This window comes from Lutjanus erythropterus, chromosome 6, assembly GCF_056507025.1.
Source record: "Lutjanus erythropterus isolate fLutEry1 chromosome 6, fLutEry1.hap2, whole genome shotgun sequence".
Classification (NCBI taxonomy): Eukaryota; Metazoa; Chordata; class Actinopteri; order Lutjaniformes; family Lutjanidae; genus Lutjanus; species Lutjanus erythropterus.
Genome location: NC_139322.1, coordinates 18221366 through 18365544, shown reverse-complemented (window position 1 = coordinate 18365544; position 144179 = coordinate 18221366). Strand labels below are relative to the sequence as shown.

Below are 144179 nucleotides of genomic sequence, written 5' to 3'. Positions count from 1 at the left end.
GTTCCTGTTTAAAAACCGTGTACTCTGTTTTCCTCTGCAATGAAATTATTTTGAAAGAAAATTGATAAATATCTTTGATTTGCATCTTTGCATAACATCACAAATATTGATCTTGTCTGAACATTAATGAGTTATGCAGTGATGATGTTATCAGTAAGTAAACCGACTAGTTTTTCTGCCTAAGGAAACCATACTTTTATCAACAAGGCTGCACAGACACTTTAAAAATATGACAGGAATAACATTATATTGTTTATTCCATATGTTAAGGGGAATTAATATGAGTAGATTTAGTACTGGTTAATTTACTACTTCTTCGGGCAGAAATGTATGACAGTGGCACATCCAACTTTCTGTGTAGGACTGTGGCCTGAACAGCCACACAAATTTAGAATAATTCATTTATATAATAAACATCTCACTCTTACTTTTACTCAAATGCCAAGTACAGTCTTCCAAGAACAGTCTTCTGGAAAAGTGTATATATATATATATATATATATATACATATACATATATGTATATTTTACAGACATACATACATACATACACACACACACTTGGTTTCATCAGTGTCCTTTTTGATCCTTTTTTCCCAGCACCTGTTCAACAAGAAGTCCCACAGTTGCAGGAACCTGCTGCCAGCGAGAAGACAGGTAAGTGTGATTTTTTTAAGAAAACAATTTTTATCTTTTTTAATTGAAAATGACCCTTGGGTTTGATCGCATATGAGTCACTTGGAAGTTGGTAGCATAAAAATAACTCAGTTTTTGTCCTCTTCAGGTGAAGAGGTCTCTACAGGTTCTGAGCAGGGGTAAGATTCCTCATAACATTTGTATTCTTTGAAGTTGTGTAATGCTTCATGTGCTGGGGTCTATTAAGCTGTCCCCTACTATTGATCTCTGAAAAGTTGGCCTAGTCTTGAGACCTGTGCTCCTGAAGGAGAAATGCTTAGACATTTCTAACTCTACTGAAACTCAGGGAGTTCATTTGCTTGGCCAAGGGGGTACATGGTGAAATCAATGAGCCACGTTGCCTCAGCACTTGGTATGTATGATTAGCATGCAACATTATAACTCTACTAATGCATGTCAGAATTTTAAACCAAGAAACAAAGTCTTGTCACAAAGCAAACTGTACGGCTCCGCTGACCTTTATGGCCATATCTCTTTTCCTGGGGATTGTCATAATATTTTGGGAAAGTAAAGCCATGTTTGTTCAGCACAGTTTATAGTTTACCGCTGTTTTTCCACTTCTATCACAGATGGGCAAAGAAAAGAAAGACGCCCATCAACTTAGTCCCAAGGTATGTATTTTAACATGTTTGCGCTGCAAAGACACAAGCAGTGATCATGTCGACGTAGTGGATGCTGTCAGGATGAAGATGGACAGTATCTGTGGTAGACGAGGAAAAACAGCAGAGTCCTGAGTGGTGATATATCTTTCTCTGAGTAGAGCAGAGTTAACTCATACCCTTGCATCTTTAGTAACACATCCTTGTGTTGTCCTTCCTTCCTTGTCGTTTGTTGTTTTTCTGTCTGGTTCTCCCAGAGCTGCTGTGGAGAAGCCCAAGGGACCGAGCAGGCGCAGCTCCCGGGCAGAGAAGGAGGTGGAGGAGGAGCCAGTAGCGGACAGTGGCATTAGGAAGAGACCAGCCAGGCCTGGAACCAGTGCTGCTGTAAAAGGTGACTTTAAATGCCAAAGCATCTTGAAAAATAATAGAATATCTAGCACTACACCAAAGTATGGAAGCTCATTCATGCCAGTAAAAATATACAAGCAAGCGATAATGAAATAAAAAGTGAAAAAAAAAAAAAAAAAAAAAAAAATTAGAAATAAGTTAAAAAGTCAAAATTGTGAGATTAAAAAGTCAAAATGATAAAAATTAAGAATCAAAAAGTTAAGAGTTAAAAAAGTTGGGATTATGAGTTTAAAAGTCTAAATTAGGAGATAAAAAGTTATAATCAGAAAAATTCAAAAATTAAACTATTGGATTAAAAAAATCTAAATTATGAGGTAAAATTTCTAATTATAAGATTAAAAAGTCAAAATTATAAGGTTAAAAAATGTCAAAAATATGATTAAAATAGTCAAAATTATGAGATAAAACTAGTCAAAATGGTGATATAAACAGCTATAATTATGAGATAAATTGTTGAAATCATGAATTTAAAAATTTGGAATTTTGAGTTAAAAAGTAAAAATTGAAAGAAGAAAAAGTATGAGATTAAAAAAAAGTCCAAATTACCACTTAAAAAGTCAGAATTTTGAGTTAGTTAAAATTATGAGTTAAGTTATAATGATGAGAAATAGTCAAGGTTATGCAATGAAAAGTCAAATTAGATAAGAATTGAAATTATGAGATAAAATTCTGATTTTTTTTTTGTTCTGTTTTATCAAGACTTATCATGTTTTCTTCTTTTACTGGCAGAAATTGGCTTCCATACCTAACCTATATACGCAGCATTACAACCTTTCCCCTGATACACTTGCTTGCTCTTTTTAACAGAAACTGGAGCGAGCCCCACCCAGGCCAAACGAAGGAAGTCTAAATAGCCTGTGAACTGTACTGTATACGTTTTTGTTTCCCGCTGTGAATCGGTTGATATTATCCGTTTCTCTGTCTGGGATCATGACTTTTCACTGGAGGAAGAAATCGTGTACAGATTGTTTTAAAAAGAGTTATGCTATTGTTTTTGTCCATGCTATTATGTGAGATTGTAGTTAGAATGTGTGCATACAGTATGTATTTGTGTGAATGTGCTTTTTATATTAAATGCTGGATTAGTCATGTGAAGACTGATAATGGAGCTCGTCATGATTGTATAATTGTTGTAAAACTGAATTAAATTTTCTACTGCTTTTGTTCTGTGAAACTGTGTACAAATTATTCAGTCATATTGCTGTAAAGTTGTTGTTTTAAAGGGGCAGTTCACCCTAAAATCAAAAATCAAATGTGTAAGAGCAAAGCATGCATCTACTCGGGGACGAGAGGATACAGCTCAGCAGAGGAGGGCATCATTAATGTTTACGTCCACAGCTGTCACAAGCATGAGCTTCTCCTCCTGCAGTGATACTGTTGGTTGATTCAGTTAAAAAAAAAAAAAAAAAAAAAAAAAAAAGTCTGTTTAGATTTAGGCAGACTTAAGACCAGCCACTGGCAAAATTTAGAGAGAAGGCGCCAAACTTTAAACTTAGACTGTGACATGTTTTAGTTCATGAAATACTGAAACTTTTTTTATTCTGTGTATAGTCTACACATGTTTACAAATGGAGAGTTTTAAGAATCACTTAAGGCTTATGGCAAATGTAAAAAAAAAAAAAAAAGCCACTGGAGAGCGGCAAAAAAGCTGCATGTGGCTCCAGAGCAGCATGTCGCTGACCACTGGATCAAACAAATAGTCCAGAGATAGAGTAAAGATGAATTCTGCAGTTTTCCTACTTTCCGATTGTCATTAGCTCATAGATGTTTTCATGTATTTGCTGTAGTCTGAAGTTTTGCTAAATCAGGCTATCTTTTCTAAATTTTTGAGTACGTATAGGTCCAAATAACATTAAGAAACTGAGCAAAATAAGCAAGGGTAGCTTTCTCCAAGCTTTGTCTGAGGGAAGGCCCACTCTCTCAGACACTGAAAACCCCTGATTTTGACATAAATAGCATTACAGATAAGAGGAAAAATGTTTTTTCAGTTTTGGGGGAAAAACTGACCCTTTAGTTCACTCTTAGCTTTCTAATTGCAAGAAGACCATTATTGTACTGTATTATTGATAAGCACAAGTAGGCGATGGAATGAGATGTAAACAGTCAGGACTCCATGCAGGTGAAGAGAAAGTGCAACACTGATAGCACATGATTTTTTTTTTTAAAACTCAAACACATGTACACTATGTAAATAAAATGTATGTCATAACGGGTGATTTCAAAGGAGAAGCTCTCTACTCTGCCATAACTGGCTTGACGTTTTGATGCTGGTTCAGGTATGTAGTACTCTCCCCAGTGATGTTGAGGTTGTTGTGAGCATGCGCAGTCCGTAAACGCTGGGACTCCATTCCAGTCTGACAGTTGAGGGTTCCCTGAACCTCCTCGCATCCCGAGCAGCTGTCTCTCTACTGTGATAACTTCACCTGCTTTTTTTTTTTTTTTTTTTTTTTTTTTTCATTCGTTACTAACAAAACAACAACTTGACCATGAGCGGAGACCATGGACATGGAGACTCTCAGGTACCTCTCGGGCAATAAATTCATCTTTGGTCAGTTTGTGTTGATTCCATGGCAATAATTGACATAACTGACGAGTATTAGTCGTCATGATATGATATAAAGGTTCATAACGTTCGATAACGTAATAAGTTACGCTGTTCCCTTTGTCGTTTTAGTAAAAAAAACTTTGAAATTATGTGTGGTATTGCAGTAGAAATACATATATTTCTACTGTGCATTTGTATGCCAATTGAAACTTGAATAACCGTGCTACCGGCATTTTCAAAATTGAAATATTAAAATATTTTTTTCTCACAATTTCCAGGTCAATTCTGGATCTAAAGGAAGCGGTAGGTCCTCTGGTGGGGATTTTTATTCATATCGATGCTGATTTCCAGTCGGAATCGTGATCTGTCTACTGTTAGTTTTTAAAGGACAGAAATGGCGTCCCAGAGACTAAGTCCCTTCTCCTCCACTCTCTTGCGGCTATTGTTCAAAAAGGGGGTCTGAAATGTACACTTGCCACCCTCGTTTTTTTAACCTGCCGGGCTATTTCTGAAGGGCCTGGCGTCGTGTTTATTTTGCATGCTTCAGTTCGAGGATATGTGCGTGCAATCACAGCGAATTTTGGAGCCGAAAGTGGCAGGATTGGGGCTGAGGACTTAGTCTCTGCGCCATTTTCTTTTTCTGTATGTAGCAGCCAGGGCGCCGATCAGAGAGCCAACTGTCTGCCGTGATATGGAGGCGAGAGCTGGGAGCTTATCGCCTCTCCCTGCCCGTATCTCCCCGCCAGCTGCACCGTCTCTCCCTCCATCTCTGCGCTGCTGCTACAGACATTCATCTGCACCGCCGACGGGGAATGTTCTCACAGGAGTTTAAAACTTACAGAAATACTAAAGTTGCCCTACATTATTAAAAGCATATGACATTTTTTTTTTTGCACAAATTACACACTACAGCATCCCCTACTTTTGCGAAGTTGTGTGCACTTTTTCATATCTCGCAGGTTTAATTTGCTGCGTGATGTGATGGAAAGCAAAGCAGTTTGCGTGGGAATTGATTGAGTTTATTATAACTGGGATGTGTGTTACTGTTTCATACAGCAGATAATAACCCGTTATTAAAGTGCCATGACAACAGGGCGCCACGAGGTGATGATCAAGCCAAGCCAGGTCTACCTAAGGAGGGATTTCACCCAGCAGCAGGAAACATTTTAATATTGAAGAGACTAATGTAAAATCATTACTGCAGCTTAATCATTTGACTGGCTGCACTGGGAGAATGAAAACCACGTTTCCTTTCAAGTGCAGGCTCCTCATGTGTTTTGTATTTTAAAAGCTGCATCAAAAGTAGGATTAAAGCCTGCTGGAAAAAGAAAAGCTTTTGTTGTGTTAAAAATTAGAAGCAATGAATGTTGCGAGGGATCAGTTCAGCAAATATTAAAGTATGAAAAGTGTAACTACTCTTATTCTATTCTTTTCATACAGCTCTTTTTAATTGAGGGTTTAAACATACAGTTTTAAACATACAGTGAAAATAGGAAAATGTAGGCTACTTCTCATACAAATATGAAGAAAACATAATAAATTAGAATAAATAAGTAAAAACAGAGCGAGAACAAACAAGTAGATTTTTTACAGATGAGTTAAGGGCCTGTCATTGTGTTTTGTATATTTTGCGGAAGCACAAAGAGTCATCCCTACAATATTATCACAATATCAACACAAGTTAAAGTTGTGAATCCTCAAGTATAGTAAAAATATAAATATAAAATTTACTTGAAGTAGTCACTGCGCAGTAAAATGGTCTCTGCCCGTGTTTTACTATTATGTATGATCTTGTTGGATTAATAATACAACAGCATGAATGTGTATGTTGGTTGAGCTAATTTTAAATACTTTGTATACTGTTGGGTAGTTTAATCTGCAGCAATGCATCATATTCTATAACATCATCATATGTTTGCACAATTTGAGAATTTACGTTATGTTATTTTAGAAAAAATGTGTCAAGACATATTATATAATGCGGAAGAGCCTCCGCATATTGAGACGTTGCTTATAGGCCGTATCATCCAGCCCCAGCTATCATACACAAATGAGGAATATAAGAAGTATTGCAAAGTTGTTTCAATATATTTCAACTACAGTTCAAATATAAACACCAAGACTAATTAGAAAAAAATGGAAATAAAATCACTATAAATAAGTGGATGTTGATAGGTTAGTTGTGCTGTTCTGACTCACATTTAACTTCAGCTAATTTGGCGCGCTGTGGACTTGGTTGCTAGATCAGATAAAATTTGTCTTCACACCCTGCCAATGAGAATTGAATTTTTTTTTCTAGGTGGAGGTGCTGCATAATATCTTTCACAGGGGCACAGTGGGTGGGTTAATAATATCAGTCTGCTGTGGGCTAGAAGAGTTACAAATGTTACCGTGTTATGTTGAGACCTGGTTAGCACAAGACCAGATCCTTTGACTGCAGTCATCGGATCAACAGGTCTTTCCATGCCGTCTGAGAGCGACTGAAAAACGTTTCGCCAATACGTTGTTATTCTTGGGCAGCGCTAGGGCATATGGGCTGGACTGCCCACACTGGTCGCATGCTGGATTTATATTTGGAAACATTTTGCAAAGTTTTTTTCATTGGTACATGTAATCGGTGCAGTATTTTTAGCTGCCCGTGTCTAGAAGTCCCTTTTATTTTATGAGGGAAAAGCCAATTTCAACAACACCACACAGGTGTGTCCTGTAGGATGAAAACGGGTTGACTCTGGGGGGGGTTTTGGGTCAGATACAGCAAATGTGTGCTGGGTGTGGTGCATGGTGCTGAGAGCTAATCGGAGTGTGACTTTCAATAGAGGGCCAAAATATAGAAGAAATATGTCACCTTGCATTACACGTCGTAGTTCAAATAAAAACAAGGGGCTTCTAAATATCTAAGTCTGAACAACCAGACGTGAAAGGCTGATTCTCAGATATACACAACGGGGATTTTCTTTGGATGCTGTTGAACATCTCTCATTTGTTTCGTAGACTCTCACAAACATAAAGAGAAGCACAAAGACAAGGAACACAGACACAAAGACCACAAGAAAGACAAGGAGCGAGAGAAAATCAAGCACAGCAACAGGTAGGATGTCTGCAGCTTCTCTTTTGTTTTTTGTGACATATCAGACAAAGCTTGAGTCAATGTGTTTTGTTTTTTTTTTGAGTCCCATACCTATATCCATATAATTATTCTCACAATGCTTTATTTAATGTTGCCTGACTAATTGTCGGCTTTCAGCATGAAGCTTGAAGCAAAAGCATTTTTACAGTTACTGCCTGGTAGTTGTTCAGAATAACTGATTTATATTTTGTATTAATCAACGTAATTAGTTACTAAAGCTATCAAATAAATCTAGTGGAGTTAAAAGTACATTTGCTGCCTGTAGTTAATTATAAAGTAGCAGAAAATGGAAATACTCAAGTACCACCACTGGTTATTCTCCAAGTAAATTTTAAATCTAAGATATAATCAGTATATCAGATCCAAATCTAGCAATACTGGTCTCCTTGATTACTATTAATCGCTATCAACCCAGGAAATAACACATCAGTCAATCTCTAATATACGGTATACATTTAGCTTTTATTTTTTATTAATTCTGTCATGAACTGGCTGTTTTAACTGTCATAACTGAATCTGAAATAAGGAGGATAATGACATGTTCCATGCATTTGGGTACAGATTTTGCCAAGAGGCCAACTTTTCAACAAGAACACGAGAGAATCACCGAGGGTACTGGTGATTTAATCGAAACTAATAGAACCCTGTCATGTTAAATCAGCACACAGACATCACAAGGACTCCACGAAATCCACTTTTATGAATGACATCTGCAGAGCATTAGTAATTTGAACCATTGTGGGACAGTCGTCATGTTTTTTTTTTGTGTGGTTGAAATACTTGTGGGCTGCGAGATGTTAGTAGAGTCACATTTTTGGCCATTCTTATTGGCAGTAGTTCATGACAATGTCATTGTTTGTCAAAAACGGTTAAGTTTATATTTCTGGTGCTTGGTGCTTTTGTCTGTGACATCTTTTGTGCCTGTGCATCTGGACAACGTCCGACCTCTTGCACTTGATTCCTGACCTCTGTGGCTTCTCTGTGTCCCAGTGAACATAAGGACCACTCTGAGAAGAAACACAAAGACAAAGAGAGGCTGAAGCACGGCGACGGCAGCTCAGACAAGCACAGGGAGAAACACAAAGAGAAAGAAAAAGACAAAGAGAAGAGGAGAGAAGAGAAGGTTTGTTAATCGGTAGTCAGTCTGCCTTTTATGAAAGGCTGTTCAGGCCATGAGAGTAAATATTATGTTGTGTTTTATCATCAGGACAACATTATTCTTTTTTAACATTTCGTAAATATCAACACAAATAGCCCCTTTAGCCTTCTATCAACTATATGTAACAATTTAGACTGTTTAAACCATAGAGGTCGAAACATAGACACCTCTTTGCTGCTGCGTGTCTCTGCGAGGTGTCATCATATTGGAGTAGTCAAGATCTGCAAGTAAACAATATAATGCATATTTTGCATTAATGCATTAACTTTCTCAATAGTCACAACTTCCACTGCAACATGCAGGCTCCAATCTGTGAACAGGCAACATCAAATTTATTTACAGTTTCAGCTCTTGTGAGTCTCTCCAGAAATGTGTATTTCTCTATCTGTTATATTGGTATAAATCTGGCTGGTTTGCTTATTATTGTATTACCAATTAAATTCATTAATCAATTAAACAAGACTTTGTTCTGCAGAATCCTTTTTTTAAATTAATATTATATTTAATTTTTTTTCTCACACAAACATGACAAAATGACATCTGCAAATAAACAAATATACACCCCACTTAAAAACAAAAAAAAGACAACACCACAAAAACCCAGACTACCAGCTACATTAACAGTGTTTCAACCCATGCAAGAAAAGCAATAAATGCATGACAAGGATTGACACAAAACAAGGAGCACTAGCTGCCCTCCATTTGTTAAGAATTATCCTCTTTGCTATCAACATACCGAACATAAGAGTCTGCTGTACAGCACATCTTGATCACTCTAGAATGGTGGACAGGCAGACATGTCCAATCCAAATGTCAAGACTGAAAGATATGCAAATAGATATTTCCCTGTTTCTCACAGGTCAAATCATCCCATGTGGACAAGCCTAAAAAGGAAAAAGAAAATGGATATATAAGGTAAACGGCATCACTTTGTTTTTTCTGGTGTGAAATGACAGTCATTCTAAAGAATTTAGTTCAAGCTTAACCATCTCTTGGTTTCCATTAATGTATATTATTTCAATTTCTATTACTGTATATTGATTTACTAATATGCAGTTCAATGTCTTCATTGTGTGACTTAGAGATTTGAGCCCTGCTGCCATTAAGAGTGAGCCTGAAGAAGACAACGGCTTCTGTCCCTCTCCACAACACAACAAGACCACCAAACGAGAGAATGATGATGAAGAGTGGGTGCCCTACAAATTAAACCATCTTTACATTATGCTTCCTGCTCTGTAATCTGAAATACAATTAGATTATCAATATGTTCGTTTACAGATTTGAATACAAGCCCAAAAAAGTCAAGACAGAACATGACAAAAAGGCCAAGAAGAGGAAACATGAGTATGAAGAGGACGAGGAGGATGAGGTACATTACGCTTTCATATTAATTTGATTAATGAATTTTCATATTCTTCAGGCCAGTTTGGAGTCTCCAGATTTATTCTGTTCTCTTCACTCGTTTCAGGATGTCAAGCCCAAAAAGAAGACAAAAGACAAAAAGGTATCAGAGGGAAAGAAATCCAAAAAAGAAGAAGAGGAGAAGTGGAAATGGTAAGTTCATTCTGGCAACAAATAGTTCTTTTCCTCATGAAACTGCACACACAAGCTACAGAGGAGTAGATAACGTATTTGTTTTTTCTCTCTCGGGTTGTTTTTTGTTGTTTGTGGTCGTCAGGTGGGAGGAGGAAAGATACACTGATGGATCCAAGTGGCGCTTCCTTGAGCACAAGGGTCCAGTGTTTGCCCCTCCATATGAACCCCTGCCTGACAAAGTTAAATTTTACTATGATGGTGAGTCTGTTTGTGAATGTTTTATTAAGCTGTTTTTGGCCCAGACTGCAGTGACATTTCTCTGTATTTGTAGGTAAGCCTATGAAACTCAGTGCTCCTGCTGAGGAGGTAGCCACATTTTTTTCCAAGATGTTGGATCACGAGTACAGCACTAAGGACATCTTCAGGAAGAACTTCTATAAGGACTGGAGGAAGGTGAGCATGTGTGGTATTACTGAGCTGTAATGTCAAGTGCTACCTGCATATTCATGTTTCTCAAGTTGAGCTTGCGTGCCGGAGGCTGCAGAGGGCGTGAAGTTCAAGTACTTAAAATGGACACGCTTCAGATGTCTTCTCTCCTTTATTTTAGGAAATGACTTCAGAGGAGAAGTCAAAGATCACGGACCTGAACAAGTGTGACTTCAGTGAGATGAATGAGTACTTCAAGGCCCAATCCGAAGCCAGGAAACAGATGTCGAAAGAGGAGAAACAGGTAGGACTGCATTTGTGAAAGACTCTACTTTTCTTTTTCAGATTCTCTTTTTATTGTATTAGAGATCCATACATCCATCAAACATTTTCTCATTTCTTATGTATTTTTTAAACATTAAAGGTGTTCTGAGAAATTCAAAGAAAAAATAAGAGAAATATACTTTCAATGAATTTATTGGATTAGTTGGATTAGAGACCCACATATCCATCAAACATTTTTTTGTTTCTTATACATTACAGTAACTTACGTAACATAACTTAGCATAAAACAGAATGTAAAAAATACATTTTGTAAAAATGGACACAAATACTTGACAGTAAAAGCAGTGTAACGACAAATGCCACAATTAAAAGACATAAAAAATAATCAGAATCGCAAGCAGCAAACTTTAAAACACCAACCTATATAAGTTAGTTTTAAGTTTTTAAAAGTTAAAAAACCCTAATACTCTCTTCTTTCTGCCCTTACCTATGTTATACATTATCCTTACACTTTTAAACTAGTCATTTAAGGCAGATTGAAGAATGTTCTCAAATCTATCCTGTTTTTTATCCACGTAACCACATCTATCCTGTACCACACCTTGTACAGTACATCTTTATTTCTGTCTGAGTAGAGATTCTAAATCTAATCAAATCTTTAGCAAGAAATAATTTCATATTGTCATACACTTTGTAGAAAATCAAAGAGGAGAATGAGAGGCTCCTCCAGGAGTATGGCTTCTGCATCATGGACAACCACAAGGAGAGGATCGGAAACTTTCGCATCGAGCCGCCGGGCCTTTTCCGAGGACGAGGCGATCATCCAAAGATGGGCATGCTGAAACGACGCATCAGGCCTGAAGACATCATTATTAACTGTAGCAAGTGGGTATTTTCACCACCACTATGAATGTCTGCACTTGAGTTCAGCTTTTATGTAAATATTATGTTTAGTTGTGAGTTTTTACCACCAGGCGGCCCCTGTCAAACCACTTGAAGTGATGTGAAGTGAAAGTACATTGTGGGACTAGTGCGTGAAATCTCAGGGTATGGTGTAAACAAGCAAGCTTTGATAGCAGAATATATCAAGTGGATGTTTGTGGAAGCTATTAGTCTGTCAAAAGGGCACATAGAGATACACACCTCACATCCATTGTCCTGTTCTTAACCCCTCTCTCCCTGTTCAACCTCTTTTTCCATTTTCTTTCCCTTTATCTCCCCAGCCATCTGCTAACTGCCATGTTGTGCTGGATTTATTTATAGACAGTGGGAATAATTTTCTTTTTATCTCTGCCATTCCATGCCTCAGGGCCAGTGTTTGTGTGTTTGTGTGTGTGTGTGTGAGAAAGAGAGTTTACAGAAAGTCTAATCTGTAGCATTCAGTTGTCGAGACGGAGACATTAGCCTAAAGAATCTATGTGCTGCATGTTGGATGTACCATATAGCAGCTGTATTGCGGACGCACACTTGCACACATGCCGGCACTGTGTCAAAGGTGGTCTTCCTGTTGGAGTGCGCTTAGTGTGTATAAACAATAACACGACCCGGGGTGGACATGTCGACCTCCACATACAGGTCATAATGGGGTTTGTTTTACAGTAACATTTCTCTGTACACTATTGTCTCATAGCTGTAGTGTTTACAATATAAAGTTACTCTTAGACTGACCCATTAAGAGGAAAAAAGCCCAAATACTTTATTAAAGTAGATTGATTTCAGGTCTGTAATAGTCTGCTGTTTATTGTATAGTTCAGATTATTTGATGTTGATTTGTTTGAGGTACTTATCCATAGCCAATATATTACCCACAGAAGCTAAGCAATATAATGCTGTGGGCAGGGTCAGAAAAAAAAAGTGTACGCAATATTTTTAATATATTCCCCGCTTTACTTTACTTTGTTGTCATATAAGCCAAATATTGCTCTCCAAGGCAACCAGACTCCTTTGACAAAAACAGTAATTTTACTTCACTCAGAAACTCAGGACTTACTTGCCCACTGCTGCCTCAAACAGTTTGTTTGTGTTGTTGTATGGCTTTGTTGTTTTAAAAGGTTAGTTCAGATTTACCAGAGTGACACAATAACACAAGAAGCGCAGAGGTCGGGGCGCCCCTATAGCTCGGTTGGTGTTGAGGCTGTCGGTCCTCTGCAGCGGCTGCTGGTTCGATTCCTGCCTGTGGCACATTTGCTGTGTGTCATCCTCTTTCTCTCTTTCCCCCTTTCCTGTCATATCTTCAGCTGTCCTATCTTAATAAAGGCAAAAGCCCCCCCCCAAAAAAATAAATAAATACGAAGTGCAGAGGTCGATGCAGCAGTACATCATCAACATAAAATTATTGTTTTTACCAGTGGAGTCTGGTTGTTTTGGAGAGAGCCATTTTAGCTCTAACAGCAGTTTCCCAGTGGAACAGACTGTCTGACAGCACGGTAAAGTGGTGAAATCGCTTCTCCTAACTGGGGCTGGACTGACTGTCATCTGCTGTAGGTAATACACTGACTATCCACTATCTGACTTCACTTTAAAGATCCAAACTATCCCTTTAACACACCTTAATCACCACGTAGGTGGGAGCACAGTCTCAGTGGAGTTTAACAGCACTGCACCTGGAGAGATACTCCCACCAGTGGAAAACGCTTTACTAAATATACATAGGGGGAAAGCTGTCAACACGTTTTACACCTATTCATAGTAAACACGCCTTGTTTTCTGCAGGGACTCCAAGCACCCTAAACCTCCCCACGGGTCAAAATGGAAGGAGGTTCGCCATGACAACAAGGTGACCTGGCTGGCATCTTGGACAGAGAACATCCAGGGCTCTATCAAGTACATCATGTTGAATCCCAGCTCCAGGATCAAGGTACCTGAAACCCGAACTTAATCCTAACCCGTTTGTGAGTTTAAATATTTCACCAGTTGTCCCTCGACAAAAGAAAAGATCTGCCTGTTTCTCTATTGATTAAACTGTGTGTGTGTGTGTATGTGTGTGTGTGTGTGTAGGGGGAGAAGGACTGGCAGAAATATGAGACTGCTCGACGGTTGAAGAAGTGTGTGGATCGCATCCGTACTCAGTATAGAGAGGACTGGAAGTCAAAAGAGATGAGGATCAGGCAGAGAGCTGTGGCTCTGTATTTCATAGACAAGGTGAGGAGAAATACAACCAATACTGGAGTAAAAGTAACAACACCACTGTGTAAAAATACTCTGATACAAGTAAATGCCCTGCATTTGAAATTCTACTTCTTCAGTAAAAGTACATAAATATTAGCAGCAAAATATATATATAGGAAAGTATTCTTAAATCTTATAGACATAAGTTATTATTGTGTGCAACGAGATTAAAAAAAACATTTTCTGGCACTTAAAAGGCTCTCTGATAGCTTAGTACATAAATACATAACAACCTCATCTAAATCCCAGTATAGTTTTGCACAACTCTAACCTGAGTCATTCTAATCACCAACATAAGTAAAAAAAAAAACACACACCTGTGAGGATATGTGCAGCCTTTAATCCACAATAATACATCAATAATAAATGAATAAGCTGATCTTATGTTTTATATTTAAATTTAATGTAGATAGTAACCATAGCAGTTAAATAAGTGCAATATTTTCCTGTGAAATTTAGTGGAGTAAAAGTATAAAGTAGCTGAAATAGATCTTTTCCACAGCAGCTGTTTTGACACGAAATAGTCGGGTAAACAAAGGTGTTACTGATGAGACTAATTAAGGTTTTGTTTTGTTTGTCAGTGAGGTCAAACAGAGTCAGGATGCAGCTAACTGGAAAAGCTCTGCTACATTAAATAGATGAGAGCAGCTTATCCGGGTACTTTGTTCCTGCGTCATGCCCCCAACCCTTTTGGGTTTTAACAACCACTCTAATTTGACTGACAGTAAATCTCCCAGTTTAAACACATGAAATAAGAAACAAAGATAAGAAAACTGCACCTTTTTAGTGATTAGGCAAACATATATGCTATGTTTTCATCATTACATAGAAAACAATTCAAACAAATAGGAGTCCTTTCTGTCTGCCTCCACCAAAGTGGATGAACCTGATATATTTAACTACCTTATTGTATTTTCAGGTAATGTATTTCATACATCAATCACTTTTTGTATTGTCAGGACACCTTATTTATTACTACTATTACTTATTACTTCATTATTAGTGGAGAGAAGTACAAAACAGGTTGGTTTTAGCTCCACGTCTTACATTACTTAATGCTGTTTACAAAGTTCATTATTAAAAAGGAAGTCAGCTCAATTTATGTGAATTATTCATGTTAAAATACCCTCTGCTCTCTGCATTTTTTCGAGTGACCAGACTGGAGGATCAAACTCCGTTCTAAAAGCAGGTGTTTCATGGTAGGGACATTAAAAACTTAAGTTACAACATCAACAAGACTCCTTTCTGATTCACCTTGATCTACATGCACAATTGGCACGCATGTTGCACACACACTGACTGGCCAATCTTAGTGCTTGTTTTAAACCACAGTGGGGTGTGGTCATTTTTCAAAACAGGAACTCGACATGTCACTGCTTACATCCATGGAACGGGACCTTAATTGGTAACATAGGTAACTCCTGTGTTTACCCTACTATCTCAAAACTGTGAATGTACTTTTACATTTTACCTCTGATGCATATGAAAAAAGCACTGGAGAATTAAGGCATTAACCAGGTGGGCTCCCTTCCTTCAATTTATACTGTAGGTAAAACAAGTTAAGAGAATAAATCCTGATAAAAAATGAGTCTTGATAATCATCATAATGCGTGCTGTTTCCCCTGCAGCTTGCTCTCAGAGCGGGTAACGAAAAGGAGGAAGGTGAGACGGCGGACACAGTGGGCTGCTGCTCGCTGCGGGTGGAGCACATCAAACTGTACCCCAAGCTGGACGAGCAGGAGTACGTGGTGGAGTTTGATTTCTTGGGAAAAGACTCCATCCGCTACTACAACAAGATCCCTGTTGAGAAGAGGGTAAGAGAGGGAGGAGACAGTGACAAATGGAGGGAGACGGGAGTTGGCAAACACATTAAAGCACCAAACTGTGATTTTATGGGGTTTTACGAGGGTGATGCTGGGTATAAGACAGATATGTGAGTTCACCGTTAATGAGATAAGGAGTTGCTATGCTGAGGAGGATGTTTGCACAGACAGGTGATCAGGCACTAAAAGCCTTCCGTCAGCTCTTTCTCAGAGGGTGGTCTGTTTCCTGCTATTAGCAGAGTGTACAGACACACAAACACACATATATGCACACAGACACACACTGGACGTGTTTTCAGTCATAAATTCTTCAACACGCCTGGGCACCGTTTTCTTGGATACACATCCCCGCTTGCACATAGAAGACGTACAAAAGACACATTAACCTGTAATAAACCACCTGCTCTTATCCTCATGAACAGAAATAATATAGCACCCCCATCTGGCAGAAATGTGACTGTGCATCCTTGAAGACTGTTCGTCTGATGTGTTAAATTGAATTCATCTCATGTTAAATATGTCTTTGCTTGTTTCTTATCAGGTCTTTAAAAACCTTCAGCTGTTCCTGGAGAACAAACAGCCTGAAGACGATCTCTTTGACAGACTGAATGTAAGAAACACACACATGAAATGAGGTTTCACTGTTTACATTTTAAGTTGTGACACTCGCGTCCTCATCTCTTCCCCTTTCCCTCTTTTCTTTCTCGGCGCTTCCTGCAGACGTCTATCCTGAATAAACACCTACAGGAGCTGATGGACGGCCTGACAGCCAAGGTCTTTCGTACCTACAACGCCTCCATCACCCTGCAGCAGCAGCTCAAAGAACTCACCTGCCGTGAGTATCTGCAGCTTCAGCCAATCACACTCATGCAGTGGATGTGAGCATTAATAACTCTTATCAGTGATAGATAAAAACAAAGATGCTAATTTGACAGTTGTCACTAAATCAGTATATCTATGTTTGAGGAAGAGATTTGAGGCACACATTTAAATGTAACGCAAAAGTCACAGTTATTTCAGTAAAAAACACTGTGCTTGTGTACTAATGAATTTGTGTAGAATTTGACACAATTTGCTGTATAACTCTCAAAGTAAGTGCTTTTATCTGAAAAAATAACACAAGGTTTTCAGTCATTTTTGTCAGGCCTAGGTAATAATCATATTGTTTATCAGCATTATCAGAGTCAACACACCATCAAAAAAGTGCTGAAATACCTGTAAGGACTTGTATAGGATTGTGGTTTTCAATTATTGCTTTAATTGTACATTATATGTGACTAAGGAACAGGAGGCTTCTGTATCAATCATCAATCAAACTTCATTTGTAAAGCACCTTTCTTACAAGTTAGTGCAGTTCAAAATACGTAACAGATGACTGACAAACCAGTAATAAGACAGAGCAAGTGTAGACTGTAATGAAGAGAAATTAAAACTATAGAGAAAAAGGTAAAGAGTAAAAAGACAAAATGAAGAACAAAAATCATGAAAATTACATGCAATGAAATAAATGTTAAAGCAATGATAGAAAAGCATTGATTAAGAAGTGTTACGTTCGTTAGCAATTAAGTTGACATGATAACAGGATCTCTTTGGACTTTATATCCGTCTGCGAATTACACACATTTTGTTTGTCAACTTGAAAAATAAATTTACAAGGCAAGAAAGACACAATTTGTGGTAGGTTTGTCATAGTTTAGTTTAGTGTGAAACCGCTCAGTGAATTACATCTCTTGTCTCGTCATCAACACCAACATCGCTGTCCGTTATAACTTTATTTTACCTGAAGACCAGCAACTCCTGGTCCTTTTTATCTGCCGTGAGGATAAAGAACGGGTTGTTGTGTGACTACATCCTGGTACGACAACAAACAGGCATCGTAGCTTCAGTGGCTAACACTAGCTGTTAGAGGGAGAAAGTCATGACATCACTGATGCAACCTCTGAGTGTGTAGTCTTTCTAATCATGAATCTTCATCTTCATCTTATATTTCAGCAGTTTCAACAAACAGTGTCTTTCTTGCCCTGTAAAATTATCTTTTTAAGCATCAAACATCATATGTGTAATTCGTGGCACAATTGAAACAGGCTCAAAAAAATAAGTTGTCTCTGGCCACAGACTATAGTTAGGTACCATGGTGGTCCACCAAAAGAGGAGGTGGGCGATTTCAAATTTCAGATATTTTAAACTACTTCTCCTATGTTGTTGTGTCATTGTTGGGTCTCCAGCTGATGACAGCATCCCAGCTAAAATCCTGTCATACAACCGAGCCAACCGGGCTGTGGCCATCCTCTGTAACCACCAGAGAGCTCCGCCCAAAACATTTGAGAAGTCCATGCAGAATCTTCAGACCAAGGTAAACCACCGGGTTCCACCTTACTCCACTTCTGTTGTGACCTGTGAGCCTCCACAAGCAATGATGTTTTGGAGAAAATTTCGATTTTTTGTTTTTGTTTGTTTGTTGTGTTTGCAGATCGACGAGAAACAGAATCAGCTGTCAGCAGCAAGGAAGCAGCTGAAGGCCGCTAAGGCTGATCACAAGGCTTCCCATGATGAAAAAAGCAAAAAGTAAGAAATCCTGAGCACTGTCTCACGCTCACACCAGTGTGAGAGACTGTCACAGTTTCATCTGTTACTTAATTCTTTAAACCTCTTCAATCATGGTGGGAGGCCAAAACTTTTGTCTCTACAGACTGAAATCAAGCTCGTGATATTTAGGGCATTTATTTTTCCTCCTTTTTCCTCCGTCTGTGTCTTTGTGTCCCTCTCAGAGCTGTGGAGGTGAAGCGTAAAGCTGTCCAGAGGATAGAGGAGCAGCTGATGAAGCTCCAGGTGCAGGCCACAGACAGAGAGGAGAACAAGCAGATTGCTCTCGGCACCTCCAAGCTCAACTACCTGGATCCACGCATCTCTGTCTCGTGGTATGTGTGCGACACAGCAGATCTGTTTATTAGCTATTAACTTATTCGATCACAGGTGTCACTAAAGAAAAAAAGTGACGGTAAATGAGTAAACCACCCACTGTTTAATAGGCTGGCTTTCTCTGGGTGGGTGGGCGTGCGGGCCGCATGTCTACCTTGATGACAGAAAGGCAGGAAATGCTCTTGCATTGTAGGAAAAGGAGCAGCACAAGCAAAAAAGCTAACGGCTGCAGAATGAAAATAAGAGGAAGAAAAGCGTGTGAGCACGAGGAACAATGGGGTTTGTTTCTGAAAGCCAGGGAGCGTCCCCAAACAGCACTCCTTCCTCCATGTGGGAAGTCAATGAGGAGCTGTCTGTGGCTCTGTGGAGGACCAGGCCACAGAGAAGGGGAGCCATGGTCTGCCTTCCCTAACCCATGCCCCACTGCTATTTATGGAGAGCCTCCTCCTCCTCAAGCACAATGGATACAGGAATGCTCCGTGTTTTTCCTGATTGTAAGGCGTAAGGGATGGGGTCCCCTCTTGTAGGGTGGTGCATGGGAACCTGGTCAACACTGTAGCTGTATGTATGTGTAACAGAGATGAAAACATTGAGGTGAATCGGGTTGATCGCTAGCCAGGGCTGACATATTATGCTGTCATGCAAAGACTGTTGTAGGTTCTTTCTTATACTTTACTGACTTTATTTGTTTATTAGATAGAGACAATGACAGAATGCCCACCTTGAAGAAACACTTCTTTCTCACTACAGACATGTTTGACTTGTCATTGTAGGAAAATCACAGGTGTTAATAACATTAACAATGGCTCCATTCTGTTTAAGTGTCCCAGTCATGCTGTGTTCCAGACGACGTTGGAAGTCAGAATTTCCCCGTTGAAATGTCAACAGCCCTAAATAACATTTGTAACATACTTTGACATCAGTTTACATGCAGACCAGGTTTTACTATATGATAGTTTGTATTATTTTAGGCTTTCAATGGTGCTGCTGTTAACAACTTTGATAATAACAAGTGCATTCCTTTTAGGTTGGCGAGTTCCAGGGTCCTGGGATTGTGCACGCTGGCTCAATAGCATTGACTTACTGTGACACTTAACCGAGCCACCGACATTAACGAAATTTGTTTCACCTGTGCTTTTCCAGCTATGACAAGTCGAAAAAAGTGTATACCAGGACCCTGTGATATAAGGGAACCAAAGTTTTAACATTACAAGTTCAGTATACTGTACATGTGGACTGTCTTCTAAAGACAGTTGGCTATACAGGATATTATGCTTGGGCTGCAGCTAACGATTATTTTCATCATCGATTAATCTCTCAGTTACTTTCTCGATTAACAGATTATTAATCGATTAGAGTTTTGGTCTGTAAAATGTTAAAAAAAAATGGTTTAAATGTTGTCCACAGTCCAAGTTGACAACCCCAACATGTGTTGTTTTTTTCTAAAACACAAAGATAGTCAGTTTACTGTCATAGAGGTGTAAAGAAATTACCAAAGTAGATGTGGATTAATTTAACAATCCATTAATAATCAAATTGTTGATTAATTGTTGCAGCTCTATTTTATGGTTATATAGTACTCCATAGTTGCAGTAAAACATTGATGATTGGGGACAAGCCATGGTCCCCAATCAAGTCCCAACAACATCAATAAAGTGCACATGAGCTGCAGATTTTCTGTTGACAGCTGACTGTCTGTGTAGTCTTCTTGTTGGAATTTCATATACAGCAAATAGCGAGCGGCGGTGCAGCCAGTGCAGTGGATGAGCTGGGTCATTTCTTTGTCATTAACTGGCCTGTCTTCCCTGCTGTCCAGGTGCAAGAAATGGGGCGTTCCCATCGAGAAGATCTACAACAAAACCCAGAGGGAGAAGTTCGCCTGGGCTATTGACATGGCTGACAAGGACTATGAGTTTTAAACACACTAATTCATGTTTTACCTTTTTACCCATGCCTTTGATTGTAAAGCTGGTCTGTAGTTGATGTCAAATGATTCCACTGTGTGGTTGCTGCAGGGCTGTGAAGACGAAGCTGTAACCACAGTTTAAATAATCACGCTGTATATATGGATTGGTTGTGAATATAGGAAAGTTAACTCCTGAACCATTTCACCAAGCTGCCAAAGGGCATCTCTCTCTCTTAGAAAAACAAAAAAAACAAATCACAGTAGTATATATGTAGCTGCAGCTATCTGCCCATGAATTATGAACACATTAGTATTATCTTTTGTCAGATACGACTGTACTGAAATTTGTAAGCCATCAGACTTATTGAGAAATTCTATATTCTCATAGAATAATGAATTAATAAATAAATGTTTGTGTGGGAGACTGTGAGGACCAACATGAGAACTAATAGGATGAATTTAAACCTGTGGAGTTTTAGTGTGAAAGATTAAATAAAATGAGCCTGACAGACTGATGATGACAGTGTGAAGAATAGAAACCCCAGCACTATGCTCATATAATTATTAGCACACCGAATGTCATCTCTTGTTTTTTCCATCTAGTTTGATTTTGCTGTTTTTTTCAGGGATGTACATATTTTGTCATTTTCCGTATTTACAATTCAGTGTTTTTTAAAACGTGTGCTGTATGCATTATTGTCAACGAAAAGCTCTTCATTGCTCATATGCAACTTGTGTGTGTATGTATGTGTGTGTGTGTGTGTGTGGGTGTGTGAGTTCCCACAGTTTTGCGATGAACAAGACGTAACATTCCTCTCGGTCACTTGAAACAGCTGAAGTACTGCATCATGTTTTGTGTGTGTCAGAGATAAATAAAAGAGACTGTTCCTTCAGACGGAGACGGTTTCTGAGAGGGATGTGGATTTTTGCCAAAAAAGATCACAGAAGTCTATCATTGTAGTGTGCTGTTTTTTTTTTTTTTGTATTGCTGTGATTAAGCAGAAAGTGTCGTCCTTGCATTAATTTACAAATGTGAATGGATATTCTAACTTTTGTCATTAATATTTCTTGCTATTTAATCATTTATCACACAAATCCTGATTGGTTGGATGCTTGTTGTTTTGAGCTTTGTAGTTTTCAGAATAAAACATCAACCTTGTCCTTTTTCCTCGCTTTTTCTCTTTTCTTAAACGTGTGTGGAAAGGGGAGAAGCTGATACCCTGAGTATACAAAGAGAAATATAATCATGCCAGATGTAATCAACAGTGATTGATCAAGACAGGGGTCATAGTCCAACCCCCAGTGATATGCGTCAAAATAATTCATTTCTCAATATTATTTTGGATTTTCACTTAACATTTCTTTCTTGTTTTGACAAATGAGCAAATGTAATCTGACTGCTGTTTTCATTGGGAGAAGACAAGTATATCGAATGAATAGTTATGAGAACAAAACAGACAAACTGAGCCTTCATTGGTAAATTTGTACATGGTAATTAAGTGTAATATTAGTTAGAGGTGGGATGTCTGTTAAGTTATTTGTTTCTTGACAAGCTGTGATACAGGGTATGTTGAGACAGCTAATTATTAAGTACCGGATGGGCAGAGGGTCTGCTTCTTTAAGAGGCTGATAACAGGCGCTCCTACTGGAGGGATGAGTTACGTCAAGCTACCGGGAGACACGCAAAATTACCGGAAAGGAGATCATATTGTCAAAATAAAAGCATAAGGGTTGCTGGAGTACAGTAGCAGTTACAAAGGCAAGACAGAGCTAAAATAAAGGAAGCGATGGCGCTTCAAATATGTCAAAAAATGATTAACAGGAATGAGTCAACAAATCTATATTGTGAGTTTCATAAATTGTGTTTAAAAGTAAAAGACAGTTATTTAAATCTGTGCATTCTTGGATGCCATCAGTATTTCCTCATGATGTTGCTTTAGCTTATGTTCATTCATGTTTTAAAGCATTTTAAAAAAAGTATGTATGGTTTGGGTGTAACTGTGGTTGTAGTTGTAAATGTGTATGTATGAGCATTAATGTGGTGGCGCATGTTTGTGTGTACATGTGTACATGTGCGTACATCAGGCATAGATATTTTCTCTTTTAAATATAAATTCTTCCTTTGTTCAGCCGTTAATTGTGAGTATGGATATGAGCAACCTCAACTCAACTCAACTAATTACAGTAGTTATTTTTTCTTTTTTTAAAAAAATATTAAAATACGGAGTTAAGAAGTTCAGAATAGGTATTAGAGCTACAAAACACAATACTGTGTGAAGGCATTTGACAACATGTTGACATCCCAGTCTCAATATGCATCAGTGCCTCCTCATGCTTGTTGTTGACATATTTAACCAAACTGACAAATAAAAAAGGCATTCCTTGTATATTTTAATTTTATTTTGACAACACAATATAATTTTGATTAGTTTTTTGTTCTTTTATATTATTAAACAGTATTACACGATATTAAATAATTAAGAATTAAACAATATTAAAGTAATTTAACTTGATTACTTTCCATTACTTTGCATTACCTCTGACGTTAGTGATTGTTCTGTGTAGTTAATGTTAGCAGCTGGTCTGTGGAACGACAGTAGTTTCTCTGTGTGGAAGGAGTGGAAGTAACTAATTACAAATACTCAAGTTACTGTAATACGAAATTCTGGGGGGCACTTGTACTTTTATTAGTAAGGGGGAAAAAATTGAAAAAGTAGAATTATTAATGATTCATTGATTGTGAGAATTTTTAACTATGAAATGCATAAAATTTGAAGAGGTGACTGTGACCACTGAGTAGAACAGACCCCTTTGATTGAATGACTAATATACAAAAAAAAACATTTAACATCAATGATTAAAAAGTAACTAATACTCTGAGTAGTTTTTGAGACAAATACTTTGTACTTATACTTAAGTATTTTTCTAACACCAGTAGTTTTACTTGTAATTCAGTGATATTTTAGTAACGTAACAGTACTTGTACTTGTGTACAGATTTTCAGTACTCTTTCTGCCACTGATAATAACGTTGCTCCGCCAGAACAAAGTGCAAAGGTTCCTTGACAGGACTTTTATTGTGAAAGGCCTCAGCGGAAGTCTGGTTTTTGACTCCGGCTGCTCTGGTTGGCGGTCGGCTCTCCTCCTCCTCCTCCTCTTCCTCCTCCTCCTCCTCCTCTCGGCTGGGGGGGAAGGGCCTGCGCTGCGCTGCTGGCTTGCTGGATCTGAGAGCAGACAAACTTGCGTAGTCTTACCACGGCTCTCGCTGTCTGCCTGCCTCCTTCTCTCTATGGACGGCCGGACGGGACAAGAGGAAACGGGGATCGTTGCCGTCGGGACCGCAGCGCCTTTCCAGGGCCTGGCGATGATTTAATCCCGGGAAGCAGCGGGGAGCGCGGGGGGAAAAAACGGGAGCAGGAGAAAAGACGACGGGAGAGAGGAGAGAGAGGAGAGAGGAGCAGCCTCAGCCGTTGGAGATGTGCGGTCGGGCCGAGATTGCGGCGGTAGGTACAGCACAGCAGTCAGTCCCTGCCTGCCTGCGACGTGTTGTTTTCCACTTCATTTTCCCCCTTACAGTAAGGCGAGAAAGAGACAGGGAAGAAAGGACAGAATAGCCGCTGTTACCTGGGCTTTTTTTCAGGGGTGAAACCAGCCATGATTCCTCCTCCTGGCCCAGTGAAACGCTGTTAGCTCACACCGGTCGGCCCCGTCGGTCTCCACGCTGTGAAAATAGCCAGACGTTTCTTGTTATCCCACTCTGCTGCCGCCGCTGCCATTCGCCACCAGTTGTGTTCCCAATGTGATGCATCCAAAAAGAAACTTTTCTTCTCCTCTGGGACGGGCTGCAGCAGGTTACAGGCCTGTTGGTAGTTGTTAAAATCGGATTAATCCTCCTTGCTGATAGATTAAAGGTAAAATCGTGTTAGGAAGAGAAAGTTATCCCGGCGTGATTAGTTTAACCAACACGTTTTTTTTTTCCCTGCCAGACGTGCTGCGGCTGTCATTTATTTACATCACTGTTAATGATTTAACTGTGTTTCAGTGGTACTCAATACTGACAGTAACCATATAGAAAGATCAATAACGAATTATTGAAATGTGAACATGAACAAGAAATGTTTTGAAAGGGTTTGTTTACCAACATGCAATGTTTCTATTTTTTACAAGATTATGACCATTTAAATTTGATTTAATAGAACATAGCAACATTATATGTTATGTAAACACTGTTCTACTAACACATATTACTGTAGGTTTTGTGACAAGGGTTGGTCAGTAAATCAATATTATATCCATGTCATGATATGAGACTAGATATCACCTTATATATCATGATATGGCATAAATAGAGCTGCACAATTTGGTAAAAACAAACAAACATTGCCATTATTTTGACTGAAATTGGGATCTGCGATAGGATTGCCTGAAATTTGATGATATGAGACACCATATGAGCTTAGATTTTTGATGTCATTATATCGTGACATAGTGTGAGTTGTTGTCTTTTCCTGGTTTTAAAATGACATGAGTGTAATTTTCGGAACTTACCAGACTGTTCTAGCTTTCTATTATTAGCCTTTACCCATTGAATCATGGCATCCCACTTATTCTGATGATTATTTGTCATCTAATTGTGGTAATGTTTTGTGAGTACATCAGCTTATTTGGTCAAAAATGATGCAGTGATTAATTGAGTACTAAAATATTTACCAAAAATATCTTAAGAACCAGTTAATCAGTTTGAGTAACTTTTTTAAAGGGGAAAAAAGTTCAAATTCTCTGATTCCATCTTTTTAACTGTGAATATTTTTTCGGTTTCTTTACTCCTCTATCACAGTTTAACTTAATATTTTTGGATTGTGGGCAAAACAAGAGGGTGTCATCTTTGGCTTTAGGAAACATGATAAACATTTTCATTTTCTGACATTTTATAGACCAAAAACTAATCAATTAATTAAGAAAACAATCAACACATAAATCAATAATGAAAATAATAATTAGTTTCAGCCCAAGACAGAAATATTGTGATATTATTATTGTGATTATAGCAGATTTCATTTTACCTGCATAAAAATGGTCCCTATATGTGTTCTGCTGTTATACGAGATGTTTTTGATGAAGATTACTGCTGCATTAATGTGTATGTTGCATTTTCCTACCATAGAAGTTTAAGGTTGAGCTACTTTAGACTACTTTGTATAGTTTAATCTACAGCAGTGCATCATATTCTGTAAGATCATCATATGTTTGGACTATGTGAAAATTTATGGTATGCCATTTTTGAGAAAATGTGTGTATCGCTTAATATATAACTGAAAAATATCAAGATATTATTTATAAGCCATATTACCGAGTCCTAGATACTTTTATTGATGCTGTTTGCAATAATTGGGTGCAAAAGTAAAAGAAACATGAAATGAAAAGATCGAACAGTTAATTGCATTTTAATTGTTGCATTTGGCTGTATTTTCATTAAATTTAGTAAAGTGAGCACACGCTTCTGAAAGTTTTGCCCTGTCAATTGTTAATGTAACGTTACATAAATACTGATAGCAGTATTGTTTGTTTGTCCAGCAGCTTAACAATATTTAACTTAACGATATTACTGACAAGTCAGGAGTTGTTGCCAGTTTAGTGCTTGTTCTCATTACCCATCCCTAAACTTTATATACAAAAATATGATAAAGATTACTGTCTAGGCCTGCTCAATATGAAAAGTGCCCTGAGATAACCTGTCATTTGGCGCCGTATATTTCAACTGAATTGAACTGCGGACATGAAGTCAGTCCATATTCATGTAAAACAAATGCAAACCTTATGTGGTTGTTTTTTTTCTGTGTTATTAATAGCAGTATTTTATCCCTGGCATTATTCAGCAATGTGCTGTTTCAGTAGGCTGCAACTTATGATTATTTTCATTACTGGTTAATCTTTCGATCATTTGGTTCATAAAATTTTAGAAGAATTGAGAAACATATCAACCCAAGGTGATGTCCTCAGATGTCTTCTTTTGTCCGCAACATAAATATATCAAGTTTGCTGACAGCAAACTTGATATATTTATGTTGCGGACAAGACGCATTTGAGATGCTGAAATAAGTGAATTTGTTTTTTTTTTTTTTGGATTGATCTATCAGCTAACAGCTAATTGATTAGTCAACTAATTGTTGCACCTCTAAAGTGTTCTCACCCAGGTAGCATTCAGGAATTTGTGTACAAAGGCACCACTGTTCAGTAGCTTTTGTTGAACAAAGGATTTTGAAAATTTAGTTCAGGTTTTTAGAAAATACTCATACTACAAGAACAAAACAAACAATGGTTGTGCAAAATGTGTTTAAAACAGAAGATGAGAGTAATAAAAATATATTTAGAGTTTTTACGCCGTTGACAGCATGTCTGCAGGTATTGCAGGGTGAAGTTTTATCTAAAACGTGTCTCTTGACAGCATCAACTCTTCACTGCTGTATAATAATGTGTGTACAGCAACACCAACACACTAGAAGTCCTCGGGGAATAGTTGTTTCATGGGTTTCCCCCTTCTTCTCTTGCTGTAGGTATCCCTGTCTAGGCCTGGACTGAGCAGATTGTTCTGAGAGGAAACGGACAACAAACAGGGGAAGTGAACATGGCTGGGACCTCGGGCTTCTTTTCCAACGGACCTATTCCGTGGATGGACAACGACACGGAGATGAACAACCTATACCGAGACCTGGAGCTGGGCACAGTACTGACACTGTTTTATACTAAGAAGTCCCAGCGGCCAGAGAGACGGACATTTCAAGTCAAGCTGGAGACCAGGACTATTATCTGGACTCGGGGCACGGATAAAATAGAGGGAGAGAGTGAGTAGACACAAACATGCACACAAACAGCGCGCTGATTGTAAATGTGTCCATGTCAGAACTGGTTGGTTTACATACATTCAGAAACATGACAATTACAAAGTGAGTAAGGTGCTTCAATGGCTCACAAAAGATCTAGTAAGGGACATTTGACATGGTGACACTGTGGAGTTGTTGAATGATGTCAGTTACGATTGATGAGGTCACTTACAAAATCCTTTAGATCATAGAAAGTCTAAGTTGTAGGACTTGGTGAAACTAAATGTGACAATATTATTTACAAAATATGATGATATTTAAAGCTCCTACCAGAAATCCTCATGATTTCCTGGTTGTAGAGGCCCCTGTGGACAAAAACTATACTGTCTCCACCATAATAACCACAAAATATAGCAGCAAAAATAGAATTATCTGACTAAAAATCTCCTCCTGCTCCACTTTAACTGGCTAATGTCCTACTGTAACTTTGCCTTGGAAAATAAAAACACAGTCTTGTTTTTCCTGACATTGCAGAGAATCTGACCCAGTTGCAGACATTAAGAATAACTATAGAGAAATGCTTATGTATAGAGGCATCAGTATTAAAATGAGACTGTTTCATAATCAGTTTAAAACTTCTTGTAGCAGCATTAAGGGGAGAAACTTATTATCATATAGGAAAATTCTGAAAAATGAGGATTGGTTTTGTGGTAATGAAAGTGACACAGGCGGCAGTAATTATTTGCTCTACCTAAATAAAACATTTTAACAACAACACAGATTTTATGGCATAACTGATGCAGCCTCAAAGACCAGAAAAGACAACATTCAAGCTGTTCAACTGGGGCTGCAACTACCGATTAGTTTTCATTATCGATTATTCTGCAAAGAGCCCAAACTGAAGTCTTCAAATTGCTTCGTTTGTCCAACAAACAGTCCAAAACCCAAAGACACAGCGAAGCAGCAAATACATCTGAAATCTGGGAAGCTGGAACCAGCAAATATTTGACATTTTGCTTGTAAAATGACTGAAACTATTAACTGGTTATCAAAAGTTGGCAGCTAATTTTCTTTGAATCAGTTTGAGTTGTCTACTTGCCCGGGGCAAGTTAAGAAAAACAAGACATTTAAAGACATCCGCTTGGACTTTGTTTAACATTTTAGTAGTAGTTGGTAAATAATTTTCTCTATATATAACAATATTACTAAAAAGAACTAAAAACCCAGTGACCCAGTGGTATCTTCCAATATTAATATTACATAGTTTATATATAGGCTCAAGTTACCTTAACATCCATTTATCTGTTCTGTTTTGTAGTATTATAACAAATTTGGACAGAGCAGGTGTGAGTCTATTAAAGGATCAACTGCTGTTGTCCAGCAGTAGATAAATCATGTCTCGGGTACAAATCCAGGGTCAACAACAAGAAGAACGCAGTGGAATTCTTTTGTTTTGCATTAATAGGAATATAGTGTAATTTAGCAGGAAGCTGACATTCAGTTTAATCTTCAACAAAACAGTGTGTCTAACTGAGGACACACAGGCCTTCAGTGAGTCGTTAAGTCATCTGTCTCTCGGGTGGCAGGATGCCTTGTGCACAGCTGCACTCTGCTCCGGATGCAGCAAAAAGAGCAGCGACACACACACACACAAAGACAGTAGTGGGTTTTTTTGTTTTTTTTTAACACAACAGTATCATCTTCTCTGCGATGAAGGGTTTCATACACACATGAGCTCATAGCTGCCATTCGATACTCCTGGAGAGGTGAAATTGGCCGAGGCGGCTCATTAATGTACAGAAATAGAATATGAGGGTTTTTACTGGAAGCATGTGATCATTTGGGAACAATTTGGCCTGCTGTATTTACTCCTTATCAATGGCAGTGAGAGAATGATGTCCATTAACTGTGGAAACAGCACTCTGGATTGTTGCTAAATTTAAAATGTTTAGAAGAAGCGTACCCTTTCGTCCCTTGATCGAAGTGTATGTGCACATTTCCCCTCCCAGATAGATTTTCTGTAAAGATGGCTGTTTCATGCACATGGAGTTGGCCCACCTCACCCACCAAATGACTGGGAGCAGCTATTTATTGCTGATTACACATATGTCACAATAGAATACAATTAGATGTAGGTCTGACTTGATGAAGCAGGATGTGGTCATGCAGAAGAAATGGCGGTAACACACTGAGTGGGGCATGTCATGAACATAGATTTGAATGGTTGACATGTACAATCACAGTTAGGGCTGCACAATTAATTGCAATATTATCAACATCACAGCATGGCCAAGTGTAATATCCAAATCACAGAACCCTGCAATTATTTGATAAAGTAAAAATGTGTGTCAAAACAGTATTATAATAAAGTACTGTAGTGCTGCAGAGATGCTCTGACCTAAAAATCTTAGAGGGGGTACAGACCACAACAAATATCACATGATCAGGATTTTAATAGTCCTTTTTGTCACTAAAAAATTAGTTTTGTAATGCAGAAGTGATCATTCCCGCTAATTGCATTGCATATCACAATCCCAATTACGGTCAGAAAAAGTCACACTATGACTTTTTCCTCCATACAGTCGGCTGTACATGACATGAGTGTATAGTTTTGTTTTGATGCTAGGGAGATTGTTGCGAAGCATCGCACATCTTACACAGTAAATCAACAAATCATCTTCAGAACATCCGTTTTCTGGTTATGTCTCTGATAAGAAGGCAACATCAGCACGAATCAGAATCATATTTGACTGTGAGACATAATTTTTCTATGAAACCATACTCAGAAATAAACTTAAGTGAGTGAACTGACAGGTGCAGCCGCATATGTCACCAGTTTGAGGTTTTTTTATGAATTAACCTATGCATGTGTTGCTCTTGCACTCAAAAGTTAGGATTTAACTTTGGTGCCCTGGTAGGGAAACCTCCCGTCTTGGCTCCTGAAACACATCACACATCAGATAGGCCTGTCACGTTTCGTTATGGACTTACCCAGTTCAGCAGCGATTATTAAGATTGTTTCCATATATCATACTATATCGCCTGTTGTGTTTTCATGTTTGTTTGCTTACATAAAAACATCACCAACATACCATTATAAGACTTGGGTTGCCACACATAAGCATTTTTCACAGCGCCTACATTTTTGCTGTTGTCTGCTTGTTCTTTGAAAGGGTGCACCTGCATTATTTTGCTGTTATATTATCATTATACCAGTGGCATAAAATGGTCTCAAAATGACTAATATTTTTTGATACAATTATTTAAGTTATTGTGACATGACTTGCATTAGATCGTCTCATGTTTACAAGCTTTGATTAAAAGCAGTGACATAGGGGACTTAAGGTTGCATGTTTTAATTTCAAAGAAAGACTGCAGGACACTGATTAGCACTGGATATGACAACATGTACTGTGAGATGATACACATTTGACACCTAGTTGAGATTTAGCAAGGTAGCTATCCCTTTAATTTCTCTGGTAGTGTTGGGCCGTGGGGATTGATAATTAGAATTACAAACCGATTATCACAGGACGTAACCCTTTATGGTGATACTGGTTTTCACAGAATTTATAGATCCATAAAATGATGTGCCTTGAAGCCCTTTTGCGCAGTTGAATTTTCAGAAAATGTCTATCATGAGAGTGAGACTGATAAATTGGCCAGGTCAACTGCAGCACTGTGAATTAGTGAAATGGCGTAGACAAAAATGGATCTGGACACAACTGAATAGACTTAACATCCAATCAGGACATTGAAACATGTGACATGCAAGTTTGGGCTGTTCTTATTCTAGTTTCAAGCAGGAAAAAGGCAGTCCGGTGACAACCTTACTCATAGTACAGATACAGAGATCCAAGATGGGTGGAAATCTGTAGATAAATATATAATAATATCCATAGACGTCTATGTGACAATCACTCTGTAAAGCAGAGTATGGCCAGACATGTCTGCCAGATTATATGAAACATGAGTTCATAGATTCATCTGGTTCCTAGGCTACCATTTGAAGTTTGTCCAAACAAGATATTTTGTTATCTGAGCTTTCTTTTAAACTCCCAAATAACGATATCAGTAGCAGCCCCAAAATATCAGTCAGCGTATAAATATATATCACAATATATATCAATGCCATCCATGTAAAATTACATATATCTTGATGGAAGATTTTGCATAACGCTACTTAAAGTACCATTATGCAAGAATTGGTATTTTAGCTAGTTTGTGCCTATACAGTGTCTTAGTGCAATTCACATATACACCATTGACTTAAATATGGACAGCTGTGCATGTGCCTTTGTTTTGACTTCGTTACTTATGATCAAAAACCAGTGAGTTGACAACTTTAACAGAGTCAAACATCAAGCAAGCGCAACAACACAAGACATAGCAAGCCAGCTAGTATTTTTTACTCAAGAATCGCTTCAAGGCACTCTCTTTTAAAACAATTAAAACGCCTTTATTGTCATGAAATGGTTACGTTGGACTGTAAAACTAAAGCCGCTGCCCTTGTCAGGAAGTCACACCGATCTGTGTTTGACGTGGACTCCCTGATGGAGACTTGATGCAGTGACTTCAGCAACAAGTTAAGCTATCTGTCCATTGGGAAAATCACATGGTTGGGGTGGAGCAGCTGGAGGACATTGAAAGGAAAAACAGAAAATAATTTCTTCATAAAATATGGTCCAGTTGATCCAAAATCAGTGACATAGTTAGTGGCATGCGATATAATACTGTAAAGTGTTACACACTGAAATCACACCCGGCAACCCAAGGTACACAGAGGTTATATGACAAGCATATGTAATGTGCTGAGCACCTTATTTGACTGTAACAGATACATGTGTTGTGATAAGCAATGATTTACAACACATGAGTCTGAATGCGGTTCTGTGTTGATGGATCCCTAAGACTTCACTGATAACCAGTGAATCAGTGCTCCGTCCACATTGTCGAGAAGTCACACTGCTTTATCAGCCGTCTGTCCGAGCTCACACTGTGACTCAACCAGTTAGTTAACACACAGCTGAAACATCTATAGCACAAAATGAACTTTGATAGATGAGCCTCAAGATTTTTCACACCGCCCTGAACAGAACATACACCCCAGCTGGTTAATTATGATCGTATGTAGTTATTATTTGAATTTGACCAGAGACAAAAGATAAAAACAAAGCAAACCATCCTTAATTGGCCCTTTCTAAGTCCCACCTTTTTGGTTCATGCTCCAGTAACAGCCGAGCAACCTTGGAACCTCGGTTAACTTTGCTGCCAACCTTGTCCTGTAAAAGTGACATGTAGGGTCACATCCTATAAGTTAGACACTGGCTAAAGTTATCAGAGCTTTAACTGGCTAGCTAATGATTGATGTAGATTAGCTAGCATGTTGCTAATGTTAGCTTGTTTAAGATGTGAACATACGCTGCTTTTATAGGTCCCCCAGCAGCATCCTAAAAATTCGGTTTTCTTATCAATAAGCCTTGCACATAGCATATTCAAGTACAAAAAACAGGAAAGGAGAAGGTTGGCCATGGAGCCAAACTTCAAGAGAACAAAAGGTGTCTGACTTAGGAAAGGTCAATGACAGCTGCTCGTTTGTTAGTCTATGCTGCTTTTGTCTGTTTTATGTAATTGTAAACTGAACAACTTTGGGCTGTGGACTGTTCGTCTGACAAAACAAAACATTTCAGGGCACAACAAGGAGGATTGTTCACCTTTCCAGGGCAATTAAAAAGTCATGTCGGATAAGTAAATCAAGCAACTCACTTGCCTGAACAGGTAAATGGCAAATAAGAATTCAACTATTTTGACAAGTAATGTTTAAAGTAATGATTCATGCAAAACGGCCAATAAATGCTGTTTTCAGCCTCTCAAATATGGATATTTATAGCTTTTCTCTGTTTATTATAATCTAATATAAACTGTTTATCTTTGGGGTTTGGCCTGACAAAGCAAGACATTTAAAGACCTCACCTTGGACTCTGAGAAATTAGGATGGATATTTTTCATTATATTCCAACACTTTATAAATGTAGCCCTAGATTAAACAAGTCAGTTAACTTTAGTCTTTGTTGTTATTTGATAATCACTAATAAATAAAACGATTTGCTCAGGGCTAAGTAAAAATTTACTAAAAATTGGCAAGTAGATATCTGACCCACTGTCTGTTGGACTGTGCATTTGAAGACTTCACATTGAACTTGCCTTGGAAACTGGGATTGACGTTTTATAGAGTAAATTATTAACTAAAGTAATTGTTGGAAGATAAAGTTATAATGATTATAATGGTTAGCTGAGTCTGGGAATACGAGGTGTATTCGGGTTCACAGAGGAGTGTCACCAGTTATTAGAATGTGATATCAGCCATGATACCAGATGATCTCATGTTGACCAGCAATTTAATGTCGTCAGCTGTAACCTGGAAATTTCTTTGTAAATAATTAAGCAATCATCACCTAGTTTTTGTTGTCTGTGTGTGTAAATGTGGATGGAATTACCTGCACACGTCTGCGGAGGCTGTCATCTCTCTGACCTGCTTTTTCCATACCTCCCGCAAAAGAACACGCACATGCTGTTTCACCTCAAACGTCTGATGTCATTTCTAGCTCACACACTGCTCCTTTTTTTAGTTACACACTTGGGTGCCAGCCCAATTTATTTATGACAAATATATTTACAAATTAGTTGGATATTATCCCACAGGCAGCAATGAACAGTTGCACAAACATCAACTGCCTTTAGATTGTTTATGTCTGAATGGAAACACGGTTGTAAAGATCAGTTTTTCTCTGGAAAACAGGCACAGTTCCACACTTCACTTGCTCCATTTCCAGTGTGCTGGAAAGGGGAACAGAATCTATGTTGCCGGTGCATGACAGTTATTTGTCAGAGGGAAAGTCCTGTGTTTAACTTTATCCAACATGATGTTAAAGGAACCGATATGGATCAGCTGATGTGTGAGTGCACGCTGAAATATAGTGTCACGCTCGAGGCTACACAGTCACTCAAAAATTTGATTTAAATATGAGCTGTTTCAGCTGCTGCAGTCTTATGTTCAAAATATACCGTATCGCTTTTATTCATTCTGTGGTCAAACATGCAAAGTAATTACAGCTGCAACTTTTTTTTTTTTTTTTTTGATTAATCAGACAACGATTCCCTCTGTAAAATTCAGTTTTGTTTTGTCTTTAAAATGTCAGAAAATAATGAAAGGGGCCAGCTGTGTTTTTGCAAAGATGACATATTCAAGTGATAATCAGTTTGCAGTCAGATATGACATGGGAAAGCAGCATCTGAGAGGCCATGAGCAGATATTAGTTGTCTAGTTACTGATTTCAATCAGAATTTTGCTAGGTTTGGACTGTATTACAGGGCTATAGTTGGTATTTGTTTCCATTATCGATTCACCTTTTGATTATAGTTTTATTGCCAATAGCTCAGTCTATAAAATGTGGTGAACCACCCTCCCCCCACAACACAAGGTAACATCTTCACATCTTGCTCAATATTAACACTATGTGCAGTATTACTTTTTTCATCAGCATGTCCAATATTATTTTCAATTTCATTTTCAATATTGTTTTTTTAATGACTTTACAACATCATTACAACTACTCTTATTTATTTTAGTCTACTTTTTGTCTTACTTGACCTATTTTACTTTTACTGTTATTCTAACAAGCGCTGTTTTTTGTGCTTTTTCCTTTTTATTACTCTGTTGTTCCTATTCTTGTTACTGTAATTTTACTGCAAATTTCATGAACTGGAACCAGCAAATGGTTGACATTTTTCCAAGATGAAAGACTTAAATAAGCAATGAAAAATAAAAAAAGATATTGGCAACTAATTGAACAGTTGGGTTGAGCATTAAACTGCATTTTTAAAGTTCTTATATGGCTGCTTGAGCTCAGACGTTTGACAGTTTTATTGAAAAAACTTAACATTCCTCACAGACACTCAGGTATTGTAATGCCAGATCCCAGCAGTCCTGGTGAGGAGTGGTAGAAATAGTGTTGAAGGCAGGACGGAGGGCTGGAGGAAGTGTGGGAGTGTGTTGCAGGATACCTCCTCTCATCTCCTTTAGTAAGGTTACACCTCTGGCTATCTCTTTATTTCCTGCATCTGTCTGGGGCAGGCTCCAAATATTTTGACTCAAATGACTTAAAGTGTTGTCTAACAGATCAGCCTGTCAGAGCCGCCTCGCTCTCAGCGGAAGTCTGCTGGCCCATCTGGCGGGTAAAGTAAACTGAGATATGATGTATGATCAGAGAGCTCCTCAGCTTGGTGAAATTTTGCATGAGAAGATGACACACTTTTTCTTTTCTTTTTTTAAAAGCTTGAAAAAAGAATATGCTCACCTATACGTAAGCACAGATGTGGTGTGTAGGCGACAAAAGCACAGGATGTGTGGTTCAGGGGCAGGAAGAGGAGCAGGAGCTGAAAAAAGTGTGTGTGTCTGTGTGTGTGTGTGTGTGTGTGTGTGTGTGTGTAGCAGGAGAGTCCCTGCTGTAGGTCTTTAACTGCTACTAATACAACACTGATAGGAATACATCGAGCTACTTTGCAGCCTACACACACTCGTAAAGTTTCTGACTGCCTATTAACGGAGTCAAGACAAAATTGTACAGGTTTTTTTTCAGTTGTATCATTCCTAAAGATAAACCATGAAGCAATCTTGTGTAAAAGCCCACGCAGAGCTTTTTTTAATCAGTCCAGTGTGGGGAAAATAGAACATGCATAGTGTGCTGCTGTATGCTGGCTTGATTTGAGCTTGGCTTAAGTTTAAGTGTGCTGTAAACTATTAAAACTACTACAAGCTTCTTAAAGTCACACACTTACCCACCTTCAATATGTCCTTGATGTATTTAAACCTTTGTTGCGCAGACCTTGCCAGTCCCATCACAACCTGGTTTGTGCGACTGACTCAAGCTCTTTTGTTTACAGATTACTAGTTGGTGGTTTTGGTCATTTTCAGTGGTGAAATGCATGCAGTGGTTAATTTGGGGTCAGTACCTTCTCCATCTTCTCAATTTGGAATCAGTGTTGAACAATAGCGTACATATAGTCATATGCCTTCACTTGAGTGTGCTGATATGTGGTTTAGGTCGTGGCCTCAGCTTCACTGTTTTATGTGGTCAGGGGGCCTGAAATACTCATACATGCTGTGTGTCTCTTTACTAGAAGGTTTTAGAGTAAGGTATAATGAGGCAAAAAGATTTTACAATTTGATGATTTATTAAAGTGGAAATTCTTAAGTACATTTTGATTTCACAGTGTAATGACCATAGAGTAACGACACCATTCATGTCCATTCATGGACTGGTTCCCTATAGGCCTTGCTTTCATTATGCAATTCTGTCTGCTACAGATTTTTCCCTTGTGTTACAGCCCCCCTCCATCCCAACTCCAACCCCTGCTGTAGTAATTTCTTTGTGCAAAGTAAGAATCTTACTCATACTGGTACTACTGTACGATATGTCTTATAAATCTTTAAATGGCCAATGATTCGGTTCGATACAATGTAATACAAGACAATGCAGTGTGTCAGTCTTTACATTTTGATTCAATTAATGCTACTTTTGTAGAGTACTGTTAGTTGCAAAAAAAATCCTGATAGTTTTACTAAATGTAGTAACAATAGAGACAGAGAGAAGGAGACATTACAGTGGTGTTAACATCTTATTATGAGTCTCATGTGTAAATGAGATCCTGTAGCCTAAATGAGAAACTGTCAACAAACTTTAAAACTGTTTAAAATATCAGTATTTCTGCAGTAAGATGATCTGCTGCTCTGTTTCATATGAACAGTGCTGTGGTTTTGATCAGTGTGGAGGAACAGTGAAGTGTTACCTGCTCTCACAGTGACATGACGTCTCTGTGGGTCAGACTTGTGGTTCTGTACCCCGCTGTCCGACACGTTCTGCATAAGTGATCTGCAGCAGCGTTTCTCATCTTTCTTATGACACCCAAACTTATCCTACACTTGCACGCTATGAAAGTTTGGTGGTGCGACGTGGTACAATGTCACTTCTGCCGCTGTTTCGCCCGCTGATCATGGCAGCGGGCGAAACAGCGATAGCGGTGCAGGCAGAGACAGCGGGAGAGAGTGAAGAAATGCTGTAAAGTAAGAATGCTTTCAAAAATATTAAATGTACTTGTTTATTTTTATCAGTTTCCAAAATGCAAAGTGAGCGAACAGAAGAAAAATCTAAATCAAATCAATATTTGGTGTGACCACCCTTTGCTTTCAAAACAGCATCAGTTCTTCCAGGTACACCTGCACACAGTTTTTGAAGGAACTTGGCAGGTACGTTGTTCCGAACATCTTGGAGAACTAACCACGGATCTTCTGTGGATGTAGGCTGCTTCAAGTCCTTCAGTCTCTTCATCTAATCCCAGACAGACTCGATGATGTTGAGATCAGGGCTCTGTGGGGGTCATGCCATCACTTCCAGGACTCTTGGTTCTTCTTTACACTGAAGATAGTTCCTAATCACATTGGCTGTATGTTTGGGGTCATTTATGTTGCCCTGGGGGTATTGCATGATGGATAAGTATCTGCCTGACCAAATCCCCAACTCCATTTGCAGAAACGCAGCCCCAAACTTGCAACCATGCTTCACTGTTGCCCTCAGACACTCATTGTACCGCTCTCCAGCCTTTCAGCGAACAAACTGCCTTCTGCTACAGTCAGAAATTTCAGATTTTGACTCAGCAGTCCAGAGCACCTGCTGTCATTTTTCTGCACCCCAGTTCCTATGTTTTCAGGCATCATTGAGTCACTTGGCCTTGTTTCCACATCTGAGGTACAATTCTTCCAATGAAGACAACTTCTGGCCAGACTTCTCCGGACAGTAGATGGGTGTACCTGGGTCCCACTGGTTTCTGCTAGTTCTGAGCCTCACCTTGGTAGCAGAGTTTGGTTGTTCCTCACCCCTACACAGCTGCTTCTGTTTCAGTTAATGACTGTGTTTCAACCTACATATGAAATTAATGATCATTATAATTGATTAATCAAACACCTGACTATGATCCTACAAAATCCCTGACTTTGTGCAAGTGTACCTGGAAGAATTGGTGCTGTTTTTTAGGCAAAGGGTGGTCAAACCAAATATTGATTTGACTGAGATTTTTTTTCTGTTCACTCACTTTGCATTTTGTAAATTGATTTTAAAAAAATACATTCAGTATTTTTGAAAGCATTCTTACTTTACAGCATTTCTTCTCACCTGCCTAAAACGTTTGAAGAGTACTGTACATTGTCTAAAATGTACAATAACAAGTATAAAAAGAGTCATAAAAAGTAGCAGCAGAACAAATGTAAATATAAGAGCAGCATAATTGTGTAGTGTATTGATCATTACTTTGATTATTTTACATTGATACAGAAAACTGTTCATATTATAGTGTAGATGAAACTATTTCAAGAGTATTTAGCGTCCGTATGGTGACATATTTATGAATAACACTGAATAGGCAGGTGGGACATAATGCCTGGCAGAATTTATTTTGAACATTGAAAAGTGGGCGTGTACCATGCTGTTACTACTAATTAAATCATGAATCTGAATCTTAGTTTTGTGCCACTAAAAGTTGAAGATTGATTGATGAGAGAATGTCAGCTTGGTTGGTTCAAGCCCAAGTAAACACCTGTCATATTTATTTTTACAGGAAGGAAAGATGATTAGATTTTGACATGAGAATAGAAAGAAGTGGATTATTTATATGTATTTTGTCTATATTGTTTAAAAGGCACACAATATGTCCGAAGAGTTAAAAAGGCATTTTTCATGTCATCTTGACTTTAATATTATGATTTTGATTTCAACCATATTGCCTAGCTTTACTGAGGATACCTTTCTATGTGCAAAGAAATGGCCGTTCTGTGTTTTGCTAACTGTTGTATGTATGTGTTTGTCTCGCCAGTTGACATTCGAGAGATCAAAGAGATCCGTCCTGGACAGAAGTCCCGGGACTTTGAGCGCTATGTGGAGGACTCAGCAGCACGGCTGGACCAGGCGCACTGCTTCGTCATCCTGTATGGCACCGAGTTTCGCCTTAAATCACTCAGTCTGGCAGGTACGCACAGAACCACACAGATTTACATACGTTCAGATACAACTAGTGCATTAATATTTTACATTACCATCCTATTTTTATCATAAATACCTGTGCTAGTATGGTCATAAACTAGAAACGTTGATCAGTTTACCCAATTAAAGTGTTTTGTTTCCAACCCACTTTTGTTGTTCTTAATTATTGCTTTTTGTATTGGTGGGATACAAGTTTCTTAGTAAATATATGTGTTACAGCTTGTGTAAAAACTTGTGTTGGTTGAATGTTTAAAAGCAGTGTTGAGCAAATTACTTTCAAAATGTGATGTATTACATTTTTTTTTTATTCATATTGTTTAAAGTCACAGGGTCAGTGCATTTTAATATTTTTAATATTTCTGAAAATGTGCCAGTTTAGCCATGTTGGCTATTTTTCAACTGTAGTCCCTGGGCAAGTGTAATGAGTTTGGAATGAATGTAGACGTATTAGTAGTTACTGTTATTTGAAAGTAATAAGTTGCTTTACAATAGTACTGTCTGTGTAGAATAATGCGTTTTCTTCTTTTGCATTGCTTTAACCAAAATAACTGCAGAAGTACGACTTGACATTATGAAATGGAAGAGGATAATTTTGTTCCACAGTGGGCAAATGCCCCTGTATTGCAACACTTGCGATAAAAAAATGTATAAATCATTTCTGCCCATCCAGTGTCTGCAGGGCCATGCTGCATTTCGGCAGTACATGTGTAAATGTGAGGCTGATGCCCAATAAAAAGGTCATATATTGAATATCTTTAGGTTTTAGACTGTTACTCAATTGAAGACGTTTCCATTTTTCTACTAATGTCAAATATTTCTTAGTTAAAACAATTAATGAACAGCATGATCACAAGATTTATTAAAAATGAAAATAACTACTGAAAATAACCTTTTAATGTGAATTAAAAAGAAAATCGGATAATATTTGTTTGGATCCCCATTTTATCTATGCTCTAAAGCAAAGTTAGTCTTCATGGGGTCCACATTTAAAACATACAGTTAAACAACACACAGTAAACGCTACAGTCATCACAGATGGCAAATATATATTAAAGAATAACACCACTACAAATAAATTAACACTGATGACTCTTTCAACATATGCATAGCATCCTACCTATTATTGTTTCCTTATTTTCCTTTACATATTGATTTCTGTGTTAATATAGTCAAAAATCCAAATATTTGATTTTTCTTCAGCAACGTCTGATGAGGAGATGACCATGTGGGTAAAAGGGTTAAATTGGCTTGTGGCCGACACACTGAAGTCTCCAACACCGCTTCAGATAGAGAGGTAAAGAGTACACACACACACACACACACACAGCTACACATCACATGTACAGCTAAAGCTGTGTCCATGATAGTGACCCACATGCATCCATTTGATGTCCTGTTTTATCTTGAATGAATAAACTCTCTTAACTCTTTGTTATATATTCTAATGTATTCTTCCTACTTTTACTTTATGTGTATTTACATTGAAATATTTCTTTATTTTAATTTTCTTTCTTGCACAGCTGTTGCATGGCTTTACATTCATATGTAGTTGTACTTGTATTTTGATTGTCTTTTGTTATAGTTTTTTAAAATCCTAAAAACCTCTATAATGCTCTGTTTTTCAGATGGTTACGTAAGCAGTTCTATGCTGTTGATCGAAACAGAGAAGACAGGTAAGTTAAAAGATATAAACGGCAGAGTTAATCAGATCTCCCTCACAGGAAATAGATGTAGTTAGATATAACTCAATTTTTTGGTGCAGCAGCAGCTGTGTGTTCTTTCCCTGGTGTAACATCTAGACTAAGTAGGCCAGCCACTGCACACTGGTAGGTGTCAGTGAGAGCGCTCTTGTCTGCTGAGGTGTAGTGAAGGAACTAACCTCTCAGCCACACACCAGCACCTCTTCCTGCTGCAGGAAACAGACTGCAGAGGATGGAGGAGATGCACAGAGATGTTTGTCTGTTACATCCCTGACGAAAGCGCAGGCCTTTGTTACGCTGCAGGGGTATTGTCCTCCCCATCCCAAATTCCAGCCTGTGTAGTAAAAGTGAAGCCAAAAAAGACTCAGCAGAGCACAAGAAGGCATGCGATTGCACGTTTTGAGTATGTCTGTAAATTTCATGACATTTCTAGACCACAACAGGACCTGCGCATTGCAAGTGGGTTGAAGTCTATCACGTTTATCGTACGTGCCTCTCCATGTTTGTGTTTGATTTCTCAACAAAACGTGTGTATGTGTTTAGGATATCCTGTAAGGATCTGAAGAGCATGCTGAGCCAGGTCAACTACAGGGTGCCCAACATGAGGTTCCTCCGAGAGAAACTTCCGGTAACCTCTTTCTACTTATCACAGACCCCCCCCCCTTTTCCATCTCCCTGCCCACTTCCCTTTCAGTCTGATGTTGTTACAGGCTACAGATTTATGATTTGTTGTTAACGGTCTTTTTGCTTTCCCTGTACTTGTTTTATAGGACTCAGAGCTGAGGAATGGAGACGTGTCCTTCAGCCAGTTCGCCCAGCTCTATCGCAGCCTCATGTTTGATGCTCAGAAAAACGTAAGTGCAGTTAGGGGTGGAAGGTATAAACCAAACCTGGGGAAAATGCGGCATGAGTTTCCAGATCTGGCCCACTGAAAGGTTCCATGTAGCCCACAAGGCCATCATGAAAATATTGCAGTTAATATCCAGTCAATATAATTTTGCTTACCATTAAATTGTTATCAGGCCTTTATTCTGAAGAGGGTCAATACTGTGTTCATTGGTAATGATAATGAAATGCAACTTTATTCACTCAATGCCATATTTTCATGTTCTTTACCTTGTTCTTATTCTATTATTCCTCCTATTTTCGTTTCAACTTGTGTCTTGTGTCCATGACATAACATAAAACTTCCAAGTTTTTGACCCTGCCAACAAAAATATTTTACCCTACAATTCCATCACAGGACAGTTCAGAGTGTGTTAGCCAGCTTTTAGCTTACAAACGACTATGTGCCCTGTGTAAAACACTTGATTATTCCATTATCAGAGATGTGGCCATTATTAGGACCTCATATCATATTTGTGTCTGGCCCATGGCAGTCTGATCAATTTCTCATGTGGCCCCACATGAAAAGTCATTTCCCACCCCTGATATGAATGGTAAAGAAAGTACATTAGTATGAATTTGCCCTATGGCATATATGTTTGGCTATAGCGTGCTGACCGGTACAGTCCTCACTTTGCTTGATGGAAAAAATGTGAAAAAGCCTCTGCTGCTTTGCTTTGAAACAAAAAAATGGCTGAAAGTGCAAAATAACCACGACAAGTTATTGAAACCGAACAGAGTGGAGTTTGGTCAAACAGAAACTAAAGAGCTGAAAGCTCTGAGTGTTCTCTGTTAGACAGAGGTGAGATATTGTATTGTTGCCCTGGGCAGGAAAGATTTCCTGTATCGGTCTTTGTGACAGCGAAACTGAACAGTCTATAGGAGAAAGTGTTCTGCTTTCTGTCGAGTATGTGGTGGAGAGGGTGGTCAGGGTTGTCTGTGATAGATAACAGTTTGCTCAGTGTCCTCCTCTCCACCAGAAATTTAAAGCTGTCTGGTTTGCAGCCAATTACGGAGCCGTCCTTCTTAATCAGTTTACTGAGTCAGCTGGTGTTGCTGGCGATACTGCTCCTCCAGCACACTACAGCGAAAAACAGACTGAGATTTCCAACACCTTACTACAAAGTAAACTTGGACGATATCTATTTCTTTATACCTTCCTGACTTTTCACCAGGGTTTACGGTATTGTGTGTGTGTGTGTGGGGTGGGGGTGGGGGGTTAACAAATCATCAAGCTGGTGATAAAAGTCATTGTAGCGTATATAACATTGTCTAGCCTACAGTGTTTTGTCTTGTATACAGTTAGCTCTCTTAAACAAGTCTTGCTGGGCTTAAATACTTGTGACCCATAGACTAATGAATACATCTGAAATAAGCAGACTTCATCCATAGATGATTGGACCCGATGACATTTGTTGCACATACCAACACATCATTTGGCTAGATGGAGATGATTTACAGATGTATTATGCGGCTAATGACCTGCTTTTGTAGTTGGAAAAAGTCAAGTCAAAATAAAGTTACATTTTCATGAGTCCATATCCAGTCATATTTAATTAATTAGCAAGGAGACTGAGGCTATAGAGCAGAAAAGACAAGCTAATTATTTCTTTTTTACTTCCAGATAATTCTTCTGTTGGCCAAGTTTGCTATTAATAATTCATATTAATTAATCATTTTATATTTTTATTTTCTATAAAAAAAATGGTTGCAGCATCAGTGTTTCAGATAGCTGCATTCATAAAGATGGTATTGAAAGTCATTCCTTCAGGATCTCTAAATGTATACTGTAATAACTTGATACTGCCTGAGCCTGCTGCAAACGTTGAAAGATGTCCACTTCCTCGGGAAACAGAATCTGCTCATCCCCGTCTTGTATACAGCCTCTGTGTTGGTCTTCCAGTTCAGTCTGTTGTCAGTGTGAACGCCCAGAATGCGCAGGGGTTGTGAAGCCATTCTGTTCCTCTTGAAGTCAGTAAATACCTCTGTACTATGTGATTTATGTCCCAATAATATAGTTAAGAATACAGTATTAGCTGCCATGTTACCAGTGCTCTACCCCTTCAGAAGTTTTTATATTTAAATTTTAAGAAAAACAAATATATCGTGATGTATACCGTTGCTGCCTGTGCTTCAAATTTTAGGCAGTTCCACCCAGCCCTAAGTGCAGTCATTTTATGTTTGCGCATAGACGGTTCTGTCCCAGCACTTTCATCCCCCAGCGCCCCATCTGATGCCCTGCCAAGGCACCCTTCCTCCCCCCATCTGTCTGTTCTCAAATGGCTGCGAGATCAATATGAACCAGTTAAAAACCCACCAAACCCCTCTGGTGGAGGCCATTAGGACACACACATACACTCATACAGATGAGGAGGCAGGCAGGCAGGCAGGCAGGCAGGCGGGCAGGCTGGGTGGGGTCAGATTAAATGGATGACCTCAGTGCCCCCCACACCAAACCACCCAGCCCCCTACAGGATGTGTCTGCATCCATCTACATGACTGGTATTATACACACTGAATGACACCACTGTTAATTAATTAACTAACTTAAATGATCCTTTCTCCTCCGTTCTTTCAGATGGAGCTCCCGTTTCTACAGAGGTAGGTCAAAACTAGAGACGCATACACGCCATGAATCTCTCTGTAGTATCACAAATGCGTGTTTACTGAAGTGAACCCTCACTTTCTCTGTCAGGTTCATTGACAGACCAGAACAGAGGATCTCCCTCGACGACTTCAAGAGCTTCCTCCTGGAGTCCCAAAAGGTAATACGGTATCGCTGGACCGTTGGATATCTGCTTCATTGCATATTTGTTTCATTTGCATGCCCCGATACATCTGCATTTGTGTGTGAATCCAGGAAATGTGGGCCACAGACGGCAACAAGGTTCAAGAGTTTATGTTCGGCTACCTGAAAGACCCCCTGAGAGAAGTTGAGCAGCCTTACTTTCACCAAGATGAGGTACGCACTCCCACTTTCTTTACACCTCTTTGTCTCGATTCTCTACATGCTCTTTTTCTGGGTCTTTGCTCACTAATGGAAAAAATTTAAACTTGTTTTTGCAAATTGTATTTTCCGATGTCCCCCCTATGTGGCTGGCGTGGGTGGGAGGTGCTCAGAAATTGACATGGATAGCCATGATCTTGGCCTAAAGCATCTCCTCCCACACACATAGAAAAGGTTATTGACTGTGGCGCCGCATGAGAGTTCTGCAGAAAGTGAGAGAAGCTTTTTGTGGCCACCATAAAGCTATGATTGACATAAGAGAAGAGGAAGCTGGTGTGAGCCAGCCTGCGAGAATTGGTACTCTTTCTCTGTGGCCTCGGTTATATTGTAGAGATAGAAAGTATACCGACCTCAGTCATGCTAAGAATAACACCTAAAGAGTGGGAATGGACAACAACCGCTTCTTTCTCTTTGACACAGGTTTAATTCAAACGTCCACCCTCTGGACCTGAGGCCTGAACTCTTAAGTGATATATAATGTGTTTGTTGAACTGCAAAACAAATTAGTTGACAGCTATTTTGGTAATCATTCAAGTCATTTTTCAAGAGAAACCGTCAAACAAGGTCATCAATATGAGGATTCGCTGCTTGTCTTTGACATGTATGATGGCAAAGGAAGTGACTTTTGGTCTGAGACTTTTGTTTGGACAAAAGAAGCATTCTTTAGACTAAAGATTCTTTAGACTAAACGATTAATCAATTAGTCGTCAATATAATCGTCAGGTTAGTCAATAATGAAAATAATCATTAGCTGCAGCCCTACTGTGATGAGTCTTAAGTGCTCACTGCCATCACATCCGGTCTGCTCGAGGGGCGGGACCACAAGATGATAGAAATGCTCTGTGGGACTAGATTTCAAATCTTGGTTGATTTTAATGGATGTGAATGCAAGTACTTGACTCATCTCAGTCTTTTCCTGAATGTTTCTTAATCGTATTTATATTAACTCAATCTAAAACATGTGGATGTTTGCTGTTTTACTAATATAACCAAGATGAATAGTAGTTGATATGTACAATAAAACTCACTTAACATGAGAATTAACACAATAATAACATTAGACGTCAGCTGAACATTCTTATATCACAGGTGGTCACTGTTTTTTTTTAATCTTATCTTGCATATTCTGTATGTATCAAATATCAAATCTCATTTATGACTAATTTCTGACACTTGTTAACTTAACGCACGAGTTACTCATCAGACAGCTGCTCCAAGGTTTTCTGAGCATTTAGAAATGTTGTACACTCAGGTGGAGCACATTTGCAAACTGTGGTGCAGTAACTGCTTTAGGGGTCGACCAATTATCAGCATGACCGATTATCAGATCCACTATTCAAGAATTTGTAAGATTAAATGTGTTTGTTTCTTTTTGTTTTTTTTTAATCTAATTGACAGTAAAATAAATTAATTTAAAAAATGCACAGCTCTGGCTCTGATGCAGCTGCCTGTCTCTATCTATAGTTATCATTCTGTGGTGTTACTGAATGTCCTGCCCACAACACTATCTGATTGGCAACAGAGACACATTTGCAGACTGTACCAGCATCGTTGATAATGTTGAAAAGTTCAGTTTCACTCCAACATATGTTTAAAGGCGTTTCAACAAAATTTTGATTGAGTTTTTCCTTCTCAGGTTTTGAGAAAACCACCAAGACTATTAATCACTCATAAATATGGCACAAAGTAATTTATTTATAATACTTTTGGTGCAGACAGACTCAACAATCCAGGTGGTCCAAGGCTGGATCAGATCCTGACAGTGTGCCCAACAGGAGGCTCGCTCAGCCTGCCTAAGTCTACAAACATGTCTTCTACCACTCCTCTTCAACTATGCCCAGGCACTTTCATGTCTGAATTACTTTCCTAATACTATTAGATTAGATTCTATTTTGAATATGTAAAATGTAAAAATATAATTAAGAAAAAAAAACAAAAACAAAATAAGATTAACTAATGAACTAAATATTTCATTTCTGAGAAGCAGTTAGACAGTGTGAATACTATTCAAATCATACCCCCTTATTTCATTAAAAAACTAATTATACTTGTTAATGTTATTTTTTACTCCATCACATCTACATTATATTGCTCCAAGTAGGGGTAGTCTTTAGAGCAAAGTCTGTGCTCCAAGCAGACTCTGTGGAAGTCCAAAATAAAGTTTGCTTGAGTTTGCTTTTGCAGACTTGATTGATGTGTTTCTGGGAAGTCTGCGAGTGACTAGGCGTTCCTAAATCCACAATTAGTTAAGTCTGCAAATGCAGGAAAAGTCCACACGTGTTACTTCAGCCCCGTTCTCACTGGTCCTCCTCTCTTCTGTGTAGTTCCTGACGTACCTGTTCTCCAAAGAGAACACCATCTGGGACTCCTCCCTGGACCAGGTGTGTCCTGACAATATGAACAACCCCCTGTCCCACTACTGGATCTCCTCTTCGCACAACACGTAAGGATGGAGCGCATAGTTGTCTGCGTACATTTCATTATGTCAAGTTCAACAAGCTGTAATTAGGCCTTGGGAACCCTTAAGTCTGGCATCCTCTTTTGAAAACCTCTAACCAACGAAGGCTTTTGAACTGACTTCATACATCAGATAAAAGTGTATTATTTAACAATCATGTTCCAGAATGAGATGCAGGCGTGTATTTTGCAGGAAAATGTATTTTTCCTGCCATTGAAAAGTGTGTGAAAGGCAGTTCAAATGATAACCTTCTGTACGAGATGTGAAACAATACTCATTGGAGCAGCGGAATGAAAACTTCCCATGTTGCTTTGATTAGGTTTGAATTGACCGACTCAATGAGTAACAAGTGTTTACTCCAGTCAACAAAAGAGTGAGAGCCCTTTTGATACAACATTATCAATGTGTTTGTGCTTCCACCATAGAGTGTGTTTGTGTGTGTGTTTGTGTGTGTGTGTGTGGTTGAGCCCCTGACGTGTGAATCCTTTTTGACAGACTGGTTAGATGTGTGTTTTTGTGTGCATACTTTGACGCTACGTGATTATTTTTAGCTACCTGACGGGAGACCAGTTTTCCAGTGAGTCGTCCCTGGAGGCGTACGCTCGATGTCTGAGGATGGGCTGCCGCTGTATTGAATGTGGGTAAACATACACTCACACACACGTCACACTTTTGCCCATGTGCAATAAATCACCACCACTTGACTTTCAACCTCACAATTAACTCTTCTCCCTCACAGTTCTACTTTTAAATCAGCCGCCACACCCTTACCCACGCACTCGCTGTTACACAACACTGCTGTATACTGTATGGCCTTCACACCAAAGCCTTGTCAAGCAGGTTTCTATGAATAGGACCGGTTTACAGTAAGTTAAAGGGGCGCTTTGCCTCATACAAAAGTTAAAAAAAAATATGACACGAACTTGTGTCTCTTTAAGTTCAAAGGTCTTACAGAGTTTTGAGACAAAGGTGGCGAATGTAGAAGAATGTGCCTGGCATGTGCAGCTGTACACAGAGTGCCCTGCACTTAAGTGAAAAAAAATCACCATTTAATTTTTTGCAACTTTACAGCAGACAAAGAGAGAAAAAGGCACAGAGTGTGATACTGAAGTAAAATCAAGATTATTCCATAAATATATTAATATTAAAAAATGGAGCCACTTAAATCCAGTAAAAAGAGCTGTGTCCTGTTTGTCCAGTTTAATAATGCAGTTCAGTATTGATTTGAAGTCACTGGTTCACGTGCCATGAAAGCTATTGAAAAAAAAAAACGCAATTATTTTCTATTCAGATGTTGATGTAAAATAAATTAACTACACATTAGCAATTGAAATAGGTGTGCTTTATGAGACCAACTTCTATCACGATTTTCACTAATATGGGCAAGTCAGCACAAATGTTTTGTAAATACCATTTGTGTCATTCACACAGTTATTTATTGATGGTCCTAAGTGAAGACAGAAGTTTCTGCAGCACTTGATGCATTTGATCAGGTAGAGACAGGTGCACAGGTTACCCATTTAGAAATGATTTGGGTTGTTTATGCAATTGTTGATAAGACAAATTAATTAAAAAATGTGCAACTCTGGCTCTGATGCAGCTGCCTGTCTCTATCTCTAGTTATCATTCTGTGGTCTCACTGAATGTCCTGCCCAAAACACTCTTATTGGCAACAGAGAGATGCATTTGCAGACTGTAAAGGCATCATTGATAATGTTGAAAAGTTCTGTTTCACTCCAACATATGCTTAAAGGCGTTTCAACAAAATTTTGTGTTAATTTTTGACACCCAGACTTTCATTTTTTTTTTTACTGCAAATGTATATCAGTTTAAAATATCTGTTATCAGTTTCAGTTTATCAGTGTCTGCGTTGTACACTTTTAATGGATGTGAATGGACATAGTACACAGAGTAGAATATAAGTACAGTGGTTTTAACCAGGGAAAATATCTGAATAATCTGTCAAGTACAGGTGCTCAAAAATGGGCTCCTGAGGTTTGATATCCAGTCTGACTTGCTTATGTAACTTCAGATAATCAACTTTCATTAGAAACACATTTATTTGACTCACATCGACTTTGATCATGTAAAATTTGTGAATGCTCCATTCCTCCTGTGCCCCTACACTTGAATGCTGCAAGAAACATGTGCTCACTTGCTATAAGTGCACCAAAGCACATTAAAGGCACAACGTTTTGGCATAAAAATGCCTTTAGGTCTGTGTTTTTGTCGGAATTTTTCACATAGACAGTGGCCAAAAACATAAAGGTGGCATTCCATCAAGTTAAATAGGCAGGAAAAACCCCGTCTGAAACGCTAGTGATTGCCAACAGGCGGCCCACCCACCACATCCAGCCCGCCAAAGCTTCTGATATGGCTCACAGAATGGCCACTAATGAAAGTGTTGCAATATTTATATATTTGCAGTTATCACAAACTGTGTGTCAGTAGCAAAATTCCTGGAAAAAAAAAATCCTGTACTAAGTTGATGCTAGTGCAAACTGAAATTTTCCTGCTGCTGCAGCTTCACATTAAAAGCATTTAACTGGCAAAACACAAGCTGACTTTTTATTATGCAGGAGTTACAGGAAATGAAATGTGTTTGTCATTGAGCTTGACCATAGCCAAAACCAATCATGAAAAATGCATCCATAAAACAAGATGATGGTAATTTTCAGTGTTCTTTGATAGCTGATCAGTTTAAAATATTGCTGGGGGTAATGAAACAAGAAGGACAGTAAGCTGCACTCCATTTTGTCCTTGAGACAAATGTAGTTGACGACCTCTGATGTATGCTTACTAACATAGTAGATGAACTGACATTGCGTGCACGTCTGTGTGTGTTTATTTCTAGTGGACTGCTGGGATGGTCCAGATGGGATGCCAGTCATCTACCACGGACACACCCTCACAACAAAAATCAAGTTTTGTGATGTTTTGACCACCATCAAAGAGCACGCCTTCGTCACGTCCGAGTGAGTCTCTATGAGCGCACGCCACTCAGTTTCTTTTTATAGACATTGTCTGTGGCGATGGAATGATAAAAAGATTAGAGATCACGAAGAGAAAGAAATAGAATTATCAGTGGAAACAATGTGGTCAGGTTGCCATGACATTGTGTGTGATTATAAGAAAAATACGTCTGAGCACAGATAAAGAAGGAATTCCTGTGATGTTCTAATCCGTGCTCCTCTTACAGCTATCCCATCATCTTGTCCATCGAGGACCACTGTAGTATTGTGCAGCAGAGGAATATGGCCACGTACTTTAAGAAGGTGTTCGGAGACATGCTGCTGACCAAGGCAGTGGATATCGCTGCAGACGGCCTCCCCTCACCCAACCAGCTCAAGAGAAAGATCCTCATCAAGGTCAGGAGCCACCTGCACAAAACACCTTATCTTTTTGTGCCAGTTATTTCTGCTGAAATATGTATGAATGAATCAGTGCCTTGTGTGTATAACGTTTCTGATCCCTTCATCTCCTGCAGCATAAGAAGCTTGCAGAAGGCAGTGCCTATGAGGAGGTGTCCACCTCCACTCCCTACTCAGAGAATGATATCAGCAACTCCATCAAAAACGGCATCCTGTACCTGGAGGACCCCATTAACCATGTAAGCATGGACATTGTGTGTAAATGGATTCTGGATGCTGCATCAGGATGAATGCTTGAAATATGATGCACTAAAGTAGCTTTCTATAGCAAGCCTGTTTTGCTTGTAGTCACTATTCTTAAAGGGATAGCTCAGATTATTTGATGTGCTTTGGAGAAGTAGAGAGGAGTACCAGCATGGAAGTGGGAGTAAAATTGGATTTCAGCTATCTAAAAAAAGATCCACTTAAAAATTCATATAATTTTAAGTGTGCGCTATATTTAGAATGTTTTCACTGCTTTACCTTGGTGTCAGATGACCTTTTGCAAGGAGAAGTTACCATTATGAGCCAAATCACTAATTTTACCTTCCAGAACATATGAGCTTTTGGTCTACTTGTGCCTCGGTTTGTTTTTCTGTGACTTTGGTGAATCAAAATTGTCCTTTTAAAACACAGAAGTCACACAATAACTCTTCTCTGTTTCTCCAAACTGGGGGCGGCCAGCATCTACTGCAGTTATACACTGACTAGTGCTTCATGCAACCCCACATCTAATAATCAGAACTGTCCCTTTAAGTGTTTGGATTTCAGCCACAATGAAACAAAGACACATCATCTTATGGCTTGCCACTCTTTCCAGTTTAACCTTAATTTTATGACTGTGTCCCAGTTGTTTTTTTAGACCCGGGTCTTGGCTTTATCAACAGCTTTCATCCATCTTTTAGATGATTAAATTCTTCTTGCCTCCTCCTTGGACCACTTTTCAGTGCAACACATGGATCCCTCTAAATATTTAATCTAACCATTTGAACTAACCATATCCCTCCCTTCATCCTCTCTCTGTATCTCTTCTCCCCGCAGGAGTGGTACCCTCATTTCTTTGTCCTGACCAGCAGTAAAATCTACTACTCAGAAGAGACCTCCAGTAACCAGGGCAACGATGATGAGGAGGAGCACAGAGAGGTTAGTAGGCCTGATCTGGTGTTGATATACAAAGAGATGAGAATCACTAGTCCTGATTTCGAACTCATAATCATAATGGGATCTGTGCAGCACTGGATATTGCACTTAATTTACACATGGTGTGAGAAATACACTGTTTTCTATGGAGGTTGCAGGTAATTTTGAAGGAATGAGGGAACAATTTTAAACTGATGCAGATACATGAATGTGGACATACGCTTGTGAAACACTATAGAAGTCGAGTAACCAACATCTCCCTTTTCATATTCACCAGGTGTCAAACGGTATGGACCAGCACGTGACAGAGAAATGGTTCCATGGGAAGCTGGGTGCAGGGCGGGACGGGCGGCAGATAGCCGAGAGATTACTGTCTGAGTACTGCCTGGAGACCGGAGCTCCTGATGGCTCCTTCCTGGTCCGAGAGAGTGAGACCTTTGTGGGAGACTACACACTGTCTTTCTGGTATGGCGCACATGATTCTGAATTCAGAGTATCTTCAACCATTGAATACATTTTCACAGACTTCAACAGCATTTGTTTGGCAGGAATGAACTGTATAGAAAATACCAGAGGTGGGGCCGAGTCATTGTTTTGAAAGTCAAGTGTAAGGGTGGGTTCACACCAAAATCCCGGTTCCTGAATTAAACCAATGTCAGGATGATACATTGTTTCAGTTTTCTAGCTGGTCCGGTTTTTGTTCACAAGGCAAAACTCAAACTGTGCAGAAATTATAGACATAAGTCATGTGGTGGAAATTCGATTATTCGTCTGACAGTCGGCAGGTATCAAATAATTTAATACTGCAAGCATTTCTCACTTCTTCATGAGTCCAGTAGTGGGTTGCACCAACTGGTCTTTACTTAGCCTGGTCCTAACTGCTCAGTTGGTCTAAGTTAAGACCAGACTTTAGAATGGACTTCACACTGGTTGCACCACCAGTTAAGCCTAGTCTTAACTACAATCAGTACGTTCATGTGAATGCCTACAAGGCTACGATTGTTGCCTAGCAGCATGCATTGCTAGAATACATTGTTAAAAATATTCTGCTGTCTTACTGATTTGTAGCTCATTATTTTAAATTTGTGGCAACGTTATGGAGGATCAAAGACTTCATCTTCCCACAATATCCCAAGACTCACTTCAAAAATCATGCAAGTTAGAGAGTTGTTGAGTGTGGAGGAACTTAATAAACTTTGTCTTAGTAAACTTACTGTCACAAATTCTTCTTGTAAATTCTGCTCATGGTTGTGTATGGTGTTATTTCTGATTTAATATCATCTGTTTCCCAAATGTATTGCTTTAATTTTCCACATCTTTCTGTTGAATAGCGCATCTCGTTGAGTGGTCATGCCACAGAATAGAAGATTTTCATCACTAGAGGCTATATATCTGTATTAATCAGCCTGGATTTTGACTTTACGCCCGCTCCTGACTAGGCATAAGATTTATACCTGGCCTTAGTGAGAAAAAGGCAAGCCTAGATGGTGTAATGGTCATTACTCCTAGAAGATCGAGCACAAATCTTGTTGGTCTAACCCTTCAAGAGAGCAGGTTGGGGCCAAAGTCCAGCGTCCACCCCAAATGAACTGGATCAAGGGGGTAAATGCTCCAGTGTTTGGTTCAGCTGGACTAAACAAGGCTGGTGTGAAACCACTTTAAGTCCTTAGTCAAGATAGGCGATCCTTGAGTCAAGTCTTAAGTCAGTACTGACAGATCCCCAGTGCTAAACTTTGAGTTTCAAGTCCTAAACAAGTCATAATGAGCTCCTTGCCAAATGTGATGCCATTTTAACAGCAGATCTTTGACTTACTGTTTGTGAAACTTCAACTGTGGAAGAAATTGAGAAGTTGTTGCATTTTCATCTGTAATTTTAAACCTTGATGTTTTTCATACAGCCGCATAGTTTTTGTACATGAACAAAGTTATCTTTTGTATAATTTTTTCCAACTAGAGCTCAGTAATGTAATGTCATTCCTTCATTGTGCGACTTGATTGGATGGTGTCAGATTGGTCTAAACAAAATAGATCTGTGGGTTGGATATATGGGTTAGTGAGAAACTTTTCATTGTGTCAGTCATACTCATGCTGCATGTTTTGTAGGGTTAACTCGTGCAAATAACAGTTACACACTAACGATCAATGTCAATCACTCCATCATTGATCGAATGGGGTTGTTGTCACGGTCTGAAGTGTGATCATTCACCTTCTGTCTGTGAATACGAAGGCTCTGCATGAACAGAGTCACTTCAAAGTTAATCAGTCTGTGTGTATGTGATTTACACACAATATATGGAATCAGTGTTCAGACACTCAGAGGGAAGTAATGTTCAGGGTTAAAAAGGAGCAGTATTTTTCAGTAAGAAAGCCTGATAGTCATAATGACCTGTAAGCAAACTAGAAGCTTTCTTTAAATTGTTGATATCTTACCTTTCTCCTTTCTGCACATCTCTGCACCAGGCGTTCAGGACGGGTGCAGCACTGTCGTATCCACTCCCGTCAGGAGGCGGGCAGCCCCAAGTTCTACCTGACTGATAACCTGGTTTTCGACACGCTCTTTGCCCTGATCAACCACTACCAGCAGGTGGCGCTGCGCTGCAACGAGTTTGAGATGAAGCTGACCGAGCCGGTGCCTCAGACCAACGCTCACGAGAGCAAAGAGTGAGTCTCAAGAAGCATCCACACCAACTGGATGGATATTTAAAAATATGACGCAACGGTCGACATTCAGTGATGTATTTTTTGTCAGCATTTAGTTGTTTTTTTGAAGGGATACCATCTTACCCAACAAATTATTGACTCCAAACTGAAACAAACTGTGAAGCTGTGTACAAAATGCTGCAACAGCATTTGTTTTGTTGGAGGAATTTCTCCTATTTCCATATTTGCAAAACCATGATGACCTTATTCTATCATGCTGTTACTGATTTTTCTATAGGTGGCATGGTGTGGAAACCTATCTTTAAAGAACATAAACTATTTGAACCAAATTGTTAAATGGTCTAGTATGCTGATTGGTGAGCTTTATCCAGCTTCCTTGCACACCAGACAGTTACAACGGATAACAGATTCAATTTTAAATAAGGACTCCCACTTTTTTGCACAGTAAATTTCAGCTACTTCTTCTTTCTGTACAGAGCCTTATAGTAAAACTAAGCTGTATACATAGATACAAGACATATCTATGGCTGTATAAACAGCTTTGTTCCAGCAGCCATCACTCAGATGAACAAGTTGTAGCAACATTGCACAGATTATTTTACCTCAGTTTTGTCTTATTTTTGAAATGCTTGGAGCCTTGACTATTTTATCACGTTTGTCTGTTGTCTGTGTTGTTTGTAAAATGTGTGTCAAGATGTTTTCTACTGCAAATCTAATCTACCTATATGTAGAGGTGGGAAGTAACTAAGTATAAGTACATCATTAGTGTACTTAAGTTGATTTAGATTTTTTCAGGTATTTTTTATTTTTGTGACAACTTTTTACTTTTACTGTGTTTACTTTCTACTCCTTACATTTTAAAACAGGCTCATTGCTTTAATTCCAATACATTTGAGTGAAATGATTATTTTTGTTGTGGATGGCACAATAACCCATATACACAATGATTTATTGGTGCATCTATCAGTGCATATCAAGTACAACAGATGTAACAAGCTGAAGATGGCACAAAACAAAAGGATGAAAAACAATGGAACAAGACCAAAAAGACCCAACTAGACAAAAAAGAAAACAAGATAAAAGATATAACAAAATATCTGTACTTCTACTTGAGTACAGAATGTGTGTACTTTTGCCACCTCTGCCTGCATGTACAAATAAAGTAATGTGAACCTGAGACAAAGTTGCATCCCTGTAATTATCTGCCATCTGTCGATGTTTTGTTGTCTGTCCCAGGTGGTACCACGCCAGCCTCTCCAGGAGCCATGCAGAGAACATGCTGATGAGAGTTCCTCGTGATGGTGCTTTCCTTGTGAGGAAGAGAGCGGAACCCAACTCGTATGCCATTTCCTTCAGGTAACTTAATCTTCATAAATCAATACTTGTTTACATCTACATCATTTACGTCTAACTGCATTTTTAATGTACACGTGTGAATGAAGAGAGAAATTATGATAAATCCTAGAAAATTCTAAATTATATTCACAGTCAAGAGTTGACGGATGGACTCAAAGTCAAAAAATGCACTAAAGAATAAGTTCAGCAGCTCAAGGATTGAAAGTATAGTGGCTACAACTTTCTTGATACTTTGATGTTATTCAAATGAGGCCAAAGTGACTGACATGATATCTGTGGTTTCTTCACAGGGCCGAGGGAAAGATAAAGCACTGTCGCGTACAGCAGGAGGGCCAGACTGTGGTGCTGGGCACCTCGGAGTTTGACAGCCTCGTAGATCTCATCAGCTACTATGAGAAGCACCCTCTGTACCGCAAAATGAAACTGCGTTATCCCATCAATGAGGACACACTGGAGAAGATAGGCACTGCTGTGAGTACCACTGTACAATCAATTACTATACTATACACTTACTATAGATTAATAAATTGTTGTGTGGGTTAGATAGTATCTCATTTGGAAAAAAAAGATCAAATTCACTTGTTGCAGCAACTCAAGAGTCAACAAAACAGAGGTAGAAAAGAACAACTGATAAACTGAAAAGAAAATCTTTTACTTGTACAGATATATGCACAACTGCACACGATAATCATCCACACTTTGTAATACAGGCATGGTATGTAGCATTATACTAAAGAAAAAAGATATTGCTTTGTGAAATGGATAATTGCACAGAGATCAGGATACAGGCAGGATATTCACAGGATAGTTTAACTTAAATGAACATAAAAGACTTATTAACACACAATCTGTCATCCAATAGGAGCCAGACTACGGGTCACTGTATGAGGGCAGGAATCCAGGCTTTTACGTGGAGCCCAACATAATGCCAACATTTAAGGTGAGTGTGGTTATGTGTAGCTGAATTCAGGGCTCAGTATCATATTTTGGATATTGTTATATCACGATATGGCATAAATGTTGTCTTCTCCTTGTTTTAAAGACTGCGTTACAATAAGGGGGTGTCATTTTCTGAACTTACCAGACTCTTCTAGCTGTTATATTATTTGTCTTTGTCCCACTTAGTCATTATAGCCACATGACTGATGATAGTTTAGCAAAAATCTCATTGTCTTAACATTTTGTGAAAAAATAAAGTCATAATTTTACAATATTGTTGTAATATTAATAAATAAGGATAGAGGTATTTAGTCAGGAATATTTATATTTGATTTTGCACATATCGCCCAGCCCTTCGTTGAATTCTGCACCTTTCAACCTGTAACATGCAAGAACATGTGTGTCATAACCTTCTGTCTGGTCTTTCCAGTGCACAGTGAAAGCCATGTACGAGTATAAAGCCCAGAGAGACGACGAGCTCTCCTTCACTAAGAACGCCATTATCTCTAATGTGGACAAACAGGAAGGAGGATGGTGAGTGAGTGACCCGAATCACATTAATTGAGGAAGTAGCTCTTAATTATCCATTTAGACAAATCCTATTTGTGCAGGTGGAGAGAGTGAAGGCTTATGACAGGGTGAATTATAAAAGGACGGGACAACGTTAAAACATCGACCCGATGCTGGCATCAGTTTAACGCCACAGTATTGTAAATACTTACAAACCGCAACCCTCTCTCTTCTCAGCACGTCTTTTTTTGTCTCTCAGGTGGAAGGGTGACTGTGGCGGGAAGAAGCAGCTGTGGTTTCCCGCAAACTACGTGGAGGAAATCAGTCCATCGGCAGCAGAGCCTGATAGAACTGTGAGCAACAAATGCACAACTTTAGAGGGCTACAACCAAACATTTGTATACTTGCACCCTCCACAGGATGTCTGGGCCATCTGTGATAGAAATAGAACCGTCCCCGACTAAAACCTTTCCTGATCGACTGGTAGTTGTTAGCTGAAGCCATTAGTTGTTGCAAGTTTCTGATATTAACTTAATTATTTAAAGATTTATTTCAGGGGGCATCAGACAATGTTTTGAGTTCAGGCTGAGTGATAATATCATTGTTAATACTGTACTACATTACAGAAAAATACACACCATAAAAATGAGCCTTGAAAAAATTCATTTTAAAAGGGGCACGCTTGTTGTTCAGAACTCTGTCTTATCAACACAGTAGATGATGATGTATACTTACAAATTAAGTAAAAACTCGCTCCTCAAGCACTTCACGCCTCTTCTGTACCCGCCGTGTCTTCATCGTCCCCATCCTCCATTCACGAGGTGCGGGAATAATTGGAAAAATTAGCTTCTGACTGGGAAAATTCACATGAATGTCACTTCACCATTTCATGTTGGAACAACTCAGAAAGAAAAAGTTTTGCACACGACTTACCAAGTTGTTGTTTGTTTAGGACATAAGTCCAGAAACATAGTGGATGAAAGTAAATATTTGTTTGATAACTTTTTATTAATTCACGTATTGTATATCAATTTCTTTCTCGTGTCATTTATAACATGGCATTAGGTTGTAATGATTTGTTGCTGTCCACTCCATCTATTAACCTTGCATAGAGAATGTGAACACAACGTAGAGTCTCTGATTGAAGCTGTGTAAATCACCTCACTACTACATTCTGTTTTGTCAAACTGGCCTCCGTCGGTCTCCAGGGTTGTGTCCTTGTCCGGGTAGAGTCTGCTAATAGAACTGCTAACTGAGCTTACTGACTAATAGCAGCTACAGCACAGTTAGCAGCAGTGCACCGGTTTTCTTGCGACTAACAGGCTAATGAAAATATGGTAAACTAAGACTCTCGACTCTAATTGAGGCAGCTTTAATAGAAATATATATATATTTTGGACTCAAAATGAGCATCAATTCCTTTCCTAAATCCACCTCTTCTCTGTCAAGCAGGAGATAACAGAAAACAGCCCTCTGGGAGATCTGCTGCGAGGAAGTGTGGACGTGTCTTCCTGTCAGATCGGTGAGTGGCCTCTCCATTTCCTGTTCGACTCGGTGCTGCAGGGCTGCAGAGCAGGCAGTCACCTTGCCACAGGGCAACCTCCTCTGCTGGCTGTCATATGCGCGCTCAAAATCTCTGCCCTCTTTCTTATTAATTGCAGGACACAGTCACCACTTTCTTTACCGTCACTTTTGTCCTTTATCAGCCTTTTCTATTATTCATTCTTCCCTCTTTGGTTTCATTCTGACTCTTGTTTTTTTCACAGCTCTATATCGGGGATTTTATTGACATCCTCCAGTCCAGTCAATACACAGCCATTAGTGTTGGCACATGCTGTCATGCACTGTTGTGGCCTCTGCTAAATACAGCTAATACCTGAGCCTCTCTCTGCCTCTGGTTGGCTCTTTGGCTCCATCTAGTGGTAGTACGGGGAATGTCGCACTATATCTTGAACACTTTGTTCCAAGGCCTCCTTCACATGACCACCGGCAGAATCTCACCCATTGAAGCCATTGTTTTCCTCTAGAGAAAGTGATGACGCTGAACCTTGAGGCAGGGCTGCTGTTTGTGTTACACATGACTTTTATGCCAAAGTTCAAATGATTTTTAAGTTAAACCCTGTTTACCAACTAAGAAGTAAAAACACAGAGAAAGCATTGGCTTTACTTTTTATAAGTTTAAGGCTGGATTTTCATGGTGAACCTTTACTGCAATTGAAGTTGGGTGAAACTTAAGTGAAACTAAGTTGCTGCTGAGTTGGATGGTGTAAATTCCTGTGCATGTTTGAAACTTGCAGCCAATCAAAACACTCATAACATGTCACATGATGACATCAAACATTCCATCTGATTTCATCTACTATATTTCAACTTGGCAGCGACGTTTCACCAAAATGAATAAATTAATATAACGGAGGATAGTCTTTTGGATGTTTTTAAATTATTGTCATAGACTTAATGCAAAGTTAGTAACACTGTAACTAAAGCATGGCAAAGTTTGCTTACATTGCAGTTATCAGGTTAGCAGATATCATTACTGCTAGCTTAGTTATAGCTATGATTTAATATAAAGCTGTGATAAGAATCAGAGCTGTTGCTTAAAATACAGAATTGTATATCATAGAGCTACAATTCCATACCAATATCAGAAGGTGGCAACAAAGAGTTATTTATTTATTTATTTATTTTCCTTAAATCAAAGGACAGATACTCTTACCAGAAGGTCATGGGATCAAGCTCCTTGAATTATGAAATGATACATGTCTCAACTGTTATAATCCAGCGAGAAAATTGTACAAAATAAAATACAAAGATACAAAAGTTGTTACAATGACACCTCCTGCTTGATATTATCTAGCGAGGAAACAATTATTGTTTTAAAAAATGACTGATGTTGCCATCTAGTTTTATGAAATGAATTCCTCTCTGGTGTATTTTTTTCTTTCTCTAGACTTTTGTGTTGTCTATTTTATTTGAATTTTTATGGCATTTCCGTTGATCCAGGTAAATTTAAATAATTTCACACTGACATTTGACATTTTGGATGCTGACAAGTTCTGTTCTGTGACTGGAGGAAAACTGATTTATACAGGAAAGGAAACCTGCATTTGTTCTTCTAATTCTTATTTTTCTGCCCTTTTTCAAACTGTGGAGCCCTAGGAGTGTCATAAAAAAGAAAAATATGTAAAATAATGAGAAAATATATGTAGAAATACAAAGATAAATGAGTAAAAGAATACATTACTCAATGAAAAATATGGAAATATAAAGATAAACGTTTTTTATTTATTTACATTTATTTTCAGTTATTTGTTCATTTATTTGTGTGTGTGTGTATCTATGTATAAGATTAATATATTAATATCAATTTTATACATACATACAATACCGTATATCATTAATGTATTAAAATGTGCACAAAAATTAAAAAATATTTTATAATTATTTTACGGATGTCTTCTTCTTTTACTCCATATCTAACCCTTCTGTTTATGTTCTTTTCAGTGGTGCGTCCTGAAGGGAAGGGCAGCAGGCCTCATGTCTTTTCCTTGGTGCCGAATACCTCCATGCGGACCGGGCCGCTGCTGGACGTCGCCGCCAACACACAAGAAGAACTCAAGGAGTGGATGTTCAAGATCCGTGAGGTCACTATGACCTCAGAGGCCAAGGTAAACACATACAGTATATCACACACAGCTGACAGGAAGTGCAGGCCAGGACTCATACCAATGCTCATACCACATTGCGGGTTCAAAGGGCCAGTCATGACTTGTGTTTGCCCTTTAATACCCGCAACCTGTATTTAGGAAGCACTGAGTAGTGAGCACATGTGGTCTTTGTCAGGAATGCCATTCTGCTGAAATCACACAGTTGCACACATTAAAATCTGGAAAAAGTAGTTGCTGATGGAAGGAAAAGGCTTCAGGGGTCAATTAATTTTGTGAAAATACAAACTGAAAAGTGGTGTGTGTTACTTTTATTTAAACTATGTGTCTCTGTTTCCAGCTGGAGGAGGGGAAGATGATGGAAAGGAGGAAGAAGATTGCACTGGAATTATCCGACCTCGTCATCTACTGTAGGCCTGTGCCATTTGATGAAGACAGTAAGGATCACGCGCACTTATTGGACTGTAAACATGCAGTTTAATACTCCGTAGCAGAGATGTGACATAACACACACTCAGGCACATATCCAGTATCCATACAGGTAGGTCAGGTCTGTCTTCTTTCTCTGCCTCTTGTAGAGATTGGCACAGAGCGGGCCTGTTTCCGAGACATGTCATCCTTCCCCGAGACCAAGGCAGAGAAGTACGTCAACAAGATCAAGGGGAAGAAGTTCCTGCAGTACAATCGACTGCAGCTGTCCAGGATCTACCCCAGAGGCCAGAGACTAGACTCCTCCAACTACGACCCTCTACCCATGTGGCTCTGTGGCTCCCAGCTGGTGGCGCTCAACTTCCAGACAGCAGGTATCTGTCCATCCTCCTGTCAAAGCAGATAAACAGCACGGAGGATTATTTTTGTCTTACTACCTTTGTCTTCCCTCCCCGCATGCAGACAAGCCCATGCAGATGAACCAGGCTCTGTTCATGCTGAACGGAAGGAGCGGCTACGTCCTCCAGCCGCCCATCATGAGGGACGACAGCTTTGATCCCTTTGACAGACAAACGCTACGAGGCCTCGAACAAGTCACTCTAGAGATAGAGGTATAGTACAGACACAAATTTACAGACATTAGACAAAAAAAATTTCAAATATTCATCTCCCAATTATGTTAAAGTCTAATGTTCATTATTACTGGCCAAAACAATAAAGTCTCTTAAGTTAGTATCTGTTGATAGACAGATCCAAATTCCTTAGCACAGCTACAGACAGTGTATCAAACTGACCATGTAAAAGAACTTTAGCCAGCCATATTATGTCCGACCCATAATGCCACAGGTGTGCCCATAACCAAACTCTGGTCATGTGACCTGTTACACTCAACATCAAAATAAATCTTACATAAAGAGCACCCCGTTCTATCACACCCTGTGTGATGGTGATCTAAAAACAACATAAGATGATTATTGTTTTTCATGGTCAGCTACCGTGACACTGCATTGAGACCAATTAAGGGTCTTTAAATACCTGAGTTCCTGATTGCTGCAATTTGTGTCAAACTTCGTCTTGGAGTCATGAACACAGACATGATGCACATATTTTTAGATTCAGTGAGACTTCCCAAGGATGTCATTATCCCCTGTGTCTGTTGCACATAAACAGCCATAAATTTGCTGAGGGCCCATTCAGACAGAGCACGCGAGGCTGCACGGCTTTTTTTGTTGAAGCTGTTGTTGGTTTGTTTGTTTTTAAAAAGAGCAGTGCGGTGCGTTTTTTTTTTTTTTTTATACTGTTGCTAGGCAACCACTGAACGTCTTTAGCCAAACTGTGGTTTTACTGTGAAGAAAACTCAGATCTGTACCTTTTAATTTTGATAAGGTAGAAGAAGGGCTGCACAATTTATTGAAGTATTATTGAAATTGCAATATGGGCAAATGCAGGATATCCAAATTGCAGATGTTCCAATTTTTTATAAAATGTGTGACAAAACAGCATTATAATGAAGTACTGTAGTGCTGCAGAGATTCCCTGGCCTACAGATGTAAAAAAGTATTTTTGTTTGGCGTAGATCCCAACATGATTAAAAAAAAATTCACAGAAAAAAAAAAAAGCAAAAATAATCTTTCCCACTAATAACTACAATATGATGTTTTGTTTTACCATATTGTGCTGCCCTAGATAGAAGTCAAGTTCCTACTTAGTTAGCTAGTTAGCCAACTAAACATCTGCAATAAAAGTAGACAGGGGAAGGGCACCTGCTCTGGCTCTGATTCAGACTGTTTGAGGACAGCTTGCAGCTTGTCCAAGGAGATGTTGAAAGTAAGCTGATGTTAGCTCAACACAAACCACAAGCTGTATGCTAACAACTAGTACAGTTTAAATTAATGATAACACACCTGAAATCTTCAGTGCTGCTGTTTTCTGTTCAAATGATGATAACTATGGATGATAAAATCATGTAGCTCTGGGTATCCAGCAACAACCACCACTCTTCACTTCTTCTGAGCCACTGTGAATTTTGTTGCCACCGTCACGGGAGGCACGTCTCTCAATGCCTCTGATTGGACAATGGGGAAAACAACCTTTTTCTGCTCTTAGCTGAAGTTCTTTCAGCTCGAGGTGTTCAAAGTGCTCCTGTGGAAACGCGATGCGCTCCACCCAGGACACATTAGCAGCACACCCAACACGTACTGCCCGTAGAAAACAACTGGAAAGAGACACGTGCAAAAACTGTGAGGGCCTAGAAATCATAGTAAAAACAGGGCGCCTATAGGTCCTTAACAAGTATTAAATAGTCTTAAATTCTGCTTGGGAAAGTCTTAAATGTGTATTTATTTGTTGAATGCTGTAAGGGATTGTGCAGTAGTTTCATGGTGTTTTTTACCACAAAGTATGTGCAATATGTGTTGTGTATTTGTATGTGCAATATCTTGTAATGTGCAATGTGGATTATGTGCAATTTATTTATTATGTTGTTTGTTTTATCACACTGTGGAGGCATGTTGTGTGCAGCATTTGAGTCCAAAACAAATTTCTCTATGGGGACAATAAAGTATATCATATTGTATCGTGACAATGGCCTAAAACGCTTTAAAATTAACTTCAGGCTAGAATTTAATTCTGATGCCTCTGTTATCCTGTTACAGTTGTTAAATTCAGCAAAAAATGCAAATGTTCTTTAACTCAACCAGTTATTGCCTTGTTCTTGCCATTGTATGCATTTATTCAAAAGAGTTTGCCTGTATTTTCACATTTGACGTTTAGTTTTATTGCTAAATTGGCCTTAAATTTAATTAAATGTGGCATTAAAAAGTATTTAAATGCCTTGCATTAAACTTGCTGATACATGTAGACACCATGACAAATACACACTTTATAACACCTGAACTTACCTGAGTATCATCATGTTTTTAGTTTTCTTTAGTATTAAGACAGCGAGTTTGATAATCCCCATCATAGTGAATGTGTTTGTATTTATGTGCTGAAACACGTGATGTGAGAAGCTCAAAAGGACTAAACTGTATTCCTCTTCTCCTCTTCTGCAGGTTTTGGGGGCCCGGCACCTGCCCAAACATGGACGTGGCATAGTTTGCCCTCTGATCGAGATCGAGGTGTGCGGGGCAGAATATGACAGTGCCAAGCAAAAGACCGATTCCGAAGGTGAGCGCCGCTCTAATTTTAACGATGGGTGTGTCTGCCAGTAAAGCGATACTCTGCCAAAACCGAAGGAATGAGTTGTTACTGTTTACTGGATACATTACCCCTGTGTAATTTCCTGTCTGCTCCAAGAAAAACAGGAAGTTGTACAAACAACGAAGCCATGCGTGGGAATACAAAGAGAAAACATTGGAAATAGTTCTGGCACAGAGTTTTTATTCTGGTTTTGGCCAAAGAAGAAACGTTGCAATAGAAGGATGCTTTATAATATAAATTCGGTTTGCCACGCACAGTACTATGGTACTATGGCATGCCAAACCATTGTTGGTTCCATCTTCTTGTAAGATTTGCTGACATTTTTGACATTTTATTAACTTAACAATTTATTATGAAAAGAATAGGATGATTAATCAATAATGAAAGTAACTGGTAGTTGCAGCCCTAATATCAGTGCTTTCCTCTCTGATTAATGTTCTTCTAAACACCGGCAGCATTTCTTCTACCATCCAGATTTTTTGTTTTGTTACACCTGGTAGAATATTGATCTTTGAGTTACGTAAAGTTTCTTTTCCATGTTGAGTAGAAGTTGAAGCTTTCTCACAACTACCCATAATGCAGGTCTTTTACCATCAGTTTGACAGGGAAATGTTTTCATAAGTGGGCCAGCAGATGGCTTGTGGAGTTCACTGCTATGAACAACTGATTCTGACCCTTTTACAGTCAAATTCTTATTCCCTTTTATACGACATAAATTCAAAATAACAGATTAATATAATATAATGCGTTTTCTTATGCTGTTTGTACTTTTGTTTATGGTTATCTTGTCTGTACTCTGGTTCCTCCAGTAGAAGGAGCAATGAGCCAAGACACAGTAATTCCCCTTAAAGGTTCAGTGTGTAAGATTTATGAGGATTTATTGGCAGGATATGACAGAAATTCAATCTAATGTTCATGAATATGGTTCCATTAATGTGTAATCACCTCAATTTTCTTTGTTACCTGAGAATGAGATGTTTACAATCCAATCCGAACCTAACACTGGCTCAAGATTCAACCTTAAGCGTTTTTCGCGAGCTTTGCAACCCACTCTTACACACTTGGAAGTGGAGAGTGGGACGATCTGTGAGGTCACCACTAAATTACACTAAGCGCCACCGTTAATATTCTTTGACACAGGTTTTATTTCAGTGTCTTGTAGTGTAATTATACTGGAAATTTTCATAAACAACAATACTAATATAATAAGTGTTGATTTACTCATCTTTCTCTGTCCATCTTTTTTTTTTTTGCCCTCTGCAGCTGATAACGGTCTGAACCCCACGTGGCCCAGGAAGCCGTTCCAGTTCACAGTGTGCAACTCTGCGTTTGCCTTCCTGCGCTTTGTGGTTTATGAGATCGACATGTTCAATGACCAAAACTTCCTGGCTCAGGCCACGTTCCCCATCCACAGCCTCAAGACAGGTACACACAACCATACTGATGTGCTCAATAATAATGCGCCGTCTAAAATCAGGGCTGTAATAAAAGTTTTTTGTCTGTGTGTGTGACACCAGGTTACCGGTCAGTACCTCTGAAGAACAGCTACAATGAGGACCTGGAGTTGGCGTCTCTGTTAGTCCACATGGACATCATCAGAGGCAGGGTGAGCTACTGTTCTTTACCTGCTGCTTAATGGCTTCACCATCCACAAAACACAACATGCACCAAAAACACAGTAGAGAAAAGAAGCCCAAGCTGATAAAGTACAATTACTGTGGTCCTCACACACACCTCATATGTAGTCAGTAACACACATTGGAATTAGAGCGCATGCACATTGCATTTCTTGGCCAGGTGCAGTAACTTCCTGGAAACTGCTGGCAACCTCACAGTGACGACAAATCAGTACTGCATCTACCCAAAACATAATGTGAAACTCAACCGTAAAGCTTCAAAGTGTCTGTTTCAATTCAAGCCTGGTCTGAACATCTTATCTGACGATTACAGACGTTACATCTGTAACTACTTAATGTTACTCAGTGTGTTTGATTTGAGTTCCTAAAGCGAGCTGATCAGGAAGCATCACAAACTGCATGCTACCATGTTTTCTCAACTCTGACTTCAGCCACAGTATTTTTTTCTTTCTTTTTTTTTTATTGTTTTTTGGTGCAAAACATTGCACTCACAATCGCAACCAGCTGACGACAACAGTCCGCCTCCATGCTTGTTCGTTTTCTAAAGTCACATTTGATCTTGTGAGTTTCCGTGAGATCCCAAGTCCCTGGAATCTCTACTCTGAAGTAATTTAGTATAAACAACACGTGTGGGCGTGCATCCTGACTGAATCATTTTAATGTTAAAATTCTTTTAAATCTATTGCCATGTATGTGGTCTTAGATTAAAGAAATAACAGATATAATGTGTTAATTAGAGGTGCTGCTATGTGGAGCTTTTTATTTGTCATACGAACATGAGAGTGATATTGATATTCTCAACTAGCTCAAAAAAGTGAATAGGCAAATTTCCCAAACCATTCCTTTATTATGAGCCTGTATGATAAATGGTATTTCTTATATTTTTAAACCTTGGACCTCGTTATGCATATGTTGGGGTTTAAAGGAATAAGAGGTACAAACATACTTGGAATTGATCCCTGGGAGCTAATGCACCCATTAAAGTACTTCTCCTGGAAGTGCTTGTTTTTTCCACCGACAGGCTCAGATTGTTGTGAAGTGAAGTGTCTGACAACATTATGGAAAGGATTCTTACAGACCTTTTTATTAAAGAGTGAGATTTTTGTTTAACCAGAAACAGCTGTTATGTTGTGCTCTTCAAAGCCACCAGACTCCTTTGACATTAATAGTAATTTTACCTCGCAGAACACAGGAGTTGCTGATGTACCACTGCCTCAATCGGTTAGTTTGTTTGTGCTGTTATGTGACTTTGGTGTTTGGTTAACCTCTAACGTGTTAGGTGTGTTGTACACATTAGTCATTTAGAACCCAAACTATGTAAAAAATAGGGTTTAAACATACCGAAATTACCCTTTAACCCTTCGAGGAAATGATCATAAGCTCATATTTAACCATAAAACACTTTGGTCCTCCTCGTTCTCTCAGGATGAAAACGGCGAGGTTCTGAGCCCATTCCTCGCGGTCGGGCCGGCTCCGGTGTCAGCATCTGCCCAAGCAGGGCGGGAGCGTTTGGGGGAACTGAGCTCAGTGTCTTCAACGTCCTCCAACATGTCTCCTCTGCCCCAGTCGCCAGGGCAGGCCATGGCCTACAGGGGGAGGGAGGGCTCCTTTGAGTCCCGCTACCAGTCTCCTCTGGATGACCTCAGGGTGTCCCAGGAGGCGCTGCTGGAGCACATGGAGCCTCATAACAGAAGGTAAAGGTGTGGTGCGTTTGTTTTTCACGCCTGTGCGGTGAGTTTTGCGACCATAGAAGCTTCCAGACATCCTCCCCCTGTCTTCTTTGTCTTTACCTCAGGATGATGCGGAGGACCAAAGTGGGCGGAGAGAACCGTGTCTAAGTCCAAGCCAATCAGGACGCATTTCTGTTGCACCCCCCCCCCCACCTCCCTCTCCTCCCCACCTCACCCAGTCGCCTCTCCCCGTACTGATGATGTCACTGACTGCTGTGAACACTGTTTCCATGGAAACGCCCACCACCGCTTTGGCCTACATTTCAGGCAGCTCTCCCTCCCTCCATTCTCCAACCGCCCCCCCCAACCCCCAACCCTCTCCCTCTCCCCTCCCTGCCGCCCTCGCCTGATGAGAAGGAGGGACTCGGACATAAGAGGAGGAGGAGGAGGAGGAGGTGTTGGGGGGGAGGCACTGAGAGGAAGCTGACCGCTGCGGACAGGAAGAAGAAACGGACATTCACAGGAGAACAAAAACAAGGCTGAGAAAGTTCCAGCTCTGGACTGGTGGCGGTTTGCGGGGCGGTTTGTCCTCTCTTGTGTTTTAGGCGTGCACAAACAGCTGCTCAGTCTGGAGGCTAAGACGAGGGCAAAGAGAGCGTTATAAAAGGTGTCAGTTTGAAACTGTTTCCCGGTTAAAGTTTCTTTGCTCTTCTCTATTTGGCGTATATGAATATATGTATTTATTCCTGCTGTGCTGTTGGCCAGAGGACAGCAGCAGCTGACTGCTCTCAAAGAGCTCCTGTCTCCATGTTTTTAATTATTATAATTATTTAAACCTTCATTCATAATGTGACTTTTCTTTTTCTTTTTTTTTTATGTATATGTGTAAAACACGAGGGCTCTCTACGGCTGTTTTAATGTTTCTCTCTTCTCTGCTTTGTGGAGGAGATTACGCGCCTCCTCCAGTCGAACTCACAACTGAAATCTGGAGTAATATTTTCTTCCTTTTTTTTTTTTTTTCTCTCGAAGGCATCAGGAAGAAGTCATAGCCTGTTTGTGTTGGAAGCAGTGAGAGAGCAGGCAGCATCATATGTTATGTCTGAATACACAAACACACACAGGCTTTTTTTTTTTTTTTTTTTTCTAACTCACATTCCTAAAAACTGCACATCATTCCATTTTCCTGTGTCACCGGCGCCTTTACGAGCCAGTCTGTCACATTCAAACTCCCGTCTCCCTCGTTAGTCTTACTCATCGTGATCATCGCGTCTGTAGGGGATCTAACACCACACTGTGTGATGAAGCAGGACCAGGGATACATGTCGACCCAGAAGAGGTGTCAGTCTGAGTGTGAATGATAATTGTGTCCACAATTTTTGCGTGTATCATCTACCAAACACGTTTAAGGGCAATTTTAAAGACGGCACAGTCAAAGGTTAGTTCACAGGGCTGCAATGTTACGGCTAAATTGACGATAACGATAACTTGAGCACCCCAACAGGATGTTTTCTATGTTCTGTGTGCTTGAATCACGTGTGCTTGCCTGGTTTATATGTGAAAAAGATCTGAGGCTAATTTAACGCCATAGAGGAGCTCCATTCTTCGCGCATCATCAGTCTTTTGTTTCAAAAAACGGAATAAAAAACCATAGTACTCGAATACTCATTTGGATTACCATAGCAACGGTAAAAGCGTCAAAGAATTTGTGTCAGGATGGGAAAGTAGCACCAGCCAAATGATGGAAAAATATGAAAATAGCTGAGAGATTTCAGACACAAAATAATGATCGACTACTAACTCTGCTGTTGAATTGTGGCGAATTTTCAGAATAACAAAGTGGCTTTAGGAACACAATATTGTACTGACATTTGAAAACGTTGTTTGAATGTTTTCATATTTGTCAGTGTACCACACTGTGATTATGGAAATTAAGATCGTAATGCAATTTCTTGATTAACTTTGCAGCTCTGTGTTTCCATGACTAATCACCCTAATAATTTCAGAATTTTGGTTATTTTTAATGGCATTCAAAGCAGGGTTTCTGCAGGTTCAACTTGTTAAATTTGAGACTTTTTAAGATCATTATGAATGTAAATTATGACCTATTTTACAGTCATAGTGCATTAGTGGTTATTGGTTAATTGCTGGTTTCATTTAGTTGTTGTTAGAGTGATCTGTACTTTTTTTTTCCCCCAAAACATGTTTATAAGTGAGACTGATGTTAATGCAACTTCATAAAGGTAGTGTTAACTTTATAATTTAATCAGTTTTTAGGACCTGTCCAAACATTTTAAGCCTTAAAATTCAGATGACTTGATTTTATCTTGCTTTAAGGGCTTTCAGAAACCCTGTTCAGGTTTTAGTTTATGACCTCTTTATTCGGTATTTTTAATTAGTTGAGCATAACTACTCCCATAACAACAACACCCCGACCACACTGAATATAAAAGCCATCACTGTCTAATTCAGTGTTTTTGCAAAGTGTCTTTCAGTTCCAACAGATGTCTCTTAAAGGAGGTTTTGCAGTCTTAAGTTGTTTCATTGCAACCACCACTTTATTTGTTGACGTTTGTGCAATAGGAACTCCCCGTGTTTGAAGAGAAATTCAGTATTGTTGACCAACAGGTGAGGTTTACCTTGCCAGTGTAAAGAAAACATGCCATGTAGTCAGTCTCCTGGTAAATTTTGCTGCGCCGCAAAAACATACGGGACCTTTTGCGTTCGTGCTGCCATCGTGTTCTGGGGAGTTTTGTCACTGCTTCACAGAAACGAGTGACTTTAAGTTACACTGCCATGATATACAGTTAAATCGCCACTGCCCATGAATTTATTTGTCATGACATGTGCAAAAATTGTAGACTTTGTGTGTAAACAACTGGCTGACAGCTTTAAGTGAATGTCACAATTCATCGCTCCCAACTGTAGACTCTCATTCTGGCTCCTGTTTGTTAGCGTTGGTCTAACTTGGTAATTAAGACTCCCCTTGAGGTAAATGTTGACGCTCTTAAATGTGCACAGAGTTCTCATTTCCTGCGTTTGTGGTGTGAGAGCATGTTTGGGAGGAGCAGATCGAGTTGTAGCTGTGTTTCTGTGGCTGATTGATGACAAAGGTGCCTGAAGTGGGGGGGAGGGAGGGGGTGTCAGGGGGTAGTAGAGGTCTGTGGTCTGGGCCTTCAGTGAGCCCAGACAGAGCTCATATATAACCAACGGTGTTATCTTTCCAGGTTTGTATCAGAAACAGTGTTTTCTTCAGCTCGTACGTGATGATTATATGATATAAACTCAGTATTCTCACTCAGTGTTGGACCACTGAGACACACCTAAAGCCATATGGTAATTTAAGTTAAGGTAAAAGCAGGGACAGGAGTGAATACATGAGGTCTCAACTAAAAGATTTTTAGCACCTTGTTGTGTTTACACCCCAATATTAATCCCAAAGCTCGCCCATATTATGTTTTCTTCTTTTTTTTTTCCTCCTGTGGTCAGTGAATGGTCTTTGTGGAGAGCTCTCCCTCCAATGCTGCATCGCTGTCTGCTAACATCTACGTGCCTCCGTCGTCTGTATACACATCACATTAAAGCCACATCATTCACCTCCCCTGCTGGGCTTAAAGCACCTGCACAGCCTCGGCGCACCCACGCAGGCGTTGTCGCTTATTTTGACTGATGGGGCCTCCTCTCAGCACTGTGTGAGCGCGTTTTTGACTGACATGTCCCTGATTCTCTGTTCAGTTTGTTGTACCTTTTATGGCGGGACAAACTGTAAAGAGGTCCAATCAAGCAGAATAACTAAGAGCATCTATGTGGGTGTGCAGGGCTCTTGAGTGTCATTTGTTTTGTTTTTTTTCTCCAATCTTGTCTGTTTTGTTACTGATGTTTTCATTTACGATCGCCTTTCTGTAACGTGCCTAAACTATGGAGAGGAAAAGTATTCATTTTAATTTTGCCTTTCATATGAAACATATTCAAGCCTGAAAAGTAAATAAAATACTTACTACTTTATACTAATTTGTCTTATTTTCATTGCATTTAATGCAACTCAGTCTGGTGCTTTTATTTTCAGTTCAGCGTTCACAGGAATTCAACAACAAAAGGTTTCATTAGCTTCAGATGCTGCACCACAGGAAGAGAGCGCTGAAGTTTCGGTCTGTGTGAAAAGCAGCCTGACAACACCTCGACTGAACTGTTGCAGAGATGAAACAAATTATCATCACGAGTTATGATTTTGATAGCTGACACCCTCTGTCCTGTAGACCCATGATTGGATGAAGACACCCCCCCACCACCACCACCACAGGAACTTTCCTGGGGGACGAGGAACCTTTGAGTTTCTTCCAAAGGGACCACCATCTAAATTAAGTTTTAAGGACATTATTTTACCCATAGATGCCACATTGAGCCTCCTTTCACCCTGGTCCCTTTGGTGGAAACGCACCTTTGGACTTGGAGTCACATGTCAATGTTCCCGCCATATTGAACCGGGAAAGACTGGCCTGTGAACAATCACATGTAAACGAGGTTTTTGATCATAATGATCAAAATCATAATCTACAGCCCAAAATAAGAGGCTTTTTGATGCATTTTTGATCGTGGCAAGCAGAAGCGATAACTTCTATCACCACCACCATGACTGTACTACTGTGAGAAAATGACACTCGAAGCCACAAATTTATTACATTCTGTTTATTCTGCAAATACCATCTGTAAAAATTATACATCAAGCCTAAGTATGGAACTCTGGTAAAAGTTCACAGTTCTTTTACAGTCAAATGTATTTCATAGGAAAGTTCCATAAAAACAAATGTACGTACACGTCAGTGACGTAAAGAAGCACTTGATGCTACAACACAAACCAGATTCCATATAGTCTACTATATTGTGTCGCTTTTTTGTTCAAACAACAACAGGGTGCTTGCCTTTCTTTGGATGACAGAACTGAGCAATTTAACCAAACATTATGTACAGGTAGGAAATGAAACGAGAGAACAAAGAGATGAGAAAATGAACATCAGTGCTGTGTGTCACATAAGACGCTCTGAACAACCTAGCTTAGTACGTTTAACGTAAGCTGCAAGCATGAAGTCAAAGTGTTTGAGTGCAAGCTGGTGGAAAAAGTAAGCATGAAGATGACACTGTGGAAAGAAAAGGGGTCATTTCAGTTACTTTAAGGCCTTAGGCAAGCACCCTGTAGCAAAGAGCTGTGCAGTTTTTCGTACCCCAAAACAAACTATGAACAGTTTCTCAACAGTCTGCCGATCCTCATCTGAAGGTTGGTTTGGCTGATAACTGTCCAAATCCAGCCCCCCACCCCCGATCAACATCTGCTGAGGTCTCAATCTTCACCGCACTTCTCCCTTTTTTTTTTCCCTTCCTCCAAGTCTATCCTATTTTTTTTTCCCTTCCTTTCTCCCATCACAGCAGGCAGGCGGAACAAACACGGCAGAAAAACGCTGCCCCTCCCCTCCACCACGTCCACTCCTTCAGTCTCTACTGGAACTTCCTTCTGAAGGGAAAATGGCTGACGGGAGAAGGAGGGCAGGGAGTGGGTGGATGGATGGAGATGAGGGAGGGAGGGAGGGAGGGAGGGGTGGGGGTTAGTGGCTTTATAGCGTCCATCTCATGTCATGGGGGAGGTCATGCTCTCCTCTCGGGGTGTGTGAGAGTAGGAGAGGGGGAGAGATGGGCGAGGATGGTTTCAAGGTCCGTTTCCATCCAGTGATCCTGTTACGGCCGCATCTGCCATCTTTTTCTCAAAGACCACCTGCGTCGTCAGCTCCACCCTCAAAAGGCCACTTCAGTCTCTTCCTGTGGTAAATAGGAAAAAGAAATTAAGAGAACTATAAATTTTCCTCATGGCTGCGCACAAGTGAACTGGTATCACATTTATTTGTTTTCCTGTCACAACATGCCTTGTTCCTCATGATTATCATCGTGTATTTACATGTTTGACCTGAGAGACAATTACACACGTTGTGATTCATCTTGATTTATCACCGTTTAACAACCAGATTTTCTTCTCACAATCATCACCTAATTAAAACTGAACAACTCATAATAGAGCCTAAATAGTTACCCATATTTTATTTCACTATATTTTATAACGGGTAGGGCCTCAACAAACGATTAGTTTCGTTATCAGTTAATTTGCTGATTATTTTCCCCATTTAATTATTTAGTCAATAAAAAGTCAAAAAATGTGGAAAATGCTCATCATAATTTCCCAGAGCCCAATGTGACGTCTTCAAATTGCTTCTTTTGTCCAACCAACAGTCCAAAATCCAAAGACTCTTCATTAACTGTCATAAATAAAGAAAGGCAGCAAATTCTCACATTTAAGAAGTTGGAACCAGCAAATCTTCGACATTTTTGCTTGAAAATTGACAGAAATGATTAGTTGAGTATCAAAATAGTTGGCAAATAATTTTCATTCAGTCAAGTGACTAATCATTGCACCTCAAATGTGTGGTTTAGAGCTGTAACAATCAGTATTTAATACATTCATCTGCAACTATTCTGATTGATAGTTGCAGATTATTCTGATTCTGATTGATTTCAGTCAAACTAACATGTTCTGGTTCCAGCTTCTCAAATGTGATGATTTTTTTTTTACACAACATATGACAGTAAATTGAATATTCTGAGACTCTTCAGTTGGATAAAACATGCATATTGAAGACAAGGGATGCAACTAACAGCTTGATTCCACTGGGTCATGTTACAGCTGTGCAACAGCCAGCAGAGCTGATCTCAGACATTCAACACAACGCTTGTGATTTCACCAGACGCGCTGCAGTGCGACTCTTCTGTGCGTTGAATACACAATGACATTTTTTCCCACATATTTTTAACATTTAATATATTAATTGATGGACAGTTCTTTGACTTGGTCCTTTGGTTGAGAAAATCATCGGCAGATTTATCAATGTTTAAAACAATTGGTAGTTGCAGTCTTTGTCAGTTTATACACTGTTACACTGGACTGCTCCAGTCATTAAGACTACCTTTAGTAGGATTCACAGTCTTGTCGGTGTTGGCCTCCTCCTCTGCCTCCGTTGCGACACCACACACCGACTGCTCCATTTTCTCCTCCGTCCCTCCTCCTGGCTGCGGCTCCAGAGGGGAGGATCCCGTTGTTCGTGGCTCAGCTGTTGCACCCAGTGTAACTGGTCTTGGTCCTGCCGCATGAGCTGCAGAAGTTTGTTCCACCCGTGGCAAAGAGGCCTTCGTGGAGAACCAATGTCGCACCAAGTCTGTTGTTAAACCACTGCCATCAGCCAGCTCCTGTAACTGTGCACAAAAGTAATCTGTTAGCTTTATGTTAAAGGGCAGACATTAAAACAAGCACAGTAGGGCTGTACCAAGCTTCTATTGCGGTTTTCAAATGAAGTTATTCATCAGATTAAATGAATTAGTCTTTTAATCAAATCAACCTTCTTTAATGAATATAACTCAGCAGTTTCCTAAACATAAATGGAATTTATGATGCTGCTAAACTGGCCTGTCAATACAAGTGTGTGCCTCCCTTTGTGAGCGGCAAGCGGAAGAGCAAACAGTCTTTTCGAGCAATAGAAATGTTTTTGAAAGGCTAAATGCCAAAAAAAATAGAATATACTTTAAAAGCATTTAGCGAATTTGGACAAAGCTTTGGAGTTATGGGAATTGTTTGCATGACATCCTCACTGGAAATGGTATGAAACTAAAAATATGAACGTAGCCTAATCTTTACCTGCAATTGTGCAGAAATACCAGGTTCAAACTGAATAAATAGACATGCAAAAAATAGAAAAGCTGCAAAGCATTCAAATGTTAATTTGGAATTTGATTGTCAACATTAAGAATGATGTGAACACATCAAACTACTCAGTACAGTGTGAAAGCGTGTCTATGTAACCTTTGCTGTAGGGCAGCTGTTGTGACCACAAGTGACAATTACAGGATATTGGTAAATGCCTGAAACACTTTGTAACAATAGCGAAATTAGGGAAGAGTCATTAAGTCAGAAAACAGACTCAGTAGTTAACTTTCTTTCTTGTGAATTCAATTTTTTTAAAGTAAAGGTGTAAACACTGTTAAGATAATAATAATAGAATGGAAGGGACACCTTTCTATATAATTTTATTTATTTATTTCTAAAGATCGATGTCCAGCGCAATAGTATAATAAATGAGTTCAGATAATACAGAGCAAATAATGCACATATGCATTTTTTTAAAAAGTGTAGTAATGATCTAATCATCCAAAACTGAAGGCAGCCAAAGAAACACAAAGGACACCAATGTTGATACTCATAAGGTAAAAACACCATCAAACACACACACAGGGAGATTATAACACTCAGCTCTTTGTGTCACTTGGCAATAAAAATATAGATAACAATTAAACACATTTTTCACAGCTTGACCTCCATCTCAGAGGAGTAGGCAGACAATAATTTATCTATATAACGATAGATAATCTGTTCACAGTGAGTTAAAAGAAAGTAATCTCCTATCAACTTTGTTAATGGACATGGAGTATTTAGCTCCTCTTCTCTACTCTTCTGTTTACTTTCACACATCTGTTTTTTTTGTTGTGACACATTAACTTCCTGGCATCCGATCAATTAACTTCATCTTGTCTTGCACAGGTACTCATGCCAAACACAGTGGAAGGAAAATGGACTTCAAATATGGCCCAGTGAGAAAATACAAAGACAACTGTGAGCTCCTTAGATGAAATATATGGATATTTTTCTGTCTTTTGATGCACACAAATCAACTAAAGTGCCACACAGAGCCCAACATGAACATAAGAGTAGCTGTAAGAAAACACACATTTTCAGCTCAGTGCCTCCTCAGGCAGCGTATCAGAAGGTCAAATAGATATTTTTACTCAAGTGAGAGTGCAAATCTTTGCTTTATAAACAAAAGGTGAGAGTGTTTTTATAAAAGTCACACTCCGCAAACAACAGAGCTCTTTTCAGGGAAGAGCCACGACAAACGCAAAGCGGAAAATCCGAGGCACTTTGAGTCCTGAGTTTAATGAAAAACCTTTGATGTTATGTAGCTGACACAAATGCTTTTGAAAATCTGATGAACGCTCACACAGACCCGGCGTCGTTAAGTCATTTCTGATCCAACGCACAATCCTCTCTAAGCAATTACCATGAGGGAAATATACAAAGGTGTATGGAGCTTGAGTCCAGCACAAAGTGGACTTAATATTGTTCTTCAGACTCCAGATGAAACAGCATTTTAAGAGTTTCTAGCTTCTCAGCGAAACAGTGTAGATAGACAGGACATAAAGCCAGAAGGAATTTGATCTGAACGTTTAAAAGTGGGCGTACCATAAACCTGACATACAGTTATCTACCCAAGGAACCTTAGTTCTATGATGCTAAAAGTTGAAGACTGATTGATGAGTGGATGTCATGATATTATTGGTTTAAATGGGTTTATACCGATGTAAGCACAGGTCATATTTTGTTTTATAGAAAGGAAATAATTGGATTTTGATGTAAGAATGCAAGAATGCAAGAATAAGTGTACTTTTTTGTATAGATTGTTAAATAGCAACAGTCTGCATTAATTTAAACTCTAATTAACATGAAACAGGCAATCAATAACACACGTTACAGGCCAGAATAGAAATTTCACAAAGGCTGCAGTGTTGCTGTCAGAGAGATTTCAACTTCTTTACTTCATCTCTAATTACATATCATGGTCATTTTACAATTTATTACAGCAAATATATTACAGAGCTCTCCTTTCACTCCTCCCTGCAGTTTTTAAAAATGTAATGTTGAAAAGTTCTCTTTTGCAGCTTTTAAATATTAAACATATGCTGAAGAGCATTTACACAAAGTTTCGTGTAGTTTTTTTTTTAGAGTTTTTTAATTTTCTACTGAAAATTTATATTTATAATCGGTCTCTGTGATTACGAATAATCAATAACCATCAATAACACCCCACCACCACCACCAAAACAAAAAGATTAAGGTTAAAGTGACCTAACTAAGTGTTAAGACTCAGTCAGATTTCAGTTGTTCAGACTCATTAAACTGATATAAAAAACATTCATAGCAAGGGTTGTCATAGGCAACTGGACTTTATGATGGAGTCCAGTCCAGCTGCAGTCCAGTTGCCTACGACAACCCTTGCTATGAATACCATGACCTGGATGACTGAGAATCTTCAGAGACATCTTAAAAAAACATGTAAACATCACTTGTTGTTGTAAATACCTGTGACTCCTCCAGCCTGCCATGGTGTTCGAAGTGGGCTTGCAGGATCTGGCTTTTCCCCTTCTGGAGGTCCTCTTCCAGAGCCTCGTTCTGGTACGCCTCCAGCCACTTCAGCTGGCTGTTCTTCTGCATGTAACGGCAGTCTCCAAACCAGCGCACCACCTCCGGTCTGGGCAGTCCAGTAGCTGAGATCAGTTCATCGTACTGTGTAGCGCTGGGCCACTGCGTACGGGCGTAGACCTGCTTGAGCATTTGCAGCTGCTCCACTGTCTTTTTCCCTCGGATGGTTGTGGGTTTCGGGGAGTGGGATGGTTTGGGTGTCGGGGTGGTGGACTGGGATGGTTTGGGGGTGGAGGATGGGGTTGGGGCTGGTGAGGATGTAGGTGTGCTGCTGGATTGATGCGGTAAAGCTGGGCCGTCCAACCCTTCAGCCTCTGCTTTGCCGTTGGCCTCCGTTACCTTCAGCATCTTCAGGTTTATTTTAATCGGGTTGACTTTCAGTTCTCCTGAACCGTCCTCTCTCTGTTTCTCCTCCCCATCGACCTCCAGTTCCTCCACCTCCTCCTCTCGCAATGCTCGCTCCGCCTCCTCTTTCTTCTTCTCAGCTGCCATCCTCTTCCTCCTGTCAGCGAACCAGCCGTGGATCTCCCTTCTGGTCATCTTGGTCTCAGATCGCAGTCGGTCCACTTCCTCTCCTGATGGGTCAGAATCCAGAGCAAAACTGGCCTCCAGAGCCTTCAGCTGAACACAACACAGGAACAGACAAGGTAAAAAACCTCGAAGAACTCAGAAGAACTGAATAGATTATTTGATTAATTAACTGGTCATTCAAAAAGAAATTTTAATAAGCAACAATTTTGATTTTCACTTATTTGTTTACCTAAATAATCAATTATCAGTTTCTCCAGTGTGTGGATTTGCTGCTTTTCACTGTCTTATATGATTGTAAACTACATATCTTTTGGGTTTTGGATTGTTGGTCAGACAACAAAAGTCATTCGAAGATGACATTGGATTTTTTTCCCACTATTTTAATACCTTTGTTTTCCAATTTGCACCAAAATTAAAATTAAATTTTGGTAAACCTGCTAAATATGAGAGATTGACTCCTTTGCCACAGTCAACATCACAAACATGGTGGAAAGCATGGTTAGCAAACAGCAGAAAGCAGCATGGAGCTCAGTGACAACGTTACGGCAATTACTTTTCTATATCTTTTACTTCAGTCTTTCTTTCAAACTAATTACAAATTAATTTGGAACAATGTTCAAATGCTGTTTGACCGGAGACAGATGGAATCAGTGTTAACATTATCCTGTACACCCCCAATAACAGAACAGATTGTTTTTACTTAATTTGATTTTTAGTTTTATAGACAGTATTTTGTGTAATATTTATTTTGTTTTATATGTGTTCTTTAATTTATAATTATTTAAAATTATTAAAAATCTTTTTACTCCCTCATATTGGGCCTAGTTTTTATGCTCCTAAAATGTGGACTTTGGAATTTTTGAAAGGAAATTAAAGACCTCTTTTTAATCTTTTAATCTTTTTAATTTGGAGCCTTAGTTTATAAGTTTTAATTAGAAATTAGAAATACTTTATTGATCCAGTTAACATTTTATTGTTTTATTGTTGTATTCATTGTTGCAAACTTTTTATTTATTGTTTATTTTATTTTTATTTTTGTCTGTGCTGTTTGTTGTGTCTGTGTATGGAGCTGTTCAGTTTAGTTCAGTTCAGTCAGTTATGTCCATAGTTTATTACACATCATGAGTCTCACCTGATGAGGTTCTCTCTCTTTGTAGCGGATGGCTGTGAAATCAGGAGAAGGGGCTCTGGGGAGTCGGCGGGAAGGTGTGGTGGGAGAGGTGGGAGTCTGTGATGCCGTCGGGCTCAGGGGTGCGGAGCTGTGCTGAGGCGTTTTGGCACCAGAGCTGCTGCTACTGTCAGACAGATCAATAGGGTTGGCACTGCCAGTGGTGCTGCTCCCCGGCGTACTCGACCCGCTCCCTCCTCCTGCTGCGGTGCTGGACTTACTCTGTCCACCTGTGCTGCTGGAGCGTGTACCTTTGAGGTTGCGAAAGTGGTAGCGCCGGTCGCTGAACCACTTGCGGACCTCTCTTACTGTGAGCCCAGTCAGACCGATGAGGCGGACCACCTCCTCCTGGTCGGGGAACTGGCTCACCTGAAAGCTGTCCTTCAAAGCTTGGAGCTGCTCCTGAGACTTCTTCCCCTTGTAGAAGCTCGGGTCCAGGAAGGCGTTGACAGGCGTCCGAGAGCTGCCTGAAGAAGGTGCAGGAGAGGGCGAAGAAGACTTTGAGGCCGGTGACGATGCCTCCTCCATTTTGATGGGTGGAGAGTCACTGGTGGTGGGGTCGACATCATCTGTGCTTGTGCTGGTTGTGTTGTTTTTGTTGCTACTGTTAGAATCTTTGCTCTTCTGTCCATCGCTGCCTGTTTTGCTTATATACGATTTGCTGTCTGTGGCATTTTTGCTGTCTGTGGTCAGTTTGTTGTCACTCTGCACGATGCTGGTGTTGTTGGCTTTGCTGATATCAGTGTTCTTAGCATTTAGATGGCTGGTACTATTGCTTTTGTCACTGTCACTGCTGTGTTTACCATTGCTCACCTTAGCATTACTATGATTACTGCCTCCCAAACTGAGGTTGATGACACTGGCTTGACTGCTAGTAATAATACTGCTCGTACCCCCTCCTCCACTCCGACTACTATTACTACTAACAATGTTGCTCCCTGTGTTGCTGCTGCCCACCGTCCCCACCACCATGCTAATGCCTTTATCTGCCACCAGGGCTGCAGCAGGTCGGGCCTGCATCATGGGCCGGGCTGCTGCCTGAGGCTTTGGTGTGACGGCCAGGGCCACAGGAGCACTGCTAACCTGGATACCGTTCGCCACCACAGGCTGCGTGACTATGACCCCTCCTTGGCTGACAAGAGAGCCCTGCAGGATGTGAGGGATCCCTGTAGCCCCCAGTGAGGCAGGCAAGACTGTGATGGTGTGCTGGGCTGGGCTACGGTGACTCTGGGTCTGGTTCTGCGAGCTGGAGGGTGCGGTCTGGATGATGGTGTTGAACATCTTCCTCCTGGCTTCCTCAATCTCCTCAGGAGACCAGCTGATGCCCTGTTTGAGTCTCTGGGCCGTGAACCAGATCTTGATCTGCTCTTCGGGGAACTTTGTGACCACGGTCAGGTAGCAGAGCTCAGCCTTTGTGGGGTACGGGAACTTACTGAAGGAGGTCTTCAAGAAGGAAGAGGAGTCCATGGAGGCACTGTAGGTGGGGATGCTGCTCAGAGGAATCATCACCTGGAGGGAAGAATGTAAAGTTTATTGCAAAAGCTGGATTACTCAAGTATTTCATCAAATATATTGATGAAATATAAAAAGGGGTTAGTACTTGATAAGATATGATAAATGAAGGAGTTCATTTGTTGCTCTTGTTCTTTGTGTTTTTTTTCTTACTTGCATATTTCATCTTTTTTTTTTTTTAACATGCTTGAAATCAAATCAAATCTAATATTATCTCTTTCAGGCATGAGTAATAGGGTGTGTTTGTTCATTTGTGAGTGACCAAGCTGGAGCTTGTCCATAGCTAATCCTTTGTACCACTGGACCCATCAGCTTCACATTTTACATTGCACTTCTCATTGCAAATTTATGTCTGTATGCTCAAGGGCATCTCGTGGTTGCACAGTCACTATTTTTGTAAAATGTTCAAAAACCTATTTTATGGACAGCTCTGATTATACTGACTGTTGACTCCTCAGTCCTTTCAATCTGGAGAGCAAGTCATCAGCAACTGCTAGGCTACAAACAAGGCAAACGTAGTCCGTTGCAGGCCATATTTTGGCTTTTGTCGTGGCTCAAAGACTGACATCCATAGAAAAGTTTCGTTTCATCTAAAACCAGAGCATCTGCAGATTAATGCTATACCCTATGTGTTATGATCCAGTAAAGTTAGGCACAGTACAAGATGACTAAACGTCCTTCAACTGTAACTTGCTTGATTATAGGGGTGTCATCACTTTGATATTCAATTGAAAATTTAAATTGAAAAGCTTCCTGGTTGCTTGTAATGTTCTACATTAATAATGTTTAAATCTTGAAGTTGATTAAAAACTTTGTAAATCTCTACTCGTTGCATCTGGCAGCTGTGGTGGCATTGCTGTAGGTGCTTCACCATCTGATGCCTTGCAGAGAGCTGCACTCTACTGGTTGCATACTTCTTGTTTGATGTCCAATTTATTTCACAAAACTGGGACACAAACAATTAAGCTAAACATTACCTTGGGGAGATTTTTAGAGGAAGAGGTGGAAGTGGAGGAAATATTTGAGGAGGCTGTGATTGGTGCAGATTGATGTTGACTTCGGTTCTGAACCACTGAGACCACCTGTAAGAAGAGATTGAAAAGAATCTGTATAAAATAATCTGAAAAAGCTAATCTAAGTTAAATCAAACCAGATGTTTCCAGCCAAACTAAAGCTGCATGTCCACCCAAAGTTCCTGGAACTTTTAGTCCCACTAACTACTTTTTAAGGAACAAAAACACTTCAGCCCATTGTTGTCTGCATTTCCAAAACAACCTAAAAACCTAGTCTATTGATGGAAAAAGAAACAGTTGTTTTTACACGATATTTACTATATACTATACGAGAGCTTCATTGTCGGTCCATCTGTCATTAGCTGTCTTCTGTTACTCCATAGCCGCATTTACACACACAGCAAGAAATTTCCCCTGAGACCAGGAACCTTTGGAGAAACTTGTGCAGAGACATTATTTTACCTCCTAAAAATCCCTGCTTGGGGAATGTTACTTTACAAAAGTACAGGACCTTTGGGGCTGCAGTGCTGAACATTTCGACATGGAGTTATAGAAGAAAGAATTCATCATTGTGCAAAATCCATGTCAGCTAACTAATTTGCGTAAACTTTGCAGGTCTCTAAACCACGGTGAAAAAACAGACAACAACAGGCTAAAGGTAACATTTTGTTCATGAAAAGTTGTTCCTGTGACTAAAAATTCATGGAGTCACGGCTTAAGAGACAGACAGAACTACCTGTGTGATGGGCGTCTTCAGCATCGGTAATGTGCCAGAGCCGTTGACTATCTGGATTGCTGAGGGCAGAGTGACCTTGGTCGTTCCATTGTGGACGATTGTGGGAACATGAGTGACTGTCACTGCAGCAGTGTCTTTTCTCTCAGTCTCTCTGGAGCCAGAGATAGAGTGAGGGTCTGAAGAAGGCTCATCAGAGACTGGATGAGACACCACTATCCGTTTAGGCTCCGATTTGCCCTTCAGCATCCTCATAATTGGGGTTTTGGTGATGGAAATCTCGCTCTCCTTCCCTATCTCTGCCCCAGGCCCCAGATTCTGCTCCACCACTACCCTCCTGTCCCTCTTCCTCAGCTGCAGAGTTGTGTTCAACGTGCTGGGATGAACCCTGGCGTTATGTAGGGCCAGCCCTTCAAACTTGGGCGCTGAAACTCCGCAGCTCACGCAAAAGAAGCTGGGGTCCGCACGGAAGTCTGGGTGCCCAGAGTACACATGATCCAAGAACAAGTTAAGGTCGTGGGTTTCAAAGTTACAAGGCTTACAGGTGTAAGTGCCAGCACCGTCTTTGATAGCGTCCCCCGCCTCTGGTTTGGAAGACTCTCCCGGGTCGAGGGGGCTATGTTGGCCCCCTCCAGAAATCCTGGATTGCCGGAGAAGAACAGGAGAGTCTGGCTCAACCTCCTCTGCTGGGCGTACGATCTTGCTGGGGATCATACAAGGAGTCGTAGACTTCCTCTTGCTGGCCATGGTGTGACCACAGGGTGGGGAGGGTTGGTCAAATGGCTGAGAGTGGGGTGTAAGTGGGAATATGGGTGATTGACTATAGACCAGGCATGGGGGAAGGAAGACAGTGGGACATGTCTATAGGCCCACTTCTAGCTCCTGCTGCAATTTTAAGGGAAAACCTGGAAATAGAAGAGAAGAACATATTTTAGTTCAAGGCATCATTAATCATACAATACTGTACACCTGTAGTTTGTTGGATAGGTTTGGTTAGTGGCATAAAATGTTAAATTTTAAGTACAAATGAGGGAAGACAGGAGAATAAATAAGATGGCATATCTTACGCTACTCAGTACAAGCCATTTTCCTCTCAGCTGGACAAAAATCATGCATGCCTGGACATTTCCAGGTAAAATATCGACGGCATGGGCAGTAATAGGGTCTTGTGGAAAGATTCAGCTGAATCCTTTAAAAACTCCCATCAAACAAAAAAAAAAAATCAAGTCTTCTCTTCAACACCCTATGAAACTCAAGGCTATCTCTTTTTGTGAGGGCATTCAAACAAGCTGTCTGCTTCTTCACTGAAGGCTTTTTGGGAGAGCTCCTGTCCTACCCCCTTCATTCCCCTCCCCCACACAACTCTGTCTCACTTCCCCTCGTTCAGACACACCCCCACAGCACGAGAGGGAGCACATTCTGTATTTTTCTTTTTTAATCCAGAGCCTCTGTAGCTTCCCTGAACACCTTTATAAAGAGAGATACATTCACTTGTAAATGTGTTGCTAAAGATATGGGTTACTTGACAATTGTGCAAGTGGGCGGTTCAACAGATGTTCCTCAGGAAGAAAAAAAAAAATGGCGCTCTCAGCCAACGCTACAGACAGAAATGCACAAACCCACATAAGAATCTTCACCTCTAGATGTCTTGTCTCCATACAAAATGGCGAAGCTTCCTGTGGACGAGTCTTCCCCTCCCTCCCTCCTTCCTCCGCTCTCTCCCTCTGTAGTGATGCAGTATTGGAGGACAGCTCTAGGGCAATTACTCTCCCAATCACTCTGCACTGACATGACACCTCACGGACAGAGCAGCAAAAGCTCACAAAACTTCAACAGCTCAAAGAAGTTCAACAGAAAAACCTTGAAACCCTCTGAAAGTCCAGCTACGCAAAGACTCATTACTAACAAACCCAAACCAAATGCAGCTTCTCTGGTCAGCAGCCCAAATAATCTTATGCACAAAAATAGCAGCAGTCCCTGCAAATGCTCAACTTGTCTGAGACTATAATCTCAGAATGTCTGAACAACACTATTGACAGACGCCCATTTATATCCATCGTCGGTGCCACACAGACCTCCGCTGACGGTAGCTGTGTTGCTACTTTACTTTGACCAGATGCTTAATTTTACTTGAATGGAAAAATGCATACCAACCTACCTTACCTCACTGGACATAAGACATGCTGTACTTTCTTAAATTGGAAAAATAAAATACTTGTTAAGGGGCTCCACAAACACTTATAAAATATGGAATCCCTTTTCTAACCATACTAAAGGAAAAATCAAATTGCCCACTTGTCTATGAAAAGAAAAGAGTTGGTCTGATAAAATTATTTCTGTCTCAATACAGATACCTGAACTTTCTTTATTGGCCGATAGAATGCCAATCTAATACCAGTGTGTTAAAAAGAAGATTTTTTTAACAGCTGTACTAACTCTGTATGGATGTGATATGATCGCCTTTGTAAACCATGAACAAATACATAATATACAACAGGACTCAATGCCATAGAATGTGGCTTTGCCATCCTGGGAAAAAAATGGTGTAAGGGACAGAGCAGGACATGATATCAAATCGGTACACAGGCTCATCGGGGTTACTACGCCTTTTCCAAAGTCAAATTCAAGCACTTTTCAGGAATTTCCAAGGTGCATTTTCAAGCTTTTCAAATCTCTACAGCTGTGGTGAATTACATATTTACATACATATATTCAAAATTATTATTTCCCTTCTTCATCACATTAAATTAGATGTTAATGTGCTATAAACCAATTCCCAAACTTTCAACGCCCCCCACATAGTATAGTTTCTTTAAGAACCCACTGATAATCCTACAGAAAATGTGAAAAAAAAGTTCTGAATACATTCCATCACTTGTCTGTAAATTATATTTTAAAATAATAACAATAATATTGATATGATTATATAAATTTTAATTGATTTTATTTTTTAAAGCACTGTCCTTCCTTTCGCCCCCCATTTTGCTAAGGCCACCCTGGCAACTCCCTCTTTGAAAATCAGTCAGGTGGCTTTTCATTATGAAAGTAATTGTAATTTCAAGCAGTTTCAAGCACTTTATCCAAAATCCAAGCACTTTTCAAACCTTGAAAACACTACACTAAAGCACCCATACGAACTATGACTCATGTACTCGCTGATACTAGCATTTTAAAAAGGTACAGGTAGAGAGTATAATTATACAGTCAAATTCATTCTCTGCATGTAATCCATCCTAGTATTAAGAGCAGTGGGCAGCTACTGTACAGCCCAGAGAACAACTCCAGTTCCAAGCCAACACCTTGGTCAGGGGCACTGACAGGAGAAGTGATGTAATATACAAGTTTTGGGGGGCAGTATTAGAGGGATTTTATTTTCTTGGTATCAGTATTGGAACATGCCATGTCAGAATTAGCAATGCTTGCTTAATACAGTTCAGAGCCCTGTCAAATTTCTGTTTTCTTTCTTTCTGCAAATACATATCTAATTGCCTACTACCTTCCTTTTTAAAATGTTATTTTTCAATTTATTTATTTTAGTTTATTGGGTGTTTACTTTATGAACATTTCTTTTTTTAAATTATCTCTTTTGTTTTCTCCTGTCTTCTTCATGTACACAATGTATCATACAATACTGCTCCATCTGTCATCAATCACAAACAGTATGGATGTCATGATTCTACAAATCCAAAGTTCAATTTGACTTTGGATTTTAAGGTCACAATTTGATTTGATTTGTCCATTTAAACCTTTTTTTTAGGGGGGACGGTTATGCCATTGTTAGACTATCGAGTCTTGACTAAAGATCAACAGATGACCTGGGGACTGGGACTAGTTTCAGAGTAATCATAACCTCGCCATGGACAACGCTCATTCAGGTGAGCAGCTTACTCTGTGATCCATGATCATATAATAAACCAGGCCCTCTCCAATGAAATAGCCTGTAACTTTTTCAGTGGCAAGTGCTCCTTTTCTCCTCACACACATACACACCCTGGGTTCTTCTACACACTCACACACAGAGTCTTGCTTTGCAGCAGAAGGGTCATGGTACATTAGCTCAAAGCCCAGTTAACCCTCACAGGCCTGGGGTGTGACAGATGTCCTTTCACACAGTATCTGAGTGAAGGTATACACAGTTCGCTTTCCTGCTTTCAAAAGCCTACAACCCCGGTTTCAGTTTGAGTCAATGTAAAGCTTCTAGCAACTTAGTGTGCAGTTTATCTATCTTAGTAACTTTTCTGAATTTTTAAAGTCAAAGCCAAAAATAATCACTGAGATACTTCATTAAGCATGTGATGAAAACTTAATTGGTTATCTTTGCCTGCTTTTGAGAGAAGGTTACCCCTCTCTTAAGCTCAGAGTGTGAGGGGTTAACAGGCAAAATGAAGTTCGCTACAGTGGAGGGAACGTGATGCCCCTTGTTCCCCCGTGCACCCCCCAGAGAGAGTAACTGCCCTTCGCATGGGCTGTTGTGTACCCCCTCCTCCAACTCCCCTGCCATTCAGTTCTGCATCAGGGGGCACCGCTCTGCCAAGGCAGGCTGGTCACATGACCAACACAAAGGCTTATGGGTGGGCAGCCTCAGCCATCCATCACGTGGTTCTGTTGGGTGTGGGTGGGCAGGCGAGAGGAGAGGAGAGGAGAGGAGAACGGGAGAGGCTGGTGGGGGATGGGCAGCCAGTTTGGGGTGAGGAGGCAAGGGAAGGAGGGGTGTTAACAGTCGTGGAGGAAGCACTGAGGTGTTTCAGTGAGGAATTTTTCCTCCGATACCCCCCTCCAACAAGCCAACACCTCCCCACCCTGCAAACCCCCGCTCTTCAACGCCCCCTTCTTGCTCCAAACTACAATCACACAGTCCTTCCCTCCCTCCTCCCTCCCTCCCTCCCTCCTCCTCACTGCACTGCAAAGCCTGGAATGTTCCAACCCGAGCTCTTCAGCCTGGACACAACCTGAAGTTCAGCTGCTTCAGTGTCTATGTGCCCACACATGCATTTCATTCCCTCATGCAAAATGATTATTCAAACTAAAATAAATGATGAACACATGAGGTGTCACAAAGTATAAAGTCGACAGCTGTTACGGCATCGATTTAAATAACCCAGTACCAAGTGTTATTGAAACTTCTCCAGTCAAACAATACCTGCCTTCAATCCTTTTGGTACCAAGATCTAGAAAAAAAATGTAAATTTATATTGTTTTGCTCACAGCCAATCCAAAAAATTTTAGAAAAAAGGTATTGAATGAAATACTCCATTGGTATCCGTATCACTTTGAGAGTACTAGTATTGGTACTGGTATCTTGATTTTTTGCTGAGGATACACCCAAATCTGAATTATTCTTGAAAGCATGAATAATGCGGTGGATATATCTTCTATCTGAAGTTGCTTGTCATTTTTTGGGAAAACTGAATGCAAAAAATGTAATGTAATCATGTTCACTATACTTAATGTATAATGTACTTACTTCAACACGCATAAAATATTCTAGTACTTTGAAGTGCAGTAAGATTGACACATCAAGAACAATGAACGTAGTATCATTGGAATTTAAAGGCTTAGTTCGCCCCCAAATCAAAAACACATATTTTTCCTCTGGCCTGTAGTGCTATTTATCCATCTAGATTGTTTTCAGTCCAAATCCAATAAAATGGTATTAAATGGCACTCAGCCTGTGGTTCTCAGAGTGCAAAAAAAAGAGAAAACCGTAAAGAATTAAGCTCATCTCTTTCTAAAAATCATGACATGGTTACTCAAGATAATTTAATGTAGGAAGTACTGTCTTTCTAGTAGTGAGACAGTAGTTCCAGTAGATTCTATTAGAGAAAGAAAATCTACGGCCGATATCTCCAAAACTCAGCAACTCACACCAAAACTATCTAGATGGATAAATACAAGACAGAGGAAAAATATGTAATATTGATTTTGGGGTGAACTGTCACTTTAAGATTAATCTCTTCAAGGATACTTTTTATATATATATATATATATGTATATATATATATATATATATACTGTATATCTACACTGTAAAAAGTTAATAGTTAGTTTCCAACGCAAAAGAGAATCTTTTGATCTCTAAAACTATTTTTTAGGTCCGTATTGCCAAGTGTTCTCCAGATAAAGGGGGTGTGGTGGTTGGGTTCAGTTCATAAATAAGTTAAAAATCAAAAAAGAGACAAAAAAGTACATAATAAGTATGTGGAATATATATTTAAAAAATGTATTATATGCAAATATTATTTCAACTTGATGCTTTGAAGGTACAACAATTGTGCTGCCCATTAGGTTACAAAATACAACATTCATCTGATTTAACATGACTACCAGTATAAATCACACCCACTTCTGGTCTTCTATTTGAATACAGATATATATATAGAGAATTTTGTTAGTTGAACATATAGAGGTACAAATAATGTCTCTGTGCACCTACAATAGCAACAAAGTTTACATCACACATTCATGGCATGCATAAAATTAAAAAAACACAACTATAGCGTGAACACATCTGCAGACAAGTTGGTCCCCAGCGCAAAGAGTAACCAGCAGAGACCGACAGGCCTCACACAGGTGAGAACTGAAACAAAGCACAGTACCAGCTGAGCTATTAAGAGTGAGGGAGCTCATGTCTCAGCGACGCCATGCTCACAAGAGTTCTGTTGACTCACTGCTGGTACGAACACGTCGTACAGCCGGTAACTTTAATTTGAATGCTGCACACACACTGACCATGTGGTGATGGTGGGTGATGGTTTGTCTGTTATATGTGTCAGCATTTGCATGTGCTGGGTTTCCTGTGAGAGTGGAGAGAAGGGAGGTGGGGTGGGGTGGGCGGCGGCGCATGTGTGCTCGCATTTGTGTGTGTGTGTGTGTGTGTGTGTATGTGGCGTGCGGGGGTGGCTGCCTGCATGCCTGTGTGTGTGAGGCTTGTTTACTGAGGTAGTGAGGCTGCCATTTTTGTGTGTGTGTCTGAGAGTCAGAGATCTCCCAGCAGTGACACTCAAAGACAATGTTTTTGTCCTCCTGGTTCATAACCTATATTATCTTCGCCTCATCAATGGCTCCGCACAGCATGACCTCCTTTCATCCCCTGGCCTGACTCTTGTCTCGGCCTGGGCTATATCCTCTGAGTGCAGGCCAATAATAGCGCTCACACACACACTAGAAATCCTTCAGCTTGGCTGCATAGCATAGCTGCATGCTAACTACTCCCTTGCTCACCTAGCTGAGAGTACAGGTGTAATATCAGTGGGTGACACAAACGCTCTCTTTACCAGGACAGAGAATAGGTGTACAACACAGGCAGCAGTTTGCTCCATTTCTCCTCTTTTTTCCTCCCTCTTTCTCTGTCTCTTCCCCCTCACTCCCCCTCCCTCTCAACCGTCTCTGCACCCTCTGCCTCCCCTCCCTCCGTTCCTTCTTGTCCTCCCTCTCAGAGCAAGTTTGGCCCAGGGAGACAGGTCGGCAGCGCCACTGGTGTGTTACTGTCCCCATGGCAACCACCTCCTACCCCCCCCTCTCTCCCACCAGCTCATTTCTCTGAAGCACATGCGTGTGGGTAAACACGCGCACACACAGTTACTCAGACCTACATGCACACACACTTCTCTTATGCCATCCAGTCTCTGGCTCTAGCCAGGCTTGTTTGTTCCACACACCCCTGTGAGTGGTATTTGGAGAGTCCCTGCCCTGCTCCTATTTCAGTGCCTCCCTCACGCGGTGTTGATGTCTCCCAGCTAGGTGTGGTCGCCGTCACCAAGGCACACTATTGGCCCAAGCTGGTGCCATCTCTTCCTGTTCACTCAGTGGCCGAGTCCCTGTCCAGACATCTGCTTGGGCTACTGCCCTGTCTCTCGCTCTTTGTAGCTCTAGAATTTTGCCTGCAGTGGCCCGAGACGTACACGTCCCCTGTATCCAATGTAGGTAACGCAAACGTGGATACACAGACTGGGCCGAAAACCTCTTTCAGACAGTGTTCAAGAACCCGCTCAAAACCCAACTGTGTTCAAGGATGGATTAATGAATGGATCTACTAGGCACAGGCCCAAGGGCCTGAAGAGTCAGGGACCCCCTGGGCTTCACCTGCAAAATGTCCTTTAAAGAGACACAAATTGACTACAAAGTGACACATAACAACCATGAGGAGATGCAAAATGACCACAGAGAGAGGCAAAATAACTAAAGAGAGACACAAGATAACCACAAAGAGACAAACAGACCACAAGGCAACGAAAAAATGATCAGTGACACAAAATAAAAAGACACAAAACAACACATAATGACCACAATGGGAAGAAAAATCACCATGAAAAACAAAAAAGCAAACCAACCACAAAGAGACACAAAAAAACTAACACAAAATGGCCACAGAGACACAAAGATGGCACACAAGATGAATAAAAATGATGCATAAACACTAAATTACCACAGAACACAGTATGACTACAAAGAAATCCAAGACAACTACAAAAAGAGGCAAAACACAGTCTGTGTGTCCTGCTCCAATGTAAGTGAGATGATTGGGCCTTTTACATATTTGTGCCCAGACACCCGTTGTCTCATAATAATCAAGCTAATTATCAAGTCTGCACCAAAACAGAAAGCCTTTGCCATCTAAGATTCTGTACACAAAAAAACCCACAAACCCTTCACCATCTACAAGTGTCTACCAACACAGAAATCCTTCGCCATCTTCAATTCTTTGTACCAAGACAGAGCTCTGTGGCCACTTCCGAGTATCTAAAGCAAAACAGAAATTCTTTGTCATCTACAAGTCTCTATACTAAAATAATTCTTTCGCCATCTATGAGCGTCTATACCATTCGCTATCTGCAGGTCTCTGTACTAATACAGAAAACTGCTGCCATCTCCGATTCTCGATACCCTAATACAAACCTTTCGCCATCTTCGAGTCTCTACGCCAAAACACAAACCCTTCAGCATCTACAAATCTCTGCACCAAACCACAAACCCTTCAGCATTTATGAGTCGCTGTACCAAAACAGAAATCCTTAGCCATGTTTTCTTCTGTCCCAAAACACAAACGCCTTGCCAGTTACAATCTACTCCCACCTTAAACAGACATAGCGCCAACTAACCTCCTCCTGTCAATCAGCTCCAGGGTTTCACTCACTCATACCTCTGCTGACAAACACGGCTCACAACTCTAAACGCTTACATATTTTGTGTATCTCAACTTCTTTCCACTAACATTTTTCAATCCTCATACAATACTGGCAACATTAAGAAAACCTCAATGACAGTGTTCCTACACTGTCATTCCATCTGCTCCTGAGTCCCATTTGGGCTGCTCTCAGGTCACGGAGCGGATGGCTGCGTGGGTTGTAAACGGCTGCATTGCTGTGGCCAGCACTGCCAATGCATGCGTTAAAACTGGGTTGCAGAGAGGGGAGGGAGAGAAAAATGGCGGAGCACCATGCTCTGTGCTGTCCAACCTAAAATGGCTGACATCACAAGCTGTTAACCAGCCAAGCAGAGCAAGAGGCTGCTACTGCTGCTGACCCAAACCTGCTCGCTCGCTCTGGACGTGTGAGTGGATAGCACTGCTCTCCCCCCCAAGACTGTGAAAAGGCTCTGGAATAGCAGCTCACTCTGTTTTAGTGGTCATATCTGGAAGTAAATTGTCATAACATAGGTCAAAACAGAGAGGAGGCGAAACTCACTGATGAAAAAGTCATTACTGAAGTACTCATACACACAAAGTCGGCAGATCATTTGATGCTTTTTATGTGAAACTAAACAAAAAGATTCTCAAGATGAGAAATGAACAACAGTGCAAGCTGCAAATTTCAGGAAGTGTTGAAGTGATTAATCCTCTCATTCAAAGCAACTCAACCTGTGTCAGCTGCAAACCTGAAACTGAGGGAAAGAAAGGGAGAAGAAGAAAGAGGGGTGGGAGGTGGTGTTGAGGTAGGGGGGGGGTTAGTGAGATTATTCACTGAGATGTACAGCCATTGAGCTCAAGCATCACAACAGCAACTCAAAGACACAGCAAAATTAGGGCTGGGCAATACATCGATATTAGGCTTATATCGATATTGTAATATGAGACTTGCTATCATCTTACATTTTGGATACTGTTAGCCTATATTGCAGTGTCGCCTTTATCTGGTTTTAAAGGTTGCATTATAGTAAAGTTCTTTGTTCTTCACAAATTCGTTGCAATGATCAGTATTAATAGTTAATAATTAAATTTGTAATGTTGAAGGAATCTGATTTGGCTCCTCCTTGTGTGACTGACGCTGAGCAATCATTGCAAATAGCAACTTTGCTATCTGTTTCGCACAGCGAACGAAAACATCCACATCGCAGTCATACTCATGTCACATGCACATAAATAAAACTTTATCTTATCAGCCTGTCATGTCAGCAGAAATGTCAATTTCGAGCTGATACTGAGATTTCATTTTTAAGTCTTGATCGGTCGTTACAGATGATGCGTATCAAACAACACTCATCATATTTCTCAAAAATCTCACTGTGTTAATATTTTGTGAAAGTACCAACAGTTATTCCGATAGTCCAACATAAACAAATTGTGGCAACATCAACCGATTGAGGTATTGGGGCAAAAATGTTGCAATATTTGATATATTGCCCAGCCCTATACAAAACAGAAATAATATTGGTTGTCTTTTGACTTGTTAATGGTTGTATCAGCCATGTGGGTTAGGTATATCAGGTGAACATACTGCTTTCGCTACTTGAAATAAGAGTGGTACCTGATGCATACACCAGCCGAGTGACCAGTAACATGGTGTGCAGACTCCACCTACTCAGTATCCCACAGACATACATCAGCTTATGAATGGTGCAGATCCAAGAATAATTACAACAATAATAAACTTTTGTACAGCATCCAATATTTGACAATTCATTATATCTAATGAACCCTCCCACGCATGGGTGTAGTGGGAGGGTCAGACCAAGGTTTAATCACCTATTCTCAGATCAACAGTATCAATAAATGAGGGGAAACAAAGAGGGTAAATTACAGTTTACCCACCTCTGTATTTACCATGACACCCCAGCTCCCACATAGCCAAACTGTTTTTTTTGTTTTTTTGTTTTTGATTGTTTTGTTTATTTGTTTGGGTCAACTCTAGTAGTAAAAGGTGTGCTGGTAGGTGATATAGCTGGATTAAAGTTGCTTGTCAATGCCTGGGACTCGCACGGACATCAGACACAAACTAGCTGTCTGGGAAAGCTTTGCTCTGGTCTCAGGAGTCACACACTCATGACAACACTGACATGATAAATAACCAAGGCAACAGCTTGCAAACTCATAACTGCCTGTTAAGTTAGGCAACGTGGAATAAAGCATGAACTCTGCTTACAGTTAGTGAGTTAAGTGAGTTAAAGCCCTGATTCTAAACCAGAAGACATTTTTATCAGCTTCCGACAAAAAATGTAATAAAATTAAGCTACTGGATAAATCACTGACAAACACTATTAGTCGTAACCGATGGGAGGTCAAAGTGGTTTCTAACTTCTTCATTCATAGCACACACCGAGAAATTAGGGCAATTCTGCTTTTTGTTTACGCGAGAATCTAACCAGTCAGACCGTAATATAAACCGACAACGTCTAATTTCTACTAATATGACAACAATGTTTCTATAAATGTGAGCGAATAGCGGTATTTTGTGAAATAGCACAGACACAGAGTGGCTGGTTGGACCGTATCGTTGAGTCCCTGAGCGCAGCGGCGTCAAACATTTCCGAAAATGATGCGTGTTCATCTTCCGCTCAAGTTAGGCGGAGTGAGCCCCAACTTAATGGGCTCGTCTGCATTTTAGCTTTTAAACATTGTAACCAATTCAGAGTGGCAGAAAAAGGCAAGCCCCCTGCCCCCCCAAAAAAATTTACTCTCTCTCCCCCCGTTGGCTGTCGCCATTTTAAGCAGGAGGCGACATGCAGCTGGCCAGCACTGCTGAGCCAAAGCGCAGGCAGGCAGGCAGGCAGGCAGCCCGCAAAGGTAAGACAGGCTCCACGATAGCTTTCACAAGTTTGGGAAAGGTGAAACACTTGTGTAAACGTGTATCATAAAACCACACTCACCTCGCTTTGTCGCAGCTCAGTGTATGCAGCGCAGGGTTTAATAAAAAAAGTTTACAATGATACGGGCTCAGTGGAGCCACAAACTGATGGTAACTTATAGGTGTATGAAGCCCCCTCTGTCCATCGGCTGGTGATAAACGTGACACTGCTGGAGCCCCCTGTTTTTGCGCTTGTTTATTTCGAGTGGCTGGTGTTGGTTAAAGCAGGCAGTGGAGGGGAGGAAAATACGACCGACGTACCGAGGGAAGAGACGAACACGTGACGCAGACGTCACTGACGGTTGAGTTGGCGTGAGAGCTCGAGCTCCGTCGCGCACAGAGCAGAAGTGAGACAGACATCCAGTCCTGACTTTGACCCAACGACACCATGGCGGGGTCGTGGTCAAGTTGTGTAGAGATGCAAGTGTGACCCTGTACCGGTTGGACGTGACGATACAGCAGCTCACACCTGCCCCCCCCCCTCCCAGGTGACCTCTCTTAAAGGGATAGTACAATAACAATAAGTCAAAAGTTATCCTGCAATCACCCCCGCCCCCCTCCAAACCGTAAACAAATGTACTGTAAACGCGGTGAAAACTCGTGAACCTGAACTAATATACAAAATTATAAAAACTTTGACAGGTCATTCACGTGCACAGTATGAAATGAACCTTGCTGTTTCGCTCCTGTTGCTTCCAAGTTCTCATAAAGTTAGTTGTAGAGATGACAGCTTCATTTTATTAATTTTTTTGCACACACACCGAATAAAAAACAATCACATATACGTGACCCCGTGTTTTATATTTGTCAGTTTGTCTGTGATAATTTCACAACTTTATTCCGAAAAATACACAACGTCACCACAGTATAAACTAAACACAAACTAAAAGTGCTAGAACCAGATCTGGACACAGGGCGCCTCTAAAAGATGGGGCCATATGATATAGTACACAGCTGATATTGTACTTAAGTGGGTAATTTCCCTGCAATTTAATAATTTGCAAGTCGTCAACCTATCAAAAAAAAAAACAGCTGGTACACAGTGCACCAGAACAAGGCCTTAGCCATGGAGTCAAGTTTTGGGTAATAAAAACATGATAATAAATATATGATTTACCTTTTTTTGTTCGGACTAACTCCACGCAGATCACGGGCCCTTGAATATAAACACAACTAAATGAAATCGGTTGAGAAATGTTGTAGTGTTGTTTGTTTGTTTGTTTGTTTGTTTGTTTGTTTTTATTGTATGTGGTTACAAGCGGTGTAGTGTGCCAGAGCAGCATCTAGTATTATATATGTGTCTATATGTGTCTGGGCCACGGGATTAAAATTCCGTGTTATTCTTTACTTATCTGACAAAGTTGAACAGGTGTTCCAACATATTTGGAGATCCATCACCGTCACACTGAAATCTAATATCTCGTCATTGGTTCAATCAGTACTGATCAGAGTTGTGATTAAAGGTTTTGATGGACAGTAGAAGATTTTCAGATTTTCTTCTGGGGCCACTGCTTGCCTTACTGAATTGATAAGCTATAATACAGACCTGCACAGACACATTTACTATTGGTACTTGGCACAATAGTAATGTTTTGTGAAATCTGCTGATTTAAATGGACAAAATACCTCTATTTAAATTAATTATAATGGAATTTTTGGTTATGTATGTTTATTGTGAAAGGGCCATGTCTATATCCACTCAGTTGCCACTTTATTCACCTGGGTAAAACTAATCATAATATTAAGTTTTCCACAATTGATATAACTAGGGTGACTAAAACAAAATCCAGTATAGCATTTCAAACTGCAGCCTCCACTGACCAGAAAATTACACCAACACCTCTTTGGTGTTTACTTTAAAAAACAAACACAACTGCATGGACATTAGGATTGCAGGCCTGCGTTAGTTTTTCTTACTTGCTTAAAATCAACTGTGGGCCTTCCACAAATAAGATATGCAAATGAAAAAGCTACCCAGTTACAGTAGAGAGTGCACATGTGGTTACTTTTCACCCCTTCTCACAGGAATATTAATATCAAAGCAGATAAAACTTCCCACATATTGTCAGGGTCACTATGACTGTAAACTTACTACGGAGTATTGCAAACACATAAGACTATCATTGATTTTCCATTAAGCTCTGTTTATTATGCATGCATGCCATTAGACCCAAATTAAAGACGATGACACATCCCCCACATTTCCTGGATGAGTCATGCTCTGTGGTTTAATTTAAGATTCTAAAGAGAAACTGAAATACACTCACTTTATCTCATATCAAGGAGGCTAAGAATTTGTATTAATCACCACACTGAGTCCAGCATGTTACACCTGGTATCACTACAAAATACATGCAGATATTAATGTCTTAGAACTGATACATATATTCAAACATAATAAAAATTCATTCTGAAGTGAGAGAATATTAGCATTTTATTCAGGTTTTTTTTTAGCAATGTACAGAAGTCTGAGATTAATTTCCGTTATAATCTAATTTAAATCAATTTTAGTTTCATTTTCCACATATTCTTCATATTGTGAACTTGCTGTCATGTATCAAATCCAGTTTATTTTCAGTGTTTAAAACCTCACTACCTTTCTCCTCCTCCATTAAATCTGATCATCTGATCAATCATTAGATCATATTTGTCCGACCAGTTTTAGGACTATGGGGCTAAATAACAACCACATAGTGAAGCATTATAATCGCATCATTGGCCAAATCACTCATTTCACAGTTAGTTAAGTCATTAAGAAATATATCAGTTCAGTTAAGATCAAACAATTGTGGCTATCTCAAATCACAGTGCTGATTGAGAGGGGATGTAGCTACAGCAGATAAGACTTTTTTAAGTGAACATCACTATCATAAAGGAGGACATCTGCTGGACAGAACAGAGAACAACAGATCTCTACAACTGCCAAATTATACCAAGAGGTCAGAGTCCAGTGCAATACAGTGTAAGGTATGCAAGAATCCATTAACAGTTTGTGAAAAAAAAACAGTGACCATATAATTTAATGTCATTATTATATATTTTTTTTGTTTTTTTTGAAGAATTTGAGCACAAAGTTGGGAACTTAACAGCCACTAACCAGCTGTGTATGTTTTAATGCCACACAACAAGCACAGGTCGTCTTAAGTGTTATTGTATAATGACATGCTTGACCACAGGAAACACTACTGCAATAACATACAATATTTTATAGACATTTATTTCATGACAGCAGCTTCAGATAAAAAGAAGTTTGCGAATGCATTGATAGCAATGTATGCCAAATGCAGTGTCCAGTCAAAATGAGCCACTTGATCATAAAAGTGGGGATAATATAAGTACTGAGAGAGATTGACAGAAAAAAAAAAACTAAATTCACTTACTGGGGAGAAAATGGACATTGTTATTATTATTATAGTAAACCATAACAGTGAACAGTGAATGTTACAGCCTGAGGATAAAGCATGGAGCAACACATTAAACCACACTGAGCTTCAAAATCTGCCTCTTCTTTTTGACTGACCTGTTTATATTATTACTGTTGTATCATCTGGCAACAGCATTACCAACTGCAAAATATTGGTAAACTGTATCTCATATTATAGCCTATTTGAAAATCTTATATATACATATATAGTACATATTTTCTATTAATTTCAAGCATATAGTATTGCTGTTAATCAGATTGTGGCAGATGGCTGATGATTATTTCATTGTCCTGAATTTGTATAGATAGTTTCCTTGGGCAATGGACCTTTACTAAAATTGGGAAGTGATTGGGTGATTAAACAATCAATTGACAGACAATAGACTGGAAACTATTTTGATAATCACTTAATCATTTTTAAGAAGAAAAAAATGCCAAAGTTCTCTATTACCAGCCTCTCAGCTTTTTTTGTTTGTTTTCTATGATTATAAAATAAACATGTTTGGGGTTTTGACTGTTAATTTGACATTTTACAGATCAAATCTAAAATTAATTAATCAAGAAAATAATCACTAATGAAAATAATAATTTGTTGCAGCCCTAATATAATGTCATGTTTGTGCCTGATGTAATGCATGACTGCATCAAAATCTAGGTACAAGGTACATTTATTTATCATTTATTATTTATCAGTACAGTGTATAATGAGATTAAATTGTCATTCCCTTTTTAAACTCACAAAAACATACGTTATAAATTTCATACAGCAGATTGGTTACATAAATAATAAGTCATATACATAAAAATAAAACAAATTACAGAGATAACAAGGCAGCAAATGCATATTTATATATTTTGATGTATTTTTTAAATATATATATATATATATTTTGGTTTTCTTTCATTATAAAATAGTATGTCATAAAGTGAGCAACATTTGCTGTCATTTTTTTTACGTACTTCTGGACCTTCAGACTTCATTAAGCCTACTTTTCCAATACTGTATTTTATTGTGGTTGAAATTGAAGGCGTCACCACCGGGGGTCGCTGTAGAATTTAAGCGGCTCTTGGCAACGGTAACGTCGCACTCTCTGATTGGCTGTTGCAGACTGGGGTCAAACAATATCGCGCATGCTCAGATTGCCTTTTTCGGTTAGCGACTGAAATCTGTCAGATCAGCGGAGCGTACATTCCTCTAATACCTTCAAATATTTCGTGCTAATTTCTTCTCCGGGACAGCGTCAGAGGCTGAGATCTGCTTCAGCTGTCGTCAGAGTTGGATTGTAACTTTTCGACGCCTGTGGCCGAAGGAAACAGCAAAGAATGACGAGCGGTATAAAGCGGAAAGAAGAAAGTCATCTGCTGAATGGGGGTGTAAAACAGTCCACATGGAGCAAAGCCTTCAACAGTAACGCTGTTTGGGAAGAGAAGGTCAGTTACTTGCCCTTTATACATTCAGAGCAGCAGGTGTATTGTTGCAGTCGATGCTAGTTGTTCTCAATGCTCCTAAGTTGTTGTCATGGGTTCATACAGACGGTTATCTGCAGCTAGCTGCCATGCTGAGGATTAATCTGATTTGTGTTGGTTAACTTAGCTGTCAAATCGAGAGAAATATTAATTATCTCTGTGGTTAGAATAAAAGAAGGAGTCGACGACGTGCAAATAGTGATGGACTTCTTAAATTTGCCACAATAGTGACTCACATTATTATTCATTAATCATTTTGTTCGAGTAAGTTTTTTAATATTTTGTCAGGGTATTCAAAATAGAATTTGAACTACACGCAAGAAGCCCTAACTTATTGCACCTTTACAAATTTATAACATGACATATCAAAATGTAAGGGCAATGGTAAGTATGTTAAGTGATTTATAAACACAAAGAACATATATGAGGTAAGAATAGAAAAAAGGGGGGTATAAAAATGAAATTAAAGAAATCAAAGCAAGGAGGGATGTCCATCCTAACCACCTGATTCTGAACTGGTTGCCAAATTGTGTAAATTTATCAGTTTTTCAATTAACTGATTCACTATTTAGTCTGTGCATATTTATTCTGTGCTTATTTATTTTATTTTACCTTTATTTAACCAGGGAAATCATTCAAGTTATTGACAGTGTCAAAGGAGAGAGAAAATTCCTCACATTTTAAACGCTGGGACCAAAAAACAGTACATTGCAATCATTTTGCTATTGTACCAAGATTTTAGTGTGAATTAGAATTTTTACTTTTTCCTTCTCCCATGGGGAAAAAAATAAAATAAAAATGGTAGTTCTGTGATTTTTGGTGGGGTCTGTACCACTCAAGCGTGTTCCCCTGTATCTGGAGAATGTAATTTGTAGGTCAGGTCATTTATGTAGCACTGCAGTGCTTCATTTCTAATGGTATGTTATGACACATTTTTCCTTATAAAAAAAATTGCAGCTCCTGCGTTTGAATATTGCACTTGGCCATATTGTTATTCCAATAATATTTTGATAAGTTGTTCATAAGTTGTTGTTGTTATCTCACCTAACTAAAACATAAATAAACCTAAATGACGCCTTAACCCCGCACCACAGAGGTCAGTGCAGTGAGAGGAATAGACTTTGACATGAGACTGGTGATGCATTTCACTGTTTAGTCAAAACATTAGATTATGCATTCCTGCGACATATGGGTTGTCTGTTGTTTTTTCCTGAAGGAACTATAGCTGGACTGGCCCTTACATCACACACATCTACACAAGGAACATTAAGGCATGATATTAAGGGGATTATAATGCGTTCTACAAAGATAATGCTCTTAGTGTGGTATTGTTCAGTACTGACATGACGACTTTTCAATCAAGTTAATTTCTTTTTGTTTTGTTTTTTTCACAGGACGAGTTTTTAGATGTGATTTACTGGCTTCGGCAAATTATTGCAGTAATCCTTGGTGTGATATGGGGTGTTGCACCATTGAAAGGATTTCTGGGAATAGCCATGTAAGTACTCTGTCTCAATCTTTGCATCTTTAACTGTCACACAGGACCTATAGGTCTCTTCATATCTGATCGCACCAAAGAAAACACAGATAGGTTAACATCTTCATCTCTTTGTCTTTTTAGATTCTGCATCATCAACGCTGGCGTCCTGTATGTATACTTCAGCAGCTTTCAGCAGATTGATGAGGAAGAGTATGGTGGCACGTGGGAACTCACCAAAGAAGGCTTCATGACATCTTTTGCCCTGTTTCTGGTGGGGATGCACATTTATGGCAACATATAGGCTTTTAATTAAGTGTAGTTAATTCAGTAAGGTTGTCCTTAGAAATAGAAATAGATCATTTCTCTGTGTTCTCAGAGTAGAACGTGCAAAGAAGAGTAAACTCTATGTCAATTGATGTTGGATGTCAGATTGAGTTGAGGTGCATTTGAGCACCGCTGTCTCAAATGGAGGTGATTTACAAACTGCATTGGCATCTTAAACCCTATTTGCACAGGACTGCTATTAACTGGGGATTTCTAGTAATCTGTAATAATTGTTGAGGTCCTGTGTGAATCTGCCATTTCTGTAATTTTTAAAGTGAAAATTCCTATGCAAATTACCTGCCATTAATTGCCATCTCTGATTTGGGGTCATAATGACAGTAATTGAAAATGTCTGAAATTTGATTTTGGCTATATTGACATTTAAAATGAGTGATGATGACAGAAGGTTAGGAGCTACAAATGTCTGTCGTATTCAAGTACAACCAAAACGAATTTGTTGCTTGATCTAAATGAGCTTCAAATGTGTTTTTATGCTTGTAACATCCACAAAGTGCACAAAACCACTCTAAACTATATTATTAATGTGGCTGCTGAAGAACAGATGCTCTGCTTCTAAAATGTTGATGTTACGCAGTCTTGACATCACATCTGGGGCATAATGTCAGTAAATTAAACATAGACGCGGGGCGATAATTTCTAGATCTCATGACGTGCCATAGTGGTGCTAGTCCTGTGCGAATAGGGCTTTATGTCCACTTCAGCTTAAGACTGAACAATGAATCTAAATTTTACTGAACTCGCAATATGGCCAACTGCAATTTTCAGTTTGTAAGAGGTGCAATATTTGTTAAAGGTATAATGTGTGTCAAAATAATACATTTAATTACATTAAATACTGTCGTGCTACAGAGACATCCAGGCCTTCATATTCAATATCATCTATTCCTATATCATATTCTGCAGACTTAAGAAAACATCTTTTGGTAGATTGGTAGATTGGTAAAATTTCCCTGCAAAAATCACAGCATAATCATTTTAATGACTTTAAATAACAATAAGAGTAAAGCTGTAAAAAATATTATTCCATAATTTCAGCTTTATATTAAACAAGACATAGTTTCAGGCAGTCTGAGTTGAATGTAAAAGACTGCTAAAAATTTGCACTTAACCTCCCGTTCGGTGTGCTGTCTTGTAAATTAGCATTGTATTTTTGAAACCTGCAACCTTATTTTTAAAATATCAATAGAAATAGCATATTCAGGTTTCAAGTCTACGCTCTGTTTACTGCTAAGAAATACTCAATCAGCTGCTGCAAGCACATGATTTGATCATCAGTGTCTAATCGGTTGTTTTATCTTTTTTTCTCTCTGCCAGGTGGTGTGGATAATCTTTTACACAGCTCTACATTTTGACTGAGAAGAACCCATTGGACATTAAATACAAACATTTCTGAAGTAAATTGTCAAGACAGAGGAACTCCATGGCTTGAGGGGGTGTCAACGCTCCTACATTACAGTATGACCTCTCAGTGTGCAGTGCATCATGGGAGCCCTAGTTCGATTAACAAGATCCTGCAAGACCACCATGATGAAAATGCCCAAATACTGTACATCTCTCTAATTTGAGGGGATTCCTTTTTATGGCCCCCTCCATCACATTTAGCATATGTTGTATTTCCTTCCTCACATCATTGTCATCATCTCTGAAATAACACTAACGAATACAGGGAGCAAACAGTTCAGCTGAGATTGGTTGCATATCTATTTATGATAGAACAGTAAATTGATGTGAATCAGAATAAGGATTCTTTTGACTTTGTTGAGGCCTTTCTTCTGTTTTAGAAGAGTGACATGAACACAGATTTTAGACTGTAAAGACAACAACCAATATATGTATTCATCCTCACTGCTCATGAGCTTAAATGACAGGAACTGGGCAATAAAAACTAAGTCTCACCATATAGTCATTAGGGTTCAATAAGATTATGACTGTAAAGTGTTACCTTTTAATTTAGGGGTCAAACCGACCATATTGGATGTATAAAATTACCTGTAAAGGATTAATTCTGCGGCTTCACGGTTAAATCACCTCTCTGAAATGTTGCTCCAAAGTTATGTTTGTCTTTTTTAAGAAAACAATTTGGGCCTGGCATCAAAATCGTTGGAGTTGTCTGTTTTCACAAAATATTGGTAGGTGAGTCACATCTCAATGTTTTTGTTTTTGCTCACTGGATGTAAACATAGCATTTTTGAATAAAGTCTGTCGATTGTTATTTCTTCTAAAAGCACTGGTGTCCAACAAATGTGCATAATAGTAGCGAACCACAGCTGAAATCTCACTAATTTTAACGTCAAAACTAATGCTGGTGGTAAAAAAAAAAAAAAGACATATCAGCTGAAATCCAATCCTGATGCCCGTATCTGCCGGTAGTATCAACACGCTGTCACTTCAGTCCGGAACTAATAACCATCCATCTGTCCATTCAAATTATTTCCTCAAAGCACTGAGGGAAGAAACGTGCATGCCGTTTCAGATGCAAACGTTCACAGATTTAAGATACAAACTGGTCTGTGCACTGCCATGACTTGCTGTTCGTATATATCTAGATGTCATTTATGAATGGCATTAGTTAGGAAGGTAGGATTAATTTAAATTTATTATTTTGTTTTCTCACATGTAGCTTCCAGATCAAAGTCTTACCTGTTGTTTTTGAAATTAATTTAAACTTGTCTGTAAATTCTGTACAATGTCCCTTTTTTTGTCAAATCCACCTTGTATTACGCAGATTTATTTGTACTTATGTTATATCTTGTTTGATGTAACATATTTCTCAGTATTTTATAGTGAAGAACTTTTAAAAACAGTTCTCGCAAAGTTCTTGTAACGATACTGTTATATTAGATACACAGCTGGTGTTTGAAAGGATTGTATTTTCTGATCAAATCTTTTGGGAATCATTAAACATGGGCTTTATTTGGCCTCCATTTTCAAAAAGATGCTATCTGTGTTTTATTAAAATGTAGAAGAAAAATTACTCTTAAGTTCTGTCAGATGGTTAATTCAGCAATTGTTAAATTCTTAACTTGGACTTATTGTGTTGTACTGTATGCTTGTGCTTTTTGCTGTCTGCATCCTATAAAAATTGTTTCCACCAGAGAAAAACAAAAATTAAATGATAGAAATGACAAAATAAAAATACTCGCGCTAAATCAAAATTATAGTCTATCAGTCAGTCAGACTTTATTTGTATAGCACTATTCATCCAAAAAAAATGTAATACAAAGTGCTTCATACAGTTAAACATCCCTCCATTGATCCACATAAACCCAAAGAAGTGACTTTGTAATTAAATAAAGAATGAAAATAAGAAAAGTACTCATTAAAAACGGACTGAGCAACACCAGAGGCAGGATAAAAAGTAAATAAAAAGTAAAGGGGTAAAAGGAAAACAATTGAGAAAATAAAAATAAATAAGCTTATAAATAGTTAAAACAATAGAATATACCAACTAACAACAAACAGACTAAAATGTATAAATTAATAGATAAATCAAGTTTAAGTAAAAGCCTGACTAAAAAGGTAAAATAAAAAAAAGTAAAATTAGCAAAATAATGGCTTACAAGTTCAAGTACTGCATTACTTATGTAGAAAAGACTGAAAAAAAACAGACGAAGCAGTTAATTGTACTTTTAAGTATCAAAAGTAAAAGTACTTATGGACGACATAATGCCCCTGTCTACAGTTCTATTTTTAGATCATTATTACAGATGTATTACTGTCTAAGTAGCATTATAATAACTACTACTGTTGGCTCCATTGTGTTTTGTACACTGATCATAAGAGTTGCACATAAAACCCTGATCTTCAAAGTAACTATAGCACACGTGTGTAGTGGAATAAAAAGCACAAAATTTCTCTCATAAATGTAGAGGAGAATAAAGGAGGCAAAACACACTACTTACTTCCCACCACTGGTTATGAGATACTAGGGCTGGGTGTCATTTTAAAAAATTACGATAGTGTCAATACCAGTACTCTTAAAGTGATACCAAGAGTACTTTATTCATTACCTTTTTTCAAAAGTTCTTCTTCATGATGAATGCTTGCGGTGATTTGCTGCCAGGAATACCATATAAAAAGTAATTTTATTCTAGATCTGCGTACCAAAAGGATTGACTGCAGGTATCATTTGATTCAAGAAGTTTTGATACTACTTGGTACTAGAGTATTTCAATAAATACCCTAAAGGTATTGAGTACTGATACCGTATGAGATACAAGATCAAAACCTTGACTAATAGTCAGTTTTTTGACTCTGTATCTTATAATATTAATTTTCTTTTGTAGCTTTTCATCCATGTTTCTTCTTTTCCTGGTGCAAATCTGCAGGAGTACCATAACAAAGAATAAATAAAGAGGAATAAATAAATACATTTAAAAATGTGAAAATACAAAGAGAAACAAAGGAAGAAACAAATAATCAAGTAACTGTCTGGTGTCTAAAATATCAGAAAATGGTGAAAATTGTTGATCAGTTTTTTCCAAAGCCCATGATGACGTCCTCAAAGTTGATTGTTTTTCCCACAAACCAAAGATATTCAGTTTATCATCATGAAAAAATACTAGACATATTCAAATTTAAGAGGCTGGAATCAGAGAATTTTTAACTTTTTTCTTAAATAATTACTAAAACCAATTAATTGTAATAGTTGGGGGTTAATTTAATAATTGATTAATAATTGATTAATTGCTGCAGCTCTGATTTATTTTAACATTTATTGATTCATTTATTTCTGTATACTTTTTTTTAAATAATCTATTTTTGCATGTAAATTGCCCCCCCTGTATATATGTTTTATTAATATATTTTTATAACGGTATTTGTTTATTTTAATCCCGTTATTTTACTGACTCTTTTCCATATTGTTGTTGCTTTTCCCTATTTCTGTTAATATACATATATATAGAGAGAGAAATAAATACATGCAGAAATAAATTAACAAATATCTGACAATAAATGAAAAAGCATATAAGCCTTTTACATTTTCACATTTATTTTCTTATTCGTTCACAGATTTTTTTTTTTTTTTTTTTTTAATGACTTCTAATACCACCTTTATCCTTTTCTGGCTGCCACAGATGTATGTTTTCCTCCACAGTGATCACTTCCGTCATTTATTAGAGCTGTTATTACTGTTTATGAACCCTCTTGGCACCTGCTGGAGGAGAAATAATTTTTTACCCAGCTTGAACTTGCAGCTGCAGCTGTTTTCAAACACACTGACATCATTCATAAAATCTCCGAAGAAAGCCCACATCATGACGTCAACCACTCAGAAAAAAATATGTGACGTAGTGGCCAAGATGGCGGCTCCCCACTCCACGATGAAATTTTGGAAGCCGGGTAAGTACGAAAAAAAGACGTGTAAACGAGGCACTTGGTGTGATTTTATCGGGGTTATTGGTGTTTTTTAAGCGTTCAGGTGGTGATAAGAGTTCAGTCGGTGTCGGTTTGTCCACAGACGCGTTCACGGCAGCTGCGCGATCTCTGCGGTTCAGCTCGGTAACGTTACTGTAGCTCTGCGGAACCAAAGTATAACCTGCCAAAATAAAACATACAAGCGACGAGGAAGAAAGTACGATAAATGCATGAACACACGCGATTATAGTGGCACTACTATAGTTTTTTTTTTGTGACTGCCTGTATGTCCTTCATTTCATGTCAGGACATCGCACTAAACCCTGCCTGTCATCCTCTTAAGTCCTCAGCCTGCTCACATTAAATAAAACATTTTCATCTTCCCCTTCGCCATCTGTTCTGCTCCAGGCGCTGAAGCTCCGGGCATCTCAGAGGAGCGGGAGCTCAACACGGAGACCACCGGCTCCCCCATCATCTTCAACCCGCACACCGCCCTCTCCATAGAGAAACAACGGCAGAAACTCCCCGTGTTTAAGGTCTCACATCGCTCCTAAACATGCATTAATATAACAACAGGGTGGGCAGGGGGTCCGTCAGCGATGTTTAATTGTTAACTTTTTCCTATTTAGCACAGAAACAACGTCTTATACTTGGTGGAGAGCTACCAGACTGTCATCATAGTTGGTGAGACTGGATGTGGGAAGACAACACAGATACCTCAGGTTAGTGTGATTTAGTCAATGCAGCATTTAGTTAACACAAGTATTAATTTAAGTCTTCACAGCAGGGTCATACATTCATTAGCCTTTATAGTTTGATGTTAAAATAAACTCAGGTGACAAACATTGCTTCCATGAAGTTGTCATAAGTAACTGAACATTGCTTTTAAGACAGGGAGCGATGATGCTTCTACAACAGTACTGATTCAATGTACATTGAAGCTTAAAACAATTTCTAAGTATGTCTGATACTGTTAATTATCAAAAACATAGGGCTGAGTTATATGGCTCGTAAATAATATCTTGATATTTCTGGGCTCTGTTGGGATATGTGATATATATCTCAATATACACATTTTTCTCTAAAATAACATACCTTTATTGACATTGCAAAAAAATATTGTAGGGATGACTATTGGTGCTTTCACAAGATATTAGCACAATGACATTTTTGATAAATAATCACCAGAAATGTGGATATAATGACTAAGTGGGTAAAAGCAAATAATAGAATAGCTCGAACAGTCTGGTAAATTCAGAGAATCGCATCACTTTACTGTAATGCAGCCTTTAAATGCAGAAAAACACGACACTTATGCCATATCACATAATGTGTAACGATGTCTAAAGTCTAAGACGATATCTAGTCTCTTGTTATTACTTTGAAAACTATTTAAAAGGAATGAAATCTGATATACTGGTGTAAATTATTTGTTATTTGCCTTTTCTGAAAAGTTGGGCTGGAAGATTTTGAAAAAAAAAAAATCTGATATTGCAATTACACCATGATTTATGATATGAGAAGGAATGCTAATTTACATCATTATTCTCATTTTCATTGAAAAACATACTAAAATGATTGTGGTATGATTTTTGTAAAGATCTGTACCAAACAAAGATGTTTTCTGTAGAATGTGATACATGGGCCATCACATCTCTGCAGTATTTAATTATAACAAATATTGCACCTCCTGTGATTTGAAAAGTGCTGTACGCCATAATGTGATCTTGATAAAATGTCGATTGATTGTTCAGCCCTACAGAAAAGGGCAAAATTACTATTTGATATAACACATGGACTTGTCAGTAGCAAGAATAATGCCGAAGACTCAAACATCAGTGCCTGTGCTTCCTTTACTGAAAGAGTGAAGGATCTTGTGTGTAAATAAACTGTGTATATATGATTATTGTTATGCAAACAATACCATGCATCTATCTTCACATTTCAACATAGTTGTTTGTAATTGTTTCTAATTTATTGTCTTTTCTTTTCCCACATAATTTCTTTCAAATCTAACAGCTAGAGGCACAACATTGCTGCAGCGGACTGATACCCTTCATGTGGCTTAGCTCCCATAGTAGTTTAACATGACCTTGTCTTGATGCTTAGTGGCCTCTTTTTTTGAGCACGGTTTGGACCACATCAGCTCTGGTTTAATTTATGCAGAGTTTGCTGTTCTTGTGTCACAATCTAATGCTTTGTTCTCCTCTCCTTTTTTGATCTGACTCCTTTCAGTACCTGCTGGAGGCTGGCTGGGCTGCGGAGGGGAAGGTGATTGGAGTGACACAGCCTCGACGTGTGGCTGCTATCTCTGTAAGACCTCTCCCTGATGTCCTGTTACCTCTCAGCTCCATCATTGTTTCACAATGTCACGCCGAAGGACACACATCTGCTTCAAATTCTTTCTTTTTCTTTTCTTTCCTGCTGATAGGTAGCTAACCGTGTGGCAGAGGAGCGAGGAGCACTGCTGGGACATGAGGTGGGCTACACCATCCGATTTGATGACTGCTCTGATCCCCACGCCACAAGGATCAAGGTATTCCCGTGTGTGAAGTCTTCATTACAAGCTGTCCTGTGTTTTTTTGTCCTTTCAGTACTTAATTATGCCCGTTTGCTCCAGTTTCTTACAGATGGCATGCTGGTGCGGGAGATGATGGCTGATCCTCTTCTGAAAAAATACAGGTACAAGATTATAATTAAGGAATTATATTTAATTAATGCATTATATAGGTCTGTTGCACAGGCCATTGTCCCAGTAATGACAGTGTGAGAGGGACCTAGAGTGAACCACATTACATAGACTTGGTAACCATGGTAATTAGGACTTGATTTATGAAAAATAAAAACATTACAATTCAGTAATTAAGCAGATGAAAAATCAATAATACAAGCGTCCTAACTTAAAAAGATGTTAAAATAACCTTCCTAACCTAAATTAGGATAACTTTTAAACTGTTACTTTTTCACCTTGAGTAGTAGTTAACGCTTCCTATTCTGTTTGGTAACCATGGTAATTAGGGTTTGGGCCGAACAGTTTTTTGTTTCTGCCTTAACTTAAAGATTGGAAAAGTGTAATACACACACATCCTAACTAGGATGAGTGTAGGGGAGTGTTAGCTAATAGTGGCTAGCATTAGTGTTTGTGAACTAAAATCTGTACGGCAGCTCTTTCATTGCTTTTACACAATGGATGCAGGATACAGTGGAGACTGCGTCTATTATCTTAGCCCACACTTTTTGTTTTTTTTCTCCTGAGTCAGCGTTGTTGTAAATTTCCCAAAAAGAACATCTTTCCTGTTTGGTAACCTTTTCCACCTGCAGTAGTAGTTAAGTTGCTGACTTGCTCACAGTCGCTAACAGCAGTGTTAGCTAACTTGTTTAATTTGCATGGCTGCTCTTTCATTGCTTGCACAATGGATTCTGGGTATGACGGAGACTGCTCTCTTAGCCCACTCTGTTCCTTTCACCTCTTGAGTTAGCACTGTTGTAAATTCCCAAAAAGAACATGTTTGGATTTTTCTGCAAATGTTAACAAACAAATCTAACTCTTCTGTCCTGAATTTAAGTGCCCATCATTGTTTTTGCTCCATTTTTTTAAATGAGAAAAACAAACGGTTACAAAGTTGTTTAGCTCAGCAAGATGAGAAAGGTACCATTGGTTGCTAGGTAACAGGCATCAAAGTTGATAAGCGATGTTGGATTTAAAATTTAGGATTTAAATAACTTGAGATAAGATTCAAAGAAATGAGATAAGACAGGATTCCTAAAGTTAATTAAGATTTGCTTCTGTAGTACTAAATTGGGAAAATCCTATCATACAAACTTCTTATCTTATCTCATGACTTAAGACAGGATGTTTCTGTAATATGGCCCTTGAAAACTGGAGCAGCTACATTCAGTCACCTTATTATTTACACATGGGCTTTTTTTGCCATGACAAAATGTCTTCTGTGAAAAAGACGGACTGTTATTAGACATGTAAACCTGTTTTTGTTATGAACACTGGGTTGGATTCACTCTCATGTTTTTTTTTTTATTGTGCTGTTCTCCTCAGTGTGTTGATGCTAGATGAAGCACATGAGAGAACCCTGTATACGGACATAGCCATCGGTCTACTAAAGAAGGTAAATTCTGTTAGTGAAGCGAATTAAACTGTGCCATTTATGTTTAATTTCTACTCTACTAGCCATACAAATTATTCTAGAAAGTTGTGTTTTCCACTTTAACCCTGACTCGACCTCTCTATTCCAAGAGTTTTGTGTTCTTTGATTCTTCTCCAGATTCAGAAAAAGCGGCGAGACCTGAGGCTGATTGTGGCCTCTGCCACTCTGGATGCCAAGGTGATTGCATCATTAAGATGAACAGATATGCTTGATTAGCGAGACGAGCAAAAACAAAAGACAGACAGACAGAGGAAAAGTTGATGTCAGGTCAGATCACATTGTACTGACATCTGCGATACACTGATGAAAGAAAGACACAATCAGGCCACGACTGTGCTCAGCATTAAACAAGTCAGCTGAAATGCCATATCAGACATCAACTGTACTTTCTGTTTAAAAAGACTTTCATCTGCACATGCAAATTGTTAAGTTATACTGCAGTAGTAACTTGTACACTTTTTAAAATGTCAGATTGGGGGCAACATGAGTATTTCATTGGTTTGTTGCTGCAATACAATGCATTTGGCAAATTTCCCATTGACAAGAAAAAGTATACCAATGAAAACCTTTAAGGGTAGCTTTGGTATTTTTCTACCTGGATCCTATTTTCAGAGTTTTTGACTAATGGGGACAACAAGTTTTGAAATTAGTTTTGAAAAAGTAAGCTGTGTTTATTGTCCTATTCAAAGCCACCAGATTCCAGTCATTTAACCTCTCTATTGGGTCACTGGCCTACCACTGCCCAAATTATTTTTTTAATCTTTTAAAACACCAAAGGTCACACCATAGCACAAACACAAAAAACACCAAAGAGGTAAAATGACTGTTTTTGTAAATGGAGTATAGTTGTTTTGAACAGAGCAATATAGTAGCTGTTCCTGGTTTTAACGAAATGTATCTTACATTTTCTGATAGTGGCAAAAACAAGCTCTTTTAGTGGACTTCATTTGATGGTGTGCAGTTGCCTAGATAGATAACGCTGTAGCTCAGTTTCATGTTTCCTGGCTGCAGCACTCTCCCTCAATACAGGATCAGTTTCAAAATTTGTTGTCCATGTTAGTCACTTAGACATAAGAACATGGGAAGATAGAGCCCAGGTTGAAAAATACATAATTTACCTTTAATATAACAGTTTTTACTGCATTAACTGGCAATTTTTAAAATTATTTCTCAACTGATTTTCCTGGGTCTGGCTGTTATAAACTAAATGCTCTTTTTTGTCTCATTCCTCTGAAGAAATTCCACGACTTCTTCAACCTGAACGAATCTGGGGATCCCAACAAGGACACTTGTGGGATTCTGACAGTGGAGGGACGAACCTTTCCAGTGGACGTCTTCTACACTGTCAGGTAGTTACCACATGTGAGCCAGTCTGAGGAAATTGTGTATGCACAGGACTGCACAGTGCTTTTGAACTCTGAGGTGTCTTTTTGTGTTTTTGTGCGTGTTCTCAGTCCTGTCCCAGACTATGTGAAGGCCACAGTGGAGACGGTGCTGAAGATCCATGAGACGGAGGATGATGGCGACGTCCTGGCATTTCTTACAGGGCAGGTCTGTGGCCATATCTTTAATACCACTCAGCTTTTGAGTTCCATCTGACAGATTTCTCAATCATCTTCTTATCATTGTCCCTTGTATTTTTCTCCTGTAGGAGGAGGTGGAGAAAGTGGTGTCCCTTCTGCAGGACCAGGCCAGGACTCTGTCACGATACGGCATGAAGAAACACCTGAGAATTTTACCCATGTACTCTGGCCTACCTTACGCTGAGCAGATGAAGGTCTTTGAGAGAGCGCCCTCCTCTGTTCGCAAGGTAAATGTGCTGACTTTTTTTGCGCATTTGTAAAGAAAATAAATCCGATTATTTTGTTGTCTGTGAGGTTTGCATGTCCACTATTTGGTATATATTCCATTCCAAGCAATACCAAAAAATGGCCTCATAAGCAGACTGAATTTCCATTGTATTTGATGAATTTTTATCCAATTGAATTAGAGAATCAAATTCAGGTTTATTGCTAAGTTTGCCTTGCTGATTTGGTGCATAACTATTAACATATATACTAGGTAGAAAAACAGAAAGAAAGATAAAAGGAAGTACTGCAAGTAAATAAGTATAAATTTTATATGTATGTATGTATCTATCTCTCAATCTGTTTACATAATATAACAATATTATGAGCAGTATATTATTTAAAATTAAATCAGTGAGCTGTACAGTTTTGCACAGGAGTTTCTCCAGTTCCCAAGGAAATCTGAGACGTGGTCTGGGATTTCAGATGTTTGGAACCATTTCACAAAAAATTACTTCAAGGTTCAAATTATGATTCTAGTGGATATATCGTACCTCATGGAGCAAGAAAATTAGCTGTCATGGATATTCATTTGTCATGGTCCATGGTTTTTGCATCTCTCACCTTTTGTATTTACATATATAGGTATTTTGGGCCATATGTAAAATGGCAAAGGTGCTAATTCATCGCATAAAAAAGGCCAGAAATTCATGCCTTCCATATATATCCTGTTTTGCAGGTAAAACTACCATGTTATGTTGGAATCATGGAAGTAAAGACACTGTTTGTGTTTGACATAAGAGACAGTTGCTGGTAAAATGGTGTAGTTTACAAAGGATTTGACTTATTCCTGTCATATGTTCTTTTCAGGTTGTGGTGGCCACTAATATCGCTGAGACTTCCATCACAATAAATGGAATTGTATTTGTCATCGACTGTGCGTTTGTGAAGCTGCGAGCCTACAATCCTCACACTGCCATTGAATCTCTGGTGGTCACCCCCATCTCCAAGGCCTCAGCCAGCCAGAGGGCTGGGAGAGCCGGCCGAAACCGCCCTGGGAAATGCTTTAGACTATACACAGGTATGCGTGAGTTTGTAGGAATAGGAAATGATAAGTGTTAGAGGATTTGTGCATTAGTAACATTGGTGGCAGAGTGTTGCAGTCTTGTCCTCCTCCCTCCCGCCTCTCTGCCTGTTTTTCCGTTGCTCTTTGTCATCCCCTCCCTGTGTTTCTTATTGCCTCTGTTCCTTTCATCAGAGGAGGACTTTGAGAAACTGCCTGCCTCTACTGTGCCAGAGATGCAGCGCACCAATTTGGCTCCTGTCATCCTGCAGCTCAAAGCATTAGGCATCGACAACGTGCTGCGGTTCAGCTTCCTTTCTGTGAGTGGCTCACTTTGCATCCACAGGGTGGCTGTGATGTGTTCACCCACCGTGAATGGAATTGTACTTTACATTTTAATTAGCCAGAATGGCCCTTGGCCTCTGGGGGGAAATGCATAGAAACCATAAAATTAATGCAGTCATTGTGTACTTGTGCTTTTAAAGATGTAATGACGAGACTTCCTAAGTACCAAAGAATCTCACTTAAGGGATAGTTCAGATTCTTATCCATAGTAAGTGCATTACCTACAGTAGATGGTGGTCGGCATTCACCCAGTTGAAGCAGCAGGATTACTGACGTAGGGAGCAGAGCAATGTGCTGCTGTGGACAGGGTCAGCAGCAAAATGTATTTTAGTCATCTGAAAAAAGGCCCACCTAAAGAAATCAATATTGCTTTGTTTGTACGCTATATTTCTAATACTTTCACCATTTTACCTTACCATCTGCCATTTCTGATGGGAAACCACAGTTATATAAGTCAAATATTGTTCTGTCCAAAACCACCAGACTCTTTAAACAAAATCAGTTTTATCTTGCAGAACCCTGAGTTGCTGGTCTGCCACTGCCTCGATTGGTTAGTTTGCGTTATTGTGTGACTTCTTTGTTTTAAAAGGTTAGTTTGGATTTACCAAAATCACACAATAATACAAACAAACTAACCTATCGAGGCAGCAGTAGACAGGCAACTCCCATGGTCTGTGGGGTAAAATTACTGTTTTTGTCAGTGGAGTCTGGTTGGTTTGGAGAGAGCGAATTTTGGCTTATAGTTTTCTACCTGAAAAGGCTGTAGGCTGCAGGCAAGGTAAAGCCAGGAAAATGCTCTAAATATAGCTTACACTTTAGACTGATATTGATTTTTTTGGGGGGAGTGACTAAAATACACTTAGACTGCATCGATACTCCTGCTGCTTCTCCAAACTGAGGGCGTGCTGACTGCCATCTACTGTAGGTAATACGCTGACTATGGAAAAGTACCTCATACAACCCACTTAAACAAATCCAAACTCATTAATTCTGTCTTTCAGAGTAAATATTGTCATTGTTGGACTTCACATGCGTTTTCATTTTTTATGATTTTGCAGCCTCCCCCAGCTCAGACCATGGTTCAGGCTCTGGAGCTGCTCTACGCTCTGGGAGGTAAGAAACACAGCTGTCAGCAGGGTTGAAAAGTAAAAAGGGAACCTGTCCTTCAACTGCAACACTAGTGTTCAAAATTCTGTGCCGGCAAGCATCTACAAGCTAAGGTGTCCTTGCACATGATGCAGAATCTTAACCAGTTGCTTGTTTGTTCTGTTGGCAGGTCTCGACCATTACGGCCGTTTGACTGATCCCATGGGTGTGCGGATGGCAGAGTTTCCTCTCAGCCCCATGTTTGCCAAGATGCTCCTAGAGTCAGGAAACTTTGGCTGCTCCAAAGAGATTGTGACCATTGCAGCAATGATGCAGATTCAGAATATATTTGTTGTGCCGCCCAATCAGAAGAAAGCTGCCGTAAGTGAAAACAGGCTTTCAAAAGGAGCATGTTGTACATTTGGCAGAAATGCTCTGTCAGCATAACAATTAGTCCATTTCTGCTATCTCACCCTGCAGGCTCGAGAGCACAGGAAATTTGCAGTGGCAGAGGGAGACCACCTCACCATGCTGAATGTGTATGAAGCATTCATTAAGGTATAGTTTGTGTGGATGTTTATACAGCATGTAGCTCAGCCAGTGACAGTGGACAGCACTTGTGCATTCAGCAAAAGTCTGGGAAGAAGTCGACTCTGATCAAGACTATAGCCCCATTCACACAGGATTAGTATTACCTGGGGACCTCTTGTAATTTGTAATAGTTGCAGAGGTTGCCTATGATCTTAATCCTGTGTGAATTTGCTATGCCACTTATTATCTACCATATTTCACCAAAAACAGAGGTTGTGAGGATATTAGTTCCTTGCAAATCGGAATCTCTGAAATTTGGGGTTGTTTTTTTTTGTCTTTGTCTTTTTTTTTTGCAAGGTTCTCTGTTTTCACCAGACTTTTTTTCTACCTCCTTCTCAACTGAAAAGTATGGAGGCTGTCTTGGCAATTATACATGAAATTTTTGGCAGCATTTTGGGTGAAATTTCAGGAGGCTTATCTTACTAACTTACAAAGCAAAACCATAATAAGAGTGAAAACTCAAAAGATGAGTTGATGACATGCATAACAGCATGTATTATGGATCATTTATCTATCTTTCAACAGACAACTTTCCATCAGACAAGGGAATAATGCTAGTAAATGTGAGGGAAATTACACAATTTGTTTATTCTGTGCGAATGTGGGACATTGGGACATAATTTTCAAATCTTGTGAGGTCTCTAGGTAATACTAGTCCCATGCAAATAGGGCTGATGAAACCTTTTCCTCTGTCCTGCAGCACCAGAAGAGCTCCCAGTGGTGTCAGGAACACTTCCTCAATTATAAGGGTCTGCTACGGGCTGTGACGGTACGAGAGCAGCTCAGGCGCCTCATGAACAAGTTTAAGGTGCCACGGACTTCCAGTGAAGGTGTGTATGCGTCATGTAGATTTTCTGTATGGGATGGTATCACATGAAGAGAGTGAACTGAGTGAACTCGGATTGGTATTGACAGTAGCTGGTGACCTCTTGTGTTTTGTTTTTCATCTTATAAATGTTTGGTCTTAGTATGAAAGCATATGGTAATAATCACATCTTGACTGTGTACAAAGGTTAATTTCTGCACTTGGCTGCCCTTAAAGGTATAATCTGCAACATTTTCCTAAAGAAAACAGTGTGTAGACTCATATGACATAATGCTTTTCAATCATCACTTATGATCCACTTGAAGTGTGTGGTGGTGGCTGTATCTGCAGACACCCTGCCCTTGGCCTGTATATCCCCTTTTCTTGTTGTATTGCTGTAACTGAGATGTTTCCCCAACCCAGACAGTTCGATCAGATCCTACTGACTCTACCTTTAAAGTGTAACTTACAAATTGTTCAACCTGAACCCTATTTTCCATGCTGTTGTGTCTAAGTTACTAATGGGGACAACAATTTTTGAAAATGTTCCAGTATTGAGCGAGGCCATTGCAGACGTGCTTGTTTTTGCCACTGACAGGCTCAGATTGTTATTATAAGTGTTTGACAACATTATGGAAAGAACAGTCCTTTTTTTTTAAAGAGTAACATCTCTCTTGCTTAACCAAAAACAGATGATTTGTTGCTCTCGGCAAAACCACCAAACTCCACTTACAGAAACAGTAATTTTCTCATCATAAAACACACTTCATTCAAAATCAACAGAAACAAGACAAACAAAATAAAATATTTCCACTGTTTTAACAATCATCATTAACTGTGTTAGATTTGAAAATATTCTGGCTCTACACGCTGTTTCCCCCTGCTGCTTCTCTAATGTCCAACCTCCCTCTCCCGATCTTTTCACATTTAACGCGGTTAATTAAGGTTTTGTTTTGACCAAACCAGAGTTGGTGATTGTTGGAACAGTGGAACGATGAGCCAAGACATTTTTGTTGAGTTTTATTTTGTTTCTGTAGAGTATGAATGAAGTGTGTTTTACACTGATCCATTTTCTGGAAATAAAGTCTGACGTCTTTGGCGAGAACAATAAAACAGGTGTTTCTGATTAAACAAAGAACTTACTCTTTTTTTTTTTTTTTTGAAAGATTATTTTTTGGGCTTTTGCCTTTTATTTGTATAGGGACAGCTGAAGATATGATAGGAAAGGGGGTAGAGAGAGGGGCGATGACATGAAGCAAATGGGCCACAGGCAGGAATCGAACCATCGACCACTGCAGAGGACCAACAGCCTCAGTTCATGGGGTGAACGCTCTACCTACTGAGCCATGGGAACACCCGAGAACTTCCTCTTAAACAAAAAGGTCACTCTGAGTAGGGAACCTTATAATAACAATCTGAGCCTGTCAGTGGCAAAAACAAACACTTTTAGTGGATGTAACTTGACGGTTCACAGTTGCCCATGAGGATTACATTACAACCTGTTTTGTGACTGATGTCTGAAGTGGTCTCATTCACGACTGCACCAGTTTCAAAAATCACCGTCACTTAGACACAAATACAGGGGAAATAGGGTCCAGGTTGAAAAACACTGAATTTATCTTTTAACAACCTTTGCATTACTGTTTTACATGTAACTAAAGTAAAGGAGTAATCTAACGTGTCCATTGCTACTTTCTTTTACACAGGTGACCCTGATGTGATCTTGAAGTGCATTGTATTTGGGTTTTTTGCTAACGCGGCCCGCATTCACCATTCTGGTTCCTACCGGTGAGATTTAGACGTCGGAATTTTCACAGCAAATTAATTTCAGTTTTTGTACACTTTAAATTACATGACGCATACTCCTATTCATTTGCTCCACCAGGACTTTACGAGACGACCGTGAGCTTCACATCCACCCCAACTCTGTGCTGTTTGGAGAGAAACCTCCGAAATGGTCAGTCCATGTTCCTAATGTGGGGTCTTGTGCAACAAACATGGCTGTCTTTTTGCTCCCTTATTCCTGTACATTTATGCTATCCAGAGAATCTACATACATGTAGAGTAAGTGCTCTCCTACGTAAACATGTTTCCATTGTCTCCTTACTAGGGTTGTTTTTAATGAGGTGGTGCAGACATCAAAATACTACATGCGTGACGTGACTGCTGTGGAGTCGTCCTGGCTGGTTGAGTTGGCCCCTCACTTTTACAAGCAGGCCAAGGTAGGTCAAAGAAAGAAACCACATACTCCAGATCCTTATTACATGGATTTAACTGCTGTAAATTATATTTTATTACTACATCTACTGAATGAGTGTTCAGAACTGCATTCATCCTTTATTTAGCCAGGAAGATCCCATGCATACAAAATTACACAGAATACTTGAAATCAACAATAGGAAAATGCTAAAAGAAGAGAGATCGGGCCATTGGGCTGAATGATATGGTAAAAATCGTATTGCGATTATTTTGATAGATCTTGCAATTGCAAGTTGGAATGATCATTTTGGCATTGCATTTTTCATTTTCACTGAAAAAAAAATACAAATAAGTTTTCGGGTATCTCAGCTTTACTTGAATATTTATTTTTCTGACAACTTATTCTTTTTTCTTTTTCTCCCTATATTTTAGCACAAATATCTGAACTCTCTGTTCATCGTATTTTCAAAACAGGCTCATTACGTATGTTTTAATGTGCTTTAGGGGAATTATTGATCATTTTCATTTTGTGCTGTCGTGTGCCACCTTCATACTGGTCCTTTAAAGGTATTCAAAGATGGGAGTGCTTCTAAGGTAATGGTATTTTGCAGCTCATTCGATGCCGACAGTGCATAAAAAGAACAAGCTGTTTTACCAAGCTCTGAGTGCACCCTGGAGATATTTAAAAGAATCCAGCTACTAGATAAAGCACTATAGTCGCTGCCTGGCATGATGGGATGAAAGGTTGAAGATAGGTAGATTATTTAACAGCGTCTTGGCAATAATATTCTCTGAGCTTCTAACACTACCATTTAGCGACTGCGTTAATAGCTAGCAGGATTCATTTGATTTAGCATTAACCAAGTCCTGTTCCTTGTCTCTTTCAGCATGGTTCGCTGGCCAGCAAGAGGTCCCGGGTCCTCTAAATCTTCCCATCATGTCACCACATTAGGAAGACGCATTGAATCTAAAAGGAGAAACCCCCTCTCAAAATGCCACTGTACCACTCTCCATTTCATTGTATATAAAGATGTAATATATATTTGTTGTCCATGTCCACCTACACAACCCCACCTCCACACTATGTGGCCATGCCAGAATGGGATTAAGTGGATCCATTTTTTAGTGTTGATGTTAACACGTGTGACTTGCTTCATTTGAAAGCGTCCGTCTTGCTTTTTGGCAGGGATGTAGTTTATATTTGATCTGTGAGAGTAAATGTTGATGAATGTGAGGATGAGATCAGGCTGTGCCTGATTAGTGTCCATTCACGTGTGGTCATGTAGTTCACTCCATTCATACTTGTACATAGTCAGAGCAGGCTCAGGTCCAGGGAGCGGCTCCCGTCCACACCTGGTTCTTGGCTTCATTATTTTTTTAATTGCTCTATTTTCCTGTTGCATGATAAATAATGGAAGACACTGGAATGTGAGGATGTTTCCCTTTGAGAGACTTATGGATTAGTTTATTTGGGTTATTTTTCTCCCCTCATAGCCTGGGTGCCTTTTATTTTTTTAATTGGTTCTCCAGTTTATTTCTGATTTCTTAAACTTTCTTTACCTTCATACAGAATGTAGTAGTATATATATTTTCAGGAATTTTGCAGCAGATGGAAACGCATTCCTTTATTTTTTTTCAGCCAACCTTAGACCCTGCATCCTTTATAACGATACTGTGAAAAGACTGCTTAACTTTTTGATCCTTGTTTTCCACTGTGCATTGCCACTTAACTACAGTCTAGCTCAGACATAGTGGCCTTGTCACCACACTGTGCCAATTTTCTTTATCAGCCTATTTCACATTTCATTTTTTTCAGATGGAATGTGTAAAACGTGCACCCAAGCATTGTAAATGAAAAGCTGTGAAATCAAAACTAAAAAGTGCCATTTGTTCCAGTGCATTCAGACATGCATCCAAAGCCTCAAACGAACAGTAGCATTTATCCGATTTCAGCCATCTCTTTGGCTATTGTAATTGCCTTTCCTCTTGCAGTATGTCTCAGTTTTTGAATAAGACCCTATTGTACTACTTTCTGTTCCCTACTGTCAACATCATCTACTACATGTTCAGTAAAATGGCCAGTTATTTGTGATTTTTCTGCCATCCATTCCATATTGACTGCATGTGTTTTACATTTTTGCTTTTGTTTTTATTTACTTTATAGTTTTTTTTTTCTTCAGAGGTATTTGGCCCTGAAAGTGTCAGCGAGCAGTATATTAAAGGTTTGTCATTTTAAGTCACTGTCACCAAATTTTACTTCAACCTGCATGGTTTTTTGTAGATCTTGTTCTTGAGGTTACAACTGTAGATTCAGTGAAACTGTAATCAAACCACAGAACAACACACCACACTGTAGCTAGGTAAACCAACTCAAAATTAGATGGATATACAAATGAGATACCTTTGCATGTTAAATGGTACTCTAATGTAGACCTATACACTTAAGATCATCTCTTAGACTTATTGCAAATGAAAACATTCACGAGATGACTTGTTTATCCTCATTTGTGCTGATACTCTGAGTATGTATGCAGCCAAAGCAGTAATCTGTAGACCTGTGTAATTGCTCACCTCTGAGATTAAAAGTGTCCCCTGCAATCCCTTCCTCACATCCTCAAATAAAGCCTTATTGTCATGCACAGAGTCAGATTTTCATTTCTTTTTTTTGTTTGTTTTTTTGAGAGACCCGCTGTTGCTGCATTTTTCATGATGCATTGTACGTTTTTGCCAGGAGGTGTCACTGTTGTACCACTAATAGTTCCTACCCTGAGAAGCTTGTCAGAAACTTTGAGGGTGTTTTATGAGTGTCTGTGTGTATTAGTACCCCTTGTGATGTAGTCTTTAACTTCAAAATGGTTGTTTTTGCAGAAAAAAGGTTGCAGGATGGTGACCATATGAGATCTGTTTACATATAGCAGGAAAGAAAAACTACATAAGAGGCACAACAAATATTTAATAATATATTCATAAAAATAGCCATATTTATTTGTTTTTATGATGCATTTCTTGACATATGTGAGGGTGACAAACAGGTCAAGAGCTTCTAAGTTGCTGTGTGTCAATTGTTTGAAAATATGCAACACTAAAGCACAAAATTAACGGACATGATGAGGGCCTTCAAGTGGTTCATGCAAAGCACAATATTAACTAATGAAGTGGGTCCTGCTTAATTATTATATTCAGTTGAAGTCGTGTGAAAACGTTGCAAGACCCTCATTATTTCATTTCTGTGCCCAAAACATGCATTTATAAATTAATATGTTAAATAAAAATACCACAGAGCAGTGTTGGAAGTAAAATAAGATAAGATAAACTTTGTTGATCCCACACTGGGGAAATTCACTTGTCAGCAGCTGTAGGGTCAAAAGTACAGGTTGAAACAAAGTGAGTGAAAAAAGGAATATAAATAACATAAAATAAATAGAATAAAATATAAAAAGGAGAGTAAAAATATGAATTAAAAACTACACACAAACTGTTTATGAGATATACACCATTCACTGATACAAATGTATTGATATATGTGGATAATTGTACAGGCTAATCTTACAAATGTTGTAATACACACATGATGTGTAGAAATTCTACTAACAGAATACATATAAATGGTTTTGCCCAGTAAAAATGGATAATTGCACAGAGATACAGATCAGTTGCACAGGATACAGCAGCAAAATAAATCACAGGGTGGTCTCACAGTATGAAGATAATCCTCAGGAAAAAAGATGTTTTCACAGTGTATACAGAAAAGATAAAGGATAACTATGTATATTTATATAATATATAATAGTATGTACATGTATTATATGTTTAAGTATTAATAGATATGATATACAACCTGAGACAGATAATAGGGCAAAGTTGCTGTTCCTGAGTTTATATACCTAGTTACTTTCCACCATTGTCTAAGATCAGATCAAATCTCGGACTAGGTAGTATCCTTGCATAATGCTGCCATTACCTTATATGCGCCAGTGTACCAAAAATCTGGATTTAATACCTTTAGTATTGCAAATGAAATTATGATTATATGGTTGCATGTGTACTTGAACAAATATGTGTTTCATAAAATTATAAGAAACTAACTGACATGGTAAACCTGGGGCTCGAAGCAGTATTTCAGCACAGAAATACAGGTGAGGAGCTGGTGAAACTGTCAGCAACAGTTCAGGTGTAGGAACACAGGCTGCTGCAATACAACTTTCAGCCAGCGGTGGAAGCACTGAGCCTGAGCGCTGAGGAAGAAAAAAAAAAAAAACACGCGAACTGCACGTCATTCCACCTGAGTGTGTCACGTGATTCCCAAACCGCTGTGAAGGATTCCACCTGTTCAACGTTCGTCAGTTAGTAGCTGCTGAACACCTGGAGTGTGTGCTTCTCCACAACACCGACATAAAACAGATGTGATGTGGTAAGTCTATAAGCTGTGTGTATAATTTAATATAATTTATTCTCCTAACGGGTTTGTTTTGAGGTGTTCCTTAGTCAGCTAGCTAACCACTAATGTTAGCCTTGTTTGGGACCACCTCCTCCACAGCTAGAGTTTAGTACACTTTAGGCTAGCTGTTAGCTAAACTGCAAATACTCAGTGGTGGAAAGTTAACAAGGTTAGATAACTACATGTTGTAACTTGTAATTAACTTTTATGCTACGTTCTCCCTCTGGTCCACTACATATCAGAGAGGGATATTTTAACAGACCTGTTTTACTGCAGCCATATTGATATGAAATAGTAGGGTAAACACAGGTATTACCAGTGATGCTGATTAAGGTCCTGATCCATCTAGAGTAGCAGAGCCTTTCCAGTGAGCCATCATGCACAGTATCAGCATCCTGACCCTGTTTGACCTAACTGAAACAAAACTACTTAAATGTATCATTAGTGACACCTGTGTTTTCGCTACTATTTATGTTAAAATAGCTGCTGTGGAAACAAAGTTGCCAAGTTGGTTTGATGTTTCCCAGTTTAGTAACTGCTCAACATCAGCCCAAATTGCTAAAAAAAAAACTACCCAAGTGTTATCTATAGTAAACAATACAACTTAACTCATAAACAATGACATTAGTATTAACTATTTTTCTTTTCTGACCTCTGCTTTTAAAAATTAAGAAAAATAAGGGGACATTTCAAACAACAAAAAATAATAGGTTTGATCTGACTTTGTCAAGCCTTGAGAGCATCCAAAATTAAAATGTACCCCTCATGTACACACGCATGAAGAGGGAGAAAGAGGCATACATGCAATCCCATGCTATTAAAAAGCCAAACAAATAAGGATGTTGTAATGTTGTGAATGGTTTCTGTTAGCATGAAAGTAGAATGATAGCTGCAGATCTTTCAGCAGAATGAATAAAAATGTATTTAAAAAATGACCCAACTCATATCAAACCAGCCCAAATGCTGTCCAGTTGTCCAAACTCAATTTATCCTGCACAATACAACTTAGACAGCCCAGTTGAATGGAAAACCATGCAATCTGGCATCCATGTGTGAAAAAGATCTACTTTTACTTCAGCTTTTTTGTGCAGCTTGTTTTATTGGTGTTGCTTACGCGTTGTTATGTGTGTACATGCTGTGTAGTCAGCCCACTACAATGTTAAAATGCATCATACATGTTATTGCATCAATAACAATAATCTGATAATATATTATGTAATAATGAAAGATCAGAGTCCATTTTGGCTGGATAGTGAGTATTCTTCTGTACTTCACTGACATTTTCTCGATAATCTTTTTGTACTTTGATTCAGGTAAGATTTTGAATGCAGTAGTTTTACTCATAGAAAAGATACGATTACTTCTTGCACCACTGCTGGTAATGTTGCTGCTGTTTGTCTGCATTTACCTAGCTAACATTATGTTTGGTACAGCGATTTTAAAATTGCATTTCAGTTGTTGGGCAGTGCAGCTGCTTCCAGCCTGAAGAGAAGGTCTGCATAGTAGGGCTGATAGGGGAAATAAAGGCAAAAGTAATGCTTATCCACATACAATAGTATCCACATACAATAATAGTCCAGAGTGGCCACAGCCAATGTCAATCTTAGGAGCGGGATTGTTGAAACACATCCCTTTTACATGCATTCTCAAATTCACATAGATATTTTGCTGACAACACTATCACTTAAAAATGTTTTTGCACACAGACTTTTGGCAAGTTCATTAAGTGGTGTTATTATAAGAAAGGTGCGGGTTGGAATTCTTTTGCAGCTTGCCAGTGGAGGGCAGTAGAGGGACTGCCTCTTCCTTGGCTTAGGCAAAGGGCAACATGAATGGGTTTGGGTGAGCTTTCAAGATATGTGCATGATAGATATAAATCAGCATTTCAGGAGATATGCATCCCAGCTGTATTAGTATACAGTTACTCATCTTAAGACAAATTCTACCTAGTTTCTTTTGTTTCAGTGGCTTCTAACCTCACTGATCTGTACATTGAACATTAGTATACCTTAAAACGAGGGTCCGGTTACTGCTCCCATGGAGATGGCAAGGAGCATCCAAAAAAAGAAGGAAAAGAGGGTTGTAATATTCAGGTAGATGCAGTCTTCTTTAGGGAAAGAGGACACAATGAGACAAAATGAATGTTGGTGTCCTCTGTAGACAAGAGGTGAGTGCAGGCTTGTGTTTTAGTCTTTGGGCCAGTCATTGTAGACTGACAAAATGACGAAGTGGAAATCATATTGACGCCTCAAAAGGCGCTTGGTTCCAACAGTGACGAGTAAAATGATTTGGATTCATCTAGAGAGTTTGGTCACCTGTAATATGGAGCATATCCTCAACAAATATGTCGTTATCTCAGTTAAAAACTGCTTAAATTTCAGCACGACTACAACACAGTATCTCATAAGTATCTCAGTAGGGCAATATGTGGTGGAAATAATTATTTTTGCCTCAAGTGCCAGTTAATCAGTAATGATTGTTAGTAACTATCACATTAAGTGCAGTAATTATGCATCAACTGCATCAATTAAGAAGCAATACAAAGTGCTGCCCTCACATTAGCCAATCATGACTGAATATGCCATATTATATCATATTTATTTAAATTAAAATGATATCCAAGTATGGACCTTCTTTCCATATTTATCTTGTGCCCTGTAGCATGACAGTTGTCACAGTTGTCTTTATGTGGTGAGGCTGCCTATGTTGGCAGCCCCTTTTCATCAGTCTAGATCAGTTTAATTGTTTTATTCTAGCTGAAATGACAAGTTAAATCGTTTCACTGTTTGTGGACTAATAAGACTATAGTACATTTATTGAGGCAGCTTCCTGTAAAACTTGTGTAAAGCACACCTTCATCAGTGTGATAACACATTTTCTAGTTCAAAGAAACGCATTATTTAGAGCAACAGAAATAGATAAACAGGAGAGGGGAGCTAAAATAAATGTAAATACATTACCTTTTGATACATTAGATATATTATTTATTTTCTTTTGCATAAACAATGTCATTTGTGTTATAAAAATATGGTAATCACTTTTATATTATTCAGTTATGGGGTGCAGATGCACAGCATCGTGGAAACTACAAATATACAGAAGTAGTTAACATTTAATGCAAACAGTTGAAGTATGACCACCATACTGTAAGCAACCAAAAGCTTCAAATCCCATTGTCAGAACGAGAATGTTATTCAGGGATGCAGATAATGTTTAACAAATATAACTCAATCTTAGTTAGAAGAACTGTTAAATCTCCTAACAGAAATCAATTAACTTTTTATTACAAAAAGCAGGCAATCTGTTATGGGTCCAAAACATAGTTTGCTTATTTGCAGTGTTTTAATATGGGATCTGTTTTATGTGACATGTATGTCCTGGATTTTAGGGATCCTTGGAAGTACAATGAACAAAAAGATGCTGCATCTGTCTCTGTGTCATCTGACGGGAAGGAGCCTTTTCCACACTTGACGTCTTTAAGGAGGACAAAAACTATTAAGGTGAAGGCTAAATTTCTACATGTGTTTTTCAGTTCCACTCAGTTGCCCATTAGTGTTGTGTAACCACATACATGCGAGGTGACAGCCGGATGTATCAGTGATTAATCGCGTGCATGTGACTCGGACGAGGCAGCAGTTTGAGCAGGTTGTGTGTATGTGGTTGAGTGTTCCTCGCCATATTTCAGTGCTGTCAAAAAATCATTGACATGTTCCATCCAACTCAAAGAATGTTTAACTGTTTTAAATGGCTTGATGGAAAAAACAAGCCATGTGTGAATTGTAATTACCCCCTGTTCACAGTTTGTACTTGTTTTGAAAGAAAACAACGTGGTTAATATTTCTCCCTTCAATGAACAACCAGTACTAAGTGATTTCTTCCAGTTCTGATGCTCTTTTGTTGAAGAGATTCACAGTATATCTTATATTTTTATTTTCTTCATCCCAAACGATGTTAGTGTAGAATGGTGTGACATGAGATTATATACATTTGCTTTGCCTTTATATCTTTGGTTGTGTTTGGCCATCATGGTCTATGTTGCAATGAGCAGGATCATTTCATGGCAATATAGGATTTTTGCATGAAAAAGAGGCAAAAGTCTTACAAAGAGTGAGAAATGGAGCTCCTCTATGACATTTACAGTCTCAAAACCTGTTCACATAAAAACCAGGCAAATGACATGATATGAGTGCACAGAAAAGGATTCTTGTGTGATAAAATTTGTGCTTATTGAGTTCAAAAGCGCAAGCTCGACCCTCTATACGCGACGTAACTGGCGTCACCCCTCCTGTCCCCTCATTAGACTCATAATTACGATAATGGCAAAGTATGTAAGTAAATTAATTTGACGGAAGTATGATCCTTCTTCTTGCTGTTGCAAGTAAGTGTTGTTTCAGGTATTTAATTTGTTGGTTCAACCAAAAGCACACTTGATTTTTGTCCTTTTTATTGTGAGATTTAAGGTTAATACACAGTGCTATATTTCACATAACATTAGGAGTTACTGCTTGGACCTAATGACAGGAAGCACATCTTTCCTGGCTTGTAAACAGGGAAAGTGACAGTGATAAGAATATTTTCAAGGAAAAAAGGTATCAAACTAAGTACTCTATTGGTATTAGTATCACTTAAGAGTACTAGCACTATTATTGCTATTGTAAATTTTAATTACTAAGTGAAAAAAAAGCTGGAATGGTAGTTAGGTTAATTGTGAGTAATAAATTAATTAAATCCACTTTAGAGTTTAGTGATTAATCAGTTATTAAATTAATTGTCAGCTATTTTGATAATCAATTAATCAGTTTGACTAATTTTTTTTAAGAAAACAGTCAAAATTCTCTGATTTTAGCATCTTAGGCTTTGGGACACACTGACATTTTTTGCTTTTTTCTGATATTTTGTAGACCAAACAACTATTAATTGAGAAAATAATCAACTGATTAATCAACTATGAAAGTAATTGTCAGTTGTAGCTCTAATTCACCTTTTACACAAGATTCATTTACGTAAAATAACATCATATTCTGTCTCTCATAACTTTTTTATAGCATGAATGAGAGGTTCTATTTCCAAGTAGCTGTATGCATGAAAAAAAAATCTCTATGATACTTGAAATCTAAGAGATTTCAAGCATGGGAGGAATTTTTACATTTGGGAGGGAGGATGCAATCAGTAGCATGGGACTCGCAGAGGCCTCCTCGGGTGACAAATTGAAAGTGTCTCGGTCTAGTTTATAGCCCTGATCAGGTCAAACGAAAAATATTGGAGGTCTGGGTGAGGAGACAGGCCCGCCTGGTGCAGATAAATGGACTGATCATTTCTTATTGAGAAACAATTCCTAAAAGGTAGTTTACTGTGTGACTGGGGAAGCGGCGAGCGGAGAGCAGAACACGCACCCACTGCTCCCTCCCTGACCCTTCCTCCACTGCCGGAATTAAATGGATAGAGAGAACGCGTGTTTCTGATGGCACTCCTCCGCCAGAGAGACACTCCATTTGTTATGAAGTAGGGGTTCTGATGAAGTGTAGGGAGCTCCTCTTTCTTTTTTCCCCCCTTTTTTCATCCTTCCTTTCTCAGGCACTACAAGGCCGGCCTTCAGTCTGCTTCACATGAAATGGATGGAAGGAGCCGATTGAATTTTACACTCCCCTGGTCATGATTAATGTGTTTGATGTGGGGCGTCTTGGCAGTGAAACTCCACTACCACTAGCTGGTGCTCAAGCTCTCCCATGGCTGTAGCCTAATAACTTTGCAGAGGGGTAGGGGGGTGGCCGTTATAGCGGGGCAGTTTTCTTCAAGAAACCAGTCCTTTCATAGCCCACAACCCCTTCAACTCCTCTCCCCTTGTGTTAATAGAAAATCTCTGCTCTTGCCCACTCGCTCGTTATAACTTCACGGTCAGTTTCTCAGTGAGCTCTGTACCCAGTGTTACTTGGCAGGCAGTGCTGTAAATGTCAATTTATCACTTAACCCATTGTTAAAGGGTGAGAGGCCTAATAAAAGATGCCAGGTCATGTTATCGGATTCCTTAACAGATGCTCATGGTGTCGGTTTACTTATTCAGACTTCATGCATGGACCTGAAATTACACCAGATTTCCAAGAGAGAATCATTTTTCTTTGAGAACTGTTCACATACTAAAAAACAGAGAATGACAAAGTTTCTATAAGACAAACTTCAAACTTCAAACTTCACAGTGACAAATAATAACTTTATTATACTGTGAAGAGAATGAAGTCACAATCAAAAATAGGGCTGAACAATTAGAAATTTAAATTACAATTGCATAATACAATTTTCAGTTGCAAGAGGTGCGTTATTTGTTCAAAATGTGTGTCAAAATATAATTTTCCTGGACATGTCATATTCTATATCTTTGTTTTATATAGATCCCCGCAAAAATCACATTATGATCATTTTAATGTTTTTCAGTGAAAATGAGAAAAAATTATGTAAAAAAATATGATTCTCTTCATTGTTGCAAAGTGCAATGCGGTTAAAATAATCACTATTAGATATTTTTTCAAAATTGTTCAGCCCAAGAGCTGCAACAATTAGTTGAACAAAAATTAGATCCCAGCTATATTCAGTTAATTGTTTAAGGAATTTTTAAGAAAAAAATTAATTTAGCTGGTTTCAGCTTGTTAAGTGCAAGGATTTGCTGCTGTTTTTTTGTAATATGTGATGGTAAATGCAGAGTCTTTAGGTTTTGGTTGGGCATAATTTGAAGATGTCACTTAGAGCTTAGCTTAGAGCTTTTTTTTGACATTTTATAAACTAAATGATTAATCATGAAATTAATGAGCAGATGAATCAATAAAACTTGTTAGTTGCTATCGTGAACTGTATGTGTCGAGCTCAAGGAAACTAAAAATGAGGGAGGGGACACTACATGACTGTAGAACATTCTGTGCTCTCTTTGGTGCCAGAGTTTGGTGAAACCAATGGCAAATACATGGAGAAGCACACTAAAACCCAACACATCTTCGTTGTGTGACCTTTTATGAAGAAAAGCCTCTAAAAAAAATGAAAGAACGCACTCCAGAGAATAGTATACACTTTACAACGTGCATTTATTTATTTGCTGTGAGTCTCCAAATTGCATGAGTGACATTGTATTTCTCACAAGTTTCAATTGAACTGAGACTTAAGTCTGAAGCATAAGATGTTTATTAGTGATGTAATGTCCCTTCCCTCTTTTTTTATTTTCCTTGGTCCATCCACAGCTGATCTTGACATCCTGAGAGTATCTGGTGATAAGGGACCCATATTTAATGGCATTAATGGCAGTAAGGCTGGGAGGAACAGACTGGATTTACAGAAGTGCCTTAGATGAGAGATCAATAAAGAGGTAACTGAGTGGATGAGCCAGACTAAGCAGGAATAGGAGCAGGTTTAATTTTGCATAAATAATGTACAGTCTGAGAGGCGAGAGGGAGATAGAGGGAGTGCAGCCAGCTACCAGTTCGATCCTTCTTTTCTTGTAATTTGTTTTCTCCAATATTCAGATGCAGTTTATTTCATTTTTATCTCAAATTTCCAAACCATATTTCCCCTGCATTTCGTTTCAGTCATAATCTTGTTTCCTTCATCACTGCTGTTCATCTATTTCCAGATTAATTTTGCCATCTTCTGTACACATATCAAATGTGTTTATACAGTTATAGCCCAATAGAAGCCCTTTAAGTGGATTGCATGTTGCCCTGCTGGAACTCCCAGTGCATCCTCCTTCGTCGTCCAAACCCTGCTTCGATCATCAGGACTTCATCGGATGATGGATGGTGCTGTCGCCCTCCAGGTTGTCATAGCATCTGTTGCATGGTACTCACTGTATCCTGCTCTCTCGATGCTTGCATGCACACAGATAGGTCTCCACCACTGTTTGTGTGCGGGCCGTTTGCTGGCTAATGATGGAAAATGAGAAACACAAACCAACGTTTCAGCACAAACCTCCTGAGGTTGAAAATAATGTCAGTTTTACATGCTATAAGGTGAACTGGGAGGTTTTTTTGGCTAATATTTCCATGGCTCTAATTGAAAGATGTGATCCAAGCCCCCTTTCATCTGACCCAAGCTGGCTCTTAACAGAATGGGTGTCTATGGTTGAAATGGTTTAAAGGTGGCTGGTGGGTCCATCCTCTACTTAAGTTGGTGGGGGTGAACATATAGAGGGAGGAGAGAGGAGATAACTGGAGATAAAAACAATGGGAGAGTGACGAAGGGAGGGATGGCTGAATGAGGGAGAAATCAATAGGAAATCAGTGTTTGGGGAGGGCCTGTCGTTTATCAGGTGACACGGTTAAACAGCGTTAAGGCACTAAAAGTGAGAAAAATATGGGCCATCCCCGTGCTGGTATTGATCACAGCGGAATGGGGCGGCAGAAGGCCGAAGCCACTAATAAAATAAGACGTATCTGAGTGGGAATCAGCCAGGGATCGATGGGCACGGTGATCAAGGCCAAAAACATCTTCACTGGGATTTAAGCTTGTTCTGCCGTCCTGTGCCCCCCTTACACACCTCAGTATGAGCAAGGGTTCGTGTGATGGAAGTGTTGGGGTCACTTAGAGGCCCGTCAGGCTGGTCTTACCTGTGCTATAAAAATTTGTGGTAAAAGCATGAATTGGATGAGAGAACTTGAAGAATGGGATGAGATAGAGAAAATCCTCTCCTTTTCTCCCTCATACTTTAATTTGTGTAAAGTGAAAGTACTTTTTTCCAATCTATCCTGTAATTTTTATCTGTCTGGCATGGTGACGAAATGTCTCGTTTATACTAGAATTTAGATTCACTACTTTGTGAAAGGTACACCTTCAGTTATTTAATGGATATGGCTTTAGTACCATTGCAGAGCCTGTGTGTCAGATTGGATGGGCGGTGGTATTGAATGCCATCCTTGAGTGGTTCTTGTATTTTCAATGGGGTTCAAGTCTGGGTTTTGGCTTGATGGACCTTAAGAGACTTCTCTTAAGGTTGTGTGTCTTTGGTGGCTGTGGTGTTGAGTCAGCACCAGCACCAGTCTTATGGGTCTTTGTGTCCTCAGTCCAGACAAACCTCCCCAACCAAACACTAAGTAAGTGAAAATGTAGACTAGGAGGTGACACAATGGAGGTTTAACGTGTTGAGACCAACTTGAGTGACCAGGCTGTGCTTGCTAACAGAAATCATTTTCACACGTAAACAGTGGTCAGATATAGAGAATGGTGTAGGTCTGCTAGGTTTGGTATTAAAAGACCAGTGTGTATGATTTGGTGGCATCTAAAACTGAGGCTGTAGATTCCAGCCAACTGATTGCTGCTTGTCTCACCCTTCTTTTCAAAGTCTGTAGGAGAAGCTATAAAAAAAGTGAAAAGCTCTCTCTAGAGCCACTGTTTAGTTTGTCCATTCTAGGATTGGGCGATATGTTAAAAATTTCCTACTGGCCATCGTCAGCCCATCAACAGGTGCTTGGCAATGTGTTTGTCCCCCCCCTGCCACCTCCTCCCTTCCTCCCGAGTCTCAGCTTGGAGATGTTTGTGAGCAGCCAGTTCACTGTTACATACGTTCAATACGTCCAATAAACAAATTAAACTCACAAAGTGTCAAGAAATGAAACATTCTGACACCTTTTTTCCTCACTGAACAAAAAAAAAGAGCCATCGATGGATTCAGCCCATTGCTGGTATATTTGTCCAGTTGCCCAGCTCTAGTCTGTTCTGGGCTACTGTCAAAACACGTTGGTGCAATGTGGTGGCCTCAATGGAATTCTTTATTATTTTCAAGTGATCATACACTAATGAAAACATGCTTAAACATTATATTCCATTTCTGCCAATAAATACCTCAAAATCTTTCACTCTGGACCTTGATATAATTTATTAGTGACTTACTTTTTTGCTGGAAGTTGCACTGAAGTCTCCTCAGACAAGGGAGTTGTTTGCCTCTCGCTCTCAGAGCCGTTTCACTCCTGTTTGTCACCAGGCGCCCTGTCATATGCCTTTATTTTTTCATTATAGGGTGTTGTGTTAATAACAAAAATGTTTGAATTAAATATGAAACAACAAAAATGAAAAAAGTGATGGTGTCTGAAGTTTTAGTTTAGTTTTTTTTTTTTTTTTTTTAGTTTGCCTCACCAACTGTTACTGGTGCTCTGCTGTCAATAATGAGAATCCTGCCACATCTTGCACTTTCCCTCCCTCTTTGTCTTCACCCGCCCTCATTTAAAAGCTGCTGTGTTGGTGTCATCAAGCCAGAGGTTTTGTCTCAGAATGGGCCATAACAAAGAGAAAAAACAAGGAAATTAGTTGTTGTGGCTGATTAACATCTGGCAGTCTGCATTTAACGAGTGTAGCAAGGAATAGAAAACGAGGGTTTTACTCTTATTCCAGTTTCTTACTTGTGTTTTAGTATTGGAGCAGTGGTGTAAATAGACAGGATATCTCCATACAGAACACAGCTTTCTAACTCTTTTCCAATTCCTCTCCTGTTCTCTCCTCATTTATTGCACAACAGATGGTGCAAGCAGGATTCTCTGGAACTGATATGATACTGTAGCGGAGGTGCTAACAGAAAAGTTGAGGCCTGTGCTCCAGAGGGATGCTCATTCCAGTAATGTGAAAATCTCCTCCATTGTTTTTGTGTGCGTTTAATTCCCCAAGTGTGAATGAGGACACTGGATGTTCTTTGTTTTTCAAGCCCCTCTAGACTGTGTCTGCTTTCTGTACTCAGTATGTCTTTCAACATCACATACATAACTCTACAAAAACATTCACATATGTGATAACTACTGGCCAGCTGGCTGCTGTAGTTCTTGGAAAGTTCTGGTTGCTGCTGGAAGTTCAATCTTTCAGCAAGCAGCTTTGCTATTCACAGGATTTGGAAGAAAGTTTCCTGTGTTGAATAAAAAATGCCAACTGGCTGTTGTAACCCAGAGGCAATGTCACTGAATGGCAAAGGGCATGACAAAAAAAATCTGGATAGTTCAGATTTTGTTAAGGACAAGGGTTTTATATGGGCTATGGAAGACTTACAAGAAGAAAGTGGAAATACTAAACACCCAATGACCAGAATCAATGTCATTTTTTTCTTTTATCTCCACATTTTTCTGCGCCTCGTACTGCAGTATGTTTAACAAGTGCTACAAGTGAGAGGCGACTGAGGAGAGAGCAGAAGTGTGACAAATAGCAGCAGATCATGCAGAAAATGTGCAATGCTAAACATCAGTTACTGCACATGGGAGAAATGGTGTGTTTGTGCAGTGTTTGCTGTCCAAGGAGTTCTGGTGGGGAAGTTAAAGAAAAAAAAAAAAACAGGGTCGCTCTCACATCTGGGGACTTGGAATTGAATACATGGCTTCCTTTTCACAGTTTAAAAAATTATGTTGAGGAGGGCAGAAAATCTTGCTGGGGTTTTGAGTTTCTTTTGATGTGTCCTGATGGCGATTATGAAATCCAATAAAAACTAATTAGGAAATTAGGAGGCAGATCAATAAGGTTTGCTCTGGTGGAGCATGCTGTTTGTGTGTGCATGTATGTGTGTGTGTATATGTGTGTATGGGGCGGTCAGTTTCTTGTCGACCCCTTTCTGCTCAGGGAGTGTGTAGCAGCTCTGACCCGGCCAAAGCAATTGTTACTGATACTCCTCTGTGGATTCAGTTTGCTCTACCCTCATATGGCTGTAATTTATATTTTGTTGACTGCCGTTTTCTTCGTCCATGTGTAATCTGATTCTATGGGTTCTCATTTTTGCTAATTCCAGCCTTCTAATGTTACACCTAATGTACCCTGAAATCTCTTTATTGCCCTTTATTGCTCCAGCTTTGCTATGCTTACTTAATTTATTTATTTAGAGTTGGTTTGACCACCACGAAAACAAGTGACGTAGTGGTGTTGCGCTGACAGGAATGTGATGGAGAGTTGTATGAGATTTCTGTCTCACCCTTGTCTTGAAAGATGAATGGCTGTGTTCAAATTCTGTTTAGAAAACGTTACTATCTTGAATTTTACACTTTCAGCACTTTGACAAAAAGTGAACAAAAAAGTTTAATATTCATGAAATTAATATTTCTGATTATGATAGCACTCAAAACTCAGCAACAAAGTATATCATAAGCCCTTTCATTTCATTTCACCATAACATAAGCAATTTGATAAAACCTCTAAAGAATCAACACAACGCAGAGTTCAAGGAGCTTGATAATGCTTACCCTCTTTTCTTGGTTGCACCACCATAACAGTATCGGTGAGAGACTCGTCCTCAGTGTCATCCACTAATGACTGCAGCAACATACTATGATGTACTGTCAAACTTAAACTGCTGGTGAAAAAAGCTTCAGCCAGTGTCTGTCTTTGGCAACTGTCCATAAAATTGTTTTAACAGTCCATTATTGTGAAACTGAAACAAACTCAAAGATTGCACCTGTAGATCGTAGCCGCTGTTCAATAAGTCCCGCCGGGCATAAGCTAGTTTCGCTTCGGCTAATTAATCTGAAGATTAAGAAAAAACACAGCTGCCACAAGTCAGTAACTCTCTTTTTCAGGTTATTAGTGTTTTCCAGGAAATGGCAAACAAATGTCTGTTCTTCATTTCACAAAAAGAACTTACAACTTCAGCTGCTCCTGTTGGAGCTACTTTGTTCCAGCAATGGCACAAGCACAATATGTCAAACTGCTCGGCGGAATTCATTCATTTTTAAGTGCAAGGGGGTAGGGACCAAATTTAGTACAAACCTTCATCATGATTTGCAGTGTTTTCATTATTGTGAAAACATGCAACCATGATGTTTAATGTGTAATACAGACACACAGGAAGTTTCCATCATATATGTTTTCTTCAAAGTATTAAAAAGAGGGTTCTCAGGAGAGTTTTAACTCTCAAACAATGCATGCTGGGAAGTCTGTTAATATATGCTGATCATGTTTCTTTAAAAACTTAATTTAATGAGTACTGTACAGTACATTAATTCAACTCATTATTTGAAGTCAAAAGACTTTAAGTTAGAAAAACTTACGTTTATAAGTTCTAAAATGTTCTGAAAAGTTTAATGAGACTGATCAAGTAAAAAAAAAACATACACACATACACATATATATTTAGTTTTTTTACAGTGTCATGTGAGAAAGAAGAGTAACTAGGACCAGTCCTCACATGAAAACAGTCAGGTTTCTACTGGGAATGAGGTTGAAGGGTGGTGTTGTAGTAAGGGTTTAGTTTGGGGGTGTACTGGTAAGAGGATGGTTCAAGCTATGGGCCTGTAGGATAATAAATGAGTGGCCAGGCCAGGCCAGGCCAGGCCAGGCTAGGCTAGGCCAAGAGGATTGCAGGGCGTATGGGACAGTACCGGCCCCTCCCCGCTTCACTCTCCCACACCCCAGTCCTCTCCTTGGCCCTACTTGCCGCCCACTGGTCGGTATGGAAACAGGGCCTTATTTAGCGGCCGGACTCGTCCGTGTCCGTGGTTGGCGATTTGTCCTTGTCTAATTACGGCTGCTGGCTGCTGCCCGCGTGCACATGACTAATGGAGGGGCCGGGGACGGGGAGGGGCGAGGTTGGGTGCAGGGGGAGGCAGCGGGGGAGGAAGAAGCAGTGGACGAGCAGACCGGCCGCTGGTGATTTGTGGACCAGGCACTCTGTCATTGCCCTGGACCCATTTGTCTTCAAGAGGAGTCGGGAAGAAGAGGGGTGGAGATGGAGGGGATGGTGGTGGTGGTGGTGGTGGTGGGGGTGGGGGCTCCAGGGCAGAAAATGGTTTACAATGACTCCCATTTTCCAGCACTTTCATCCTTGGCCACAACAGCGCACATGGTTTGCCAGCGATGGGATGGACTGGGCGGCTGATGTGATGTAGGATATGACAGAAACCTTGACAGCTCGCCGCTGCTATTTCTTTTTAGGGGGTTGGCTTGATGGCCACCCTCCCTCTCCCCTGAGAGCAAGCCTTATCTGTTTTCTCCCTGTCATGTGGCAAGAGCAGAGGCTCTGTAGATTCAGTGCTCTGCTGTCTGGACTCTAACTTGGAGACCAATTTTATCTCACATGTCTCCGACTATGTACATACATCACCCACAGCTTAGACTTTGGCTGTTGTGTTTTCTTTTTTATGTCATCATTAAACACTCAGCATGTGTAATTCATCCAGAGACGATCACTCAAATTAAATAGTCCTAGTTAGGTTTGTGTACTAAACTACTTTTAAAGCTATAGACTATATTATGTAAGTACTACTGAGTACAGATTCACATTAAATCAATCTGCGCCAGTTCCCTAAGAGTGCACCTGGGTAAGAGAGTAACTTGAAATACAGAGAACTTCAACTCATTGTGAGTCAGGAAAATGGCAAGCCAAAAAGTAATAAAAATAACTTTTCCTGCATGCCACCTTTACAAATAGTTTACAAAGTCCTTTGACTGATTAAGCAAGAGCAGGTTCCCCAGAAGGATCCAGAAAGCCAAACAAAAGTAAGACAAAATTAAGGTAAATTATGGCAAAATCAAAGACTCAAAAAATAAAGAGAAGACAGACTGATAAGAGATAAAAACAGTAAAAACGATTTAGAAAATGTGTGTGCTAACACTTTGTAAAACTTGATGCAGACAGTACACACTGCAGTATTTGTTATGCAAAATGTATAAAAGTACAAACTTCTCAGTTGCAACTGATTTATTTGTTTAGAGCATTTTACACTTACCTTGTGAGGCAGATGGATTCAGGAGATCAAGCAAGAATGCATCTTTGCAGTTTTCAGGTTGTCCATTTGTGTCTGCAGCTATGGGTGTGGTTTCAGGTGTGATGACAACAAGAAGCATCCATGGAAGCAACTTGTCTTCAATAAACAATGGCAGCTCCAGAACAAGTGTAGACACTGTGATAACATCAGTTATATTAGAACCAGAGAGTATTTCTTCTTTGAAAGATGGGTAAAGAACAGCACTGAAGGCTTTTCTTGATGGAAAAGATGTTATTGCACTTCTCCTGACTGGCTTTGGCAAGAGTTTGATCTGACTGGTTGAAGTTAACCTGTGTTAGACATGATAGACAGATGGTTGATCCAGTTGCCTGCCAAGTGTTTTTTTTTAAGTGCTTACCCTCTTCCAAACAGTTTCTAAAGACGACTTCTCAGGTGGTTCTGTGTAACAGACCATCTTTGAAGACAGGTTCATTTTACACAGCATATGCAATAAAATCCGTCCCTCTCTTGTCTCAATCTTATCAAGACATCTTGCAGCCTGTTAGGCTGTCACCAGGGCAACACCGTTGTTTGTGTCGTGGAGTAAACACGATATCCTTCCTGTTATGTTAGTATCATCGTTACCACAGCTGTGCTTACATACTATTATATTTCCCTTTTAATGGTATACAATTCACAAATACTGGTTTCATATTAAGGTTTCAGACATACTAATAAATCGTACACACAGTTTTTGCTAGGGATGCACCAATAAAATCAGTTGAGATGAAAAATTAATCGCAATGTGATTTTTAAAGAGCAGAGCGTGTAAGACTACCCAAGACCGACCTGACCTGGAGAGAAGAAAGGTATGTGTGCTTCCTACACCCACAGTAGTGTTAGTGGAACAGAGGAGTGAGGATGGGAGGAGGTGATGAGGATGATGTATTGATATATTTCACTCCTCGAACCATGAGATCTGTCTTTGAAAATCTTTTCTCTTTGTTGCCTCCTCGTAAATTTGCTAGCATGTCTGGCGCACCTGCTTCTTAAAGGAGATGGGAGCCGACTTTCTGGTTGGCTTAAACTCGCCGCTGAATTAATTAGGGCACTTGGGCGCATCTGATAGATGTATCCTGCTGTGCACTGGTGGTGCAAGGGGCAGGACAGGGCAGGATACCCCTGCACCCCTGGTGCAAGATGGCAAAAGTGGACTTGGACACACCTTGAATAAATTAAATACATTGCACCTCATGCTTTCCACTTACACTTTTGATCAGTGTAAGATAGGGCCCTTGGTGTTCAAAAATGAAGAGGGTGAGAAGATCACAGACAAGATTAAGGCTGCATGCAAATATTACAAGAGGGTAATGACCCACACAAGTAGCACAACCAACATGATCCAGCAGGTCACCTGACACCATAGTGAGAAGCTCAAGTCGACACCGCCTGAACAAAGAAACTGTTAAAAGGACAATCCACGCTGAGAGCAGATTTTCAAACTAGGAAAACATGCAAGCCTCATTTTGTTTATTTGAAGAGATTTCATTAATTTAATTATATTGATGTGAGATTTTTTTTTTTTAAATCCAACTTTTATTTACATTTTTTTTAAATTCAAGATAAAGTATAATTTCAGTTGCACTTTTAAGAAGAGGACATGTGGTTTGTTTTGCACAGTTTACCTCAGAGTCAAAAAAAATAAATGAATTATAAGGGGTTCTCTTTAATTTGTTAAAGATAATAGAAAATATATGTTGTAGTTTTTATATATTTAAATACATATATTTTTAAAATATACATTCATTGCATTTGTGTTTTGCAGCTACACCCTCCCTCAGACATTTTATGTTTTTTTGTCTAAGAAATAATTACAGGAATATTTTTGTGTCATAATTTGTCTACAAGCTCATTCTGTAAAAAAAAATGGGAGAAAAATCGTATCGAATTGTGAGTTGAATGTATCGTTACATCCCTACTGGATACCAGCCACGAAAAGTAGCTGCTCAACACAAGCAGTTTTCCTAAAACGTCTAAAGAACCAAAACAACGCAGAGTTTGAGGAGTTTGCTGATGCTTACTCTCTTTTCTTGGTCACACCGTCATTATCACTGTGACACTCAGTCCTCAATATCATCCACAATTTACTTGAGTGACTTTGGCTACTGTCTGTAAAATTGTTTTTCAGTCTATGTTAAACTGAAACAGAGTGACAGAGTACACCTGTAGACCACAGCTGCTGTCCAATAAGTCCCGCCAGGTGTAAACTAGTTGAATGCCTCTGCTAATTAATCCACAGACTACGAAAAAAACCCGCTGCCACAAGTGTGTAACTCTCTTTTCTTGGTTATTAGCGTTTTCTACTCGCTGTGAGTAATAAGCAGGATTCAACTTCTCTTTGTTCTTTATTCTCCTGTTAATCTTCACCAAAATTACATGACAGTACCATACATCATACTTCATTCTTATGGGCTCACAGCAGGGTAAACAATACTGTTGCTCATGGCACCACACTCATACCTGTCCCTCTGAACCAAAACTTTGCACTCTTGAGCTTTTAGTTATAGCTATACTGTATTTTACATTTTTTAGATGCCTCACTGTTGCCCTGACTCTCTCACTCTGCTCTTTGACTTGAACAAGCTGCTGCTCTCTCACTTTCTCCTTTTCTCTCTGCTCTCTATTACTCTCTTACCCAGATGTACCCCCAGGTTGAGATTTGGCACCGTTTGATTTAGCGTGAATTGGTACTTGGTAGCAAGACATAATTAAATGGTACCATTTAAAGTACCGAGTTTGGTACTCAACCCTATTCAGGTAATTAATTAGCTAGTCACACTATATGTGGATATCTATATACTATGTAATGTCACACTATAGAGACAGTTGTCAGGCCATAAAATCAATGATATGTTGATTTTTACAAATTAAAACTTGATAGTTTAACAATGGCATAACCATCAATGCTAAATCTAAAAAGTTTAAATTGAACATGACCTTAAAATAGAAAGTCATTTCCAGTTGTGGGATTGGACAGTTGGGATACCACTAGCTGAAGCTGACATTTTTACTAGTATTCGCCAACCTTAAGCCACAGCTTACAACCGAAATACCTTCCCAACATGCTACTTAGTGCAATACAATAGTATGTGAGTTTTATTAGTATGTCTTCAACCTCAGTATGAAACCATTTATAGTCCCCAATTATGGGAAAATATTCCAGTATGGAAACACTGCTGTAGTCACAACAATACAGCAGAAAGGATAACACATGAGCTTCCTTCGAGTCAAGTTAACCTGTTTTTTGAAACTGAAATCACATTTTGTTAATACAGAGAAAGTAAATTCCTGAAAATAGGTACAATTGGTTACAAGTAATGAATTCCACCGTATCAGTTCAAATGTTACCCAACCGCAGTATTAGTCCCATTTGGTCATTGATTAGATACATAGCAAAGTATATTTTAGGTGCATTTTGTGCCAGCTCCTCATTCTTTACTGGCCTTTTTTTCCGCATTTCCCTCCAGTTATGTGCAGCTTGCTGAAGCCACCTGCGTCCCTTTTCCACCTGGGGTCCTTATTAGACCCGAGCTTAGGTTTCTTCAGCCGCACAGGCAGGAAAGAGCAGCAGTAGGGCAGGAACTACTAACTCCGTATTGATTTTACACTGTTTTTTATCTGCCCCCCTTTGCTCTTTCTCCAGGTCTTTTTAAGTAAATAAACACCAGATTTGTCATGTTTGTCCAGGGAGAGGAGGGGGTCGATGGAGGGGATAGGGGGTGGTAGAGAGAGGCCAGGCCCAGGCCTTGCGCTGGGTCAGCCATGATTCATTCTGCCATCTCATGGATGGAGGGATTCTGGTAGGATTGTTGAAGGGTGCCTGTGGAGCCTCTCTCTGACCTCCCTCGCTCCTGTCCCTCCCCTAACGCTCCTGGGCAGCCCCGGTCCTAAATCACTGGCTGTCAGCGTGTTGGCAGAACAATGGTGCAGGGTCTTCTGCTCCATCTCAGGCTCCAGCCGACTGGACACAGTTTCCTCCATCGTTAGTGTGAGCTCGTACCCTCTCTGGTCCTTCCTGGCCCCTGAGCCCCACAGGGCCCAAAGGAGGCTTGGGGTTAGGCTTAGCCTGATGGCCTGATGAGTTGCTGGGCCTGAGGGCTGCTGGTGTGGGGGCAGGGAGTGAGGAATGTTGCCTCATGGATAATATTGTTGTTGGTGTGCTTGTTTTATATGAATAGTCATATATTCTGGTCATGAGATTTAGCAGTAGTTGGCTATTTGTATAATAAAGAAGTGGTTATATATACCATGAGGGGTGATGAAGAATTTAGAGCTGCAACAATAAACTGATTAGTTAACTGCTAAGTTAAGCGGTAACATTTTTTTTTTTTATAATTGATTAATTGAGAGAATGAAAAAAAAAATTTGCCGTTTACAGCTTCTCAAAATGTGTATGTCTGTTTGTATGTATATGTATATATTGACTGTTGGTTGGACAAATCAAGAGCTGCAACTAATTCTTATTTTCATTATTGATTAATTTGCTGATTATTTTCATGATGGTTTAGTCTGTGAAATGTCAAAAAATGTGAAAAATTCTCATAAAAACTTCTTTAGATTTCTTTGTTTGTCCAACCAATAGTCCAAAACCCAAAGACTCTTCATTCACTATCATAAATGACAAAGAAAATCAGCAAATCCTCACATTTGAGATGCTGAAACCAGCAAATGTTTGATGTTTCTGCTTGAGAAGCTGAAAAGATTAATCAAATTCAAAATAGTTGGAAATTAACTTTCTTTTGATCGACTCATTGATCAATCGGCTAATTGTTGCAGCTCTATTGAAGATGTCACCTTGGACTGTGGGAAAGTGATATCACAGTTCTCTATTTTCTTTTAGAGAAACTTTTTAGATTAAAATTGATTAATTATAAAAATAACGTGCAGATTAGTCAATAATGAAAAAAACCTTTAAATGAAACATATTTAACTGAATAACTATGTCAGTCATTGCTTCTTTTACCCTTTCCCCTTTTGCCTCGATTGTTTTCCCAGACTTCCCGATTTGCCCTCCTCCTTTTACTGTTTAAAGTCAAGAGTCCGAGGTCAATCTATCAAATCTCCTAACTGAGGGTCGATCAATATGTCAGCAGCCCAACACTCCCTCAGCAGTTATGATGATGTTCGTGGTCCTCCGCCTGCCTCGGCTGCTGTTACTGCCGCTACAGCGCACTGAGCAGGGGATCGAACCCAGCCTGTCAGGGGGCCTGACGGAAAGCATGAATCACTATTACTGGAGCTGCTGTTTGCTCTCCGGTGCTCGGCAGACGTGCAAACTCTGATGCACCGTAAGTAGTGTGCCAGCGTGGACCACACACGCACACACACACACGCCTAAACATAACAAGGTTATTTATAACAAAAATTCTTCATATACTGGAATTTAAAGGTGGAT

General features: G+C 39.3%; 6 protein-coding genes across 18 annotated transcripts in view; 5 read left to right on the top strand and 1 right to left on the bottom strand.

The window, feature by feature from the left end:
• Window positions 1–2876, top strand: part of ncoa6 (nuclear receptor coactivator 6) — a 17231-nt gene extending 14355 nt beyond the window's left edge. For 5 of the 10 annotated variants that reach the window (XM_084720959.1, XM_084720957.1, XM_084720958.1 and 2 more), the window contains 5 exons: window positions 600–656; window positions 784–814; window positions 1265–1306; window positions 1552–1685; window positions 2510–2876. In XM_084720959.1, coding sequence (XP_084577085.1) covers window positions 600–656; window positions 784–814; window positions 1265–1306; window positions 1552–1685; window positions 2510–2556 — 311 coding nt within the window. In that variant the 3' untranslated portion in view covers window positions 2557–2876. Of the gene's footprint in view, window positions 1–599; window positions 657–783; window positions 815–981; window positions 1686–2509 lie in introns of those variants that run through there. The other 5 variants (XM_084720964.1, XR_014770703.1, XM_084720961.1 and 2 more) reach the window with 5 other exon arrangements.
• A 1119-nt stretch (window positions 2877–3995) lies between these two features.
• Window positions 3996–21755, top strand: top1b (DNA topoisomerase Ib). The gene is made up of 21 exons (XM_084720955.1): window positions 3996–4221; window positions 4526–4550; window positions 7239–7335; window positions 8365–8497; window positions 9393–9448; window positions 9616–9720; window positions 9812–9902; window positions 10002–10087; window positions 10212–10327; window positions 10401–10522; window positions 10677–10799; window positions 11478–11665; window positions 13493–13637; window positions 13778–13921; window positions 15577–15762; window positions 16313–16381; window positions 16492–16606; window positions 17997–18124; window positions 18242–18336; window positions 18540–18689; window positions 20507–21755. The coding sequence occupies exons 1-21, from the start codon at window positions 4189–4191 to the stop codon at window positions 20607–20609; spliced, it is 2310 nt and encodes a 769-aa protein (XP_084577081.1). The 5' UTR covers window positions 3996–4188; the 3' UTR covers window positions 20610–21755.
• Window positions 21756–24030: 2275 nt separating this feature from the next.
• On the top strand, window positions 24031–72178 carry plcg1 (phospholipase C, gamma 1). The gene is made up of 33 exons (XM_084720954.1): window positions 24031–24098; window positions 27150–27437; window positions 39342–39494; window positions 40709–40802; window positions 41134–41181; window positions 41752–41836; window positions 41979–42062; window positions 44672–44694; window positions 44789–44858; window positions 44954–45055; window positions 47425–47543; window positions 48110–48195; window positions 50413–50533; window positions 50758–50926; window positions 51046–51168; window positions 52010–52111; window positions 52386–52573; window positions 54569–54769; window positions 56006–56125; window positions 56416–56596; window positions 56988–57065; window positions 57495–57598; window positions 57834–57927; window positions 59027–59096; window positions 61079–61242; window positions 61580–61676; window positions 61818–62042; window positions 62131–62279; window positions 64722–64836; window positions 66133–66294; window positions 66387–66475; window positions 67932–68200; window positions 68302–72178. The coding sequence occupies exons 2-33, from the start codon at window positions 27221–27223 to the stop codon at window positions 68342–68344; spliced, it is 3945 nt and encodes a 1314-aa protein (XP_084577080.1). The 5' UTR covers window positions 24031–24098; window positions 27150–27220; the 3' UTR covers window positions 68345–72178.
• A 666-nt stretch (window positions 72179–72844) lies between these two features.
• Window positions 72845–95942, bottom strand: zhx3b (zinc fingers and homeoboxes 3b). Of its 4 annotated transcripts, none has more exons than XM_084720952.1 (7): window positions 95796–95942; window positions 83479–84380; window positions 82707–82811; window positions 80182–81726; window positions 78399–79139; window positions 75178–75463; window positions 72845–73981 (listed from the first exon to the last, which is right to left on the bottom strand). In XM_084720952.1, exons 2-7 carry the CDS (start codon window positions 84220–84222, stop codon window positions 73971–73973), a joined length of 3432 nt encoding a protein of 1143 aa, XP_084577078.1. In that variant the 5' UTR covers window positions 84223–84380; window positions 95796–95942; the 3' UTR covers window positions 72845–73970. The 4 variants fall into 4 exon arrangements, with proteins under 4 accessions (XP_084577078.1, XP_084577075.1, XP_084577076.1 ...); XM_084720949.1 differs by lacking the exon at window positions 95796–95942 and adding an exon at window positions 95557–95789; XM_084720950.1 differs by lacking the exon at window positions 95796–95942 and adding an exon at window positions 84543–84779.
• A 4147-nt stretch (window positions 95943–100089) lies between these two features.
• On the top strand, window positions 100090–105184 carry rab5if (RAB5 interacting factor). Its single transcript, XM_084720948.1, has 4 exons — window positions 100090–100389; window positions 101820–101923; window positions 102047–102176; window positions 103565–105184. The coding sequence occupies exons 1-4, from the start codon at window positions 100282–100284 to the stop codon at window positions 103604–103606; spliced, it is 384 nt and encodes a 127-aa protein (XP_084577074.1). The 5' UTR covers window positions 100090–100281; the 3' UTR covers window positions 103607–105184.
• A 2309-nt stretch (window positions 105185–107493) lies between these two features.
• On the top strand, window positions 107494–122290 carry dhx35 (DEAH-box helicase 35). Its single transcript, XM_084720947.1, has 21 exons — window positions 107494–107593; window positions 108017–108144; window positions 108238–108330; window positions 109844–109921; window positions 110040–110144; window positions 110229–110290; window positions 111663–111732; window positions 111889–111948; window positions 113008–113120; window positions 113226–113322; window positions 113423–113581; window positions 114429–114639; window positions 114817–114941; window positions 116025–116079; window positions 116243–116433; window positions 116533–116610; window positions 117344–117473; window positions 119155–119236; window positions 119334–119405; window positions 119559–119670; window positions 120535–122290. The coding sequence occupies exons 1-21, from the start codon at window positions 107509–107511 to the stop codon at window positions 120571–120573; spliced, it is 2145 nt and encodes a 714-aa protein (XP_084577073.1). The 5' UTR covers window positions 107494–107508; the 3' UTR covers window positions 120574–122290.
• Window positions 122291–144179: the final 21889 nt, after the last annotated feature.

Bases quoted from the DNA above. Each gene is read 5' to 3' on its own strand.
- rab5if (XM_084720948.1), top strand. From the start codon at position 100,282: ATGACGAGCGGTATAAAGCGGAAAGAAGAAAGTCATCTGCTGAATGGG. The intron at 100,390-101,819 runs GTCAGTTACTTG...TTTTTTTCACAG, and splicing joins ACGCTGTTTGGGAAGAGAAG to GACGAGTTTTTAGATGTGAT. The intron at 102,177-103,564 runs GTGGGGATGCAC...TCTCTCTGCCAG, and splicing joins CATCTTTTGCCCTGTTTCTG to GTGGTGTGGATAATCTTTTA.
- plcg1 (XM_084720954.1), top strand. From the start codon at position 27,221: ATGGCTGGGACCTCGGGCTTCTTTTCCAACGGACCTATTCCGTGGATG. The intron at 47,544-48,109 runs GTAAGGATGGAG...GATTATTTTTAG, and splicing joins ATCTCCTCTTCGCACAACAC to CTACCTGACGGGAGACCAGT. The intron at 52,574-54,568 runs GTATGGCGCACA...TCTCTGCACCAG, and splicing joins GACTACACACTGTCTTTCTG to GCGTTCAGGACGGGTGCAGC.
- top1b (XM_084720955.1), top strand. From the start codon at position 4,189: ATGAGCGGAGACCATGGACATGGAGACTCTCAG. The intron at 16,607-17,996 runs GTGAGTATCTGC...TTGGGTCTCCAG, and splicing joins GCTCAAAGAACTCACCTGCC to CTGATGACAGCATCCCAGCT. The intron at 18,690-20,506 runs GTATGTGTGCGA...CCTGCTGTCCAG, and splicing joins CCACGCATCTCTGTCTCGTG to GTGCAAGAAATGGGGCGTTC.
- dhx35 (XM_084720947.1), top strand. From the start codon at position 107,509: ATGACGTCAACCACTCAGAAAAAAATATGTGACGTAGTGGCCAAGATG. The intron at 109,922-110,039 runs GTAAGACCTCTC...TCCTGCTGATAG, and splicing joins GACGTGTGGCTGCTATCTCT to GTAGCTAACCGTGTGGCAGA. The intron at 113,323-113,422 runs GTCTGTGGCCAT...TTTCTCCTGTAG, and splicing joins TGGCATTTCTTACAGGGCAG to GAGGAGGTGGAGAAAGTGGT.
- zhx3b (XM_084720952.1), bottom strand. From the start codon at position 84,222: ATGGCCAGCAAGAGGAAGTCTACGACTCCTTGTATGATCCCCAGCAAG. The intron at 82,812-83,478 runs GTAGTTCTGTCT...CTCTTCTTACAG, and splicing joins TGAAGACGCCCATCACACAG to GTGGTCTCAGTGGTTCAGAA. The intron at 79,140-80,181 runs GTGAGACTCATG...TGTTGTGTTCAG, and splicing joins AAGAGAGAGAACCTCATCAG to CTGAAGGCTCTGGAGGCCAG.